General features: G+C 43.3%; 2 protein-coding genes across 5 annotated transcripts; both read right to left on the bottom strand.

The window, feature by feature from the left end:
- Window positions 1-25,492: 25,492 nt before the first annotated feature.
- On the bottom strand, window positions 25,493-104,422 carry LOC121291619 (synaptotagmin-like protein 1). 3 transcript variants are annotated; one of them, XM_041213062.1, is made up of 18 exons: window positions 104,275-104,422; window positions 91,620-92,022; window positions 88,940-89,088; window positions 80,563-80,740; window positions 72,239-72,305; window positions 63,905-63,941; window positions 63,156-63,235; window positions 58,622-58,732; window positions 54,649-54,685; window positions 53,900-53,979; window positions 49,465-49,575; window positions 42,798-42,964; window positions 42,406-42,508; window positions 37,684-37,845; window positions 33,637-33,715; window positions 30,398-30,497; window positions 29,413-29,618; window positions 25,493-27,184 (listed from the first exon to the last, which is right to left on the bottom strand). In XM_041213062.1, exons 2-18 carry the CDS (start codon window positions 91,745-91,747, stop codon window positions 27,045-27,047), a joined length of 1,935 nt encoding a protein of 644 aa, XP_041068996.1. In that variant the 5' UTR covers window positions 91,748-92,022; window positions 104,275-104,422; the 3' UTR covers window positions 25,493-27,044. The 3 variants fall into 3 exon arrangements, with proteins under 3 accessions (XP_041068996.1, XP_041068997.1, XP_041068999.1); XM_041213063.1 differs by having other exon boundaries at window positions 104,257-104,396; XM_041213065.1 differs by lacking the exon at window positions 37,684-37,845.
- LOC121291620 (60S acidic ribosomal protein P1-like) lies at window positions 34,935-35,264 on the bottom strand. 2 transcript variants are annotated; one of them, XM_041213067.1, is made up of 2 exons: window positions 35,194-35,264; window positions 34,935-35,118 (listed from the first exon to the last, which is right to left on the bottom strand). In XM_041213067.1, exons 1-2 carry the CDS (start codon window positions 35,262-35,264, stop codon window positions 34,935-34,937), a joined length of 255 nt encoding a protein of 84 aa, XP_041069001.1. The 2 variants fall into 2 exon arrangements, with proteins under 2 accessions (XP_041069001.1, XP_041069000.1); XM_041213066.1 differs by having other exon boundaries at window positions 34,935-35,264.
- Window positions 104,423-104,685: the final 263 nt, after the last annotated feature.

Below are 104,685 nucleotides of genomic sequence, written 5' to 3'. Positions count from 1 at the left end.
TGCAGTCCTACTCCGGCCCCCTTCCACAACTCTTTCTCCGGTACATCGATGATTACTTCGGTGCCGCTTCATGCTCTCATTGGGACTTGGAAAAATTTATTAATTTTGCTTCCAATCTCCACCCCTCCATCATTTTCACGTGGTCCATCTCTGACACTTCCCTTCCCTTCCTTGACCTCTCTGTCTCAATCTCTGGTGATAGACTGTCCACCAATATCCATTACAAACCCACCGACTCCCACAGCTATCTCGACTACAGCTCCTCACACCCCGCTTCCTGTAAGGACTCCATCCCATTCTCTCAGTTCCTTCGCCTCCATCGCATCTGTTCCGATGATGCTACATTCAAAAACAGTTCCTCTGACATGTCCTCCTTCTTCCTTAACCGAGGTTTTCCACCCACGGTCGTTGACAGGGCCCTCAACAGTGTCCGGCCCATCTCCCGCGCATCCGCCCTCACGCCTTCTCCTCCCTCCCAGAACATGATAGGGTCCCCCTTGTCCTCACTTATCACCCCACCAGCCTCCGCATTCAAAGGATCATCCTCCGCCATTTCCGCCAACTCCAGCATGATGCCACCACCAAACACATCTTCCCTTCACCCCCCCCCCTATCGGCATTCCGTAGGGATCGCTCCCTCCGGGTCACCCTGGTCCACTCCTCCATCACCCCCTACTCCTCAACCCCCTCCTATGGCACCACCCCATGCCCACGCAAAAGATGTAACACCTGCCCCTTCACTTCCTCTCTCCTCACCGTCCAAGGACCCAAACACTCCTTTCAAGTGAAGCAGCATTTCACTTGCATTTCCCCCAACTTAGTCTACTGCATTTGTTGCTCCCAATGTGGTCTCCTCTACATTGGAGAGACCAAACGTAAACTGGGCGACCGCTTTGCAGAACACCTGCGGTCTGTCCTCAAGAATGACCCAAACCTCCCTGTCGCTTGCCATTTTAACACTCCACCCTGCTCTCTTGCCCACATGTCTGTCCTTGGCTTGCTGCATTGTTCCAGTGAAGCCCAACGCAAACTGGAGGAACAACACCTCATCTTCCAACTAGGGACTTTACAGCCTTCCAGACTGAATATTGAATTCAACAACTTTAGGTCGTGAGCTCCCTCCCCCATCCCCACCCCCTTTCTGTTTCCCCCTTCCCTTTTTTTTCCAATAAATTATAAAGATTTTCCTTTTCCCACCTATTTCCATTATATAATTAAAAAAAAACCCCACTAGAGCTATACCTTGAGTGCCCTACCATCCATTCTTAATTAGCACATTCGTTTAGATAATATCACCAACTTTAACACCTATGTGTTCTATTGTACTATTGTCGTTGACATCTTTTGATGATCTGCTTCTATCACTGCTTGTTTGTCCCTACAACCACACCCCCCCCCCCCCCACCTCTCTGTCTCTCTATCTCTCCGGCCCCCACACACACACCTTAAACCAGCTTATATTTCAACTCTTTCTTGGACTCGAACTCAAGTTCTGTCGAAGGGTCATGAGGACTCGAAACGTCAACTCTTTTCTTCTCCGCCGATGCTGCCAGACCCGCTGAGTTTTTCCAGGTAATTCTGTTTTTGTTTTGCAGTACAGATATTGCTGTTTCTTCACTGTTGCTGAGGTAAAATCCTGGAACTCCTTCCCAAATAGCATTGTGGATGCACCTACACCACAGCACAGCAGTTCAAGAAAGCAGCTCACCACCACCTTCTCAAGGGCAATTAGGAATGGGCAATAAATGCTGGCCCAGCCAATGATGCCGACATCCCATGAATGCTTAAAGAAATGGAGTTAGGGTAGATAGAAATAAACTATGACCTCTGGCAGGGAGGAATTTTACATAAAGGGTGGAGTAAATCTGAAACTCTCTTCCCAAAGAGCTGTTGAGGGAAATTGAAAATTTCAAAATTCAGGTTGATAGATTTTTTTGCAGGCAAGGATAATTAAGGGTTACGGAACCAAGATGGGTAGATGGAGTTGAGATGCAAATCATCCATAATCTAATTGAATGGCAAAACTGGCTTGAGGTGGTGAATGGTTTTTTTCCTGTTCTTATGTTCATATGTTTCTGAGATAAATTAGAGGCTAATTATTGTTATTAAGGAATTATTGGATCAAAGAAAGAATCAGAAAGGAAAACCTGCAAAGAGAGAACCAGGAGAATCAAAAGAGTGGGAAATTAGGAAGAGAAAACTTTCCCTCATTACAATCCCCATGTGGGAACCATAAACCAAAATAACCAAATTTACCAATTGAGCCCAAAATGAAAAAAGTACCAACAGTATTCTATTTTTTGTAGCTTTTACTTTAACATGAATCAGAACCAACACAAATATCACATAAATTAACTGGCAAGTGATACTTTGAATAAAAACATAAATTTCACTTTAAATAGTCAATACAACAAAAGTACACAACCACAAGCATTCACATCAATGTGCATTACGTAGCTACATAGTTCCGCAATATGCTGTTCTTTATTTATGCAGGATAAGTCCTATCTGACAACAGTTGTCACCTTAAAGTTTCACAGGTATGATTATCATCAGCAAAGCATACTTCTATGAACACTCTCTCCCTCATGTCATGGCAGTCCTGATGGTGTAGCTTCCCAGAGTTTCTTTTCAACCAACCAACCAATAACACCCCTATTCACAGTTTTGCCACTTTTGGGAAAAGACCCAGCTCTTTAGGTCTCCGGATATTCACATAGATTTGCTAGTTATAGATTTTTTTTGGCAGCTTGCTCATTATCTCCAAGACCTTCTTTATCCTTTCCTGCCAACCAGAAAAACTGACCTCTTCCTGACAGCGATTTGCTTCTATTCCTCATAAGAATTTGGTGTTTTCCTCTTTCCATCTTTGTCTGCTTTTGCTTTATGTGTGCATCTGGGCCTTCACTCTCCAGCTCCTCTGCTTGTTTCTCTCCTTTGTGTCTGGTCACATAACTGCTGTCTTGACTTCCATTCTGTTGATATAGTTTCCAGGTCAAGGGTCACTTTGTCACATGGACCAGCATTTCTATTCACTCCTGCCTCCGACCGGAAAACTGTCAGAGACGGTTGTGCGTGTGTATTCAGCCCGCACTGAAACACATGCGCAACTGATCCTGATGCCTTTCCGGTCAATGGTTATAGCATCAGTGTTATGCAAACCCAGTTCCTGCTCATTTGATAATTAATTGGGCTCTTTATCCAAGAGCCTTTGTGTCAAACCCAGCATTGTGCAATGATTGTTTTATTTCATACTTATAACTTTTTTTTAAAATTCAGAACACTGAACAACTATGGTGAATAAAGGTCCTTATTGCTGGTACAAGAATTATAAAAATAGTTGACAGGGGATTCCCTGAGAGCCCAGCTACCAAACAATACATTCATTTGTAGAAAATAGTGAATGTTAATACATAATGCAAGACGCAGTAAGCCCAAACATTTGTTACTTCTCAAAGCATCATTTTGATAGCATCTGCAAAAAGTCCTATTAAAAAAGTAATATCCTAGTGGATTTCTGATGAGGATTTGAATAATAATGAGTGGCAAAGAACTGAAAATTTTGGGAAACACATCATTTATTTTAATTTACTCCGGAATAACAGGTTTTAGTTTGCATCTCAAAACTTAACTTAGGCTGTTTATTTAGTTGCAAATGATAAAATGAGTTATAAGGCACTAACTGCACTTAAGAGCATCAATCACAAAGTGGGTCTGACACTACTTCTGTGTATGTACAAAAAAGTTATTCCCCTAGTGTTGCATCACCAGTAAACACAGCCTTACACAGTGGGATGCACTAAAGCGTGGACAAATGCTGCATAGGTGCAAGGGGAAAGGTTGCTGTCTAAGACCTTTCAGCCTTAATGCACTGAGGGGCTGGGAATTGTATAGACCCCTTGGGCTGTATGGCTCAGATTGAGTGTATGCAGTGAATACTACATGTATCACAATTGTGTTGAAGGACCTCAGGGAGCAACATGATCCATGTAAATAACTTGAATACCATTGCACTGTCTGTCTGTAAAGACCATGTTGAAATGTCTTTCAAGCTCATTGATTGTATTAAAGCACCTCATGATAAGAACATAAGAAATAGGAACAGGAGTAGGCCATTTGGCCCCTCAAGCCTGCTCTGCCATTCAATAAGACCATGGCTGATCTTCTTATGTATCAATTTCCACATTCCCATCTAATCTCAATAACCTTTGATTCCCTTGCCTAACAAGAATCTATCTACTTCTGCCTTAATAATATTCAATGTGAGTATACTCACTGGGAAATCAAATATTGTTACTGACAATCAAAAATAGGTATATTTACAACCTTTATCCTCCAACAACATCTTGTATTTATACAATACCTTAAAGGTGGTAAAATGTCCCAAGCTCTTTCAGGGAAGCGTTATTGAACAAAATTAGACATCGAGCTACATAATGAGCTATTAGGGTAGATGACTGAAAGCTTGGACAATGAGGTAAGTTTTAAGGATGGTCTTAAAGGAGGGAAGAGTATTAAAGAGGCGCAGAGGTTTATGCAGAGAATTCCAGAATTTGGGGCCTAGTCAGCTGAAGGCACAGCCATAAGGAAGGGGCGATAAAAATTGGGGATGCTCAAGAAGCCACAACTGAAGGAGCCAATCTCAGAAGACAGGGCTGGAGGATATTATAAGGATGGGATGGGGAGGGGGGTGAGGACTTGGGGGGTGGATTTGAAAACAAGGAAGGGAATTTTAAAACTGAACCATTCCTTAACCAGGAACCAAAGTATTTCATCGAACACAGTAATGATGGGTAAATGGGACCTGGTGCGAGTTAAGACTTGGACAGCACTGTTTTGGATGACCAGGTCTGCAAAATTGGGAAACTGGCCAGGATTATGTTGGAATAATCAAGTTAAGATGCAGCAAAGGCTTGGATAATGGATTCAGCAACAGATTAGTAGAGTCAGGGGTGGAGTTGGGCGATGTTATGGAGGTGGAGATAGGCAATCTTGGTGACTGTGCAGATACGTGGTTAAAAAGTCATCTCAAGTTCAAATATGATACTGATGTTGGTTTGGTTTGAGACAGTTTCCATGGAGAGGGATGGGGTTGGTGGTTAGGGAACAGAGCTTGAGACGGGGACTGAAGACAATGGCCAAAAATTAGACTTTAGCATCTAAATAGAACAGATGGTGTTAAACATATGCTTCAGAGAAACATCACTTGGTGCTGAGCCCTTAATCTGCCATTTAACCTTGAGTGTTTTCTGTTCTTAAAGTAACACAACCACAGGCTATATTGCATTTTATTTAAATTGTTAGAATGTGTGCACAGCACACTGCAGCACTGTATGATGGGATGTGGTTTAACACCTACAATTTTCACAGTTTTAGCTAAAGGTTTCAGTCACAACCCCAAACATTGATAAAACACCAAATGCCAGGCATTTCCCTGCAGGAGGCTGGGCAAGTCAGAGAGGGGAAATCGTCACATATTCCCCTGCTTGCCTCATAGTTGCTCATGATATACCAGCTTTGGTGAGAACCTAGAAACAGATCATTGCTCACCCATAGTTTGTCTGTCTACCTCTCTCCTCTTTAAAATCTACCTCATTCACTTGCCCAATATCCCCGTAAGTAGCTCAGTGTCAAATTTTGTTTGATAATCAGTCCTATGAAGCACCTTGGAATGTTTCACTATGTTAAAGGTGCTATATAAATGCAAGTTGTTGTTAAGGATAACAAATTACTTGCAGACACTCACTATTCATGGTTTATATGTGAATAATATATATCATGGGAACAAGGTTTTAAAAGGCAAATACTATACCCTAACAAGGAACCCACATAATTTATCTAGTTAAGGTAACGTTATGGGAAGGATCAGTTAGCTTCCCGTTAATAAAGGAGCTTCCTATCTTTCATTTTCTTCCATGTTGCAGGCTGCAGTGACTAACACCTGAGAACAGTTCCACATGAAACAACAACCCTTTGATACCCCAGCCAAGTGGCCATTCTTCACAAGGGTATATGGGCAACAAATAGATTTGTCAACTGTTACTGGGGGTGACATTACAGCTAAGCCCTCGCTCAGCATAAGCACATGCAAAGACTTTTCAGTGGAGATCACTGAAAAGCCACCAAAAGGGGGATGCCCGTTTGATATTTCCCTTCTGCCTTCAGATGCTGTCACCAGTTGTCCAAGATTAGTTAATTCAATGCAGACCATGGACTGAATCTGGCTTTCGTTAAAATTCTACAAATTCTGCTCAGCAGTCACTCAATTACTAAGGCTACCACTTTAGACAGGCTATCGCATATAATGTAAAGCATATATAGCTTTTGCACAATCCCAATCAGTATAGGCGGTAGGACGATATATTGTAACAAACTCTGTGGGGAAACTGTAAACCAAATTTACTGAATGACCCCCAAATAAAGAAATTATCAACGCGATTTCACTTTTTGTAGCTTTTACTTAAATACAAATCAGAACCAATGTAAATTTCATGTGAATTAACAAGTAAATGATACTTCAAATAAAAAGGTAAATTTCACTTTAAATAGTTGACACAACAAAGACATGTTTTACACAACAACAGGCATTTGAATCACTCCCCGCATCAATGTGACACTACCTAGCTACACAGTTCCACAGTATGCTGTTCTTTATTCATGCAGGGTTGGTTAGGATTCAAATCCAACAGCTTTCACCTTTGAATTTCACAAATATGACTATCATCAGAATGGCACACTTCTACGAACCCTCTCTCCTGCGGGTCATGACAGTCCTGATGGTGTAACTTTCCAGGGATTCTTTTTAACTGACTAACCAATAACACCCTGGTTCATGCTTTGGCCTATGGGAAAACACCCAGCTCTTTAACATCTCAGAGCTATTTACATAGCTTTCCAGATTTTAGATCTTTTTAGCCAGCTCACACAGTACCTTCAACAGCTCATGTCTCCTTTTCTACCAAACAGAGAAACTGACCTCTTCCTGAGTGATTTGCTTCTTCTCCACACAAGAATTCAGTATCCCTCCTTCTGCTTCTTTCCCCTTTCTCTTTGTGTCTACATCTCTGCACTTATCGCTTTCATCTCCCAGAACCTCTGCTTGTACCTCACCTTTTTTCTGTAGCTCTTCTTTATATTTACCAGTCACATGGCTTCTTTCTTAACTTCTGGTACTGCTTCCAGGTCAAATGTTGCCAGGTCACATAGACAAGTATATTTTATTATCTAAGCAAATTATAATTGATCCCTTTACGATTGATGCAAACTCAAAGTCCTTTCTAAACATTCTTAAAAAACAATTACAGATTCCATAGACTTTGAAAAAATAGATTTTCCTTTCTGTACTGCTTCCAAAGTCAAGGCCCATTCTGTCCTTTAACATTTATGGCTCAATCTCAGTCTTTAACATTTAATACAGTGTGCCTTATTTTTTTTAAAATTAGCAATAAGTGTCTCGCAGGCTCTTTATTAAATATATTTTGAAAATCCTTATACATAACATCCACTGCATTTATTTTATCCACACATTCCATTCATTCTTCAAAAGAACTCCATTAAACTTGTCAGACATGTTTTGCCTTTAACAAATCCACATTGGCTATCCTAAATTAAGGTAAGTATTAAATTTATCTAGTAGTATTACAATCTGTATACATATTCATCTCTAAGTACCATGTTTTGCCTTTTTGAACAGAGATTATACTGAATACTCTCCAAAGGGTGTTGGAAAGAATATGACCAGAGCCTCTTTAACTTCCCTGAACATTCTAGGATGCCATTTCCACTCAGTTCCATCTTCTTTCAATACTATTTCCTTATCTATTGTTATTCATCCTGCAGCGCCCCACCTAGTCCTCTAGTACTCTTGCATCCCCATCACCACTCTCTTGTGGTATTAGTATCCTTTCTATTTCTTCCTTCTCAATAAGATTTTTCTCTCTAATTTCTAATTGGCCCTACTCATAAGAGAATAAGAAATAGGAGCAGGAGTGAGCCATTCAGCCCTTCGATCCTGTTCTGCCATTAAATGAGATCATGGCTGATCTTCTACTTCAACATCATCTTCCTGCAGTATCACTGTAACCCTTGATGTTTTTAATATGTAGAAAACTATCAATCTTAGTTTTAAACACACTCAATGACTGAGCCTCCACAGGCGTCTGGGGCAGAGAATTCCAAGGATTCAGCACCTTCTGAGTGAAGAAATTCCTCCTCATCTCAGTCCTAAATGGCCTACCCCCACTTATTCTGAGACTGTGTCCCCCGCCCCCGGGTCTAGAACACCCATCAGGGGAAACCTCCTTCCTGCATCTACCTTGTGGAGCCCTGTAAGAATTTTGCATGTTTGAGTGAGATCACCTCTCATTCTTCTAAACTCCAGAGAATAATCTTCCCTCATAGGATGATCCCTCCATCCCTGAAGCCACAGCCCCAATCTTGCTTTTCCCAGCTCTTAAATTTATTATATTCTACATCCCATCCCTGCTCACATTTGCTAACCTTACCATTCATTTTTTTCTATTCTGCATGTAACCTTACACCCCATATAAATGTTTCATATTTATTGTTACTACTACTATGGCACTATAACAAAAGCAAGAGTATAATGAAAGTAATAAATATAAATTAAAAATTTAACCAGCACTTTTTAAAAATTATCTGTTCATGTGATTTGAATGTTGCTGGCAAGGCGAGCTTTTATTGTCACCCCCTAATTTCCCTTGAGAAGATGATAAATTGCTGCAGCCTATGTGGTGTATCTTCCTTTGTTGCAAGGTAGGACTCCAGCCAATAGAGAGCTTTTCCAATTGATTTGCATTGACTTCAATGTTACTCGGGCTATGATCTACGTGGGAAAACTTGAATCTGATTGCACTTTTACTGATGGCCATTTTGAAATGTTTTGTAATATTCTTTCAGATATTTTATGAATAAAGTATATTTTTCAAAAAAAAGCCTTTCTTATTATCCAAGAAAATTGCAATTAATCCCCTTACAATTGATGCAAATTCTTAAAAGTCCTTTTCAAGCATACTTAAAAACAACTACAGATTCCACAGAAATTTTCAAGAAATTACAAATTTTCCTTACGATATTGCTTCTGGGTCAAAGGTTGCCAAACTCTTCAACGTCGGGTGGAATTTTTGGCTCTGGAGACTATGTGAGGTGGCGGGCAGGAAAGTCAGCGCGGTTTCCTTCAGCTGGCATGGCAGGTTGCCACAACAGATTTTCACCTAATTATGCATGCATGAATGAGCAGCCCGTTGTATCTTGTGGCAGGGCAGGCTGGGATACGTCTGCCAGCCGTTACCTCATCGGGTCATATTTCCGGGTGTCATATTTAAACGGCACCTGCGTATACATTCACTCTCTGCACCCCAGGACTTGTCGTGGAAAGCACCAAAATGGCCCCCAGAAGAGGCAAACCATGTGCACCCAAGTTCAGGGACAAGACACTGGCGGCACCCCTCCAGGCAGTCGAGGTCAGATCCTGTGACGGGATCCAGAGGTCCACAAACTTCCCCACCAAAGCTTGGGAGGAGGTCACCAGGATGGTCAGAAGAGGACCACCATCCAGTGCTGAAAAGGGATGAATGATCTCATCTACTCCGCCAGGGTAAGTCAATCTTTTCTTCACTCTCAACTCACACTCTCAGAAGGCCATGCAGGGTTACAGGCTACAGGGATCTCACACACAGCCAGCACAAGGGACATCATCACTGACTCACACATATATTTTCATCTTCATCTCTGTAAGCCCTTTGGCACCCACCCTGCTCACAGTCTGTCCATCTGTCTTTATGCAGGACAAGACCATCCACAACAACAGGGAGGGATCCCAGACAGGACAGCAGATACTGGAGCTCAGGTCAATCATTCCCTTTGAGCTGGCCGGTGAGGACTGGAACCATCCCTGCACCGAAGGTGAGATCAGCATCTCCCAACAAGCCAGTGAAGCCCCATCCACTAGTCTTTGCCCACCAGCCAAAACCTTGAGTGTAAGTAAAGGAGGAGGCACACTGCCAGCCAGCCTATCAGCCCCAGCCCCCAGACCACCTCGGATGAGGATCCTGAGGACCCACTAGATGTAGAACCGTCACTTTGTTCACCTGCACCCTCCACCAGGGTAGAGACACAAACCTCAGTGTGACCGAGTTTCCGGAGCAGGCTGGGGGGTGGGGTACCATCTGGTGAACACAGCACAGATTCGGGTCCACAGCAGGCAGAGGCAGCGACAGCCAAGGTCACAGGCACTTGGAGGACTGCTGGGGGCCAGGATCCTGCTGAGGCTGAATCTGATAACAAAACCTCTGGAATCAGCCCTCAGAGAGATGTTAGAGCTCCAAGGTCAGGCAAGGGTACAGCAGTCAGGCTTCTCAGCAGATCAGAATGGAGGATATAGGAGTCCGTCCATGCTCTGTAGGATGTCGTGGCACCAGCATGCCAGCGCATCAAGGTCACCATTGGAAGGGTGGCAACCGCCATGGAGACTTTGACCCAGCAGTTTGCACCAGATATGCGCTCAGACCTGCACACCATTGCTATAGCCGAGTTGGATCCCATCAGTGGCTATGTGAGAGGAAGATGGGACACCTCGATCTCCCTCCAGGAGCACCTTCTTCTCAAGGAGTCAGGGAGGGGCCCACAGGCACACATAGTGGGGAGGACCGTTAGCAGGACGCCCTGGGGCGATCCACCGAGATGTTTCCCAGACTGTCCAGTTGATTTCAATCCCCTCTGCCTGTAACCCCAGGAACTCCAGCTGCTCAGTCTGAGGAGGGTGCACCTGACCCACAGCAGGAGATCCAATGTAGGCTGGGGCCCTCCAGGCCTCAGCCCTCCAGAGGTTGAGACAACAGGGCACAGCAGTCAGTTAGGCTGCCTCTACCTCTGCTGTGGATGTCGTGGATGCACCTTGACATGGCGATAAGGTAAGAAAAATTAAGGAATATTAAGGGCACAACAGTGGCACAGGTGTTCACTCACTGTATAGACTTTGCACATCTGTAAAAATATTTTGCTTATCTGCAAGTCTCATCTGGTGAATGGCTCTTCTATCTGATGCAATGCTCTGAGATCATACAAATGTAACAGATGCCCCTCCCCAACTCTTCACTTATCTCCCATCATGTTCCTCAGGTCTATGGTGTTTCACACAATCTCATTAGTGTGTTGCATTTCTGACAACACAACAGCGACATGAGCAAAGCGTGTTGCTCTATCAACATGGTGGTTGGGCAATGCATATCTTAGACTTGCGTCAAAGGATCATATCATGTGGCCTCATGCGTGTAGATTTTGCAGTTTGGTTTATTCTCCTGATGCTGCTGCACTGAAAACTAGTCTATGTGGATCTGATAGGTTTTAATGATGACCCACATTAACTCGGTGCATCTTTCAATTGCCTCTGTGTAATATCTGTCAGACTTGAGTGTAGGTGACATTTCATGTAATAGTTTTGGATCTTAGGCGCTCGTTGTAGCCTGTAGTATGATGTCATGACTGTGCATATAGCTAGACATCAGCCCTGCAGTCATTCCCAATCTCCACCTGCATGATGCAGAGCTATGGACCAAGTGAGCACTTGGTGACTCCTAAAATATTTGATGGGTGGCCACAACTATGAGAGATCGGAGGTGTGCAACTAGACTCCTGATGCCGGACTACTAAATGAGATGATACTGCTTTGGACTTGGAGGTCTGTCTCGGGTTGCTTGACGTAATCTCTGATGTGCAATCAACATGGTTATCTGATAGTGACAGTGCCATCAGGTTTCCTTGTGAAAATCTGAATCTCTGAAACTGCTGGAATGAAAACATGGAGTTCCAATACAACTGATGTGTGCACTTTATTATCAATCAAGTTACTAAGTAATGCCTAAATGCAATGTTAACATTTACTGGTCCACCTCACACCCAGATGCCAAGGCTATGCAATACATGAACTTGGGAAGCTCCAGACAAAGGTTGGGTTATGAGTGCTTGTCAATGATCAGCTGATGTTGCTGCTAAAGCTCTCCCTGTACACATAAAGATGGCCTGACTCGCAGACTCGCATCCATGACTGAGAGTGACAGATCACAGAGTCCTAAAAAACAATCTCATACTGGGGACTCAGTATGAGGATGAGGCCAGAACATTATTCTTGCATGTGGGATGGCATGTGGAGAGATGCCATAGTCCCAATTCACATCAGTCCTCACACGTTCACGCAAGAACCAATGATTGAAGATTGTCCTCCTTGAGGCACCTTGTAATACTCCAGGTATACTGCCATGAGAACACTGAGGTTTGCAGCCTCTGGAAGGCTGCCATAGGCGGTGAAATTTTGGTGCAATGTGTGAAAAGACTGCATCATGTATACTTTCTTCACAGTGCACTTGGTGGAGTTCTTATCCCATAACATGGCCACATGCTTCACAGGCTGCCTAGCATTCCAAGGATGAGGCCATAATCATGCAAGGTTGTGATTACTTATTCCGAGTTTGATGTCCTTCATTGAGATGCTGAGGTAGCTACGAAAGTGTTAATGTTGAGTCTGCATGGAGGGCACAGTGAAAGAGGCTCATATGAGCTAGCTGTCTTCATTGTCCTGGAACCTTGTGGCTATATAGGACACATCTGCTGTGTCTGTCTGTGCTTTGGGGCCTCAATATCCTCAGCTTGATTGAGCTCATGTCAAGAAGATATAATAATGTCTATAATGTTATTGGAAATTATTTTAAACTAGAGTTCTAGTGGTGTCTGTGTCTATATGTGTGTGTATCTTAATTGGATTAAAGCCAACTGGTCTAGAGGCTTTGATGTATAGGAGATAAGTCGGTTTGAAATGTTAATTAAGTAAACATAGGAAAATTACAAGGTGAAGTGTAAAGGGGGCAATTGGCATTTTTAAATAAACCATTCAAAAGAGTGGGTGAAATATTACACCTAGCCAGAAGAAGTCAAATAATGTGTTTACTTTTTCAAAAGCTTACAAATAAAATTGATGTTATGAAAGGGTTTTATTGTTAGAAGAGATAAAATAAAAAAAACCTAGTGATGCAATGAGAATTTGCATTTGAAGAGGAAAAAAGTGTATAAAGGAAGAGAAGGCTGTTGGTATAAGAATAGGGATTCTAAGATCTAAAGTCTCCAGCCCATAAGCCTCAGGCCACTGTCTGCAAGGACCCGAGGCTGAAAGAAACTCATTCTGAATTTGACTGTCCAGACTGTGCTTTGCCTGGGGTCTGTTTAAATCTATGTGCTCTACTGTTGCCTTAATGGAGGTGTAACTGAAAGTCAGATTAATTAGGGGACATTTCAGAAGTTATTTTTGTAGTAATTTGTAGACATGTGTATGTGCTTACAATCTTTTAATTAATAAATGTTTAATTTAGTTTTATAAAAACCTCTTTGAGACTCGCTGGTCTTATTATAACTGAATTCAAAGCCTGCACCCTGAAACTGACAAATTGCAAAAATTGGTAATGGCAGTTGTTCTGAGTTTCTCCCTGGGATTTGAACAACTCAGCATTTACCATCAGCTGTGTCATAACAGTTGGGGGCTCTTTGCAGGGTATATTTGAAGTTACTTGATTTTTTTGGAATTGCTGAGTCTTAAGGTTACGAGTAGAAGAAGCACTTTGAATTCAGGAGGAGGTGTGAGGTATTTTTGAAGTGATGAGACTGCAAAAATGGCTGTATCCATGGCTAAATCTTTTTAGGAAGTAGAATATATAACTCTGATCGGGTTACAGAAAGTATCCAAGAATAAATTAACAGAGTTGGTGGATAAGTTGCAATTGGGGTTACTTGCGGGGGCTAGGAAAGCAGATAGAATTGATGGTTTAGCACAGCATTTAAAGCTGGGAGTGATATCTGACACTAGTGAGTCACTGCTGGAGGTAGTGAGACTTCAGTTAGAAATGAAGGAGCTTGAACTTGAATAAACAAAGGAAATGAAAAAAAAACTTGAACTAGGGGCAGCAGAAAAAGAAAGGGAAAAAGAGGGATTATTTCAAAAAGAAATGGAAATGCGAAACATGATCTCCAGAGGGAAAAGTTAGCAATGGAAGACAGAATTAAGGAGAGAGACAGAGAATATCATCTTAAATGGCTGGAAGTTAAAAAAGGGACCTCAGATTCTGAGGAAAGTTCTGATGATGAAAAAGCCTTTAAACTAAAACCCAGTGGGGAGAGGATTAAATTGTACAAGCTCTTCCAAAGTTTGAGGGAAAAGATGTTGAAGCATTCTTTATTTCATTTGAGATGATATCTAAACAGATGAAATGGTCACAGGAAAATGGGACATTGTTGTTACAATCCAGGTTGGTGGGTAGAGCACATAAGGTATATGCTTCACTATCAGATGAAATGTTGGTGAATTACGATATGGTAATAAAGGCTATTTTGAGTGCATATGAGTTGGTTCCTGAGGCATACAGGCAGAAATTTAGGAATATGAGAAAACAGCCTGGGCAAACTTATACTGAGTTTGAGAGAGTAAAACAAAGTAATTTTGACCGGTGGTCACAGGCATTAAAAATAGAGACAACAAATGCAGCTCTTAGGGAAGTAATTCTTTCGGGAGAATTTAAAGATTCAATTCCTTCAGTAGTGAGAACTCATGTGGAGAAACAGAGGGTTCAAATGGTAAGACAAGCAGCAGAGATAGCTGATGATGATGAGTTAGTTCATAGAGCTAAGCCTTTTATTGTCACCCTTTCAAATCGGAAAAGGATAGAAAGTGGGAAGTCTTTTCTCAGAATAGAAAGGAAGGTGCTGATGGTAGAAGTGACATTTGAAAATTGAGGTGTTTTCATTGTAATAAAGTTGGACCTCTTTGAGACTCAGTGCTTGTAGAGGAGTCTTCAACAGAACTGTTAGAGAGAGAGCATTCTGGATTGTTTCCAGATTGTGTGATAACAAGCTCACAGGCTCATATGTTGAAACAAGAAAAACAGGAAGGACAGGCCATTCAAAGACAGGAAGAAGGTCTTGAAATCCAATTAGCTGGTACTGTGTTTGATAATATTGTTCAGAAAGACACAGCAGAGGAAAAGACAGTAGAGGTGTTTAGCTCAAGGCAGTTAATTGAGTAGCAACAAAAGGATTTGCAATTAAAACAGTTATATCAGACATCTTACTCAGAAACAGGCAAAATGTATCCCAGAATGCTGTTTATTGAAAAAATGGAGGTCGGATCATGTCTCAGCAAATGAAAGCTGGAGGGAGGTACATCAGATTGTTATCCCAGTTGGGTATAGAAATGAGATTCTGAAGATTGCTCATGGAATTCCAATGACAGGACATTTAGGAATTAAGGAAACACAATATTTTTATTGGTTTTGTGTAGGGGTGTAACCAAACTCTGTAGAACATGTCACACATGTCAGGTGATAGTGAAACCACAAGAAGTGATTAAGCCAGCACCTTTAATCCCAGTTCCAGCATTTGAAGAGCCTTTTTACTAAGGCCATGATTGATTGTGTAGGACCCTCCCTAAGCCTAAAAGTGGAAATCAGTATTTACTGACAATAATGGATGTGTCTACCAGATTTCCTAAAGCAGTACATTTGAGAAACATTACAACAAAGAAGATTGTGGAAGAGTTAAATGAAGTTTTTACAAAATATGGTTTACCTAAGGACATATAATCAGATCAATGTTCAAATCTTATCCCACAGCTGTTTAAGGAAGTAATGAACAGTTTGGGGATAAAACAACTTAAGTCAACACCTTATCATCCTGAGTCACAAGGGGCTTTGGAAAGATGGCATCAAACCCTAAAAACTATAATGAGAGCATACTGTCAAGATTATCCACAGGATTGGGATGGAGGAATTCCATGCTTGTTATTTGCTATTAGAGATGCTCCTAATGCATCGACTGGTTTTGGCCCTTTCAAACTAGTCTAAGGAGACCACTGAAATTGATTTATGAGAAATTGCTGGGTCAAAATTCAGAAGCTATGCTCCTGGATTACATATCAAACTTCAGAAAGAAACTAGGCAGAGCATATCAGTTGGCTAGGAACATTTAAAGATATCACAGCAAGTGATGAAAGTGAAAGCAGACAGGAAGTCTACAGCACGGAATTTTATTGCTGGAGAGAAAGTGCTAGTTCTGTTACCGTTACTGGGTGACTCATTAAAGGCAAGGTTTAGTGGGCCTTACAGGATTGAAAAGAAATTTAGTGAAGTAAATCATTTAATAAATACTCCAGATAGAAGAAAGGAGCAGAGTGTGCATCATGTAAATATATTTTAAAAGTACTTTGACAGGGAAGAGAACCAAAAGGAGATGTTAGTGGTAGTAGATAATGAGAAAGAAGTAGAAATGCAGGATTCTGAAATTGATTTTCCTCTAATCAAATTGGATAATGAGGGGTTACTCGAAAATTTAAATGTAATATTGAGTTGCCTTCCAGCCAATTGTCAAAGTGATTTGGAAAAGCTATTGCAGTCACACAAAGATATTTGTGGAAATAAGCTAGGGAGGACAGATTTAGCTATACATGACGTATCTGTAAAAGTTGCATCTTCAGTAAGGCAACATCCTTATAGTTTAAATCTAGCAAAGTTACCACAAGTACAGAAAGAAATTGACTTCATGCTTCAAAAGGATATCATTGAGTCTAGTTGCAGTAACTGGAGTTCACCTATTGTGCTGGTACCAAAACTGAATGGAACACAAAGATTGTGTGTGGTCTATTGAAAGGTGCATGCGGTGACAAAAGTGGATTCCTACCCTATACTGCGGGTTCAAGGAATGTATTGAGAAAGTAGGATAATAAAAATTTATTACAAAGATTGACTTTCTAAAAGGATATTGGCAAGTACCATTATCAGCTTCTGTGAAGCCAAATGGACTGTATCAGTTTAAAGTCATGTCATTTGGTATGAAGAATACACCTGCGACATTTCAAAGACTGACGAACAAAATAATTGCAGATCTAAGCAATTGTGCTGTTTATAATGATGACTTGATAGTTTTCAGTCCCATGTGGGAGGAGCATTTACAACATCTGGAAGAATTATTTACTTGATTCCAGAAAACTAATTTGGTGATGAACTTGGCTAAAAGTGAATTTGCAAAAGCACAAGTTACATATCTAGGCCATACCATTGGACATGGTAAGGTGGCTCCGAGAGATGTAAAAGTCAAGACTATCGTGGATTTCCCAGTGCCTACAACAAAATGAGAAGTTTTGAGATTTTGGGGCATGAGTGGGTTTTATTGGAAATTTGTACCAAATTTTAACAGTGTGGATGCTCCACTGACTGACTGAACTATTAAATAAGAATAAGAAGGTTCAACAGGTGCAGGGGTGTCAGAAGGCATTTGACAGTTTGAAAACTATTAACTACGACACCAGTCTTGGCAGTACCCAATTACGCCAAGCAATTTAAGTTGGCCATAGATGCAAGTCACGTAGGCATTGGAGCCGTACTGATACAAGAGGATGACAATGGAATTGAAAACCAATAGGGTATTTTTCACGGAATCTGAATGCACTACAGAGAAGATATTCAACGATTGAAAAGGAGGCGTTGGGTTTGGTGTTAGCATTGCAGCATTTTGAAATCTATGTGGCAAACAATTCATCACAAACAATTGTTTATACAGACCACGATCCTTTAAAGTTTCTGGACAAATTTTGAGACAGAAGTTCAAGGCGTTTCAGGTGGAGTCTATTACTGTAAACATTTAATCTACAGATTACACATGTTGCTGGTAGAGAAAATCTGTTTCCAGATGCGTTATCAAGAGTTTGAAGCTTAAAGGGAAAATTGGACATTTAAAACCTGGACACTGGACTTGAATGATTTCTGTTGATACCAAGGATTTGTATATATATTGTTGGGCCATAACTTCTGACTAGCATTGGAAAGTACTGGCCTGCAGAAATTAGAAGAAATAAATGCACCACTTACCTGGGCTTGAAAATTGCATTGCCACTTCCATTCGCGGAGCTGCTTGGGGCCTGTATTGAAAGAATGCTCGCAGGCCCCAGCAAAGTGTAGATCCACCGAATTCAAGGAGGCCACGCCCCCTTTCTTAGCAGTTGCTGCCGTAAAGTATGTAAGTTTAAAGGTCCAGGGAAATTGACGGGCCAGTTGGAAGGTAATTGTCTAAGGTGGATAGGGTTTGCAGGTTGGTGTTTGGGGGAGGGGAGGGTTCAGGGGGAATGTGAGGGGTCCAGAGGTCAGTGGGGTCTGGAGGTTGGGGCATGGGGTGGGGGGTGCTCTGGAGGTCGGCGCGGTTAGTGGGGTGTCTGGAGGTGTGGGGATAGTTCGGAGGTCAGGGGGATTGGGAGGGCCGTCTGGAGCTCCAGAGGTCTGGGGGTGTTGGGGGGGTCTGGATGTCGAGGGGCTGGGATAGGTTTGAATTGTTAATTGGGGGGGGTCTGGAGGTCCAAGGGGGTCCTGCGGAGGGGGTGGGGGTTCTGGAGAGGGGGTGATCTAGAATGTGGGGCTGGGGGAGGTCTGGAAGATGGGGGCATCTGGAGAGGGGGGTTCCAGAGGTGGGGGTGGAGGGGTGGGGTGGGGGTGGGGGGTTCGGAGTTGAGGGTTGGGATCCGATGTTGGGGCGGTGAGGTTGGTGTGGGGGTGAGGTGGGGTTGTTGGAGGTTGAGATGGATGGGAGGAGCCCCATGGGGTTGGTATGGGTCTTTAGTTACCCAGAAGTTAGAAGAGGTTTTCATTCTTCTAATGTTTCCTGGATAATTATTGGTATAACCCCTGCGGAACCATCCGAAGGCCATGCAATTTAAAACACATTTTCGAATGGTTCCCAGCACAGTGCAATTGTCCAGAGGAAGTTAGCACTTCTGGGCAATTGCTGTGCAAACACTTACCTGGGAACTTGCCAGAGGGATTTCCTAGCGCATATTAAATCTGACGCTGGGGAGCGCAGATGTTATGGACCATTATGTTAATGCATGCATCTGGTAATGTAATAGACTAAGTATATAGATAAGTGTAGAAGATAGTATAAGATGGGTTAATAAAAATGAAGCCGTCTTTTAGAATTATGACAGTTCATTTATTGTTAAGGAGTGGGATGTCAAGAAGATATAATAATGTCTATAATGTTATTGGAAATTATTTAAAAATAGAGTTCTTGTGGTGCCTGTGACTATGTGTGTGTATGTTTTGTGTGTCTTAATTGGATTAAAGCCAGCTGATCCAGAGGCTTTTATGTATAGAAGTTTGAAATGTTAATTAGGTAAACATAGGGAAGTTACAAGGTTAGGTGCAAAGTGCATTTTTAAATAAACCGTTCAAAAGAATGAGTGAAATATTACACCTAGCCAGAAGAAGCCAAACAACGTGTTTACTTTTTCCAAAGCTTACTAATAAAATTGGTATTATGAAGTTAGAAGAGCCTAGGGCAGCATTTCCCCCCCCATCGGGGGGATTGTGCAGGAGTGGGTGTGGGCGGGCGGGTTCCCGATCGGCGCTACTGATTGAGGGCACACTGCCATTTTATGTGGATGGGCCAATTAAAGCCCGCCAAGCACGACGTCTGCTCGGAAGCGCTGAGTGCTCCCTGTGCGGGTGGGTGGGTGGGGGGTGGTGGTGGGGTAGTTCTCTTAGCTGGGGGAGTGCGCTCTGTCATGCATGCATGCGAAAGAGCACACAGATCTCCCTGCGGCAAAGTGCCACCTCAGGGAGATCAGTTGATGTTATAAAAATTTTTTAAAGAAAACATTTTCCTAACATGTCCCCTCATGTGACACTGCCACATGAACTGGGACATGTCCATTAATTTTATTTACAAATATTCCAAAAATTTTAAATCCCTCATGATCCTCACCCGTCCGTGGATGAGATTTCATACTTTCTTGGAAGGCCACCTGGGTTCTCCATCTGCCTGCCAACCTTAAGATGGGCAGGTCCATTAATCATTTCAATTACATTTTTAATGGCCTTAATAGGCCGTTGACAGGTCAGCTGTACACCTTCCGAACTGAAAACCTAAATGATGCGGGGAGACGTCGGGACACACGCCTGACATCACCCTGCATCATTTTACACATCGGTGAGCGGGCCCTGTCCCTGCTTGCCGACTGGAAAAAGCTGCCCCTAGTGATACAATGAGAATTTCCATTCAAAGAGGAGAATATTCATAAAGGAAGAGAAGGCTGTTGGTAAAAGCAGAGGGATTCTAAGATCTAAAGCCTCCAACCTGTAAGCCTCAAGCCACTGTCTGCAAAGATCCAAAGCTGAAAGAAACTCATTTTGAATTCGACTGTCCAGAGTGTGATTTGTTAGGGGTCTGTTTAAATCTGCTTTTATTTCATTAAATCTATGTATTTTACTGTTGCCTTAATGGAGGTGTAACAGAGTCAGGTTAATTCAGGGATCTCTTAGCGGTTATTATAGTAGTAATTTGTAGACATATGTATGTGCTTACAATCTTTTAATTAATAAGTGTTTAATTTAGTTTCATAAAAACCTTTTGAGACTCGGTGGTCTTATTATAACTGAATTCAAAGCCTGCATCTTGAAATATATAAATTGCAAAAATTGGTGATGACAGTTGTTCCAAGTTTCCCTCTGGGATTTGAACAACTCGGCATTTACCATTGGTTGTGTCCTAATAGCTCATCACTCTTGATGTCCTCCTCATCGAAGGAGATATACAGCTTCTCCGTCTATCTATCTAGCAATCAACCCACTTTGGAGCGCCAGGTCGTTTAGAGCACAAAAACCATGAAACTGCGGGATGCCCTCTGGTGACAGTACCAGAGGCCACCACCTGACTGGTTCAACCATCAGAAATGCATCGTCAGCATACTAATAGTCTGCTCAATCAAGGACCGTGTCACAGAATGAGACACATTGTACCTCTCCTCTGAAGCACTTTGTTGCCACCGAATTTGGGGGCAGCCTTTGTCACCGATAAGCCAACCTTGAATGTGCTGACGGGCCTCGAAGATCTGTGGCACCTGCAAGTGACTCAAGATGTAGAAGCCATGCTAGTTCCCAGGGTATCTTGCACAGACCTCCATAAGCAGCTTTTGGTGGTCACAGATCACTTGCATGTTTTAAGAGTGGAAGCCTTTTCCTTGAAGAATTGTTGTGGCTGCTGCCAAGGTGCTCTTAATGTCACATGTGCCCCATGTGTGCAGTTGATGGCACCCTGCACCTGTGGGAAGCTGGAGATTGCTGGAAATCCCACTACGCTGGCAGCCTGGCTGGTTTCATCCAGAGAGAACTGGACAAAATTGTGTGCCTTACTGAATAGATTGTCGGTGACTTCTCGGATGCATTTATGAGTGTGAGGATTGTGAGAGGTCCCTAGTGAAGGCCTAGAGTGAGCCACTTGCAAAATAGTTGAGTGCGGCAGTCACCTTTAGAGCCACTGGCAATGGATGGCTTCCCAGGCCTTGCGGCATCAGGTCCTGTTGAAGAATGTGGCAGATGTAAGCCACCAAATCCCTTGACAAGTGAAGGCAATGTCTGTCGCTCATCTGCAAGTATGACGGATGTCTTCAGTGCACCCTCAGTCACGTCAAACACCTCTGTTTGAATTGGTCTCTCCACCTCAGCTTCTGGATCTTGATGGGGCCCTGCCAGCCTATGTTCCTCAGGGTGAGCTCTTCCCTTTGCCCTGTCTGATGTTGTTGGGCCCTTCTTCTCCTCAGTTGCATGAAAGCCATGAAAAAGGAAGTGTTGCCTGCTGCCTCCATTGTGCATCTCCTTTTTTTCTGTTGAAAATTGAAGAGAGACATGACTGAACATAACTCTGCAATGATCACTTGCCATCGCCAAGCTAGGAGTCACTGTGAAGCCCTTGGGCTGCCCTCATTCCAAGTATTCCATCCCCAGATCCTCCCTTGCAGCTGTAGCACAGCCTTAAGGATCACTGGTAGCTGACTACCTCCCCCCTCCCTGCTCAATGTACCAGGCATATCAGTGTATTCACAAAGGGAGTTGGATTTGGGTGAGTACAGCCCCAGTCAGGGCACTGTCAGTTTGCCTCCTTTGGAATAGGCTAGAGCCCAACCTTGCACTAAGGTTGTGATCATTGAGGTGTGTTAGGCCTGAACCTCTCAGCCACAATGTGTAGAGATCTTTTGAGCTTTTCGCATATGCACTTTAGCCATTGCCCCTTTACACTTGGATCCTTCTAGCCTTTGCGCATTCCTATGAGAGGGACAAATGGTCATTCAAACCCAAACAACATTTGGCCCCAGCCATAATGGATTCTTTCAACAATGCGCACCATGAGTTAAGGTGCCCAAATCCTTCAATTGGCACTTAAGTCTTCCTAACATGTCTCAGCTGAGTCTTGCTATCCATGCCCTGAAGCGGAAATTATTAGGGTGTCCTTTCAATTGGTCTAAAATGTAGTAGTTGACTCCTCGCACAAGCCCTCAGTCCCCTCCCCAGCAATTCTTTTCTGAGATTATTTTTGAACGGTGCACACCATCGGCTGTCGAAATGGTGCTGCTCTGCTTCTAATATGAGATCAACTTCCAAACCCCCCAACACCCACAGTGATCATCTAAGTCCCCCCTATCATCCTGGAAGAGTATCATGTGCAAGGTTCCCTCCCTCTGATCACTCTCCTGCTTCCCCTTCTAACCCTGGAGCCCATTGTAATTCTTGTAGATATCCCTCTCCTCCCCCCCGAACCGTTTTCTGTAGTGATCCCGATGCCCCATGTCAATCTCAACTCTCCCCATCTTGACACTCTAGTGACCTACCGAGGCCCACCCCAACATGAGACCATTGACAGCCCCCCTCTTAGTTACCTGTTCCCCATTTACAGGCTGCAGATGCTGTCCCTGACTGTGAGTGTGCTATCTGCCACCTAGTATCAAGCCACCAGCCCCAGGACCCAAATGGGTGAGGGACCGACCAAGTCCTGCACGCATGACTGACACAGCATGAACGTGCCCACCCACTCTCTGGACTGGGACCAGGACATGCATGCCAGGCACTGCCCTAGGACTGCCTTTGCTTTCTGGCCGAATACAAGTTGCATACTGCCCCAGGACTGCCTCAAACTTATGCCCCTTCTCCCTTTCACCCCACCCCCAAACGTGTGTCTCTGTCCACCCCTTCCCTTCAGTGCTCCAGATAACCCCACACCCAGTCATGTGTCTCTGTCCACTTCTTCCCTCTTGGGCTCCAAGCAACTGCTCTCTCCCCAACCACAGTCAAACGTGTGCCTTCCAGCCTCTTCCCTTCCCACTGATCTTGCCTGAGCAGCCTTGGCAAGGAGCAACCGTGAGTGCAGGGCAGTGAGAAGTAGGTGATCCTGTGCACAGAAACTTTGAAGTCGTGAGTGAAGTTCAGTTTGCCAGGTGTGTGGCCATTTGATTTGGAGTGGGGCATGATTCTGGTGAGCTGGGTTTTTAATGAGCATTCATGAGATGCAAAGGCATGCAAATCTGGTTCCTGACATGTCCAGGCCAAGCAACCCAACCCGTCATGAAAATCAAGAATGGAAAATTGCAACCTGTTTTTATGCCAGTAGGAAACTGACTTTTTGGCCGCATCCTGAATTTTTGGGTCTCATCTGCATGATGCCCGCTGCTGGCAAGACTGGAAAATCCCGTCCATAAAATAGTCACTAATAAATTTCAACAGGGAATTCAGGAGAAACTTTGTTACCCAAAAAGTGATTAGAATGTGGAATTTGCTACTACATTGTATGAATGAGGTGAATGGCATAGATGCATTTAAGGGGAAGTTAAATAAACAAATGAAGGAGCTAGGAATAGAAATATATGCTACCACTACCTTTGTATTATAGGAAAAGCTTACAATGATATGTCTCATTTGGTCATCCATTCGATGGTCTCCTCAAATGCCGAGTGGAGGAGTGAAGTGCCTCCTGCAACATATCTTAGTTGGTAGGTTAACATGATGTATCCCATGGCCTGGGACACATGGCCCTAATCACACTTTGTGTCGTCCCTCATTTTCCACTTAGGTGGCCACATCCACCCACACCCTGAGCAGATTTGGTTGAGCACTGTCCAGTGTCTTCAGGGAGGTTGAATCCAGATATCTCTACTCCTGGGTCAGTGATGAGGTTTTGGTTCACTATGCTTCAGCTTCCCACGACTCTGTTCATCTGAATGGTGAGTTGACACCAGCTGTATTAGTTGTAGTTTCCCAGAATAGGCTGGGCTATTTTAAGTGCTTCCTTGGTGGGTTTTTGGAATCTTTGCAAAGTTGACAATGCTCATAATGCTCTCACAGAGCATGATGTCATTGTAGAAAATTGCAGCTGTGGGTATATGAGACAGCACAAGGAAAAACTCGGCTGAAGTGGACTTAAGCAACCCTCACGCTGTTGTCATGATGGTGTTTGGCTGCACATCCACAATCTTGGTGTAGCAGCTGCAGGACCATGAAGCAGAGCTGAATTCTGCAGAATACACTATTGCAGTGCAAAGTGTCCGGCTGTGCTCCCTCATGATATTCCCATGGGGTTCCAGACCTTGTTCATCCTAGTTTTTAATTATTGCCAATGTTGATGAGTCGAGGCTGGTAAGTGAAAGTTCTGTACTGGGTAACACCCAGGCATTTGAGAGAGGGTCATGGGTAAGTCACCTTCTGCAGAAGGAAATTAGATTTTTCGTGGTGGCCTTATTGCTCAGAAGCAATGGCAACACAACTGTCTTCTGTGGATTGGGGTGGAGGTCAGGTCTAGGTTGCTTGTGAGTGTTCTCCTCGCTTCCTCTAGCAATATGCTGATAGGCTTGGATGAGCTGGGGTGAGAGGAAGTTTATGTGGAGCATAAACAATGACAGACCTGTTGGACTGAATGGCCTGTGCTCTAAATTCTACATAAATTCCTATGTTCCCATTATAGCAACTGCCTATGTAAACTTGCCACATTGAAACACCTTCTCCTACCAGAGGAAATGCTGCAATGCTCTCTCACCCAATGTCACCTGAGGACTAAACTTGGTCTTGACTCCTTGTCTGCATGGTGACAAGAAACTGAGTAGTAAATAAAACTGTTTGACAGGGATCAGAGACCTGGTTGCACTTGGAGAAGGTGGGTGAGTGATGGGGTTGGATACTTAACCTGGGAAGAGGCGGGAATCTATGAGGAGGAGCATATTAGTTTAATTGAGCATTTCAGTTAATAAATCTTCAGCTCTGATCAGTGAGCAGCAAATTAAATGAAATGTGCATAGAGTTCAGTAGAGGCAAGAATGAATTGTGCAACTCTTAACTGTGGATGGTCGCTATATCTTCACTGATGCATTCTGATAACTGAGAGTAAAGGTGACTAACTGAAGTTTAGGATTGATTGGGATGTTCAGCCAAAAGTCCACAGGATAGATGGACCTAACCAGAAAGATAATGATCAATTCTCAGTTATTAATTTATTTGAAATGGGTTAAAACTGATGAACAGATGAATGTTGCAGAAGGTGATGCAGGATGTACGGGTGAGGAGACATGGTTAGAGAAATAGGAATATAAAGAACAATTTCTTAGAGCATCCACAAATATCTTCAACCTGATCACTAATATTTCATTTTCATTTATTTGTCATTCAAAAATGCTTGTGGAAAATACCAAACCAGAAAGTTAAAGGGGTTAAACTAATACTAAATTATTAATTCCACGGAGATAAATATTACAACATTTAATATGAAGGCAGCGTTATCACAACAGCAAACAGGCTGGGGACAAGTTGGGGAAGTGCGAGGGTGGGGGTCTCCAGATCTCTCTGGGCTCAAAATGGAGTCCCTCTGGGGTCTTCAGGCACCAGGTTGGGAGACAGGTGTTATACTGAGAGCTTGGAGGCTCTGTAACCTTACCAGAGATGTGTCTGAAATGAGATCCACAACATCTTATGAAATCACTAAAAAAGTCACTTGGAGGGGGGTTTGTGGTCATAAAAAATCTACGAAGATCTCAACCAATGACAACAAAATGCAGGAATCTGTTCTGCAGCCACATGACAGGAGGATGTATAATACAACAATAACTTACATTTAGATTTAACCTTTAATGTAGCAAAACATCCCAAGGTGCTTCACAAGAGTGTAAATCAGACATAAATTAATATTGAGCCGAAGGAAGAGATATTAGAATAAAAGCTTGGTCAAAGAGTTGGCTTTTAACTAATGACTTAAAGGAGGAAAGGTGAAGAGGTTTATTGATGGAACTTCAGAGCATAGGGCCTGGACAGCTGAAGACAGGGCTGCCAATGGTGAGGCATGGAAATTCAAGGATGCTGAAATGGGAGAACTGGAGGAACATAGGGAACTTGGAGGGTTGCTGAGCCGGAGAAGGTATCTATTATAAATAAGATGTTAAAAGTGACAGTAACCCAACAGAAGCTTTGATGATACATCTGATCAACGGACATCAATTTTAATGGGATAATTTCCAAGAACTCCTCAGTATCAACCAGCATCACACATCAAGCTTGTTTGAAATTTTGAGCTTCACTATCCTACCTGGACAGGTTTAGGAAACAAAAGAATTTTATAGAATGGCTATAATTTCTATGTTAAAAAGATTATCATTTTTTAAAAATCTTTCAACGTAAGGATCTCTGAATGCAGGACAGGTCACTGCCAATTTACCAATCAAAACTAAAGAAATAATTCCCAGTAAAAGTTTCCTTAGAGAAGTTGAGGATAAGGAGACGGTGAGAAAGAGAACGATTCTGCATGATTGGAAAAGCTTTCATGTAGCAACTGCTGATGGACACATGCCTATTACAGAGCTGATGGAAGCAAGATTGTCAGAGCCTGCATGGTCTTATTCCCTAGCCTAGGCCCTGTCTAATCCAGGCCCTGTCACAGAGACCCTACTAATAGAGAGGTATCAATATGTTACTAGATGGTACAGTCCAAATTGCTACCTTTTCAGCTTAATCCCTGAATCTCATGTGTTTTTTGCTAACCCCAATAGTGCCAAACTGCTAAACTCAAAACTCAATAGTATCCCAGATGAATTTGGTTCCCTATCTTGGGAGCCTGTGACCCACCCAGAATATCCTTGGAGGACAGGCTAGGTCACACAGACTATTGATTATTTTTTGGAGTAGCACTTTGTGCTGTGATTATTCCATAGAATCCATGTCGGGTCTGAGTGGTAATATGGAGTCCATCCACTGCCCAGGTCCCGAAAGCATTCTTTGCCATGCAGAAATCTCTTCCTCATTTGAATCCATCCAGTTGACAGGTTGGCCATAGCTGAGACCTAGAATAGGGGCAAAGATTATATGTGAGCAGTGGGACTCAGCACTTCTCTTCATTAAGATTAACTACATGGAGCAAAACTATTATTAAAAATTACACAAAATCTGGAACTGCTCTCCTCTTATTAGCACCAGATTTACAACAAAAAAAAACTTGCGGTTATAAAACACACAACATAGAAAATGCACAAGTACATTGATATTGTAACTATTTATTTTAGAATTGTGCCAAAACATCTGAAATTTAATGAATGGCTTTGAAATGTACAGTTATTCACCGTATATGTCAGGATCTTTAATGTGCCTCTGAACCCCAAGAGCTGATGGCCAGTTCTGGTGTTAACAGCAGGAATTTTCCTGTGAGGTGCAATTCCCAGGACAGGAAAACCGCTCGCCCAGTCTTACAAGCTCTGACTTCACCATCATGTCTGGATTTAAACCTGCTTAAGTTTTTGGCATTGGAATGGCCTCTGATTGAAATTGCAACCTTTGATGATGATGCTTGGCCCTTTCTGCTGCGGCATTTAAAAAGCCAGGTATCATTATTGCATTGATCAATTTATTATTGTTGAAATGCTGGTGAGATCTATTGTACGGCACATAGCCCTTCCATTCCCGCTTTGCAGCACTGCCATCTCTATAATGGACAAACAGTGGGCTCCAAGCAGAACTGGTCAGCACCAGTGGAAGGAGGTGGTTAAGGAAGTGATTGCGAACATAACCACTCCCTCTTGTCACTCTGCCAGAAAATGGCCTTCAGTCAGACAGAGTGAGAAGAGTTAGTCACATCTACACTGTGTGCTGCTTCACATAGTGCTAAATTGCTTACTATCAAGGACATGAGTTCATGCCACAGAAGCACCTCATGGAATGTAACTGTTTCTTGTATTTCAATGGAATTGAAGTACAGCTCAACACGATCTAAATGAATGGTGGGACAAACTTGAGGGGCTAAATAGTCTCCTCCTATTCTATCTTCCTGTTTCAATCTTCCTATGTACATGTCACCACACCTATTCTGGCTGCATGTTGACACCTGGGACCGGATTTTCAAAATGAAGTCAGGAACCCACACCTGAAAGAATTCCAGATCCTGGCGCTGTGCATGAACTGCATCGTACTTGCTATGCAATTTTTGAATTCAAATACTCTAATTGGGCAAGAGGCAAGCTCAGTGACCAATTAGTGGCATCGAACACTTCCAGGAAGCAAGAGCTCTCTGCCATGTTGGCGGCTGCCACTGCCTTGCTGAAGGGAACAGGTAGCTTCTTAGAGGCCCAGCAGTATCAACAGGGATGGAAGTGGCCATTATAAAGGATTTCCTAAGGGACCTGTGTGGTCAGAAATGCATTTAAAATTTTTATTTTGGCAAGCCAGTCTGGTGCACATTAGTGCCCAGCTGTTGGGTTCATCGTGGGGACATTGAAAAGTTGCTTTTATCTTGTGCAGGACTGAATTTTGATGGCCGAGTAGCATTGGTTCAAGCACAATACCTGTATCTAGCCTGCACTGCCTATTTCCTCTAGTGAAACATCACCTGACTCTAGACTTGGCTATTTTTGGCCGGCCTCTCATCTTCCACTCTTGGTAAAGAAGGGGTAGTCAAAAAGCCAGCTGCCGGGATCCTAAGTTACACCAAGTCTCTTTCATCCATCACCCGAGTTTGCTGGTCTACATTGGTTCCCGATTAATCAATGTTTTTACATCATTCCACAGTCTCTCCCCTCCCTATCTCTATGATGTCCTCCATCCCTTCACAATCCTCTGAGATATCTGCGCTCCTCAAATTCTGACCTCCCAAGCATCCCCATTTTTAATTGTTTTACTGTTGGTGCTTTTAGCTGCCAGGGCCTCTGGAATTCCCTTCCTAAGCCTCTTTCTCTCTTTTAAAAAACTCCTTAAAACCTACCTCTTTGTTGAATCTTTAAGTCATCTGTGGGCTGTTGGGTTACTTACTGCCCTGTTAATTTGACACTACAGCTGCCACCATCTTGGTTGGAATACTTGCCTATTTCAACTATGAGGCCACTCTTAATGTGCAAGTCAGAGTCTTATGATCTATGTGGGCTTCCAACTACAATTTTGAGATACAACTGGACAGAGAGCAATCAACCAACCCTTACACATTTGTAGTTCAGCATCTGAGACAGTGGTCCTTACAGACAGTTCCCAAACACACCAAAGACAGTTTTAACTTTTCTTATGTTGGGCCAAGAGGAATGACTGTTACCTGTTCCAAGACTGAGACGCAATCCTCCCAGGAACTGGTTGGAAAAGGTATCATGATCCCAGACAGTGATCTGGGCGCAGGTCTCACTCATATCGTCTGTCTGAAAGCCATCATATACCATTGTGTGGTTATAGACAGGGTTCAAATCTTTCTTTATCACTCTGGTCTTTTGTCGGCTGGACTTAGTGACATCTGGGAGAATATAACTGACAACAACAATATAATGGTACAGGAGTTAGTCACACAACATCCAAAAAAGGCTATCGGTAGCACTCGCACAGTCATATTGTGTGTTGGCATGCTGCATATTGCATACTGGTCCAGTCACACTGCGTGTTGCCGCACCAGCCCAGTCGTACTGCATATTGGGACACCAGCCCAAAAGCAGTGCTTGTTGGGGCACCGCATGTTGGCATAAAACTGCTTCATACAAGTATCTGTACTTCTGGGACATGCAGCATAATATTTGTCAGGATTCAGAATAAGCCCATGGACATTCTCAAAAGGCCATGGGACAGTCAGGGGAGCTGGAATGTTGGGGGACAGGCTGTCAAAGCTTATCAATTGCTCAGGTCAGGGATCCAGCGGAAAGCATAGCCTGAATCCCTCTGGTGCCCCAGGAATTCAGCCCAGGTGGGAACAGATGCACCAAAAAGCTAATTTCTTTCTTCCATTTTCCCTGCTCCTTTATCAAGACAGTCATCAGTTCCACAATTCCATCATTCCACAATAGCATTACCATCACTGAAACCCCCACTATCAACATCCTTGCGGGGGATTAGCATTGACTAGAAATTGAACTAGATCAGCCATATAAATACTGTGGCTACAACAGCAGGTCAGAGAATTTTGGGAATCTTGAGGCTAGTGTGATGGAATACTCTCCATTTGCCTGGATGGGTGCAGCTCCAACAATACTCAGGAAGTTCAACACTACATCCCATGAAAGAGTAAAATAAACCCATGAAATGAAAGACTGCATTACCATTTGACAAAGGAGTTGATGCCCTTGGATCGAAATGGGATGAGATTCCGTGCTTCCTTCAGCCAGATGTGCAGCTCTGCGGTGGGAGGCAGCCCCTGATCTAAAGCAGGATATTGTAACATCAGGTACAACCTTACCTCAACCCAGACCAGCTCACCCCACCCCACCCCTCCAAATTCTGAGTGACAGTTTCAACCCTTCCTGACCCCACTTCATGCAAGGAATAGTAATACAGCCCAAGGATTACAACAAACAACAACTATTTGCATTTATGTAGTGGCTTTGACATAGTAAAATGTCTCAAGGCACTTTTCAGGAGCATAAATCAAACAACATTTGACACCAAGCCATATAAGGAGATATTAGGACAAAAGGCCAAAATCTTGGCCAATGAAGTAGATTTTTTAAAGGCCTGTCTTAAAGGTGAAGAGGGAAGTAGAGAGGCTTGGGGGGAGAACTCTAGAGCTTAGGACCTTTGTCCCTACTAGCACTGTGGGTGTACCTACACCACATGGACTGCAGCAATTCAAGAAGGCAGCTCACTGCCACCTCCTCAAAGGCAATTAGGGATGGGCAATAAATGCTGGTCTTGTCAGAGATGCCCATATCCTATGAGTAAAAAACCTAGAAGGCAGAAGACATGTCTATTGGCGGGACAAAGGGATGCACAAGAGGCCAGAACTAGAGGAATGCAGAGTTCTCAGAGTACTATAGGGTTGGAGGAGGTCAAATTGATAGTGGTGGGTGAGGCCATGGAGAGATTTGAACATGAGGATAAGGATCTTAAAATCAAAGCATTGCTGGACTGAGAGCCAATGTAAGTCAGAGAATACAGAAGTGGTGGGTGAATGGGACTTAGTGAAAGGAAACTAGCCATGTACATGAAAGAAAAGGGAACAGAAGAATATGCAGAAATGTTGAATTAAGGCAGATGAGAGGAGACGTGTTCTGTACAAACACTAGCACAGATTAGTTGGGCAAATGGCCTATTTCTCTGGTGCATATTCTATGTAATAAAGGTATTAAAGCATATGGGGCAAAGGTGGGGAGAGTGAGTTAGTTCACATGATCTCATTGAATAGTGGAACAGGTTCATGGGGCTAAATCAGCTCCTCCTGTTCCTATGTTTTATGTTCCTATCCTGTGTAACAGGGTATGGTGCAAGTTTGGATACAGGTACCAGAGCTTTGGATTAATTGAAGTTTATGGAGGTTGGAAGATGGGAGGCCAGCCAACAGAGGATTGAAATAGTCGAGTTTGAAGGTAATAAAGGCATGGGTGAGGATTTCAGCAGTCGAGCTGAGGGAGGGATGGAGACGGATGATGTTACAAAGGTGGAAGAAGGCAGTCTTGGTGATGGAGTGGATATGGTGTTGGAAGATCAGCCTAAGTAAACAGAAAAAGCAAGAAGCAGGTCTGAAAAATCTCATATGAACAAGTCACACTATATACAAAAATAGCTCAGGGAGTGTGTCCCATAATGAAGTTTGGTTAATGTATGGAAATAGGAATAAAAGGGTCAAACTGCAAATGGTTAGGATCTGGAATGCACTGCCTGAGAATGTGGTGGAGGGAAATTCAATTGTGGCTTTCAAAAGGAAATTGGATAAGAATCTGAACACAGAAAAATTGGAGGACTACAGGAAAAGGCAGAGGAGTGGGACTAGCTGAATTGTTCTTGCAGAAAGATGACAGGACATGACAGGCCGAATAGCCTCCTTCTGTGCTGTCACCATTCTATGGTTGGCAATTTGTAACTAGTAGTTAGGAGCTACAAAAATCTTGGGCCTCAACTATTTATAGTCTATGGCACCCAGCATGAAGAAGCGGTGAGGTGATGGTGTGGCAGGCGAATCAGAGGCTGTCCGCCAGCGAAACGGCACGCTTCCCAGCAATGTATGATTAATGAGGCGGGATAGGGACGATATGGTGCAAAACGTGCCATTGTGGCCTCTGGCTAAATTGACATTTTTACCAACCGCTACCGCACAGTGCAAATCTGGGATGATTCCAACCATTGCCTAAACAGGAGCCAATGTAGATCAAGGGTGGTGGGTGAAGGGAAGTTGGTGTGAATTAGGACACAGGCAATGTTTGGGTGACCTCCTGTATATGGAGGGTAGAACATGGGAGGCTAGCCAGGAGAGTGTTGGAATAGTCAAGTCTAGAGGTCACAAAGGCATGGATGGGGGGTTTCAGTAGCTGAAGAGCTGAGGCAGGAGCTAACTTAGTTGGTGATGGAGTGAATATATAGTCAGAAGCTCATCTTGGGATTAAATATGACACCAAAGTTGCAAACAGTTTGTTAAGCCTCAGACAGTTGCCAGGGAGAGGGATAGAGTCGGTGTCTTGGGAAAGAAATTTGTGATAGGGGCCAAAGACAATGGCTCTGGTCTTCCCAGCTTTGATATAATCTATTTTGATAGGAAGAATAGAAAAGCAGAATTTTTTATTTTAAAATAGACTGGTTAAAATGTTTGTATGCAAAGGGGTTTTCAGAATCACAGAAAATTAATATGCAGGTACAGCAAGGAATTAGTAAAGCAAATGGTATGTTAGCCATTATTGCAAAGTATAAGAGTAAGCAAGTCTTGTTCCATTTATGCAGAGCTTTGATAGAACAGACCTAGAGAACTGTGTACCTTTTTGGTCTCCTTACCTAAGGATGCAATGCCTCAGAAAGGATGCAATGAAGATTCACTAGGTTAACTCCAGAAATCAGAGGGTTATCCTACAAGGATAGGTTGAGTAGAATGGGCCTATATTCCCTGAAGTTTAGAGGAATGAGAGGTAATCTTACTGAAATGTATAAAATTCTTAGAGGGTTTGACAGCCTCAATGTTGAAAGGCTGTTTCTCCTGACTGGAGAGTCCAGAACTAGGGTGGTGGGAGGGAAGGATTCATAGTTGCAAGATATGAGGGTGGTTATTTAGGACTAAGATGAAGAGTAATTTCTTCACTCAGTAGGTTGCGAATCTCTAGAATTTTCCCAGAGGGTTGTGCATGTTTAGTCATTGCGTACATTCAAGACTGAGACTGATATATTTTTGGATACTGAGGGAATCAGAGACTATGTGGATCCAGGGGTGCAGGGGAAGAGGGGAACTGAGGCAGAAGATCAGCCATGTTTTTACTGAATGGCAGAGAAGGCCCAAGGGGCCCAACGCTCTACTCCTGCTCCTATTTCTTATGTTAAGATTGTAACTGTAAAGCGTTGCTGATGATGTGACTGAACGTACCGTAGGTTCCCGCTGGAATGAATTTCAGTGACAAGGAAAGTTGACCTTTGCTTCGGATCATGTTTGGTGGAGCAGCAATCTGCAAAAGAATAGATTCACATACTTTATTTCCACATCCATTGCTGTTTACACTTCATGTACAGTATGGGAAAAGGCATTGTGGTTCAGCCTCAGACAAACTCTACAATGGCAGATTTCAGCAAGTGTGCTGGTAGGTAGATTTGAATCTTGAGAGAAGGTCAGTGCTGGAGATGGTGATAGGAAGTAGGAACCCAATGGGCTCATTCTGTAGGTTAGTGGCAATGAGTTAAGCCGAGCTGCATTCTGTTTGATTACCTAGCAGGTTATTGTACACTTTCATCCTGCAGAAGAGTAATAGGAAATTTGACAAAGCAAAAATGGATGGATTTCCATCAAAATCTGTGGAAAGGAAAGTTCAGCACAATTCCGACCCATTTACTGAATGTTTTTGTTCATTCGCAGGCTGTTGTCAATAAACAATTTATTTATATGGATCCTGGGGGGAATAGATTGTAAAACCATAGAATGGCATATAGATTCTGACAAAAATCATTGACCTGAAAAGTTAATGGGCCTGATTTAACTTATACAAAACCCAATCACTTACACAAAGTTCAAATTGGGCCTACTTACCTTTGTTTCACTCTCCGCAGATGCTGCCTGACCTGCTGAGCCTTACCAGCAGAAGAAGTAGGATATTTAAATACCAAGGGCTGAATTTTGCCAGCCCGCAGGTGGCTGGAAAAAAGGGCCAATAAATAGTGGGGAGCCATGCCAGAACGGCTTTCCATTGTTGTCCTGCCACAGGGGAAATTTCCCAGCAGAGGGCAGGAGGTTGGCTATGGAGGTGCATCAGCTGAAAGCAGTGTAATTAAGGGCCCGATTGCGGTCCCTTTTACAGGGCTACCAGCAATTTACTGATGGTGGAGTGGCCCCCTGCCATGTCAGGAGGCCAATAGCTTCATGGAGGCGGCCCTTCAGCAGCCCAGGAAGCCATCAGAGCCAGAGGATCCATGGCCCAAAGAGGAGGGCTTGGGCATGAAAGGCAGCTTCTGCGGCCAAAATGATTCCCCCCCAATGGGGCTTCCCCTCTGTCCCGTGGGGCCAACCGCCCTTGGCCATCCCAAGGCTTAATTCTCAAATACCTGTCAGTGGGAGTTTCCATTTTGAGGCATCCCCAGGTTTCTGCACCTGCCAGCCCTCATTGGGTGCAGCAACAGGAGTCCACCCATTGTCTTTATATTTTTTAATTGTAACAATCATGTTGCATGGCACATTTAATCAAAGAGACCAAAGCCCATGTCATCATCAGACTCTTCAGATTTCTCCCGTTTCTTCCCTACCTTTTTCTTTTCAGTGGCAATAGGGGCAGCAGTGGAAACAGCTGCTGCAGCAGCTGGGACACTACCACCAGCATCAACATTGCAGATCAGACTATTGATGTCAATATTAGCCAGTGCCTTGGCAAACAGATTGGGCCAGATAGGCTCAGTAGTTACACTAGCTGTCTTGATCAGGGCATTGAGTTTGTCTTCAGTCACAGTGACCCTGTCATTGTGCAGGATGAGTACGTTGTAGATACAGGCGAGTTCCAAGGTGGAGGCCATGGCACTGCAGTTCTGTGGGTCCTATGGTGCTAGTCATCAGGAGAATCTCAGCCTTAGCTTCAATCAGAAGAACCAAGCACATAATTGAGCAATAATTGAACAGTGGGCCCACAAGTGGCCAATTCAGAGACCTCATGCAGTAAAAATCACTGAGCGCATCTCAAGCCTGATGCCAGCAAATGCGGGTCTAGGGCCTGCTTTTCACTCCAACATCAGGCTCCTGAAGCAAAATTCAGCCTGAAATTCAGAGTCTGAACATGGAGCGATGAGTGGGGTATTTAAGTACTGACAATGTGGATACGGAAAGGAAATGGTGTATTTAAAGAGAGAGAATCGGGAGCAAGGTACTTTGGAAGGGAGAATGAGGAGCAGCAATGTAGGCCAAGCCATAATTTTAAAGGGGTATAGAATAGACAGAACTGAGGGTTTATGTACATAAATCTTTGAAGTGCCAGGACAAATTGGTAAGACAGTTAAAAAAAAAGGACCTTTGACTTATGAACAGAGATAATGAATACAAAATCAAGGAAGTTTATCTAATTTATAAATCATTGGTTAGGTCTTGGTTGGTATATAGTGTCTAATTCTGGGCACCAAACTTTAGAAAGGCATGTCAAGGCCTTGGAGATGGTGCAGAGGAGACTTACTAGGATGGCACTGGGGATGAAGAACTTCAGTTATATGGATAAATGGCATAAGTCCAGATTGTTCTCCTTGTGCAGAGAAGGTTATGGAGAGATTTAATAGAGATGTTCAAAAATATGAGGAATGTTGTTAAATAGGGAGAAATTGTTTCCAGTGGCAGGAGGGTTGGTAACCAGAGGATGCAGAATTAAGGTAATTGGAAAAAGAACCAGAAGAGAGGTGAGGAGAATATTTTTGTGCAGCGAGTTGTTACGATCTTAAATGTACTGTATGAAGGGACAGTGCAAGCAGATTCAATAGCTACTTTCAAAAGTGAATTGGATAAATACTTGAAGTGGAAAAACTTGATGGGCTACTAGGAAAGAGGAGGGGAGGGGGCCTAATTGGACAGCTCTTTCAAAGAGCTGATATGAGCATGATGGGCTGAGTGGCCTCCTTCTGTGCTGTAAGATTCTATGATTGAAATATGAGCCCTGGACTCTGATTGGGTGTGAGGTATATAAATGCCGATACCCCTCCCCTGGAATTTCACTGCATATACCATGTTTACCATGTGATGGATCAGCAGAAAATTTGATGGTGACAAAATGCAGATAGAAAGAAAGACTCAAAGCACTTTAGAGCCAATGAAGTACTTTTGACATCTAGTCACCATTGCAGTGCAGGAAACACAGTAGCCAATTTGCAGACTGCAAGCTCCTACAAACAGCAATGTGATAATGACTGGGTAATTCATTTGTGATGTTGATAGAGGGATAAATATTGGCCAGGACACCAGAGGTAACTATCCCACTCTTCTTCAAATGAGTGACATTCATCTGAGACGGTTCAATGTCTCATCCTCCAACAGATCAACACTCCCTCAGTACTACACTGGAGCACCAAATTCTAGACTGATGCTCAAGTCTTGGAGTAGGACTTGAACCCATAACCTTCTGACTCAGAGGCAGGAGCGCTACCAACTGAACCATGTTCCTATTTACATGAAAAACACAATTCTGATTAGGTCGGAATGGAGTTTAAACTGAAGATGATTCCAACAATGCTTGTGACTGTAAAAAGCAACTTGTTTTTGCAATGTGGATATACATCCTGATTATCTGACCTATTCTCTCAGTGTTATACATGTATTTTTGTGAACTTATAGCAAGAGAGAGACTGAGCAGCATCAAGTACGTTGGAATGGGCTATTATAGCGTCATTGCCTCCCTCACTCCCCATTCCCCACTCTAATCAATGTGGGGTATTTAGACTGAAAGTGCAGGAAATTGGGTGTGAGTGATCATCAAGATTGACCGCTTGGATGGTGAAAGGTTGTGCCATCACCAATCTCAGTTTCAGGAAAATCTGGGCCATTTATATTTAACTGAGCCACAAGCTGTCTTTGTACTACAAACACAACTGGTGAACAGGACAAATCACTAAATGAGCATAAATCAAGTATCATACAATATTTCCATGTTCCCAATTAATTACATCCACTTTATGTGCTTCAAACAATTGGAAAGTTTTCTCTAACATGTGTAATACTCAGATGTCAAGCACATCACCAAGGAATATGAACATTAACTGTTGTACAATGTGCAGGCTCAGCATCAGTCACCATCAGGATACCTCATGACAGCGCACATCCTGCCTGCTCTGTTGGAAGTCACAGCTTTTTTTGCAATGAATAGCTGTTTCTCAGTCCTTAGATTGTAAGTATTACTGTGTACACAGGTAATGGGACAGTATCCTGCAGGTGCATGTGCGCAGGACAGTCACAACATCTTACCCGTGGCTGTAGGATGTAGGATGTAGGTTTGATATTGCTCCAATCCCATGAGGCAAGTGGGATCTCCACCTCTCCCAACAAGAGGTTGCGCCCAAAGTGATCACTGTGCCACACGGAGATGCTTAGAGTCCGACTCTGCAGCTCATCTTTCCCCAGTTTGTACTTTAGTAAAAAAGAGAGTAACTTATAAGTAGAGGGTGAATGAAGACATTGTTCCAATAACAGGCACAGTGTAATGTTTAGCGAACAGGTGCAACATACTTGGAATGGATTGACGAACACCTTAGCCAGAGCTGTGGAGAACTACATGCCTCTGTACATATGGTTACAGGAGTTGTTCCAATAACAGGCACAGTGTAATGGTTAGCGAACAGGTGCAACATACTTGGAATGGATTGACGAACACCTTAGCCAGAGCTGTGGAGAACTACATGCCTCTGTACATATGGTTACAGGAGTTGTTCCAATAACAGGCACAGTGTAATGGTTAGCGAACAGGTGCAACATACTTGGAATGGATTGACGAACACCTTAGCCAGAGCTGTGGAGAACTACATGCCTCTGTACATATGGTTACAGGAGTTGTACTCGTGTCCCTGGATGTAACAGGGGTTGTATTTATGCATTGGTGTCAAGATATATGCAGTTGTATGTGTCAAAGTTTATAAGGTATGTGTATACATGTAATGGTGTGTATGTTCGGGTGTGTGTGTGTCAGGGTAAATATGGCATATGTAGATGTGTGAGTCAATGTATATGTATGCGTGTGTGTGTCAGGGAATATATGTTGTATTAGGGTATAAATGGTATATATATGTGTGGGCAGAATTTTCCCCCGTCAGGGGGGAAGTTCAGGAGTGGGTGCATGGAGGCATGCCTTCGCTCAGTGCCCCCGATTGGGGGCACGCCGCCATTTTACGTGGGCGGGCCAATTAAGGCCCACCCAGCGTGACGTCCACCAGGAAGCGCTATGCGCTCCCTGTGTGGGCGGGGGGGTGGAGGGGGGATTCCCTGAGTTGAGAATGCGCTCTTTCGTGCATGTGCGCAAAAGAGTGAACTCATCTCCCTGAGGCTAAGTGCTGCCTCAGGGAGATTGGCTCCAAATATAAAAATGCTAAAAATAGAAAAATAAAACTTCCCTGACATGTCCCCACTCATGTGACACTAGTCACACAAGTTGGGACATGTCCATCACTTTTAGTTAAACTTTTATTAAATTTTTAAAAACCCTCATGAAACCTCATCCTGCCCATGGATGAGGTTTCATGCTTTCTCTGAAGTCCGCCAGGGCTCCCGGCCTGCCCGCCAACCTTAAGTTGATTCAGCTGAGCCCCCGCCGACCTGAAAATTGAAATGACGCGGGGTGAGGTCAGGAGTTCCACCCGACGTCATCCCGCATCATTTTACGTGATGGCAAGCGGGCCCTGCCCCCCAACCGGGAAATCCTGCCCTGTGTGTGTGTGTGCCTATCTGGTATATATGATATATGTATGCCTGTGTCTCACAATATATGTTGGAATATATATGTCTGTGTCAGCATGTAGATGATGTCAGGATGTCTCAGTGTAAAATGATATAAATGAAGGTATGAGTCAATGTATACATGATATTTATGTCAGGGTGCATCAGTATATATTTGATGTAAATGCTAACAACAACAACCTGCATTTTTACAGTGCCCTTAACATAGAAAAATGACACAGGGCGTTTCACAGGAGAATTATCAAACAGGAGAGAATTGGAATAGTCAAATCTGTAGGTAACAAAGGCAAGGATGTTGGATATTGCTGAAAAGAGAGACATGTTGCCAAAGCTTTTCATCTTGCAATAATTAGTACAAACTCAAGAATACCAAATTTCAAATAATCATGATTTATACTACAGGAGAAAGGGAAATTGGTTGGCAAGTCGACTCTGATTGGCCAAGGGGAAAGCAACGGGGAAAAATAGGCTCCCCATACTTCCGAGTAATTCAAAATAGGTGCAAGGCTTGAATATATTCCTCTTGAATGCAGAGAACGGGTCCCTGCATATGAATGTAAGTCGCTTCCAGCAAACATAAATGAGCCAATTTAAGAGCTCAGCTGATTATCTTAAATTGGTTGTTAGTGTAGCTATTAGTGTACTCAGGATTGCTCAGCTGCCCAATTACGGAATCACATCTATCAGTAGACGTTTTCTTTTGCGTTTTGCAAGAACAGGCTAGTTGAGTACAGTCAGCGCTCTGTCAATTACAAACAGCGAAGGAACATGTTGTTTGATTGGAGCTGCCGGTCATTGAGACATACAGCCTAACTATCTGGCATTGCACTTACACTGAAATTCATACATGCTGTTGCTCAATTGTGTGATAGGCAGAACGTCTTTTTGGACTGACAGCAGCATCCTATTAGTGGAAAATACAACGCGCATCACCACTGCATAGTAGCAGCATGAATGTAGGAAATAGGAGAAGGCCATTTTGCCCCTCAAGCCTGCTCCTCCACTCAACTTGATCATGGCTGATCTTCTACCACAATTTCATTTTCCCGTACCATCTCTATATCTCTTGATATAATATCGAGGAATCTATCAATCTCTGTCTTGAACCTATTCATTGACTGACCCTCCAAAGCCCTCTGGGGTAGAGAATTCCAAAGATTCATCACTCTCTGAATGACAAAGTTCCTCCTCAACTCAGTCCTAAATGGCCTACTCCTTATTCTGAGACAATGTCCCCGGTTCTAGGCCCCCAGCCTGGGCAAACATCCTTCCTGCATCTGTCAGGCCCTGTAAGAATTTTATATGTCATTGACACCCCTTCTCGTTCTTCTAAACTCTAGGGAATACAGGCCCAGTATCCTCAGTCTCTCCTCATAGGACAATCTTGCCATCGCAGGAACTAGTCTGGCAAATATTCATTGCGCTCCCTCCATGGCAAGTACATCCTTCCATAGGTAAGGAGACCAGATGCGGTCTCACAACCGTTCTATACAAATGCATCAAGACATCTTTACTTCTGTATTCAAATCCTCTTGCCACAAAGGCCAACATATCATTTGCCTTCCTAATTGCTTGCTACATCTGCATGTTAGCTTTCAATGACTCATGAACAAGGATACCCAGGTCTCTTTGGACATCAACACTTCCATATCGCTCACCATTTAAGAAATATTCTGTGCTTCTGTTTTTCCTACCAAAGTGGATAACTTCACATTTTTCCACATTATATTCCATCTGCCATGTTTTTGCCCACTCACTTAGCATGTCTAAATCCCTTTGAAGCCTATTTGCATTCTTCTCACAACTCCCACTCCCACCCAGTTTTGTGTCATCAGCAAACTTGGAAATAATACACTTGGTCCCCACATCTAAATCGTTAATATAGATTGTAAATAGCTGGGGCCCAAACACTGATCCTTGCAGTAGTCACAGCCTGCCGACCTGAGAAAGATCTATTTATTCCTACACTATATGAGAGGAGCAAGAGAAAGTTGCGGATCTAAATGACTCAATTATTTTGGGGGGTGGCTGCAGAGGAAGTCGGAAAAGTGGGATCTTATTGAAAGCCTTCTGAAAATCCAAATACACCAGATTCATTAGTTCCCCTTATCTATTCCGTTAGTTACACCCCCAAAAAACTTCAAAAGGTTTGTTAAACATGATTTCCCTTTCATAAATACATGTTGACTCTGACCAATCCTATCATTATTTTCTAAGTGTCCAGTTATACACCTTTCATAATAGATTCTGTTTTCCCTACTACTGATGTCAGACTAACAGGTCTATTGTTCCCCATTTTTTCTCTCCCTCCTTTCTTAAACAGGGGGGTGACATTTGCTACCTTCCAATCTGTAGGAACCATTCCAGAATCTATAGAATTTTGGAAGATGACCACCAATGCATCCACTATCTCGACAGCCGCCTCTTTGGACACTCTGGGATGTAGATCATCAGGTCCAGGGGATTTACCAATTTTTAGTCCCATTAATTTCTCCAGTACTCCTTCTTTACTAATACTAATTTAATTCGGTTCCTCATTTTTGCTAGTCCCTTGGTTCTCTAATTCTTCTGGGGGGTGTTTTGTAACTTCCTCCGTGAAGACAGACACAAAGTACTTGTTTGGTTTCTCTGCCATTTCCTTATGCCCCATAATAAAATCTCCTTTCTCTGGCCGAAATGAGCCCACGTTTGTCTTTCCTAATCTCTTCCTTTTTCAGCTTGCTTCTCTGCAAAGAAAAGGAATATGTTCAAGCCTTGAGCCTTTTTGAATTACCAAGAAACATGGGGAGCCCATAGTTCTCTGTTGCTTTCTTCATGGCAATGCCTCAGCTTATCAGAGTTGACTTGTCACTCAATCAGCACCCTTTTAGTCCTGTGGTATAAACTGTTGTGATCATGTGATCATTTGAAATTTGGTACTATTGTGTTTGTCCTGTTAAGTGCAAGACGAAAAGCTTCTGCAACATGTCTCTCTTTTCAGCAATATTCAAGTTCTGTAATAACAAGGGCAAGGAAAAGGTTTCAGCAGTAGTTGAGTTGAGGCAGGGGTGGAGTCAGGTGATGTTATGGAGGTGGATGTAGGCAGTCTTGGTGATGGAGCAATAAAATGCCAGCTTGCATCAGTATATGTATGATGTATAAACTGGGGGGTGTGTCAGCTATATATAAATGCCAGCTAGGGCATACATGTACGTTTCACTGACAGGTACCTGAAGATAAAGATACAATAACTGATCTTACCTTTAACCATTCATTAAATGTAGGATTCAGGGTTTTCTTCTTCACTGAGGTTTTACGTTTGCTTTGGGATGATTTGTCTGGGAGAAGATAACTCTTCACATAACTGTTAAACGGTAAAGTTAGTAAAATCACTAAGTATCTCATCAGGAAATATTTGAAACAAAATAAAATACCATGCCTGACACTGTTTGACATGCACATTCGGGGACACCAAGACACATGCACACAGCCACAAGGATTCACATAGTAATCTCTGAACCAAATCACAATTCCACCTGTCTGGCCATGTGCTGGTATGGATGCCACCATCTCATCACTAACAGCTGGGCTTCCATTTACCGCAAATCCTTAAATTTGTCAAAACCATATTTCACTAAAGACTTTGTACTTACGGGTCAGAACGATTTTTCTTGACTGCAGCTAGATCATCACATTGCACCACATGAATTTTGAACTCAAGACTGTTTTCATCAAAATGGAGTGAGAAAGTGATACTGCCTCTCACATCGACACATCCAACATCAGCATTGCTGTACAAGCTCATAATACTGCCACTGAGCTACAGGACGAAACACAGAGTATCAGTCAGTGATGCTTCTGTTACATTGCTTGCCCAGGTTCCTGTGTCAGAGAGATAGGTGCAATCTAATGGACCTTATGAGCACCACTGTGTGAATAGAATCATAGAAATCTTACACCAGAGAAGGAGGCAATTTGGCCATCATATTTGTGTTGGCCAATATGGAGCTATCCAACCTAAACAACTTTCTAGCTTTTGGTCCGTAGCCTGGTATACTACGGCACTTCAAGTAAAGGTCATCTTTACTGCAAACCTGGGAGTTACAAGTTTTCTACTGATTTAACATAGTTACTATATCCCACCTCACAGAAGATCAGATTTAGGCACCAGCAAGGTGTAAAACCTGATGTCAAAGATAGAGAGTCAATGTGAAATTGCACTGCACTTCCCCACTCCCCACCCCTACAGTAGGGTGCCACATAGCTTGACAAGGTGATTGTAGTCTAAGTGGCAAACTCCTCCTTATCTGAAGTTCAACATTAAGATTGGCATTAAGTCAGTTGTCTTCTTTGAATCTGAAGGATCTATTAGATGGCATGTTTCATCACAGCAAATTGCATATATACAAGACAGGAGAAAGGACAGCTGCCTAATCAGCTTGGATCAGAAATGGCTTTTGACAGAATATCAGACACATACATGATGGATGTGCTTTCTAAAATGGTGTTTGTGGAGGGAATCTGAAATTGGATCCACCTACTCTACACAAACATCAGTAGTGCGGCTTTAATCAAAGGGTGGAAATTGGAAAGCCTTCCGATCAGGCAAGGCTGTCATCTCTCTTCTGCCTTGTTTGAGTGTTGTACCAATCCTTTACTGAGTTCATCAGGAAGGATGCAGATGTAAAAGGGGCAATGATCCTAGACAGCGGAGGCATTCACTTCAAGGCCTTCTTGTACATGGAAGGCATTACTGTCTTCTGCTTGGATCCACTTTTAGTCCACAGATCAAGCAGCATTTTTGACCAGTCAAACTGTACTGGGGAGCTAGAGTAAATCGCAACAAAAGCAAGACTGCCTTCTTGGGAATTAGGCGTACTGATCCTTTGTCCACTTCACCGTCAGATCAGGTTGCCTGAAGGTGCTGGGAATATGGTTTGGAGGGGCCAGGGCATGCACCAAGAACTATAGCTAAACTCCATCAGAATCTGGGAATGTGGGAGCAATGTTTCCTCTTGATTGTAGGTTAGAACCTGGTCATCGGGTGTGAGATGCTTCAAGTATTGTTGTGCAAGTTGCAATACTGTCTCATGCTTCAGCTGTGTGGTGACAGTTATCTAAGCCTTCTCCTACTTTGTCTGGAGATCGAAAATGGACTTCACCCACAGGGACATAATGTACAAATCTTCAGATAAAGGGGGAAGAAATGTCACCCTCATTCTGATTGCCACCTTTGTGTATGATTGCATTAAGCTGTGCATAGATCCTCAAAATGGAACCTCCAAATGTCACTATAAGCTAAAGTTCTAAGTGTCCTGGGTGTCACAAAGGATGCATCTGCCACGTTGCCAGGGAACGCTCCATTTGGTCATACCATGCCGTACCACCTTTCCCTCTTAGAAAAGCTTGTACAAAAAAGACACCTTTGATCATAAGTCAATCAGGCAGAAGCCTGAGGCCCTTTGGAAAAAGGAGATAATGGATTCTGTCACATGGCTCCCAGAGCAGACTGTCAACACCAGATACAGTTGGAGTGGGGAAGAGACTGTCACGTTTCCTTTTGAAATGTGTATTTGCATAGATGTCTGGAAAGTGCTGCAGTTGTTTTTGTCAAGATTCATCCTGAGTAGCTCCATAACACAGGCCTCTGTGCTTGGTGAACTGCTCCGAGAGATGCACAGCAAGACAAACAAACATCAATCACTGCTGGAAGGCCATTAAATCAGTGAAAGATCTGCCCATGACTTGCTGCTCCCAGAGCAAAGAGCTGTCCATGACCAAGTGTTGCAGTCTGGCACCTTCCAAATTTCAGGACCACATGCTGACAGACATACTGAAGCTTAGTGCAGCCTAAGGTTCAATGGGGAAAGGCTTCAATTTAAGGCCCCCATCATCGTACATGCTTGAAACCAGTGTAAAATTCCTTGGATAAAAGCAAAAAACTGCGGATGCTGGAAATCCAAAACAAAAACAAAAATAAAAATACCTGGAAAAACTTAGCAGGTCTGACAGCAACTGCGGAGAGGAATACTACTCCAGCCCCCTCCCATAACTCTTTCTCCGGTACATCAATAACTGCTTCGGTGCTGCTTCATGCTCTCGTCTGGACCTGGAATAACTTATTAATTTTGCTTCCAATTTCCACCCCTCCATCATTTTCACATGGTGCGTCTCTGACACTTCCCTTCCCTTCCTTGACCTCTCTGTCTCAATTTCTGGTGATAGACTGTCCACAAATATTCATTTCAAGCCTACCGACTCCCACAGCTACCTTGACTACAGCTCCTCACACCCCGCTTCCTGTAAGGACTCCATCCCATTCTCTCAGTTCCTTCGCCTCCATTGCATCTGTTTTGACGATGCCACTTTCAAAAACAGTTCCTCTGACATGTCTTCCTTCTTCCTTAACTGAGGCTTTCCACCCACGGTGGTTGACAGGGCCTTCAACCGTGTCCGGCACATCTCCCACGCATCCGCCCTCAAACCTTCCTCTCCCTCCCAGAATCATGATAGGGTCCCCCTTGTCCTCACTTACCACCCCACCAGCCTCCGCATTCAAAGGATCATCCTCCGCCATTTCCGCCAACTCCAGCATGATGCCACCACCAAACACATCTTCCCTTCACCACCCCCCCCCGGCGGCATTCCGCAGGGATCGTTCCCTCCGGGACACCCTGGTCCACTCCTCCATCACCCCCTACACCTCAACCCCCTCCAACGGCACCTTCCCATGCAACCACTGAAGGTGCAACACCTGCCCCTTTACTTCCCCTCTCCTCACCATCCAAGGGCCCAAACACTCCTTTCAACTGAAGCAGCATTTCACTTGCACTTCCCTCAATTTAGTCTACTGCATTCGCTGCTCCCAATGCGGTTTCTTCTACATTGGAGAGACCAAATGCAAACTAGGTGACCTCTTTGCAGAACACCTTCAGTCTGTCCGCAAGCATGACCCAGACCTCCATGTTGCTTGCCATTTCAACACTCCACCCTGCTCTCATGCCCACATGTCCGTCCTTGGCCTGCTGCAATGTTCCAGTGAAGCTCAACACAAACTGGAGGAACAGCACTTCATCTTCCGATTAGGCACTTTACAGCCTTCCGGACTGAATATGAGTTCAACAACTTTATATCATGAACTTTCTCCTCCATCCCCACCCCCTTTCCAATCCCCTTTTTTTCCAATAATTTATACAGATTTTTCTTTTTCCACCGATTTCCATTATTTTTAAATGTATTTCCATCCATTGTTTTATCTCTACCTTTTAGCCTATTTCGATCCCTTCCCCCCACCCCACCCCCACTAGGGCTATCTGTACCTTGCTCGTCCTGCTTTCTACCCTTAATGTCACCATTAGCACATTTCTTAGCTAATATCATCACTATCAACACCTCTTTGTCCTTTTGTCTATGACATCTTTTGGCAATCTCCACCTATCACTGGCCCTCTATCCAGCTCTACCTGTCCCACACCCCCTTCAACCAGCTTCACCTCTCTTCTATTTTTCCTTAGTTCTGTTGAAGAGTCATACAGACTCGAAACATTTATTGTATTCCTCTCTGCAGATGCTGCCAGACCTGCTGAGTTTTTCCAGGTATTTTTATTTTTGTTTAAGATTCCTCGGGCTGTACGTGTTGGAAAATTTAAATGCAATGTAAATGTAGATGTAGTCTGCGTTGTAAATGGAGTGAGACAGCCCATGCACTGTATTTAAACAAATTGATCTGTATTGCAAGATGTGAACTGCCATATTTGAATTGTACTGTAATGCACCTTTACACATTCTATAAGTAAAATTTACTTTTGGAAAAAAAAAGAGTCAATTTGAAGCAGTTATTTTCACTCATACCTTAGAGTCAGGGGAATGTGAGTTTAAATCCCAGTTCAGGACTTAAACTCATAGTTTGGGGTGAAAGCTGCATTGTCAGAGGTATGAGATGAGCTGTTAGACCAATGCACCACCTATCTGTTCAAGTGAATGTAATTATTCAAAATAAGAACAGTGACTTCTCTAGGTATTCTGAATAACATTCATCCCTCAACAAACACTATCAAAACGGATTATCTGATTATTTATTTAATTTGCTATCCTGCAATCTTATTGTTCAAATTTTGGTTGCCACAAATGTGCACATAACAATAGCAACTAAACTTCAAATGTAATTGGTTGGCTGCTAAGTATTTTGGATGCTCTTGAGGTTGTCAAAACCCCTTTGCAAGTGCAAGTTCTTTCTTCTTTGCCTCAGATCGAGTATTAGAAATATTATTCCAATAATGCTGACAACATTGGTATGAAATGGTAACTAAGGGTGTGGTAAAGTAGTTGATAAAATGTGAATCCCTTACAGATTAGATTTCCAGTTCTATGGCAGCACCAATAGACAGTGTGAGTACTGTCCATTCACACTGCACCTCAAAGAAAGAATCAATATCCAACAAGACAGAGATTGGGGGTTTTACAAAGGCCTGCTTGGCTCACATAGAGTTAGAAAGAGAGGAGTGTCTATGATTAAGATAGGTAAAGGTACCATTTCTGGCAGCACCTGGTTTCATACATAAAATCGTCCCTTCTTGTTCCAAGTTTTCTCATGCTGTCCTTGAGTATATACAGCAGCATGATCCTTGTATTAATGTATTCTGCGCACCAACTGCAACTGTTTGTGAACCTTCGAAAATTAGAGTCGAGAACTGTCAGGATAGTCAGCTTTTCTCTGTTAACAGAAAACAGGATGTGGGCAGAATGACCAGCACAACAAGAGTGACTAGTTGTAGAGCGACCTCCTGACACGTCGCCAATTCTCTGCCCAAATGTTACTTTGTAAGATAAAAGCAAAATACTGCGGATGCTGGAAATCTGAAACAAAAACAAAAATTGCCAGAAAAACTCAGCAGGTCTGACAGCATATGTGGAGAGAAGGATAGAGTTAACATTTCGAGTTCAGATGACTCTTCTTCAGAACTAAAGAGAAGTAGAAATGTGGTGAAATATATACTGTTTAAAGCGGGGGTGGATGAAGCTGGATAGAAGGCCAGTGATAGGTGGAGGCAAAGGAGAGATTGCAAAAGATTTCATAAACAAAAGGTCAAAAGGGTGTTGATGATGGTGACACTGGCTAAAGGAGGCGCTAATGGTGACATTAAGAGTAGAAAGCAGGATGAGCAAGTGACTGATGGTCCTAGTGGGGGTGGGGTGGGGGGAGAGGATGATGTGGGAGAAAAGATTAAAATAGGCTAAAAGGTGGGGCTAAAACAATGAATGGAAATAAATCTTAAAAATAATAATAGAAATAGGTGGGGGAAAAATATATATATATCAAAATTAAAACTAAAAAATAAATATTTGAAAAAAGGGAATCAAAAAGGGGTGAGGATGGAGGACAGAGGTTCATGGTCTGAAGTTGTTGAACTCAATGTTAAGTCCAAAAGGCTGTAAAGTGCCTAATCGGAAGATGAGGTGCTGCTCCTCCAGTTTGCATTGAGCTTCACTGGAACATTGCAGCAGGCCAAGGACAGGCATGTGGGCATGAGAGCAGGGTGGTGTGTGAAATGGCAAACAACAGGAAGGTCTGGGTCATGCTTGTGGACAGATCGAAAGCGGTCTGCAAAGCAGTCACCCAGTCCGCATTTGGTCTCTCCAATGTAGAGGAGACCGTATTGGGAGCAGCAAATGCAGTAGACTAAATTGAGGGAAGTGCAAATGAAGTGCTGCTTTGCTTGAAAGGAGTGTTTGGGTCCTTGGATGGTGAGGAGAGGGGAAGTAAAGGGGCAGGTGTTGCACCTTCTGCGATTGCATGGGTAGATGCTGTGGGAGGGGGTTGAGGTGTAGGGGGTGATGGAGGAGTGGACCAGGGTGTCCTGGAGGGAATGGTCCCTACGGAATGCCACATTTCACCACATTTCTACTTCTCTTTACTTCTGAAGAAGAGTCATCTGGACTCGAAACGTTAACTCTGTCCTTCTCTCCACAGATGCTGTCAGGTCTGCTGAGTTTTTCCAGCAATTTTTGTTTTTGTTACTTTGTGAGGTTGGGAGACACCCTTGCTAAATATTTAACTGCAACAAAACACAGCACTGCCTCACAGAGAAAGGTTCTCATGTAGCAGAAACATCTGCACATTCATTCTTCCAATATCTTTGGTGATTTAGGATGTCCTAAATGTTGCAGCTAAATCAATAGAAAATCCCAGTACAAACAGCAGTCCAGATCTAGTACATCAGTACACACAACAGGGATTGGAACCTGTCACATCCAAGAGGAAGGGGAAACAAACACACATCCCCAGCAGGGGATTCAGAACTCAGCACATTCCAGTACTCACAGCAGCGGATTGGAAACTGGACAGCGAGCTGTTAACATCCACATCTTTTGTTGGCACTCTGCACTCATCGCTGTGCTGGGACCAACTGTCACCATCAATCCCGTCACCACTCTGCAAATGACAAGAAAATAACTTATGAGAACATGAAGTTGATCAGCAACAAATCCAATCTGTACTAACGCCTCGATTCAACAACCTATTACAATCAGAACCAGTCTCCATTATAACAGTGCTGAGCCCCAAACTTGTGGACACTGTGGAGCCCAACCGAACATCACTAGTAACATTGCCACTGGCCACTGTCATTGAATCCTGGTCAACATCACTGGATTATGGATGTGGATTTCCAGCATTACCATACTCTATCCAGGCCCTCCCTCTTCCCCTCTCTTCCCCTAAGTTCCTCATTCCCTCTCTGCCATCCCTACACTCTTTCCTTCCTTCTCTTCCAATCCTCTCTCTCTTCTCCCTCTATTCACTCCTTCTTCCTTTAGCTCTCTTTTTCCCCTTCTTTTTCTTCCTTCCTCTCTCACTACTCTCTAACAACTCTCTAACATTCTCTCTCTCTCACCAACTCTCTCCCTCCCACACTCTCTCCCTCTCCCACCCAACTCTTTCTCTCCCTCCCTCTCCCTCCCCAATACCTCCCTCTCTCTTGCCACCGCCTCTCTCACTTCCCCGAACACATGTTCTCTCACTTCTCTCCCTCCACACTCCCTTGCGCTACCACAGACACACTCTCTTACTACTGCCCCCACACTCTCATGCTTCAGCCCTCACTCTTCCTCTTCCCTTCCCTCATTCTTTCTCCAGCCCTGTGGATCATAAGAACAGCAGTAATCCATTTAGCCCTTCAAGCCTGTTCCATCAATGAGAGCACAACTGTTCTGAATCCATTTAGTTTAGTTAATAGAAAAAAATCAATTTCAGATTTAAATTTTAAAATTGATCTAGCTTTAATTACTGTTTGTGGAAAAGAGTTCCAACTTCCTCCACACTTTATGTGTAGAAATGCTTCCTAATTTCACTCCTGAAAGGTCTGGCTCGATTTTTTTAGTCTATCCTTTAGACTTCCAAGCCAACACAAATTGTTTTCTCTATTTACCCTATCTGTTCCCTTTAATATCTTAAAAACCTTGATCAATCACCCCTTAACCTTTTAAATTCCAGGGATTGTATAATCGCTTCTCATAATTTTACCCATGGAGTTGAAGCATCATTTTGATAAATCTGTGCTGCACTCCATCTAAGGCCAAAGCACATTTCCAAAGGAGTCATGCCCAGAATGGCTCTCAGTACTCCAAGTGTAGTCTGGATGTGGCTTTGTACAGCGCTAGCTTAGCTTCTACCCCCTTGTTTTCTCATCCTATAAATATAAAGATCAACATTGTGTTTGTGATTTTGATTATGTCCTGTAACTGTTCATGACATTTTCATTGTCTGTTTACCTGGACACCTGGACACCACCCCCAGCACCCAACACCACACCGCACCCCCACCACCCCCCCACAACCCCAGCCACCCCCCGCCCCCAACTCTCCCCCACAACACCCCCAACCCCTGGCCTCCCACCCCCCAAGGTTCCTTGAAACTACACTATTTAAAATTTATCATTTAAAAAGTACTCTGCTCTATTCTTTTTTGGTCCAAAGTGGATGACCTTGCGTTTGCTGTCATTGAAACTCTTTTACCACAATTTTGGCAAGCGATCAATAATTTGCCTTCAATTCCACAAGCTACAACTTTAGCTAACAATCTCTAATGAAGGAATTATCAAATGCCTTTCAAAAGTTCATATAAATAACCTGTACAGGCATCCCACTGTCCACTACTTTAGTGACTGCTTCAAATAATTTAATTAAGTTAATCAGTCATGACTTACCATTTACAAATCCATGCTGACTCTGTGATCAGTTGAAAATTTTCAAGGTCACTCTATCCTTACTTATAGAATCAAGTAATTTCCTAACAACACATGAGACTAACTGCACCACAATTCACTCATTTCCCTCCGTTACCTTTTTTAAATAGTGGATAGACATGCATAGTTTTCTAATCTAAAGGAATGGTCCCCATATTGAGATTATAGTTAGGGAATCCGGAATTTTCTCACTTACTTCTTTTAAGACCCTTGGTGAAACCATCTGGTTCTGTGGATTTATCACTCTTTAGTGCCATTATTTTCTTTATTACTGTTATTCGCTTGATCCAATATTATTTTCCTTGGAATGTTTGCAAGCTAACCTATTCTTCTTCTATAATTACTGATGCAAGGCAATTAATCAACAAGTGCACCATATCCTTACTTTGAAGGACAATACCTCCATTATCTGTTTTCAAGGGCTCAACTTTGCTCTTGGCCACTCTCTTTGTCCTAATATAACTTGTTAAAAATTGTTTTAGATATTCCTTGCAAGTTTATTTTTACATTCCCTTTTTATAGCTCTGTTTTGTCACCCTTTGCTGTTCTTTGTACCTTTCCTATTTGCTATGGTTTGTGGTTTTTCTTGCATTTTTTATTTTATCTCATCTCTTATCACTTTACAGTCCAAAGCTGTATATTTTGGCAAGTCAAGTCTTGCCCATCAGTAGTATCAAGTGGTTCTGTGTCACATTAAGATCTTTTCTGAACAGCTCCCATTGATCTTGTTTTTTAACCCATTAATATATTTGCCCAATTTACTGTGGACATTCTCTGTCTCATTGCAGTGAAGCCAGCCTTACCTAAATCTAGAACCTCAATAGCTGTTTCATATCTCTCCTTTTCAAAACCACTTTAAACTCAATCATATTATGATTGCTATCAGACAAATGTTCATGTATCATTAGGATGTTAACTAAATCTGGCTCATCACTAAATCTAATATGGCCTATTGGTTCTAGGGACATAATATTGCAGGAAACTATCCTGAATTCACTCAATAAATTCAATACCTTCCTGACATGTGCTAGCCTGCTTATCCACATAAAAGTTAAAATCCTCCATTAAAACCATTCTGCCTTTGCTACACGCATGTCTATTCACAGTCATTATACATTCTACCACTTCACAGCTGCTACCAGGGGGCCTATGCACAACCTACACTGCAGTCTTAAATCTTTTCTATTTCTTAATTCTATCTATAAAGTCTCAATTGTCTGCTCACCTCTCATCATAACTTCTCTTATCATTGAAATGATTTCATCCTGAATCACTAAGGCTATTGCTCGCACTCTACTACATTCTCTATCTTTCCTGTTGACCTTGTAACCTGGTATATTTAGTTTCCAAACCTGACAATCTTGCAGTGATGGCTCAATAATGTTATACCATCTAACTTTAATTTGTGCCTGTAATTCATTCAATTATCCTTGTACTCTTGTGTGTTTGTATAAAGAATGCCTACTTTATGCTCTAATGTTCTACTCGCACATTTCTTATTCCTCGGTTCTGATGAACAACTTTTAGTTTTCCCTTTACTTGTAGCGCCCAAAGGACAAAAGCAAATCTGGCAGTCGGGAACTTAACATATGAGACTCTTGATTCTGCATAGAAAGAATGCTATCTGATGCCATAATTATTGACTCCCCTGCAACTACCACATTATACTTCCCTTCCTCCCTACTTTGGACAGCCTCCTATTCCAAAGTCCCATGTCAGCATTTCAGCTGTCCTTCCAACAGTCTTTACCTTTATCATTACAAGTAGCAAGTATATTGTGCCTGATGGTTAGGGACAGTTTCTGTGGATCTTCATTCTCAATCTCACTCAGGTTCCCCTTACTCTGTATAGTATCAGTCACGCCAACACTGTTCCAATCCTGTACCTTGCTACAAAGTGTGACCATGGACTGGAGAAACTGTCCAGTTACTTCTTCCCCTCCCTTAAGTGCCAACTCCTACTCCAATTCAATGACCGAGCTGAAGAGATTCAAAATGCAGATATCTACTATAGATGTACTTGCACAGAACAGTCTCACTGTCCATGCACTCCCATGTTTTCGATTCAGACACATAACCTGTTCCGCTGTATTCTGGTTTTCCATCCCACTCTCACCCTCCCATTCTCTCTTTTCCTCCCCACCTTACTCCCTCTCCCTTACTGTGCCTGCTCTCTCGCTCTTCACACCACCCTCACTCCCTGTCACTCCCTCAACCCTCTTGACACTCTCTCCTTGCTCCATCTCCTTCTCCCCACCCTGCACTCTTTCTCTGTCCCTACCCACCCTGCCCCTTACTCGCATCCCCTCTACCCGCCTCTCCCTTCTTGACCTCCTCCTCCATCCCTCCCTCACCCTTCACTCCCTGCCTCACCTCTTCTCTCCCTCTCTTGCTGCGGAAATGCTGTTGCTGAGTTGCTTACTCTTCAACCCAACAAATTCATGCAATGAGTAGATGGTAAATAGTTCTGTTTATATGACATGTGTGCAAGCGTTGCAAGTTTTGTGTTCATTACCTGCACTGTAATAGTAGAGACCGATATGTTGCTCTTCTCAGTCCTCAATGCCTCATCGTCCATAGTACATGGAGCATAAACTACAGATTACAAATCAATCAAAATGATCATAAAGCATAAATCAAACTGATCACACAAAGGATATCAGCCTTTCTATTGTTTTAAGGGCTTGGAGAATCAGGCAAGGGATCAGCTGTGTGTACAAAGACCCTTAGTTTGCCTTCCCTGCACAGGCAAGTTGAACCCTGACTGACACCTGAATCTGTCATCCTGCCAACTGTAGGGATTTGCATTGTGGGTCAGCAGTTGATCAGAGCACAATCATGAAATCAGAGAAAATCTCAATGTTGGCCCTGCATCTGCAGCGCCTCTCACTGCACCACACCTATGGCCTGGAATCTCACCAATACCCTCAACACAAGTTCAGGTACCAACACTTGTGCCCCCCACCCCACCCCACAGCCTAACCCCACCCCCTTCACAGGGCCTGGGACTTCCCCCATTTCCCCAAAGGGCCTGGGGCTCCCCCTTGCACCTGACCACTGGGCTTGGGACTCCCCCTTGCACAGGCTGCTTGTGTGTAGGAAGTAAAGATTAAGAGAAGCAAAAATGTTTAGTTTATCAGAAAAGCAAAACCACACACCAATCTTTCAGTTCCAACCTCAAAACTGACCTTCAACCCTCTACTCACACCCAGAACCCTCACCTCCACCCACAATCCACATCATGATCCCTGCCCCCGACCCTACCTTTTGTTTCAGGGGCCATGTTGTCATTTATCTGAGTCTGAAAGAAAACATCTAAATATTAGACAGGAACACATCAACAGCAACTTTAGTGAACTATAGTTAGAAGTTGCAAAATTAATCTTCCTCCCAGAACTGCATTGCCGTGCAGTTTTTCTTTTGGAGAGACCGAGGGCAGGGGTAAGGAGAGTTTATAAGATGGTAGGCATGGACTTGTATTCAATTATTTTTATTGAGTTTTAAATCAGTTGTAGAAAATGGGGTGCAGTGCAAACAGTATGTTGATTTTTCAGGAGATATTTGAAAAGGTAGCCTCATAAGAGACTCATTACAAAAATTAAAGCACCTGGCACCTGTTCAATTTGTTCCAGTAGATGTAATCTCTCAATTCTGGTACAATCCTTGTAAATATTTTGATGAAATTTCTCCAGTGTTTCTATGTCCATACTATAGTATGGAGGCAGAACTGTGCACAATTCTCCAAATACAGCCTGACCAGGGTCTTATATAAGTTTCAATATAACTTTACCATTTTTAAAATTCTTTACCCCTAGAAATAGATCCCAGTGCTCTGTTTTTTTAAAAATTGCTTTTCTGACCTTCAATGCTGTTTTAATGATTTGTTCATTTATATCCCTGGAACCTTCACTCTTCTGCCCCATTTAATTTTTCATTTTCTATTGTGTTGGTGATGTTTGATTTTCCCACCTAAGTGCATCACTTCACATTTATCTATCTATGTTAAAGTTTATTTAGCACTTAACTGCCATGTCTAGCTGCAAGTTTCTAAAATGTCTTTTTGGATTGTGTTGCATTCTTTCTCAGTATTTGGAATCATTTGCAAATTTTGATATTGAGTTATTTATTACTAAATCCAGGTCATTAATGTAAATTATGAATAGCATTGATTCTTGTGGAAAACAGTTCTCTACCTTCATTCAAATTGAATAACTATCCTTTAAACCTAATATCTGCTTTCTATTTTTTAGCCAATTTGCTATCTAGTTAGCTATTTGTCCCCTAATCCTCTATCGTAAGGATTCGTGCGGTACCTGATTGAATGCCTTTTGAAATTCCAAGCGTATGACATCTATTCTATTACCCTTAATTATTCTTTCCATTACCATTTGCAAGAATTAAATCAGGTTAGTAAAACATGATCCTAACCTGTCAGAATTTTAAAAATTCTGTCCAGAGATACATTGCTATCACTACTTTAAAATATAGATTCCAGTATCTTTTCTATCACTCATGCTATACTAATTGGTCCACAATTTCTAAATTTTGTTCTATTTCACTTATTACTTAAAGGAACAAAATTAGCTATCCACTAGTCCTCTGGCACTACCCTTTCTCCTATGAAACTTATATAACTAGAGCTTCTGCCATCTCCTCCTCTGTTTCCCTGAGTATGTATGGGAGAATACTATCCTTTTTTAGTTTTTTCTCTTTTTCTATTCACTTTTATTTTTAAGTGCATCCTCTATTAAAATGTCTATTTAGTTATCTTCTCCAGTTAGTATTGAGACGTAGTAGTTATTTGATACTTTTACCATCTCTCTGCTGTTACTTGTGAGTTTATCTTGCTCATCCTTTACTGGTTCTGTCCCTACCTCTATTTACATTTTATTATTAAGGTGTCAATGGGACACTTTAATAATCTTTGTATACTCCTCGATAATTTGACTTTGTAATTATTTTTTTCCTTCCTGATGTTTTTTAAAATCTTTCCTGAGTTCTTTGCATTCCATTTAGTCCCCTTCTCCTTTAGTATCTAAGTCTAATGTTATTTTCTCCAGATTCCATTTTTCATCTGGTTCATTATTCACTCATGGTGCCCCATAATTTGATTTTTATGGAATACAATTCCCATTCACAATCTATTAATTCCCCTTTTAAAGATTTCCCACTGTTTTTATGTCTCTTTATTTATCAAGATTTTCTCCCATTTATTTTCTTTAGTCCCGCCCTCATTTCATCAATTTGCTCTTTTCCAATCTATTAACTTAGTCTTTGTCCTACATATATCACTCTCAATTGTAATCTTGCACCTTATTATGCTGTGATTACTACTACTAAGATACTCTTCTACTCTTAGGGGCTGAATTATGCAGGATGCCATGGTCCCCGTGCCCAGGCTTAAAAGTCATGGGGAACCCGCCAAGGGAAGAACGGCTGCTCTGCAGTCACTTAATAGCTTGGAGATGGGACAGGAAGTCCCAATTTAGAGAGCTGTCAGCCAATCACCCCACCCCACCCCACTCCACCCACCACCAGCTCATACACGGAAACCTGCTGGATTAACCGCTTGGCATGGCCCTCATCATGCCAGTGGTTAAATGCCTCTTCCAGCGGGATGAGGCCCTTAAATAGACATTAATTGGTCCATTGGCAGGCAGGCCACCCCTGCCACTGGTATAATCAAGATGGGAGCAGGGGTGGGCAGGTAGGTGGTGTGCAGGCCACTGGCTGCATTAATGTGCCTTCCTGCCTTCAAATCCATTGTAAATCCTTGCTTCTCTTATAAAAGCGAACAACTGCGGATGCTGGAAATCCAAAACAAAAACAAAAATACCTGGAAAAACTCAGCAGGTCTAGCAGCATCTGCAGAGAGGAGCACAGTTAACGTTTCAAGTCCAAATGACCCTTCAACAGAACTAAGTAAAAATAGAAGAGAGGTGAAATATAAACTGGTTTTGGGGGGGGACAGGACAAGTAGAGCTGGATAGAGGGCCAGTGATAGGTGGAGATAACCAAAAGATGTCACAGACAAAAGGACGAAGAGGTGTTGAAGGTGGTGATATTATCTAAGGAATGTGCTAATTAAGGGTAGAAAGCAGGACAAGCAAGGTACAGATAGCCCTCGTGGGGGTGGGGTGAAGGAATCAAAAAAGGCTAAAAGGTAGAGATAAAATAATGGATAGAAATACATTTAAAAATAATGGAAATAGGTGGGAAAAGAAAAATCTATATAAATTATTGGAAAAAAAGGGGGGGGGCGGGGGAAATCGGAAAGGGGGTGGGGATGGAGGAGGGAGCTCATGATCTAAAATTGTTGAACTCAATATTCAGTCCAGAAGGCTGTAAAGTGCCTAGTTGGAAAATGAGGTGCTGTTCCTCCAGTTTGCGTTGAGCTTCACTGGAACAATGCAGCAAGCCAAGGACAGACATGTGGGCATGAGAGCAGGATGGAGTGTTGAAATGGCAGGCAACAGGGAGGTCTGGGTAATGCTAGCAGACAGAAAGAAGGGGTTCTGCAAAGCAGTCACCCAGTCCGCATTTGGTCTCTCCAATGTAGAGGAGACAGCATTGGGAGCAGCGAACGCAGTAGACTAAATTGAGGGAAGTGCAATTGAAGCGCTGCTTCGCTTGAAAGGAGTTTTTGGGTCCTTGGACGGTGAGGAGAGGGGAAGTAAAGGGGCAGGTGTTGCACCTTCTGCGATTGCATGGGTAGATGCTGTGGGAGGGGGTTGAGGTCTAGAGGGTGATGGAGGAGTGGATCAGGGTGTCCTGGAGGGAATAGTCCAGATGGAATGCCACATTTCACCACATTTCTACTTCTCTTTACTTCTGAAGAAGAGTCATCTGGACTCGAAACGTTAACTCTGTCCTTCTCTCCACAGACACTGTCAGGTCTGCTGAGTTTTTCCAGCAATTTTTGTTTTTGTTACTTTGTGAGGTTGGGAGTCACCCATGCTAAATATTTAACTGCAACAAAAAACAGCACTGCCTCACAGAGAAAGGTTCTCATGTAGCAGAAACATCTGCACATTCAATATTCTAATATCTTTGGTGACTTAGGATGTCTTAAATGTTGCAGCTAAATCAATAGGAAATCCCAGTACAAACAGCAGTCCAGATCTAGTACATCCCAGTACACACAACAGGGATTGGAACCTGTCACATCCAAGAGGAAGGGGAAACAAACACACATCCCCAGCAGGGGATTCAGAACTCAGCACATTCCAGTACTCACAGCAGCGGATTGGAAACTGGACAGCGAGCTGTTAACATCCACATCTTTTGTTGGCACTCTGCACTCATCGCTGTGCTGGGACCAACTGTCACCATCAATCCCGTCACTACTCTGCAGGTGATAAGAAAATAACTTATGAGAACACGAAGTTGATCAGCAACAAATCCTATCTCTACCAACGCCTCAGTTCAACAACCTATTACCAGTCTCCATTATAACAGTGCTGAGCCCCAACCTTGTGGGCACTGTGGAGCCCAACCGAACATCACTAGTAACATTGCCACTGGCCACTGTCATTGAATCCTGGTCAACATCACTGGATTATGGATGTGGATTTCCAGCATTACTATACTCTATCCAGGCCCTCCCTCTTCCCCTCTCTTCCCCTAAGTTCCTCATTCCCTTTCTGCCATCCTTACACTCTTTCCTTCCTTCTCTTCCAATCCTCTCTCTCTTCTCCCTCTATTCACTCCTTCTTCCTTTAGCTCTCTTTTTCCCCTTCTTTTTCTTCCTTCCTCTCTCACTACTCTCTAACAATTCAATCTCCACTTCCTTCAATCCCTCTTCCTCCCCCTCCACCAGTTTTTTCCCTCCCCTTCCCCATTCTCTCTCTCTCACTGACTCTCTCCCTCTCTCTCCATCCTCAACTCTCTCTCCCCCACTCTCTCCCTCTCCCACCCAACTCTTTCTCTCCCTCCTTCTCCCTCCCCAATACCTCCCTCTCTCTTGCCACCGCCTCTCTCACTTCCCCGAACACATGTTCTCTCGCTTCTCTCCCTCCACACTCCCTTGCGCTCCACAGACACACTCTCTCACTACTGCCCCCACTCTCTCTTGCTTCAGCCCTCGCTCTTCCTCTTCCCTCCCCTCATTCTTTCTCCAGCCCTGTGGATCATAAGAACAGCAGTAAACCATTTAGCCCTTCAAGCCTGTTCCATCAATGAGAGCACAACTGTTCTGAACCCATTTAGTTTAGTTAATAGAAAAAAATCAATTTCAGATTTAAATTTTAAAATTGATCTAGCTTTAATTACTGTTTGTGGAAAAGAGTTCCAACTTCCTCCACACTTTATGTGTAGAAATGCTTCCTAATTTCACTCCTGAAAGGTCTGGCTCGATTTTTTTTAGTCTATCCTTTAGACTTCCAAGCCAACACAAATTGTTTTGTCTATTTACCCTATCTGTTCCCTTTAATATCTTAAAAACCTTGATCAATCACCCCTTAAACTTCTAATTTCCAGGGATTGCATAATCGCTTCTCATAATTTTACCCATGGAGTTGAAGCATCATTTTGGTGTTGCACTCCATCTAAGGCCAAAGCACATTTCCTAAGGAGTCATGCCCAGAATGGCTCTCAGTACTCCAGGTGTAGTCTGGATGTGGCTTTGTACAGCGCTAGCTTAGCTTCTACCCCCTTGTTTTCTCGTCCTATAAATATAAAGATTAACATTGCGTTTGCGATTTTGATTATGTCCGGTATCTGTTCATGACATTTTCATTGTTTGTTTACCTGGACACCACCCCCACCACCCAACACCCTCCCCCGCCCTTCCCCTGGCCACCCCCCGCTCCCAACTCTCCCCCCACAACCCCCACAACACCCCCAACCACCGGCCTCCCACCCCCCAAGGTTCCTTGAAACTACACTATTTAAATTTATCATTTAAAAAGTACTCTGCTCTATTCTGTTTTGGTCCAAATCGGATGACCTTGCGTTTGCTGTCATTGAAACTCTTCTCCACAATTTTGGCAATCGGTCAATAATTTGCCTTCAATTCCACAAACTACAAATTTAGCTAACAATCTCTAATGAAGGAATTATCAAATGCCTTTCAAAAGTTCATACAAATAACCTATACAGGCATCCCACTGTCCACTACTTTAGTGACTGCTTCAAAAAATTTAATTCAGTCATGACTTACCATTTACAAATCCATGCTGACTCTGTGATCAGTTGAAAATTTTCAAGGTCACTCTATCCTTACTTATAGAATCAAGTAATTTCCTGACAACACATGAGACTAACTGCACCACAATTCACTCATTTCCCTCCATTACCTTTTTTAAATAGTGTATAGACATGCATAGCTTTCTAATCTAAAGGAATGGTCCCCATATTAAGATTATAGTTAGGGAATCCGCAATGTTCTCAACTACTTCTTTTAAGACCCTTGGGTGAAACCATCTGGTTCTGTGGATTTGTCACTCTTTAGTGCCATTATTTTCTTTATTTCTGTTATTCTGCTTAAGTTAATTTTGTTAAATTGTTGATCCAATATTATTTTCCTTGGAATGTTTGCAAGCTAACCTATTCTTCTTCTATAATTACTGATGCAAAGCAATTAATCAACAATTTCCTTATTTTGAATGACACTATCTCCATTATCTGTTTTCAAGGGCTCAACTTTGCTCTTGGCCACTCTCTTTGTCCTAATATAACTTTTTAAAAATTGTTTTAGATATTCCAAGCAAGTTTATTTTTACACTCCCCTTTTATAGCTCTGTTTTGTCGCCCTTTGCTGTTCTTTGTATCTTTCCTATTTGCTATGGTTTGTGGGTTTTTTTTAGCATTTTTTATTTTATCTTATCTCTTATCTCTTTACAGTCCAAAGCTGTATATTTTGGCAAGTCAAGTCTTGCCCATTAGTGGTATCAAGTGGTTCTGTGTCACATTAAGATCTTTTCTGAACAGCTCCCATTGATCTTGTTTTTTAACCCATTAATAGATTTGCCCAATTTACTGTGGACATTCTCTGTCTCATTGCATTGAAGCCAGCCTTACCTAAATCTAGAACCTCAACAGCTGTTACACATCTCTCCTTTTCAAAACCACTTTAAACTCAATCATATTCTGATTGCTATCAGACAAATGTTCATGTATAATTAGGATGTTAACTAAATCTGGCTCATTACTCATCACTAAATCTAATATGGCCTATTGGTTCTAGGACATAATATTGCAGGAAACTATCCTGAACTCACTCAATAAATTCAAAACCTTCCTGACATGTGCTAGCCTGCTTATCCATATAAAAGTTAAAATCCTCCGTTAAAACCATTCTGCCTTTGCTACACGCATGTCTATTCACAGTCATTATACATTTTACCACTTCACAGCTGCTACCAGGACGCCTATGCACAACCTACACTGCAGTCTTAAATCTTTTCTATTTCTTAATTCTATCTATAAAGTCTCCATTGTCTGCTCGCCTCTCTCATCATATCTTCTCTTATCATTGAAATGATTTCATCCTGAATCACTAAGGCTATTTCTCGCACTCTACTACATTCTCTATCTTTCCTGTTGACCTTGTAACCTGGTATATTTAGTTTCCAAACCTGACCATCTTGCAGTGATGGCTCAATAATGTTATACAATCTAACTATAATTTGTGCCTGTAATTCATTCAATTATCCTTGTACTCTTGTGTGTTTGTATAAAGAATGCCTACTTGAACCACAAACTCTAGCTGTCTTAATGCTCTAATGTTCTACTCGCACATTTCTTATTCCTCGCTACTGATGAACAACTTTTAGATTTCCCTTTACTTGTAGTGCCCAAAGGACAAAAGCAAATCTGGCAGTCGGGAACTTAACATATGGGACTCTTGATTCTGCATAGAAAGAATGCTATCTGATGCCATAATTATTGACTCCCCTGCAACTACCACATTATACTTCCCTTCCTCCCTACTTTGGACAGCCTCCTATTCCAAAGTCCCATGTCAACATTTTAGCTGTCCTTCCAACAGTCTTTACCCTTATCATTACAGATAGCAAGTATATTGTGCGTGATGGATAGGGACAGTTTCTGTGGATCTTCATTCTCAATCTCACTCAGGTTCCCCTTACTCTGTATAGTATCAGTCACGCCAACACTGTTCCAATCCTGTACCTTGCTACAAAATGTGACCATGGACTGGAGAAACTGTCCAGTTACTTCTTCCCCTCCCTTAAGTGCCAACTCCTACTCCAATTCAATGACTATGAGCTGAAGAGTTTCAAAACGCAGAAATCTACTGTAGATGTATTTGCACAGAACAGTCTCACTGTCCATGCACTCCCATGTTTTCAATTCAGACACATAACCTGTTTCGCTGTATTCTAGTTTTTCTATCCCACTCTCACCCTCCCATTCTCTCTCTTCCTCCCCACCTTACTCCCTCTCCCTTACTGTGCCTGCTCTCTCGCTCTTCACGCCCCCCTCACTCCCTGTCACTCCCTCAACCCTCTTGACACTCTCTCCTTGCCCCATCTTCCTCTCCCCACCCTGCACTCTTTCTCTGTCCCTACCCACCCTGCTCCTTACTCGCATCCCCTCTCCTGCCTCTCCCTTCTCCCTGCTTGACCTCCTCCTCCATCCCTCCCTCACCCTTCACTCCCTGCCTCACCTCTTCTCTCCCTCTCTTGCTGCGGAAATGCTGTTGCTGAGTTGCTTACTCTTCAACCCAACAAATTCTTGCAATGAGTAGATGGTAAATAGTTCTGTTTATGTGACATGTGTGCAAGCGTTGCAAGTTTTGTATTCATTACCTGCACTGTAATAGTAGAGACTGATATGTTGCTCTCCTCAGTCCTCAATGCCTCATCGTCCATAGTACATGGAGCATAAACTACGGATTACAAATCAATCAAAATGATCATAAAGCATAAATCAAACTGATCACACAAAGGATATCAGCCTTTCTATCGTTTTAAGGGCTTGGAGAATCAGGCAAGGGATCAGCTGTGTGCACAAAGACCCTTAGTTTGCCTGCCCTGCACAGGCAAGTTGAACCCTGACTGACACCTGAATCTGTCATCCTGCCAACTATAGGGATTTGCATTGTGGGTAAGGAGTTGATCAGAGCACAGTCATGAAATCAGAGAAAATCTCAATGTTGGCCCTGCATCTGCAGCACCTCTCACTGCACCACACCCATGGCCTGGAATCCCACCAATACCCTCAACACAAGTTCAGGGACCAATACCTGTGCCCCCCACCCCACCCCACAGCCTAACCCCACCCCTTTCACAGGGCCTGGGACTTCCCCCATTTCCCCAAAGGGCCTAGGGCTCCCCCTTGCACCTGACCACTGGGCTTGGGACTCCCCCTTGCACAGGCTGCTTGTGTGTAGGAAGTAAAGATTAAGAGAAGCAAAAATGTTTACTTTATCAGAAAAGCAAAACCACACACCAACCTTCCAGTTCCAACCTCAAAGCTGACCTTCAACTCTCAACTCCCATCCACAACCCTCACTTCCACCCACAATCCACATCATGATTCCTGCCCCCGACCCTACCTTTTCTTTCAGGCGCCATGTTGTCATCTGTCTGAGTCTGAAAGAAAACATCTAAATATTAGACAGGAACACATCAACAGCTGTGTGAGAGCATCTTTAGTGAACTATAGTTAGAAGTTGTAAAATTATTCTTCCTCCCAGAAATTTATGGCATTGCCGTTCAGTTTTTCTTTTGGAGAGACCGAGGGCAGGGGTGAGGAGAGAGGGAGACACTCAGTTTATAAGACGGTAGGCATGGACTTGTATTCAATTATTTTTATTGAGTTTTAAATCAGTTGTAGAAAATGGGGTGCAGTGCTAACTGTATGTGATTTTTCAGGAGGTATTTGAAAAGGTAGCCTCATAAGAGACTCATTACAAATTTTAAAGCACTTGGCACTCATTCAATCTGTTCTGATAGATGTAATCTCTCAATTCTGGTACAATCCTTGTAAATATTTTGATGAAATTTCTCCAGTGTTTCTATGTCCATACTATAGTATGGAGGCAGAACTGTGCACAATTCTCCAAGTACATCCTGACCAGGGTCTTATATAAGTTTCAACATAACTTTCTCATTTTAAAATTCTTTACCCCTAGAAATAGATCCCAGTGCTCTATTTTTTTTTAAATTGCTTTTCTGACCTTCAATGCTGTTTTAATGATTTGTTCATTTATATCCCTGGAACCTTCACTCGTCTGCCCCATTTAATTTTTCATTTTCTATTGTGTTGGTGATGTTTGATTTTCCCACCTAAGTGCATCACTTCACATTTATCTATCTATGTTAAAGTTTATTTAGCACTTAACTGCCATGTCTAGCTGCAAGTTTCTAAAATGTCTTTTTTGGATTATGTTGCATTCTTTCTCAGTATTTGGAATCATCTGCAAATTTTGATATTGAGTTATTTATTACTAAATCCAGGTCATTAATGTAAATTATGAATAGCATTGATTCTTGTGGAAAACTGTTCTCTACCTTCATTCAAATTGAATAACTATCCTTTAAACCTAATATCTGCTTTCTATTTTTTAGCCAATTTGCTATCCAGTTAGCTATTTGTCCCCTGAATCCTCTATCGTAAGGATTCGTGCGGTACCTGATTGAATGCCTTTTGAAATTCCAAGCATATGACATCTATTCTATTACCCTTAATTATTCTTTCCATTACCATTTGCAAGAATTAAATCAGGTTAGTAAAACATGATCCTAACCTGTCAGAATTTTAAAAATTCTGTCCAGAGATACTTGGCTATCACTACTTTAAAATATAGATTCCAGTATCTTTTCTATCACTCATGCTATACTAATTGGTCCACAATTTCTAAATTTTGTTCTATTTCACTTATTACTTAAAGGAACAAAATTAGCTATCCACTAGTCCTCTGGCACTACCCCTTCTCCTATGAAACTTATATAACTAGAGCTTCTGCCATCTCCTCCTCTGTTTCCCTGAGTATGTATGGGAGAATACTATCCTTTTTTAGTTTTTTCTCTTTTTCTATTCACTTTTATTTTTAAGTGCATCCTCTATTAAAATGTCTAATTAGTTATCTTCTCCAGTTAGTATTGAGACGTAGTAGTTATTTGATACTTTTACCATCTCTCTGCTGTTACTTGTGAGTTTATCTTGCTCATCCTTTACTGGTTCTGTCCCTACCTCTATTTACATTTTATTATTAAGGTGTCAATGGGACACTTTAATAATCTTTATATACTCCTCGATAATTTGATTTTGTAATTATTTTTTCCTTCCTGATGTTTTTTAAAATTCTTCCTGAATTCTTTTCATTCCATTTAGTTCCATTTTTCATCTGGTTCATTATTCACTCATGGTGCCCCATAATTTTAATTTTATGGAATACAATTCCCATTCGCAATCTATTAATTCTCCTTTTAAAGATTTCCCACTGTTTTTATGTCTCTTTATTTATCAAGATTTTCTCCCATTTATTTTCTTTAGTCCCGCCCTCATTTCATCAATTTGCTCTTTTCCAATCTATTAACTTAGTCTTTGTCCTACATATATCACTCTCGATTCTAATCTTGCACCTTATTATGCTGTGATTACTACTACTAAGATACTCTTCTACTCTTAGGGGCTGAATTATGCAGGATGCCATGGTCCCCGTGCCCAGGCTTAAAAGTCATGGGGAACCCGCCAAGGGAAGAACGGCTGCTCTGCAGTCACTTAATAGCTTGGAGATGGGACAGGAAGTCCCAATTTAGAGAGCTGTCAGCCAATCACCCCACCCCACCCCACTCCACCCACCACCAGCTCATGCACGGAAACCTGCTGGATTAACCGCTTGGCATGGCCCTCATCCTGCCAGTGGTTAAATGCCTCTGCCTTAAGGATGCAGTCCTTAAATGGACATTAATTGGTCCATTGGCAGGCAGGCCACCCCTGCCACTGGTATAATCAAGATGGGAGCAGGGGTGGGCAGGTAGGTGGTGTGCAGGCCACTGGCTGCATTTAATGTGCCTTCTTGCTTTCAAATCCGTTGACAGGGGAGCAGTAAATCTCTTATAAAAGCAAAAAACTGCAGATGCTGGAAATCCAAAACAAAAACAAAAATACCTGGAAAAACTCAACAGGTCTGGCAGCATCTGTGGAGAGGAACACAGTTAACGTTTCGAGTCCGAATGACCCTTCAACAGAACTAAGTAAAAATAGGTGAAATATAAGCTGGTTTAAGGGGCAGTGGGAGAAGTAGAGATGGATAGAGGGCCAATGATATGTGGAGATAACCAAAAGATGTCACAGACAAAAGGGCAAAGAGGTGTTGATGGTGGTGATATTATCTAAGGAATGTGCTAATTAAGGGTAGAAAGCAGGACAAGCAAGGTACAGATAGCCCTAGTGGGGGTGGGGTGGGGTGAAGGAATCAAAAACGGCTAAAAGGTAGAGATAAAACAATGGATGGAAATACATTTAAAAATAATGGAAATAGGTGGGAAAAGAAAAATCTATATAAATTATTGGAAAACAAAAGGTGGGGGATCGGAAAGGGGGTGGGGATGGAGGAGAGACTTCATGATCTAAAATTGTTGAACTCAATATTCAGTCCGGAAGGCTGTAAAGTGCCTAGTCGGAAGATGAGGTGCTGTTCCTCCAGTTTGCGTTGAGCTTCACTGGAACAATGCAGCAAGCCAAGGACATACATGTGGGCATGAGAGCAGGGTGGAGTGTTGAAATGCCAAGCGACAGGGAGGTCTGGGTAATGCTTGCGGACAGACCAAAGGTGTTCTGATAGCGGTCACACAGTCTGCGTTTGGTGTCTCCAATGTATAGGAAACCGCATTGGGAGTAACGAATGCAGTAGACTAAACTGAGGGAAGTGCAAGTGAAATGCTGCTTCACTTGAAAGGAGTGTTTGGGCCCTTGGACGGTGAGGAGAGGGGAAGTAAAGGGGCAGGTGTTGCACTTCTGTGGTTGCATGGGTAGATGCTGTGTGAGGGGTTTGAGGTGTACGGGGTGATGGAGGAGTGGACCAGGGTGTCCAGGAAGGAACGATCTCTGCGGAATGCCACCAGTGGGGGTGAAGGGAAGATGTGTTTGGTGGTGGCATCATGCTGGAGTTGGCGGAAATGGCGGAGGATGATCCTTTGAATGTGGAGGCTGGTGGGGTGGTAAGTGAGGACAAGGGGTCCCTATCATGTTTCTGGGAGGGAGAAGATGCGCGGGAGATGGGCCGTACACGGTTGAGGGCCCTGTCAACCACCGTGGGTGGAAAACCGCAGTTAAGGAAGAAGGAAGACATGTCAGAGGAACTGACAGATGCTGCCAGACCTGCTGAGTTTTTCCAGGTATTTTTGTCCTGACTTCTCTTATCTGTTCTGTTGTAGGACTCATTATAAGATTCAGCAGTGATTCTTTTCTTGTTGGACTTCTTAGATACTGAGTAAGAACGAAGTTCTGTGTACATTGCAAAAACTCGATTCCCTTTTCTCCTTTTGCTACTTTTTCCCATCAGTTTATTTGGGAGTAATAGAAATCTCTCATGATTATTGTATGCTACTAGTCACCTTGTAGGTTTGCATGCAAATTTCTCCCTCCAATTCCCTTCCACTAATTGCTGGTCTATCGTATACTCTATATTCAGGTGATGGATCCCATATCTTTTAACTAATTCCATACGGATTCTGTGTCTATCTCAATGTTGGTTACATCCTTTTTCTCTACAGATAACTATTATGTTCATTCACTAGTGCAGCTACTCTGCCTCCCCTTTATCCAAATGTGTTATATCCAGCAATATTTAGTAGCTAATCCTGTTCTCTCGAAAGCCATGTTTCAGTCATCTCGACTATATCTGGATCCTCTTTACAGGTGATTGCCTCCAGTTCATCCATTTTGGTTTGAATACGAGGACATTGCTGCACCAACAGTTTTGTCTGTTCTTATTTATCATTCCTCTCTCTTTTTTGCAGTTATTTTACCTTTTATGCTCTAAGACTTAATTCAATCTCAGCCGTCTGAGTTATCTTTTTTCCTTCCTTTAGTCTCTCTTTTCCTGATTCTTTTATTGTTAAGTTTCTGTCATGTCTTGTAATTCTCTCCCTGCATGTTGTTATTCATTTAAAGTCTTATTTACAGCTCTAGTTATCCCTTCCACGAGTCCTTGCTTCCAGCCTAGTTCAGGTACAGCCCCTCCAAATGGTACAGGTCATTCCTGTCCAAATACTGATGCCAGTATCCCAGGAAATGGAAATCCTCCTTCTCACAGCATTCCTTTAGCCACATGTTGATTTTCCTAATCTGTTTGTCACTATGCCAATTTGCATCTGGTTCGGATACCCATGAGGGTCCAGCACATTAATTCAGTCCCTAACTGCTGAGATTCACTTAGCAGGACTTTTTCCCTAAGACTTCCTATGGGCAGAATCTTCTGTTCGGCGCGCAGGGGCAGGCCCCACAAACCGACGCATTAAATAACGCGCGGTGAGATCGGGCGTGCGTCCCAACATCACCGCACGTCATTCTCATTTTCTGTTTGGCAGGCATGCACCGGAGTCAGCTGTGCACCCGCCAAACTGTCAAAGGCCTGTTAAGGCCCTTAATAAAACAATTAACCCAATTGAGAAAGCTGCCTGTCCAACCTTAAGGTTGGCGGGCAGACGAAGAGCCCAGGCGGCTTTCGCATTTTTCATGAAACCTCATCCACGGGCGGGGTGAGGGTTCATGAAGGTTTTATTAATTAAATAAAAATTTCAATGAAAATTCATAAACATGTCCCAGCTCATGTGACACTGTCATATGAGGAGACATGTGTAAATGATTTTTAACTTGTTTTATTCTGATGTTTCATAGTTGAATATAATCTCCCCGAGGCAGCTCCATGTCTCAGGGAGATTTCTGCGCTCTTTCGCGTGCATGCGCGCAGGCCCCAACTCTCCCTCCTCCCCCATCTGCTCAGGTAGTGCTGAGCACCACCAGGTGCGTGTCACGCTGAGTGGGCCTTAATTGGCCCACCCATGTAAAATGGCAGTACGCAGCACGGGTGGCGATCGGCTCCGCGCCTGTTCCTGACCAGCCTGCCCAATGGGGAGAAAATTCTGCCCTATGTTATTGGTTCCAATGTGGAGCACAAAAACTAGAGATTCCACGTCCCTTCTAGATTCTTTTCCAGGAGTTTCAATATGTCCTTTATCCTTTACTGGTAGGACACCCTCCTATTCCCCAATTATGGAATCCCCTATAACTTCAACCTTTCTACTCTACTCCCTTGGACAGTCTCTTGTTGTATGGTGCCTTGGCTTACATTCTGGCTGTCCTTCACAGTCCCTTCTCCTTATCCTCACAGATAGAGTATTTTGCACCTGTTGGACAGAAGCAGTATCTTCGCTACATTTCCCCCCTCACCCAACTGATTGACAGCCATACTTTCCCCTTTCTGCATTTGTGCTTTCCTCTGGTGTTTGACTACACTGGAGTAACTTCTCTAGTGATTTCTCCTCATCCTCCCTGTCTTATGTGTCAGAGAGTCTTTGGCTCAGACTCCAACTCAATAACCCTAAGATGGAGCATCACAAGGCAGAGACATTTCATGCAGATATGACAGGCCAGGACAGTTTCAATGTCCACAAAATCCCACTAATTCAATCCTGACACATTGCCTGCATGGCCACATTTTTATTAATTAGTTGGTTATCTGTAGTTTATTTTTTGAACTATTGGTCATTTGAGGTCTGGATTTATGAAATAGGTGGATGTTGTATAAATTAGTAATTAGTTACTGTGATTAATTACATAGCTGTTTATCAATTATTATTGTCTTTAAATGCAGCTGGAATGTAATTACTCAGATTGTTTTCCTTGGTTTACATTTACTTGCACTAACCTTACCAAGTTAAGAATAACACGAAACATACAAAGGGATATCTCACAATCACACGCAGCATAGGATAAGCCTGTAGGCCATTCAGCCCTTTGTATCGGTACCAGCTCTCTGCAAGAGCAAGCCAAATAACCCTACTGCCTCCACCCTTTCCATGTAGCCAAGCATTTTTTTCTCTTCAGACGCTTATCCAATTCACTTTTGAAAGCCACAATTGAATCTTCCTCTACCACACTGTCAGGCAGCGCATTCGATATCCTGGCCATTTGCTATGTTGCAAGGTCTTCCTCATGTCACCTTTGATTTTCTTACCAATCAGCTTAAGACAGCGTCCTCTGGTTCCTGATCCTTCCACCAAAGGGAATAGTTTCTCCCTATCAATTCTGTCCAGTCCCCTAATGATTTTGAGCACCTCTATCAAATCTCCTGTCAATCTTCACTTCTCTAAGGAAAATAGCCCCAGCCTCTCCAGTTTATCCTTGTAACTGAATTCTCCCATTTCTGCAACCATTTTCATAAGCCTTCCCTGCATCCACTCTAAACTCTCCACATGCCTCCTAAAATGTGGTGCCCAGAATTGGACATAATACTCCAGCTGAGGCTGAAGCAGTGTTTTATAAAGGTCATGACATCTTCCATCTTTTTGTGCTCACTACCTCTATTTATAAAGCCATATGCCTTTTTTAACCACTTTCTCAACCTGCCCTTACTACCTTCAGTGATCTGTGCACCCATACTCTCAGATCTCTGTGTTCCTGCACCCCTTCAGAACTGTAGCCTTTAGATTATATTGCCTTTTCCTCATTCTTACTACCAAAATATAGCACTTCACACTTCTCTTCATTAAATTTCACCTATCATATGTCCATCCATTCAGCCAGCCCGTTTATGTCCTCTTGAAGTCTATGCTATCCTCCTCACAGTTCATAATACTTCCAAGTTTTGTGTCACCTGCAAATTGTGCTTTGTACACCCAAATCTAGATCATTAATGGATATCAAGAAAAGCAGTGGCCTGGGGTACTCCACCATACACTTTCGTCTAGTCTGAAAAACAACCATTCATCACAACTCTGTTTTCCGTCACTGAGCAAAATTCATATCCATGCTGCTACTGTCCCTTTTTATTCCATGCCTTCAGCTTTGCTGACAAGCCTATTATGTGGCACTTTACCAAAAGTCTTTTGGAAGTTAATATGTGCCACATCAACCGTATTACCTTCACAAACCCTCTCCGTTACCTCATCAAAGAACTCAAGTCAAGTTAGTTAAACATGATTTGCCTTAAACAAATTTTTGCTGGCTTCCCTTAATTAATCCACCCTGTCCAAGTGACTGTTAATTTTGTCCCAAAGTTATTGTGTCTAAAGATTTTCCCACCACTGAGTTATACTGTCTGCACCTACTGGATTTATCTTTACATTCTTTTGAAACAAAGAGGTTAACAATTGCAATTCTCCAGTCTAAAGAGCATTAGGAGATTATGGCCAGTTTCTCCGTAAAAACTCTTAGTTCTTCAGCAACCTTGGATGCATCCCATCTGGTATTGGTGACATATCAGTTCAAAACAGCCAGCTTTTCTAACACGTCTGCTTTATCAGTTGTTGGCCCAGCCAGTGTTGCAACTCCTTCCTCTTTCACTATGACTTTGGCAGCACCTCCTTCTTTCGTACTGCCCAGACCTAAATTCTGCAACCAGCAGAAATAGTTTCTCCCCATCTAACCTGTCAGTTCATTTTAACATCTTAAATCTCCAAACAAATTATCCCTTAATCAAATAAATTCCAGGCAATACAGTCCCACCTTGTGTGATTTCTGCAGAATTAATGAGCTCGTGATGGGGGAGGGGAATCTCTGTCTGTCTCACACAGTCACTGCTAGCCCCAGTTTATTTTACAATGTTAACTCATGGTCATTATCTAATAGCAATATATTCACAAATAAAATAACGCCATGCTGAAACCTTTGACCATTTGGGACACAAAAATATATCTGAAATTGTTATATGACTGACCTCAGTGTTGGCAGGTAAGGTTAAGGTTTCCTCTTTTGAAGTCACATCGACTTCATTGTCAACCAGCCTGCAAAATGTAGACACAAGAACCACTAATGTAGATATTATTTCACCCCAGCATCACCCGCGCACTCACCTTTACCACAGCATCACCCCCACACTCACCGTTACCACAGCAACACCCCCACACTCACCTTTACCCCAGAATCACCTCCAAACTCAACTTCACCCAACATCACCCCCACACTCACCTTTACCCCAGCATCACCCCCACACTCACCTTCACCCCAGCATCACCCTCACACTCACCTTCACCGCAGCATCACCCCGACACTCACCTTTACCCCAGCATCGCCCCGGCACTCACCTTTACCCCAGAATCACCCCCACACACACTTTCACCCAACATCATCCCACACTCACCTTTACCCCAGCATCACCCCCACACTCACCTTCACCCAACATCACCCCACACTCACCTTTACCCCAGCATCACCCCCGCACTCACCTTCACCCCAGCATCACCCCCCACACTCACTTTCACCCCCGCATCATCCCCACACTCACCTTCACCTCAACATCACCCCCACACTCAACTTCACCCCAACATCACCCCCACACTCACCTTCACCCCAATATTACCCCAGCACTCACCTTCACCCCAGCATCAGCCCCCAAACTCACCTTAACTCAAGCATCACCCCCCCCCACACTCACCTTCACCCCAGCATCACCAACCCCACACTCATCTTCACCTCAGCGTCACACCCACACTTACCTTCAGCCCCGCATCACCCCGACACTCACCTTCACCCCAGCATCACCCCCACACTCACCTTCACCCCCGCATCACTCCCCACACTCACCTTCACCCTAGCATCACCCCGACACTCACCTTCACCCCAATTTCACCCACACACTCACGTTCACCCCAATATCACCAACACACTCACCTTCACACCAGCATCACCCCCGCACTCACCTTCACCCCAACATCACCCCCAGACTCACCTTCACCTCAGCATCACGCCCACACTCACCTTCACCTCAGCACCACCCCCACACTCACCGTCACCCCAGGATCACCCCCCACACTCACCTTCACCCCAATAACACCCACGCACTCAGCTTCACCCCAGCATCACCCCCACACTTACCTTCACCCCAGCATCACCCCCACAATCACCTTCACCCAAGCATCACCCCACACTCACCTTCACCCCAACATCACCCCCACACTCACCTTCACCCCAACATCAGCCCCACACTCACCTTCACCCCAGCATCACCCCCCACACTCACCTTCACCCCAAGAACACCCACAAACTCAGCTTCACCCCCACACTCACCTTCACCCCAGCATCACCCCAACACTCACCTACACCCCAGCATCACCCCCACAATCACCTTCATCCCAGCATCACCCCCACAATCACCTTTACCCCAGCATCACCCCACACTCACCTTCACCCCAACATAAGCCCCACACTCACCTTCACCCCAGCATCACCCCCACACTCACCTTCACCCCAATATCACCCTCACACTCACCTTCACCCCAACATCAGCCCCACACTCACCTTCACCCGAGCATCACCCCCAAACTCATTTTCACCCCAATATCACCCCACACTCACCTTCACCCCAGCATCACCCCCACACTCATTTTCACCCCAATATCACCCCATACTCACCTTCACCCCAACATCACCCCCAAACTCACCTTCACCCCAATATCACCAATACACTCACCTTCACACCAGCATCACCCCCGCACTCACCTTCACCCCAACATCATCCCCACACTCACCTTCACCCCAACATCACCCCCACACTCACCTTCACCCCAACATCACCCCCACACTCACCTTCACCTCAGCGTCACGCCCACACTCACCTTCACCTCAGCACCACCCCCACACTCACCTTCACCCCAGCATCACCCCCACACTCACCACCCCAATAACACCCACGCACTCAGCTTCACCCCAACATCACCCCCACACTCACCTTCACCCCAACATCACCCCCACACTCACCTTCACCCCAGCATCACCCCCACACTCACCTTCACCCCAGCATCACCCCCACACTCACCTACACCCCAGCATCATCCCCAAACTCACCTTCACCCCCGTAGCACTCCCCACACACCCCTTCACCCAAATAACACCGACACACTCAACTTCACCCCCGGATCACTCCAGACACTCACCTTCACCGCAGCATCACCCCCACACTCACCTTCACCCCAATATCACCCCCACACTCACTTTCACCCCAGCATCACCCCCACACTCACCTTCACCCCGGCATCACTCCCCACACTTACCTTCACCCTGGCATCACTCCCCACACTCACATTCAGCCCAATATCACGTCCACACTCACCATCACCCCTGCATCACCCCCACACTCACCTACACCCCAGCATCACCCCCACATTCACCCTCACCCAACATCACCCCACACTCACCTTTACCCTAGCATCACCCCCGCACTCACCTTCACCCCAGCATCACCCCCCACACTCACTTTCACCCCCGCATCACCCCCACACTCACCTTCAGCCCAACACCACCCCCACATGCACCTTCACCCCAATTATCACCCCAGCACTCACCTTCACCCCAGCATCAGCCCCCAGACTCACCTTCACCCAAGCATCACCCCCCCAAACTCACCTTCACCCCAGCATCACCCCCCCACACTCACCTTCACCTCAGCATCAGGCCCACACTTACCTTCAGCCCCGCATCACCCCCACACTCACCTTCACCCCAGCATCACCCCCACACTCACCTTCACCCCAACATCACCCCCACACTCACCTTCACCCCAGCATCACCCCCACACTCACCTTCACCCCAGCATCACCCCCACACTCAGCTTCACCCCAGCATCACCCCCACACTCACCTTCACCCCAGCATCACCCCCACACTCACCTACACCACAGCATCACCCCCACACTCACCTTCACCCCAGCATCACCCCCACACTCAGCTTCACCCCAGCATCACCCCCACACTCACCTTCACCCCAGCATCACCCCCACACTCACCTTCACCCCCCGCATCTCTACCCACACTCACCTTCAACCTAGCATCACCCCGACACTCACCTTCACCCCAATTTCACCCACACACTCACGTTCACCCCAATATCACCCACACACTCACCATCACCCCAGCATCACCCCCACATTCACCCTCACCCAACATCACCCCACACTCACCTTTACCCTAGCATCACCCCCGCACTCACCTTCACCCCAGCATCACCCCCCACACTCACTTTCACCCCCGCATCACCCCCCACACTCACCTTCAGCCCAACACCACCCCCACATGCACCTTCACCCCAATTATCACCCCAGCACTCACCTTCACCCCAGCATCAGCCCCCAGACTCACCTTCACCCAAGCATCACCCCCCCAAACTCACCTTCACCCCAGCATCACCCCCCCACACTCACCTTCACCTCAGCATCAGGCCCACACTTACCTTCAGCCCTGCATCACCCCCACACTCACCTTCACCCCAGCATCACCCCCACACTCACCTTCACCCCAACATCACCCCCACACTCACCTTCACCCCAGCATCACCCCCACACTCACCTTCACCCCAACATCACCCCCACACTCACCTTCACCCCAGCATCACCCCCACACTCACCTTCACCCCAGCATCACCCCCACACTCAGCTTCACCCCAGCATCACCCCCACACTCACCTTCACCCCAGCATCACCCCCACACTCACCTACACCACAGCATCACCCCCACACTCACCTTCACCCCAGCATCACCCCCACACTCAGCTTCACCCCAGCATCACCCCCACACTCACCTTCACCCCAGCATCACCCCCACACTCACCTTCACCCCCCGCATCTCTACCCACACTCACCTTCAACCTAGCATCACCCCGACACTCACCTTCACCCCAATTTCACCCACACACTCACGTTCACCCCAATATCACCCACACACTCACCATCACCCCAGCATCGCCCCCGCACTCACCTTCACCCCAATATCACCAACACACTCACCTTCACCCCAGCATCACCCCCGCACTCACCTTCACCCCAACAGCACCCCCACACTCAGCTTCACCCCAACATCACCCCCACACTCACCTTCACCTCAGCACCACCCCCACACACACCTTCACCCCAGCATCACCCCCCACACTCACCTTCACCCCAGCATCACCCCCCACACTCACCTTCCCCCCAATAACACCCACACACTCAGCTTCACCCCAACATCACCCCCACACTCACATTCATCCCAGCATCACCCCCACACTCACCTTCACCCCAGCATCACCCCACACTCACCTTCACCCCAACATCACCCCACACTCACCTTCACCCCAACATCACCCCCACACTCACCTTCACCCCAACATCAGCCCCACACTCACCTTCACCCCAGCATCACTCCCCACACTCACCTTCACCCCAATAACACCCCCACACTCACCTTCACCCCAATAACACCCACACTCACCTTCACCCCAGCATCACCCCACACTCACCTTCACCCCAGCATCATCCTCACACTCACCTTCACCCCAACATCACCCCCACACTCACCTTCACCCCAACATCAGCCCCACACTCACCTTCACCCCAGCATCACCCCCACACTCACCTTCACCCCAGCATCACCCCCACACTCACCTTCACCCCAATATCAGCCCCACACTCACCTTCACCCCAATATCACCTTCACACTCACCTTCACCCCAGCATCACCCCCACACTCATTTTCACCCCAATATCACCCCACACTCACCTTCACCCCAGCATCAGACCCCAAACTCACCTTCACCCCAACATCACCCCCACACTCACCTTCACCCCCGTAGCACTCCCCACACACCGCTTCACCCAAATAACACCGACACACTCACCTTCACCCCCGGATCACTCCCCACACTCACCTTCACCCCAGCATCACCCCCACACTCACCTACACCCCAGCATCACCCCCACATTCACCTTCACCCCAGCATCACCCCCACACTCACCTTCACCCCAGCATCACCCCCACACTCACCTACACCCCAGCATCACCCCCACACTCACCTTCACCCCAATATCACCCCCACACTCACCTTCACCACAGCATCACCCCCACACTCACCTTCACCCCAGCATCACCCCCAAACTCACCTACACCCCAGCATCACCCCCACACTCACCTTCACCACAATATCACCCCCACACTCACCTTCACCACAGCATCACACCCACACTCACCTCCAAACCAGCAACACCTCCACACTCACCTTCACCCCAGCATCACCCCCCACTCACCTTCACCCCAGCATCACCTTCACCCAACATCAACCCGCACTCACCTTCACCCCAGCATCACCCCCCACTCACCTTCACCCCAGCATCACCCCCCACTCACCTTCACCCCAGCATCACCCCCACACTCACCTTCACCCAACATCACCCCACACTCAACTTTACCCCAGCATCAGCCCCACACTCACCTTCACCCCAACATCAGTCACACACTCACCTCACCGCAGCATCACCCCCACACTCACCTTCACCCCAGCATCACCCCCACACTCAGCTTCACCCGAGCATCACCCCCACACTCACCTTCACACCAATATCACCCACACACTCACCTTCACCCCAGCATCACCCCCAACTCACCTTCACCCCAATATCACCCACACAATCACCTTCACCCCAATATCATCCACAAACTCACCTTCACCCCAATATCACCCACACACTCACCTTCACCCCAATATCACCCACACACTCACCTTCACCCCAGCATCACCCCCGCACTCACTTTCACCCCAGCATCTCCCCCACACTCACTTTCACCCAGTATCATCCCCACACTCACCTTCACGCCAATATCACCCCCGCACTCACCTTCACCCCAGCATCACCCCCACACTCACCTTCACCCCGATATCACCCCCACACTCACCTTCACCCCAGCATCACCCCACACTCACCTACACCCCAGCATCACCCCCACACTCACCTACACCCCAGCATCACCCCCACACTCACCTACACCCCAGCATCACCCCCACATTCACCTCCACCCCAGCATCACCCCACACTCACCTACACCCCAGCATCACCCCCACACTCACCTACACCACAGCATCACCCCCACATTCACCTTCACCCCAGCAATACCCCACACTCACCTACACCCCAGCATCACCCCCACACTCACCTTCACCCCAGCATCACCCCCACACTCACCTTCACCCCAGCATCACCCCCACACTCACCTTCACCCCAACATCATCTCCACACTCACCTGGACCCCAACATCAGCCCCACACTCACCTTCACCCCAACATCACCCCGACACTCACCTTTACCGCAATATCACCCCCACACTCACCTTCACCCTGCATCACACCTGCACTCACCTTCACCCCAACATCACCTCCACACTCACCTTTACCGCAATATCACCCCCACACTCACCTTCACCCAGCATCACACCTGCACTCACCTTCACCCCAGCATCACCCCATACTCACCTACACCCCAGCATCACCCCCACACTCACCTACACCACAGCATCACCCCCACATTCACCTTCAACCCGGCATCACCCCCACACTCACCCACACCCCAGCATCACCCCAACACTCACCTACACCCCAGCATCACCCCAACTCTCACCTACACTACAGCATCACCCCCACTCTCACCTACACCCCAGCATCACCCCCACTCTCACCTACACCCCAGCATCACCCCCACACTCACCTTCACCACAGCATCACCCCGACACTCACCTTCACCCCAACATCATCTCCACACTCACCTTCACCCCAACATCATCTCCACACTCACCTTGACCCCAACATCACCCCCACACTCACCTTCACCCAGCATCACCCCCCCCACACTCACCTTCACCCCAGCATCACCCCCGCACTCACCTTTACCCCAACATCACCCCCACACTCACCTTCACCCCAACATCACCCCCACACTCACCTTCACCCCAACATCACTCCTGCACTCACCTTTACCCCAGCATCACCCTCACACTCACCTTCACCCCAATATCACCCCCACACTCACCTTCACCCCAACATCACCCCCACACTCACCTTCATCCCAGCATCACCTCCCCACTCACCTTCACCCCAGCATCACCCCCCCACTCACCTTCACCCCAATATCAGCCCCACACTCACCTTCACCCCAATATTACCCCCACACTCACCTTCACCCCAACATCACCCCCACACTCACCTTCACCCCAACATTGCCCCCACACTCACCTTCACCCCAGCATCACCCCCACACTCACCTTCACCCTAATATCACGCCCACACTCTCCTTCACCCCAGCAACATCCCCGCACGAACTTTCACTCCAGCATCACTCCCACACTCACCTTCACCCCAGCATCACCCCCACACTCACCTTCACCTCAGCATCACCCCCACACTCACCTACACCCCAGCATCACCCCCACAGTCACCTACACCCCAGCATCACCCCCACACTCACCTTCACCCAGCATCAGCCCCACAGTCAACTTCACCCCAATATCAACCCCACACTCACCTTCACCCCAGCATCATCTCCGCACTCACTTTCACCCCAGCATCACCCCCACACTCACTTTCACCCCAGCATCACCCCCACACTCACCTTCACCCCAGCATCAACCCCACACTCTCTTACACCCCAGCATCACCCCCACACTCACCTTCACACCAGCATCACCCTCACACTCACCTTCACCCCATTATCAGATCTGCACTGCGCCTTCTCATCAGCATCACACAGTACGTAAGAAGGCATGTTGGAAACTCATATTTATCCTAAATTCTTATGCATTTCCCAGCTACTAACTGGAATTCCTGCCATCTTTGTTTTTTTTCTGCTTATGTTACTTTTATAATAGATTCCCAGTTTTGTTTAGTATGTGAATTCCCAATGTTTAACATTTTAATTTTTCAGTTTATATATAGTATAAGTTGACAAAGTCACACCCCATCAGGACATCATGTCTGAACAATCAGGATAACTGTAGGAACCTAGGTTTACTGTCCAACGATGTATCTTATTTTTTTTCTTCGATGTCCCTGGCTCAGACTGAGCCATTGCAATTCTGACATTCGACAATAGTCTTTAACAAAATAAAATAAACTGAACTTCAAAATACTTTCATGTCAGAGGGACAAGTTCAGAAGGTTTTCTACTTGATGAGGAAAACAAAGATAAACCAATATTGCTGCACTTGGATACAGGGGTCTAGACACACATATTTTGGACTCTCTCTGTACCTGTTATGAACTTCTGACTCTTCGCAGTCTGCTTCAACCATTCCTGTGTCCCTCTGTTCAGGACTAACTCCATTGGTTATAGCACAGTCCACATTCTCTTGCTGCTCTACCTCTTGATCCCCCTGCTCATTAATAATGATTTTCTTGTCACTAATTGTCACTTTTTTCTGTCTTTCACCTGTAAACAACACAAAAATATTACTTTAACAAACTCAAAATTCAATCCACATGCTGACTCCTTCAGATATGTCGCAATTAACAGCAGCTTTTGAGTTATGGTATAAGGAGCTTTATAGTGAGGTTAGGTTTTGATCAGGTTCCATGAAAGTCACACGTAGCCGTTTTAGTACTTGTGCATGGAAGAATCTAGACAGCAGTCCAAAAAGGTTCATTTCAAACATTTTGTTGCGGGATCTGCCATCAGCTTCGAGTAGAACACATGATGCAAAGCATACACACTGCAGAAACTCAAAACGGTCATCCCTTGCACATTACAAATATCACCCACCTTGTTCTTTTTGTCAAATAACTATGGTCTGCACAAATAATCTCAAACAAGAAACAGTATATTTACACATACATGAAAGGGTGTTTGTTCATCAACAACAATAACTTGCTTTGATATGACATCTTTAATATTGTAAATGTCCCAAGGCAGCGTTATCAAACAAATATTGACACCAAGCCACATAGGGGATGTTAGGTATGGTGACCAAAAGCTTGTTTCAAAGAGTTAAGGTTTTAAAATGCATCTTAAAGGAGGGGAGAGAGGCAGAAAGGCTGAGAGTTTTAGGGAGGAAATTCCAGAGCTTAGGGCCCACGCAGCTGAAGGAATGCTCACAAAAAATGGAGCAATAAAAATCAGGGTTGTGCAAGAGGCCAGAATCACAGCAGCACAGAGACCTCGGAAGGTTGTAGGGCTGGGGGAGTTTACAGAGATAGGGAGAGATGAGCCCATGGAGGAATTTGAAAACAAGGATGAGAAGTTTGAAAGAAAGGTCTTTGCCAGACTGGGAGCCAAGGTACATCAGCAAATAAAAGGATGGTGGGTGAAGGGAATTCAGTGCAAGTTAGGATAAAAGCACCAGAGCTTTTGATGAGCTCAGGTTTGGGGAGGTGGGAGATGGGAAGCCAGCCAGGAAAGCATTGGAATAGTCAAATCTAGAGGTAACAAAAGTATGAATAAGGATTTCAGCAGCAGACAAGCTGAGGCAGTACATAAAAGAATTTATGCACCCCCCCCCCCAAACACAAAAAGTTCTTGAAAGGATGTTTATTTGTCAACAAAAAAAAACTTGAAGCTTTATACCACTTTAACTTGGTAAAATACCTCAAGGCACTTCAAAGAAGAGCTATCAAACAAATAAAAACAGAAAATGCTGGAAATACACAATAGGACAGACAGCTTCTTTGGAGAGAGAAACAGAGTTAATGTTTCAGGTCAATGTTTTATCATCCAAAATTTGACGCTGAGCTACATAAGGAGATATTAAGACTTGTGGTATAAGGGAGGGTCTTAAGGAAGCAAGATAAATGGGGAGGTTTCAGGTAGGAACTTCAGAGCAATTAAATTCAGGGATGTACAAGAAGCCAGAACTGGAGAAGCATAGAGATCTCAGGAGGTTGCAGGGCTGGAGCAGTTTACAAAGTTTGGGAGTATTAATGTCATGAGGGGATTTGAAGACAAAAAAGGGAATTATAAATTTGAGGCATTGCTGAACTTGGGAGATAATGTAGGTTAGCAAACAGAGGGGTGATGGGTTGATGAGGCTAGGTGTGAGTTAGGATATGGACAGAGAAGTTTTGGATAAGTTTATCGAGGGCGAAATATGGGAGGCCTCCCGTGAGAGCATTAGAATAGTCAAGTCTAGACGTAACCAAGGCATAGATGACGGTCCCAGCAACAAATGAGCTGAAGCAGTGCACAGAAAATCAGAACAATACAGCACAGAAGGAGGTCATTCAGTCTATTCTGTCTGTACCGACTCTTTGGTAGAGCTAACCAATTAGTCCCATACCCTTGGTTTTTCCCCATTTCCTCAGATTTTTTTGCACTTCATGTACATTTCCAATTTTCTTTTGAAACTTACTATTGAATCTGCTTTCATCACCATAGAGCCAGAGGGGACAGTTTAAGTGTTTTCGCAAAAAAAGCAAATGCGAGGTGAGAAAAAACTTTTTCACACAGAGAGTAATTAGGGTTTAGAATACACTGCCTGGAAGTGTTGGGGAGGCAGGTTTGATTAAGGCATTCAAGATGGCATTGGACGATTATTTAAATAGAAACAACGTGCAGGGTTATGGGGAAAAAGCAGGAGATTGGCACTAAGTTAAAATGCCCAGAGAGCCGGTGCGGACATGATGGGCCGAATGGCCTCCTTCTGTACCATAACAATTCTGTGATTCTATATTGGGCAGTGCGTTCCATATCACAACACTCTCTGTCTCAACAAAAAGTTTCCCCATGTTGTCTCTGGTTCTTTTGCCAATGATCTTAAATCTATGCCCTCTGTTTACCTAGTCTTATGCCACTGGAAACAGTTTTTCCTTGCTTAGTCTATAAAAACTATTCATGATTTTAAATTTCTCTATCAAATCTATTCTTCATTCTCTTTGATATAAGGAGAGCAGCCCCAGCTTCTCTAGTCTTTCCTTATAACTTACTAGTCTTTCATGCCTGGTAATATCCTGGTAAACCTCCTCTGTGCCCTTTCTAAGGTCTTTACATCTTTCCCAAAGTGTGGTGACCCAGAAATGTCCACAATACTCCAGCTGAGGCCCAATGTGAATTATAAAGTTCTAGCATGAGCTCTTTGCTTTTAAATTCTACTTCTCTAATCGTAAACACAAGTAACCCATATGGTGTTTTAACCAACTTATCAGCTTGGCCTGTCACCTTTAAGGATTTGTATATGTGCCAAGGTCTCTGCTTATCTATACTTTTCAATATGTTGCCATTTACAGTATACCATCTTTCCAAATTGCTTCTCCCAAGGTGTATCACTTCACACTTTTCCACACTGAACTCCACCTTCTGCCTATTTCACCATCTTGTCCATGTCATCCTGAAAGTTATAACCATCCCCATCACAATCTGTTCCTTTGTCAAATTCTGTATCATCTGCAAAGTTTATAATACTACTAAACATACTGGAGTCAAGGTTGTTTATAAAAATTGAAAAGAGTAATGGACCCAAAACTGGCCTTTGTGGAACACCACTGAAAACCACCTCACAACCTGAAGAGCATCCACCCAATACTTGTCACAGAACCAATTTGTATCCATGCCATCACATTCCCCTTAATGGGCTTCGATCTTCTTAATAAGCCTCCTTATGCCCTCTGGAAGTCCACAAACACACCAGCCACAGCACTACCTTAATCTCTGTTACCATATTAAAGAATTCAATCATGATTTGCCTTAAAAAAACTATAACTTCTCTTTCCTCTTTTAGTGTAACCATCACATCATCTGTTTTCTTTGTGAAGACAAAAACAATATATTTATTTAATCTTTTATCCATGTCCTCTGCCTCTACCTTTCCCCTCATTAACCACTTCCATTTTATATATTAATAAAATGTTTTAGTTTTCACTGTAATGTTGCCTCCGAATCATTTCTTGTAACCTCTTTATTAACTTTTCCAGTTCTTTCCTGTACTTGCCATATTCTTCCTGGTCATTAACTGAATCTTGCTCCTGACATTTCTTATAACTTAATCAATTTGGTTCTAGTTCAACAAAGGAAGGGAGCAATGTTGCATCTTGTTCTGGAAAATGAATAGTAGTGCAAGTAAAATGTGTTACAATAGGAGGTCATTCAGCTAACAGTGGCCACAACATAATTTGGTTTTGACTAATTATGGAAGTAAACCAGAAAACATCAAAGGTAAAAATGCTCAGTGATTTAAGAAGGGACCTAACTTAGGTAGATTTGAAAAAGTGATTTCAGAGTAAAGCAATAACAGAGTAATGGAAGGCATTCAGGGAAGAGATAGTACAGGTACAAACTTTGAAGGGAAAAAGCAGAACATCTAAAGCTAATGTGCCTAAAGTGACAAATGTTAAAATAAAACAGGACAAGGAGATCTCTTGCTCAAACCATGTTTCCCAGTATATATTTGGGTAACTAAAGTCTACTTATTACTACTCTTATGTTCTTTAAACAAGGAAATCTGCCAGACTTACTTAGTCTGGCCTATATGTGACTCCAGACCCACAGCAATGTGGTTGCCTCTTAACTGTCCTCTGAAATGGGCTAACAAGCAACTCAATTGTATTCAAGAAGATGGTTCATCAGCACCTTCTAAGGGCAAGTAGGAATGGGTACTAAATGCTGGCGCTGCCAGCAATACCCACAACCCATGAGTGGAAAAAAAAATTGTTAGGCACTGCTGAAATTTGCCAACAAATGTGGTGATCTCTCTCAATCTCAATGTTTAGAGCTCTATAAAAAATAACTCTCAATAATGTAACAGCACCCCCTCTGTATCTTACTTCAAGCCAAAGATTCAGCTTTGGAACCACCTAGCATATCCTTTCTATTTAGAACTGTAACATCATCCTTAATAAATGCAGAAAACTCTCTTCTCTTTCTTTTTCTTCTCTAATACTCATGAATACTTGGTAACCAGGAATGTTAAGAACCCATTCCTGGCCTTGTTTGAGAGTCATGTCTTTGTTAATACAACGACACCATAATCCCATCTGTGGGATTTGTGCCTGTGGTTCACCAACCTCATTAGTTACGCTGTTGACATTAATATTCATGTAATGTAATACTTCCTTCATCAATTTTTTTATTTCCCTCAGTCTTGTCCCTGGAATTTTTAGGATATTTCTAGTTTTACTATTGTTAATATCTCTCTGAACTCTTTTCTGCTCCTTTTTGTTATTTTCTGGTTCCCCTCATCCTATCAAATTAGTTTAAACATTCCTCAGCAGCACTAGTTAATCTCTCAACAAAAAAATTGGCCAGAATTTTATGTCCTACGGGTGGGCACGTGTTCGACCTGAATGGACATGAAATAGGGTGAGATAACACTGGGCAAGCTCCTGACATCATCGCGCATTTGCGCGATATTTCTCTTGGTGGGTATGCACGGCAGTTGGAAGCACGCCTGCCAACAATTAAGTGGGCAATTAAGCCCATTAATGATGCAATTAACAGCAATTTTACATGGCCCGTCTATATTTATGGTTGGTGGATGGGCCATTCTCACAGGTGGCATTCACATTTTTGTTCAAACCTCAATTCAGGGTGGGATGAAACCTCCATGGGGAAATAAAATAAAGAGATATCTGGGGACTGTTTTTATGAGGTATGCTTTCAGGTGCTTTGACTGTGCTGCATGGACATATTTTGCAGCATTTTTGTCATTTTATTTATTCTGTGAAGGTCTGCAGCTCCCTGGGGCAGCTGTCTGCCTTCAGGAAGCTCACTGGAAACGCTCACCCTCTTCCCACCCCCACCCTGGCAGCGCTGAGCATTTCAGCGCACGTTTCATGCTGGTTGGCCGTTAATTGGGGGCCAATCGTGGCCAGAGGCCCACTTCCCGTCCGCTTCTGGGCCCACAGATCGTGCACGCCCGACAAACGAAAACGTCAGGCTGCTACCTCTAGGTCTGTTTAGGTGCAGCCTGTCCATTTTGTAGAGGTGGACCTTCTCCCAGAACTGGTCTAGATGCCCCAAGAATTTGAAATCCTCTCTCCTGCACCACTTCTCCAGCCACATATTTAACGCATCAAAGAATGATTTACCTGTATAATCTTCCTGTTTCTATGCTCACTAGCATATGGCTGAGATTACGATCCTTGATGTCTTTTTAAAATCTTTTTCCTAGCTCTTGAAACTCTGTCAAAGGGACTTCAACACTGTTTTCTACTTGTGTTATAGGTTCTAGCAATTCCCTTTCCCCTTGTAGAATGACCTGTATCTGTTTGGTGATATATTTTACTTTGGCACTAGGGAGGCAATATAGCATCTGGGAATCACATTTGTGGTAACACAAGCTTTCTATGCACTAACTACCAAATCTCCTATATCTATTGTCTTTTTCTCCTGTGTGCAGTCAAATTTCCTAAGGTGCCAGGGGTTTGATTCTTACTGCATTCTCCAGCATTTAAAACATGCAGGCCCTTGTTGCTCCCGAGTTGGGAGAGAATTCCTGGCTCTTTGAATTCATCCTTCAAAATTGGCTATCTGGATGTCAGATTTTCACTCCGGGGGGCGGTCTAAAATAGAAGCCGGGGCAGATGACCCAGGAAGAAGTGAGAAGGCTGCCAGGTGTGGAGGTGGGCTGGGCAGAAGGCCTGTCTTGGGGCACTGGGCACTGTCCTCCAAATAAAAAAAGGATTAAAACGTAAAACATCCCTTCAACCCTCAACCCTTACCCCCACACACTTCCCCTTCCCCACCCATGCCAATCCTTGCCACCTCATGCCTCCCACCCACCCCCCCATGGGCCCTCATACCGCAGCCCCCCCATGCCTCTCTACCCACCCCATGGCCCCTCATACTCCTATTCCACCCTATGCCTCCCTCCCCACCCCCATGGCTCTTTATAGCTCCATGCCAACAAAGAGCCAACTCATACAATGCATGCCCCCACCCACCATCCTTTTCCCTTATCCCTTCTATGCCAACTCATCTAGTATCCAGCATGGGCAAACTTTAGGAGCCATGCGGACGTAAAATAAAGTTATGTGTCATTTGATAATATCACCATTAAAAAAAACACTCCCATTGATAAAAAAATTCAATACATTGGCTGGGATTTTCTGGCCCTGTCGCGGGCAGGACCCGCTGCAGGCGAGGCGGCGCCCCAGCCAGAAGTCCATTGACTTGCGGCAGTACTGGAAGATCCCGACAGCAGGAGGGTGCAGAAAATACCATCCATTGAAATTCCTTCAACTAATCTCTTATGAAAACAAACATTTTTATTCTATAAGCACGTGGAGCTGTCAATTAAAGTGCTCATTTAAAAGGCACCCCACTGTGGTAATATTAGTTTGTAAAATCAGCCATTGAAGCACAAATCCTAAAATGATAACGCTCACTCAGTCTTTTGTCAACAGACATAGTTAAATATCAAGCACTAATGTTTTTTTTTGAACTCCACGCCTTTTTTTAAATTTAAAGAACAACAGAGTTAAATCCTTTCACAGCTTTGACAGTTCCAATGAGTTTTGACAATTATTTGACAGCTTGACAGTTTTTCGACAGTGTTGACAATTCTTTGACAGTGTTGACTGCTTTTTGATAGCTTGACAGTTATTTGACAGCATTGACAGTTCCAATGAGTTTTAACAGTTCTTTGATGGCTTTGACAGTTCTTTGACAATTCTTTGACAGCTCCAATGAGTTTATGCACTTTTTACGCACAATCATACCTACTTTTAACAATCCCAAAGGATAGCTTACCTCTGACAAAGAATGTCTTACCTCTCCCAAAGGTGTCCTGGAGCCATATCCAACAAGGTACCTTACCTCTCCAAAGAAGTACCCTGGCTATCCAAATGCATCCAATAAATCCAGACCAGCTCTTACCTGGTCTAATCTGAGCATGTCAGGTTTCATATTCATGGTCTACCATAATCTCACTTCAGCAGAGGCAGCTGATGATTTAAATGGCCACCTGTCTCCATAAAACATGCATACGCGAACCCAAACTCAACTCCATTCCTGCCCCACAAAAATTGCAAATGCCATGTTTGGGGTCAGAACTTAGGCTTTTCAGCCAATTCAACTAATTTCACCATGACAGACAGCCTCTCTGCTGTGGTAGAAATCTGGGTCACAATGTTTTCCCTGTCTATCCTAAGAGTATGAGCAGAATGTCTTGGTAATTCCATGTAGCAATTAGCGACCTGATGTGTCAAAAGGAATGGGGAAAGGCTCTGCAACTGCAGGAAAATCAAGGATGAATACTGCATGAAGTAATGCAACCATCAAAATGAATCTAAAGGATAGAACCATTGAAGTTTACAGCATAGAAGAAGGCCAGTGTGTCTGAGCTGACACTTTGATGGAACAGCCCAAAAATAATCTTGTTGCCTGTGTTTTCTTTGCATCATTTCTTTCAAATATTTATCCAATTTTTCCCTGAAAGCTGCAATAGTCTCTTCCCTCAGTCACTCCCTGTGACAAAGCATTCCAAGCACTGACTAGCTTCTGCGTAAACCCATTTCTTCTAACCTCTCTCCTCACTCCTATGGGAGTCGAAAGTTACAAAAGTACATAGAGAAATTGAAGATCTTTCAAAATAATCTTCCCTATTTGCCCTGTCAAAATTCTTCATAATTTTAAAATCCTCTAACAGATCACTTAATTTTCTCTGTTCCTGTAGAAACAACCTGTGACAAATTTCAGATTTACCTTTCGTTCTTTTCTTCTTGCGTATAGAAGCACGGACAATGTCTGATCCAAAATTTTTGTCTGTGTGGCGTTTTTCTCGGACTTCCTTGAACCAATCTCCTGTTGCGATTTTTAACTGCTCGGGATCGAGAACCGATTGTTGCAATTTCCTGCAGAAACCGCAAGAGGAGAAACTTAGGGGGCAGTACATGGGGCTGAAGTATCAGTAGGGGCAGAAATGGAATACCAATCCTACCAATAATCTCTCATGAATTAAGACTCACGATCATCACCTTGAAGTTCTAAACAAACTTTAGAATTTGGAGGAATTAAACATTTGGGCTGCGCATTTTATCAATTTATTCTACATGATAAACTACTCCTTTCACTACTGGAATTTTGGACTCCAACCCAAAGCTAACGAAGGTCTCTTTATTAGATTAATTGTTTGCTGCACTTGGGGGGGGGGGGGGGTGATTTGGAATTTCCTCAAAGCTGGAAGTATGGCCGTTACCCCAGTGGCACATAAACAAGTTTTCTGTCACAATCCCATCGAGACAATGATGGTGGTGCTGGAGTAGCTCCTTGGAAATTTCAAGCGTAAGTCTTATGGCACTAAGGGGAAATAACAAGCTTAGTGCATAGAGGCAGGAAGTTACAAAAGAACATAGACAAATTAATGAGTGGGTAAAAATGGGGCAGATGGTGTTCAGTTTTGGGCACCTAATCTCAGGAGGGATGTATTAACCTTGTAAACATAGCGTGTATTCCCCTGAGAACAGAGGATTGAGGAGTGATCCAATAGCTGGGGTTCAAAATGAAAGAAGGATTCAATAGGGTAATATTTTTAGTGGGGGAATCCAGAACAAGGGATTATAATCTTAAAATTAAGCCAGGTCTTTCAGGAATGAAATCAGGATGAAATCAGATAACACTTGGTAATGAGTCACAGGCCATAATGAATCTTTGCCAGTGAGTTACAGAGAACACCTGCCAATGGGTCACAAATCATGAGTGTGTCCTGCTTATCAACTGATCTTGGGTTGTATCTGCAGGAAGTATCTGCACATCTTATTTCACACAAAGGAAATCTGGAACTTTCTCCCTCCAAAGGTTGATAAAGCTGGGGTTCAATTGGAGCTTTTAAAATAGAGATTGATAGTTTTGTTTTTGTTTGGTAAGGGTATTAAGGGATGGTGGTCAAAGGCTAAATTGGACTATGTGTTTTAAGACAGCGTATGAGTTATAAAAAGAATTTTGAATCAGAATCTGATGCCTGTGTATTGAAGACCTTTTGATAAAATGAAAGCAGTAATGGGCCATAGCTACCATCTGATAATGGTTCATGGTTGCTCTTTTGAAATGAGTGATAATTAATACTTGATAATAGGTCAAAGTTATTGTCTGGTAAAGGGTTATGGTTACTACTTTGTAATTCTTTGGCAATAATTACGACTATTTATTGACAATGGTTACTATTTGGTAACTGGTAACATAGTGCTTAGTGATTGGTAATAAAAACAAAAATGCTGGAAATACGCAGCAGCTCAGGCAACATCTGTGGAGAGAAAAACAAGTGTTAACATTTTAGATATTGATAGGTCACAGACCTGAAACGTTAGCGCTGTCTTTCTCTCCACAGATGCTGACTGACCTGCTGAGTTTTTTTCCAGCATTTTCTATTTTTAGTTCAGATTTTCAGCATCTGTTGTACTTTGCTTTTGGTTTAGTAATTTTAGTTAGTTCCCATCTGGTGACTGATTATGGTTAATACTTGTTTAATGGCTCATTTGTTTTGCTTACTAATGGGGCACAGCTAACATTTGGTAATGAGTCACAGGCCATAATGAATCTTTGCCAGTGAGTTACAGAGAACATCTGCCAATGGGTCACAAATCACGAGTGTGTCCTGCTTATCAATTGATCTTGTGTTGTATCTGCAGAAAGTATCTGCATATCTTATTGTTATTGGTTTCTTGAGACATCCAAAGTACTCCAGGAGATATGCTGGGTGTCCTCTCAGAAGTCCCTGTGCAAGGACTGCATGGCAATTGCCCGGGATGTTCAAATTTCCGATGGGCAATTAACCTCAAGTGAAAACCATCCGATATTACGATTTAAATCGGAGACTTTGGTTGGTTCCAACTTTCTTAGCAGAATAGTTACCCAGGAAACATTAGAACAATTAAAACCACTTCTAACTCCTGCGTAACATAATACTGACTCCCCGAACCCCCACTGGACCTCCCACACCCCGACCACACCAACACCCCCCAACTCCCTTGCCTCAGTTGGGAGCTACCCTCTGCCCCACCTCCGTCCCATCCTACTCCCTGCAACCCCCTTACCTTAGTTGGGAGCTACCCCCTCCCTCGATTGCCCTAACCCCTCACCCACTTACCTTCTCAAAGTGGCTGGGACCTTTAAACTTACCTGGTTTACGGCAGCTAGTTACTGTAAAAATGGGGTGTGGTTTCACTTCCCCTTACACTGGTGCACTCAACTGAAGACCTGGGGAATCTGCTGCAGTGCACTTTTTGCCCGAGTCAGAAGGTCAGGCAAGAAATGTGCAGCTCCAAACTAAGATAAGTAAAAATGAGGGGAGTGGCAATCCGACTGTGATTGCCACTCCTCGGAAGTTCTGGCCGTCAGAATTTTGGTGAATAAATTTAGATTCAATGTAAAATTTCCTGCTGCTCACTTGATGCGTTGGTCTTCCAATAAACGGAGCTCCATGTCTCGGTAAAGTACTTGTACAATCACATCCAGTTCCTCATCTGTTAAGAAACTCAAATCAACCAGCTCTTCTACGTTGAAATCTAACTCCATGGCAAGAAATCCAATGCGAGGCAGTTCTTCAAGACAGATCAACTGCAAACTTTAGCTAGACTTTGTGGTGAAGATGCTTTAGTGCCTTGCAAAACAATTTAGCATCTTGCAACCTAGCTAAAATATTTCCAATAAGCTCCACTCCTCACAGGGTTGGCAATGAAGCAACATCCACCCCTAAAGAGCCCAATGTTGTCTATTTCTGAGGAATTGAAGTGCAGAATTCTCCATTGTGTCCCAATTACTTCTTTCTGTGCTGGTCCCAGCAACAGTCACTGCAAAGAAACACAGAAAATTGTGTGATCTTATTCAATTAATAGCTTTATATTCTACCTTGGGATAAAGTAATCGATGTCGCAGCTAACATGACAAGTCAGTTCTGTAACTGAATGTAGGTCTTTCACGATTGAACAATAGTAATCCGCACACCCAACCTCAGTGACACAGTTTATTGGACAATACATACATCCGAAAACTGTCCAGCTTCAGTCCCTTGCTCCATCACTGCAAAACCCCTTGTGCTGCCAATGCCGGGCCCCACGCTGACCAGCATCTCACCATACCTGGCCCTTCTTCCTACCATGGTCTGTCCCTGGGTTTAGTTCTAATTTTAAGGTTATGCCTCCTTGTTCTGGACTCCCCCACCTGTGGAAATAGTTTTTCTCTATCTACCTTATCAAATCCATTAATCATCTTAAAAAAGAAACCTCAATTAGATTATCCTTTAATCTCCTCATTCAAGGAAAGACAAACCAAGTTACTTTATTGTTCCTTATGTTCTTCTTGTGTTTCGCACACAACAGTGATTAGCAACAAAAATTGTTGTAGTCTTGCCAACGATAACAATTTGCATTCATGAAACACCTTTACACTGCAAGGTATTTGGACAAAACTCAAGGATTAGCAAGTGGACTTCCAAGAAGTCCAAAACCATCATGATCACTAGGATTGATAGTTAACTATTATCACAACAGCAACATGAGAAATGATTTCAGCATCATGTTATGACACAGCTGTTGATAAATGCTGAGTTGTTCAATTCCCAAAGGGAAATTTGAAATAACTGCCACAACGTGTTTTGCAGTTTGTATAAATTTTGTGATGCATGCCCTGAATTCAGTAGTAATAAGACCACCAAGTTTAATAGGTTTTACAAAAGTGGATTAACATTTATTAATAGGAGAAATTATTTTCAATATATACATAGATCTACAAATTACTACTATGATAACTTCTAAATTCCCCTAATCAATCTAACTTCCCGTTACCCTTTCATTAAGGCAATAGTAAGATACACAGATTTTAAAAGACCCAGGCAAAGAAACATGATACCCTGAACAAGTCGAATTCAAAGTGATTTCTCGTCACTTCAGTCCGTGGAGACAGCAGCTTGAGGCATAGCTGCTGAAGGCATTTTCACACTGTAAGATCTTAAAAATGTCTTCCCTTACAAACAGTCTTCTCTCCTTTATACACATCTTTCTTTTTGAATGCCAATACCCAATGTTTCACTATGTCTTTGGACTTTATCTCCATGATAATAAAAACCTCTCATAGCACTAAGTTTTACCAGTTATCTTTGGGAAAAATAAACACACTGGGCAGAATATTGCCGTCAGCGCATGGGAGCAAGCCCAACACGCTGACTTGTAAAATGACAAGCGATGACATTGGGCGTGCATCCCGACTTCATCGCGCATCATTTCAATGTTAGTTTCACCGGGTGTATGCCAGAGGCAGCTGTGTGCCCGCCAATCTGTCAAAAGCCTATTAAGGCCATTAAAAAAGTAATTGACGTTGTTAACAGCTTAAGAGCACAAGTGGCCTTCACATTTTTCAGGAAACCTCATCCATGGGTGGGATGAGGTTTCCTGAAGGTTTAATTAAATAAACTTTGCAAAATGCACAAACATGTCCCAGCTCATGTAACACTGTCACATGAGGGGGCTTGTTTAAATAATGCTTTTAGTTTATTTATTGAAAAGTTTCATGGAAAACTTAACCTCCCTGAGGCAGCTCTGTGCCTCCGGGAGATTGCTGCGCTCTTTTGCCCGCATGCATGAAAGACTGCAGGCCCTGACCCTCCCTCCACCCACGCAGATAACGCTGAGTGCTACTGGCCATGCGCGTTACAGTGGGCGGGCCTTAACTGGCCTGCCCATGTAAACTGGTGGCGTGCAGCCGATCATGGGCGGCGATTGGCTCCGTGCCCGTCCTCGCCTGCTCCCGCCCAACATAGGTAAGATTCAGCCCACTGTTTCTAAATTTCACCTGGCTAGGTGACACATTTCACTTCCTCTTTTGAAAACAATCTAGTCTGGTTTATTTAAATATGCAAATGTTCCCCTGACACCTATGTTTCTAAACTTCCCCATGTTTACCTAATTAACATTTCAAACCTAACTTCTCTCCTTACATCAAAGCACCCAGACTAGCTGCCACTAATTCAATTAAGGCTTACACACACACACACACACACACACACAGATACCTATAGACACATAGGCACATCCTACTATCACTATATTTTACAATAAATTCCAATAATATTATGAGAATTATTATATCTCCCTCTCCGTATTAAAAAATGAACCGTCATGATGTAAAAAGATGGCTTCATTCTTATTAACCCATCTTGTACTATCTCCTATACTTATCTATATGCTTACACTATTACATTACTTGATGCATGCATTAACATAACAATATATGTACAATTCCTTCGCATCAACAGAAATCGTTCCAGTTAAGAGTCCAGTTTTCTAAATGCCCAATTTTCCCTTTGAGATTCAAACTCTTGATAAAACATTTGCAATCAGATTTTTCACATCCAGCAACAAGTATAATCTGTAGACTAAATGGTTGCAATAATAAATTCCAGCTAAATAGCCTTGCACTTCTGTCTCGAAATTTGTCCGGAAACTTTTAAGGGTTGTGGTCTGTATAAACGATTGTTTCTGATGAATTGTTTGTGACGTAATTTCAAAATGCTGCATTGCTAACACCAAACCCAAAGTCTCCTTTTTGATTGTTGAATATCTTCTCTGTTCAACTTCTGTGAAAAAGGCCCTGTGAGTTTTTCGATTCCAGTGTCATCTTCCTGTAACAGTACGACCCCAATGCCTATGTCACTTGCGCCAATAGCCTACTTAAATTGCTTGCTGTAATTGGGTACTGTCAAAACTGCTGTCGTAGTTGATACAGTTTTCAAGTTATCAAATGCCTTCTGTCATTCCTGTGTCCATTGAAACTTCTTATTCAATAGTTCAGTCAGTCAGTGGAACATCCACACTGCTAAAATTTGGTACAAATTTCCGATAAAACCCACTCATGCCCAGAAATCTCAAAACTTCTCATTTTGTTGTAGGCATGATAGCCTTGACTTTCACATCTCTTGGAGCCACCTTACCATGTCCAATGGTATGGCTTAGGTACGTAACTTGCGCTTTTACAAATTCACTTTTAGCTAAGTTCATTACCAAATTAGCTTCTTATAATCAAGTAAATAATTCTTCCAGATGTTGTAAAGGCTTCTCCCATGTAGGTCTGAAAACTATCAAGTCGTCAGTATAAACAGCACAATTGCTCAGACCTGCAATTACTTTGTTTGTCAGTCTTTGAAATGTTGCAGGTACATTTTTCATACCAAATGGCATGACGTTAAACTGATATAGTCCATTTGATGTCACAAAGACCAATACCTCCTATGGTCTCTCCGATAACGGTACTTGCCAATATCCTTTTAGCAAGTCAATCATTGTGATAAATTTTGATTATCCCACTTTCTCAATTCAATCTTTCAACCTTGATATAGGATATGATTCTGCTTTTGTCACTGCATTCACCTTTTGATAGTCCACACATAGTCTTTGTCTTCCATCCGGTTTCGGTACCAGTACAATAGGCAAACTCCAGTTTATGCAACTGGACTAAATGATATCCTTTTGAAGCATGAAGTCAATTTCTTTCTGTACTTGTCATAATTTTGCTGGATTTAATCTAATCTACAGACACATCATGTATAGCTAAATCTGTTCTTCCTAACTTATTTCCACAAATAGCTTTGTGTGACTGCAATAGCTTTTCCAAATCACTTTGATACTTGTCTGGAAGGTAACTCAATATTATATTTAAATTTTCAAGCATCCTCTCATTATGCAATTTGACTAGAGGAAAATCAATTTCACAATACTGCATTTCTACTTCTTTCTCATTATCTGCCACCATTAAGACCTCCTTTTGGTCCTCTTCCCTGTCAAAGTACTTTTTAAGCATATTGACATGACACACCCTCTGCTTCTTGCTTCTATCTGCAGTATTTATTAAATAATTTACTTCACTCAGTTTCTTTTCAATCCTGTAAGGCCCACTAAGCCTTGCCTTTAATGAGTCACCCAGTACTGGTAACTGAACTAACACTTTCTCTCCAGCAACAAAATTCTGAGTTGCAGCTTTGCTGTCTGCCTTCACTTTCATCACTTGCTGTGCTATCTTCAAATGTTCCCTAGTCAACTCACATGCTCTGTCTAATCTCTCTCGGAAGTTTGATATGTAATCCAGGAGAGTGGTTGCTGAATTTTGACCCACCTATTTCTCATAAATCAATTTCAGTGGTCCCCTTACCTCATGGCCATAGACTGGTTCAAAAGGGCTAAAACCAGTTGATGCATTAGGATCATCCCTAATAGCAAAAAACAAGCATGGAATTCCTCCATCCCAATTGTGGATAATCTTTACTGTATGCTCTCATCATACCTTTTAGAGACCGATGCCATCTTTTGAAAGCCCCTTGTGACTCAGGATGATAAGCTGTTGACTAAAATAGTTTTATCCCCAAACTGTTCATTACTTCTTTAAACAATTGTTAAATAAAATTTGAACCCTGATCTGATTGTATTTCCTTAGGTAAACGAAATTCTTGTAAAAAAGTTAGTTAACTCTTCCACAATTTTCTTTGTTGTAATGTTTCTCAAAGGTATTGCTTCAGGAAATCTGGTAGACACATACATTATTGTCAGTAAGTACTGATTTCCACTTTTTGTCTTAGGGAGGCGTCCTACACAATCATTCATGACCCTAGCAAAAGGTTCTTCAAAAGCTGGAATTGGAATTAAAGATGCCAGCTTAATCACTGAAATGTGTGACATGTTCTACAGAATTTGACTACATCCCTATGCAATCCAGGACAAAACTATCTTCGTCTGTGTCTTTCTAATTCCTAAATGTCCCCCATTGGAATGTCATGAGCTATCCTCAAAATATCATTTCTATACCCAAATGGGATGACAATCTGATGTACCTCCCTCCAGCTTTCCTTTGCTGAAACATGATAGGGCCTCCATTTTCTCATTAAAATTTTACCCTTAAGGTATAACATTCTGGAAAACATTTTGCCTCTGTTTCTGAGTAAGCAGTTTCATATAAATGTTGTATTTGCAAATTCTTTTTCTGTAACTCCCCTAACCTCCTTGAGTTAAACACTTCAGCTGAATTGTCCTCTAGTCTTTCTTTCTGAATAATGTTATCAAACAGTGTCTGTCAATTGGATTTCAACACCTTCTTCTTGTCTTTGAACCGCCTATCCTGCCTGTTTTTCTTGTTTCAATCTATGAGCCTGTGATCTTGTTATCACACAATCTGGAAACAATCCAGGATGCTCTCTCTGCAACACTTCTGGGTTGAAGGCACTTTTACAGGCTGCTCAACTACCATCAGCATCACCCACATTTGTGATCCAGCTATATTATTACCCAGAATAAATTGAACCCCTTTAATGGAGTCACTTCGTCTGTTTTCCACTTACTCTTTAAATTTATCTTCCACAATAGAATAGGTTTAACATCTTCATGAACCCCACTTATTATCACCTGTTCCTGCAATACTGCCCCTAAACAACAAATATCACTATCCCACAACATTAAGGGTTGGCGAGCCCCTGTGTCTCTTAAAAATTTAACATCTTTACCTACTCCTCCCTGTACGCATGGAAAGACTTTCCCTTCACATACAAAATTTTTAAACATCTCTGCAACCTGCTCCTCAGAATTATCTTGGGTAAATTGTGAATACATTCCCAGTTCTTTACCTATCACTGAATCTTCTTGCTTTGCCTGTGCACAAACCACTAGTTTTTCCTGTGCCTGAACCTCAAAACCCACAGTACTCTTACTTTCAGCCCTTTCTGCACCCCTATACTTCTAACAGCAATTTCCAGCACACTGACTTCATGTGTCCAACTTTATTACAATAAAGCACTTCAAGTTTCAAATGTTACCTCTACCCTCAGCGCCTTCCTTTTTATTCTGAGAAGAAAACCTCCTGTGAATTTCCACCTGCTCCTCTTCCCTGACTTTCCAACTTCCTTTTGCCTTCCCACTTTCTAGCCTTTTCTAATTTAAATGGGTGATGAAAAAAGGTTTAGCTCTATGAGCTAACTCACAATCCTCAGCTATCTCTGCTGCTTCCCTTACAGATTCAACTCTCTGTTCTTCCACGAGTTCTCACTATCAAAGGAATTGAACCTTTGAATCCTTCTAAGAGAATTACTTCTCTAAGAGCTGCATATGTCATCTCTATCTTTAATGCCCGTATCTACCAGTCAAAATTATATTGTTTTACTCTCTCAAAGTCAATATAAGTTCGTCCAGGTTGTTTTCTCATATTCCAAATTTCTGTCTATATGCCCTAGGAACCAACTCATATGCACTCAAAATTGCCTTTTTTACCACATCATAGTTCACTGATACCTCTTCTGACAGTGGTGCATAAACCTCATGTGCTCTACCCACCAACCTGGATTGTAACAACAATGTCCAATTTTCCTGTGTCCATTTAATCCGTTTAGCTATCTTCTCAAATGAAATAAAGAATGCTTCGACGTCTCTTTCCCCAAACTTTGGAAGAGCTGGTACAAATTTAAACATCTCCCTACAGGGTTCTGATCTGGAAATAAGTCCTTCTTCACCTACTAGTGTCTCTTTTTTAACTCCCTGCATTTTAAGCTAGAATTCTCTCTCAATCTCTTTTACTCTTTCCTCCTTTTCTAACTTCACCATTTCTGATTCTCTTTCTTGTTTTCTTTCTCTCTCCTACCCTTCTGCCTGTTCCCTTTGAAATGTTCTTTATTTTTATTTTTCTGCTGCTTCTAGTTCCATTTTTTCATTTGCAACTTAATTTGAGACTTTACAATAAACCACCCCTTGGAGAACTCAGTTTCTCAGGTATTCCTTCCAGTTTCAAATGCCGTGTTATACCTTCAATTATGTCTGATTTCCTCACCCCTGCAGGTAATCCTAAGTGTAACTTATCTGCCAATTCCATTAACTTTGTTTTCTTTACTTTTTGTAGACCAGCCAAAGTTATAACTTCAACTCCCAAACAAGTCTAAGCAACTGCCAAAGCCATACTGCAGTCTTACCACGACAAAAAAACTTCACACTGACTCCTGAATTCAAAATGCTTCTTGTACTCGTAACCTTAAGATTCACCAACTCCAACCCAATCAAGGAATTTCAAATATATTCTGCAAGGAACCCCCAATTTTTGCTATGACACGGCTGATGGTAAATGCTGAGTTGTTCAAATCCCAGAGGGAAACTTGAAATAACTGCCACAACTTTTTCTGCAGTTTGTATAAATTTGCATGCCCTGAATTCAGTCCTAATAAGACCACCAAGTTTTATAGGTCTTACAAAACTAGATGAATATTTATAAGAGAAATTATTTTAAATACATACATAGATCTACAAATTACTACTATAACTTGTAAATTCCCCTAATGAATCTAACTCCCAGTTACACTTTCATTATGACAACAGTAAGACACACAGATTTTAAGACCCAGGCAAAGAATCATGATACCATGAACAATTCGAATTCAAAGTGAGTTATCTTAACTTCAGTCCTTTGAAGACAGCAGCTTGAGGCATAGCTGCTGAAGGCTTTTTCACACTTGTAAGATCTTAAAAATGTCTTCCCTTCCAAACAGTCTTCTCTCCTTTATACATATCTTCCTCTTTGAATGCAAATACCCATTGTTTCACTATGTCTTTGGATTTTATCTCCCTGATAATAAAAACCTCTCATAGCACTAAGTTTTACCAGTAATCTTTGGGAAAAATAAACACACTGTTTCGAAACTGGCTAGGTGATGCATTTCACTTCCTCTTTTGAAATCAATCTAGTCTGGTTTATTTAAAAATGCAAATGTTCCCTTAACACCTGTGTTTATAAACTTCCCCATGTTTATCTAATTAACATTTCAAACCTAACTTCTCTTCTTACATCAAAGCACCCAGACTAGCTGCCTCTAATTCTCTTAAGTCTTACACACACACACAGACACCTATAGGCACAACCCACTATTACTCTATTTTACAATAAATTCCAATCATATAATGAGAATTATTATATCTTTCTGACAATTAAAGGGACACTTCTGTGGTTATTAGGCCTGTAGGGAGCTCAGGGATCAGGAAGCTCTCCTGGATGTTCACTGTATTTCTCAAAGGCTTCACAGAGAGGCTGCTCTCAATGTTGCACCTTTAAAACCAACTGCTACTGGGTATAGTTTGTATATACACAAAATGCACAAACTTTACAACAATAATACAAGTTCAGTGATCACAGGCTGAGAACAGGCACACCTTTCAACGTTGCAGGATGAAGAAGTGGGTGTGTGGTGAGGAAGGGAAGCAGTGGGTGGCCAGAGCAACACAGTCACATGACTGAATAGGGCCATTTTAGGATGATGAAAGCAAAGATTGGCCTTCCAGGCTGAGAAGGAGTTATGGGAGGGGTAGGTTCCAAGCTGGGAGGGCATGACATGTTCAAAGGCCTCAGAGAGAAAAAAGAGACAGTGGATGTCAGTAGTTGGTGACAATGGAGGAGCGAATCTTTTTTGATGAAGGGTTAATGAAAGCCGTTTAGAAGAGAGTGTCTTAGGATTGGGAACCATTGACAATATCAGTTTGCATGAGGACAGGAAAGGGAGCTGGCTAGTCAAGGGAGTTTAAAATAGGAGGGGTGTAACAAGTAAGCAGGCATTAGTGACATGAATGAGATGAGCTTGAAGAGGGCAAGAGGCGGAGATTAGGGCCAAGAGAGAGGAACCAAAGGGAATAGAGGTCACAGCAGAAAAGCAGTTACATTGGCTCAGTTTTGGCTACAGAGAAATTGTAATCTGTTTACACCATGTCTGAGACAAGGTAGAGGAGGCAGGGGAAAGAGGTTTAGGAGAGGGGGGTGGGGAAGACAAGGAGGGTGGGAACAAAGGCACAAGGCGAGGGGTGGGGGACAGAGGCACAAGGTGAGGAGGGGGACACAGGTTCAAGTTAAAGGGGGACACAGGTTCAAGTTGAGGTGGGGGGAGAGAGGCTCATGGCGAAGGGGGAGAGAGGTTCACGGCAAAGGTGGAGAAAGAGAGGTTCAAGGTGTGGGTGAAGAGGTTCAAAGCGAGGGAGGAGAAGGATTCAAGGCAAGGGAAAGGAGGAAGGTTCAAGGCAACAGCGGATAAAGAGGTTCAAAGTGAGGTGGGGGAGAGCAACTCCAGGTGAAGTGGGGGGGAGAATGGTTCAAGGTGAGGGGGGAAGAGAGGCTCAAGTTGAGGCGGGGGAGAGAGGTTAAAGATGAGGGGGAAGAAAGGTTAAAGATGAGGGGGCAAAAGAGCTTTAAGGTGAGTGGGAAGGATGATTTAAGGCAGTGTGGAGAAAGGTTTAAGACAGAGGGAAGGAGGTTTCACATGAGATGGGAGGAAAGGGATTTCAGGTGAGCAGGAAAGAGAATTAAGTAAGGTGAGGGAGAAAAACATTTAACGAGATGGTTTGTTGTAGGAAAAAGGGGCTTAGGGTTGAGACTTCCTTAATAATAGATTCCATCAATTTTTTGACGACTGATATCAGGCTAACTGGCCTGTAGTTCCCTTTTTTCTCTATTCTTGCTTTCTTGAATAGCGGTCTTACACTTGATAACTTTTAATCCGTTGGGACCGTACTAGAATCTAAAATTTTGGAAATTCATAACCAGTGCACCCACCATTTCTGCAGCGATATCTTTTAAAAACCGAGGATGTAGACAATCAGGTCCTGGGTATATGTCAGTTTTAGTCCCTTAAGTTTCTCCAGTACTTTTTCTCTGCTGATATTTATTACCTTAATTTCCTCACTCTTATTAGCCCCTAGGTTATCCTCTATTTCTGATATGTAACTTATGTCTTCTACTGTGAAAACAGACACAAAATATTTGTTCAATATCTCTGCCATTTTCTCATTTCCCATGATAATTTCTCCTGTCTCTGACTCTGAGGGTCCAACATTTACTTCAACTACCCTCCTTTTTATATCGCTCTTACAATCTGTTTTTAAATTTCTGACTAGATTTTTTTCTATTTTTTTTCCTTTCAGCTAACTTTTTGATCGCCCTTTGCTTCAAAAACTTACTCTAATGTTTAGCCAGGAGATGCTAGAGTCATCAACGCTTGTCCCCCACCCCCCGTCACCCACGACCCTATTGACATGCCTCAGCCAGTGGAATACTGTGTCCAATTTTAGGCACCACATTTTGGAAAGGATGAGAAGGCTTTGGAGGAGATGCAGAAAAGATTTGCTGGAGTGCTCCAGGGATGAAGGACTTCAGTTATGTGGATAGATTGGAGAAGCTGGGATTGTTCTCGTTCAAGAAAGAACATTGAGAAGATAATGTTGAGAGAAGATTTGGTAAAGGTGTTCAAAATCATGAAGAATCTAAACAGAGTAGATAGCGAAAAATCGTTCCCTTTGACAGGAGGGTTGTGAACCAGAGGACTCTGATTTGAGGTGACTGGCAAAATGATCAACAGTAACATGAGGATGAACCCTTTTAGGTAGAGTGGTAAGGACGTAAAATGCAATGCCTGAGGCTGTCATGGAAGCAGATACAATTGTGGCATTGATAGGGAATTGAATAAGTTCCTGAAGAAAAAAAAATTGCTGGACCACAGGGAAAGAGCTGGGAAGTGGGATTGGCTGAGTTGCTCATGTGACAGTGTCTGAGTTAGTGGAATTCCAATGGGACCACTAAAGCGGGCAGCGTCAGGGTGCTCGATTGGTGCCTGCAGCTCACAACATTATGATAATGAGATCGTTAGGCCTCTGATGTACCTAATTCCAAACAATAACAAATCTTGCTGTCATTGCTTTTTAACCACAGTTCAATTTCCTTTGAATTATACATTTAAAACAGTCTTTTAGTCAGAATGATAATCAGTTCCACTACAGTACCACCACTTTATGTTTTTGGGGGGGGGGGGGGGGTTATATTAATGTTCAATATAAATTACCATTCTGTTAGCTGAATTTGCATAAACTAAAATGTCCTTCGGTCAATATAGTGAGGCCCAGGTGTTAAAATAGATAACCTTTGTTCCTGTACTCCAGTTTACAGCAATATATCAAACACCATCTTGTGATTCTTCTCCCTTCAGTGAGTTGATGAACATTTACTCTAAGGGACTGCAGGTCAGGTTATAAACCACCAAATGACTTTATTTAACGTTAAATAGGTAAATGAATGGTATTTTAAACAGCAATTATAAACTTTACTTGATATTTTGAGGACTTACTGTCCTCAAAATATCAACATAATGCACCTCTTCTTTGCCAACCCCTACATAGTGAATTTCTCCAGAAAACTCTCATTAGCAATTCATCCCACTCACTAACATATACTTACTGAACCACACTTAGTAACACACTTACTCCTCACAGACGTACACTTGCTAATACAATCTCACAAACTAATGTACATCCACTAACAGACTCCATGACCCCCTACTAACACATTAAAGCACACACATTCAGACTAACACACTCATAAGCATGCACCCACACTAAACATTAACATCTGCCCACTGACACAAATAGGAAGATAAAAGCAAAAACTGCAGATGCTGGAAATCCAAAACAAAAACAGAAACAGAAATACCTGGGAAAACTCAGCAGGTCTGGCAGCATTGGCGGAGGAGGGATCTGTTGAAGGGTCTTGAGGACTCAAAACGTCAACTGTGCTCTCCTCCGCCGATGCTGTCAGACCTGCTGAGTTTTTCAAGGTATTTCTGTTCTTGTTTTGACACAAATAGGAACACACCTTGTATGGCTCGTTTGCATCAACACTCTCTCAGCTAACACATTCATTGTTCCTAACAGATTCTCTGTAACTTTCAAACTCAGACTCACATTCTGTGCTGCTCACAGTTGCACTGTCTAATTTTTGTAACTTAATCCAGCAATAACCTAATTGTGACTAACGTAAAATGCAAGCTATCCCAACTTGGCCTGTTCCTTTGAAGTTTTTCTTTTCCCTCACATGTTTTTACAATTTTTTCAATAGACTATCAAAGTTAATTACCTAATGAGGCCTAATAAACACTTAATCAGTTGAGGGGCAGTTGGGGACCTTCAACCAACTGAAGTGAGGTGTGACCAAAGCTCACTGCAGGATCAGCATTAGGTGATTGTTAAAATAAACATGCTCACCTGAGCAATGACATTTACCTGATCAATTTAGATGAAATGTTCAACTTATGAGAAGAAAGCCCCACGACCAGGGGAGTAGTAAGGCCTCAAAACAAACCAGCAGCTGTGCAATTGTGAAAGAATAGCTTTGAATTTGCATTAGCAAGTCAGATTGTGACACCATAGATAGGAAATCTAACCACAGAGTGTAGAGAGAAAATCAGGACCAGACTTCAATCCGACATGGACTGAGTTTTAAAAACCATTTCAGCCTGTGATGCACAGCCACATATACACAAACTCATACTACTTTACACAATAGAACTTCACACATACACCATTATGTACACTGTAAACTCAGTTGTACTGTACTTTCCATAGGAACATGAGTAGACCATACCGCCCTTTAATAAAAACAAAAAAACTGCGGATGCTGGAAATCCAAAACAA

This window comes from Carcharodon carcharias, chromosome 19, assembly GCF_017639515.1.
Source record: "Carcharodon carcharias isolate sCarCar2 chromosome 19, sCarCar2.pri, whole genome shotgun sequence".
Taxonomy (NCBI): Eukaryota; Metazoa; Chordata; class Chondrichthyes; order Lamniformes; family Lamnidae; genus Carcharodon; species Carcharodon carcharias.
Note: the sequence above shows the minus strand (reverse complement) of the source record. Positions and strands in the feature narration are given on the sequence as shown.

Bases quoted from the DNA above. Each gene is read 5' to 3' on its own strand.
- LOC121291619 (XM_041213062.1), bottom strand. From the start codon at position 91,747: ATGGAGTTAGATTTCAACGTAGAAGAGCTGGTTGATTTGAGTTTCTTA. The intron at 89,089-91,619 runs GTGAGCAGCAGG...CGGTTTCTGCAG, and splicing joins TTGGAAGACCAACGCATCAA to GAAATTGCAACAATCGGTTC. The intron at 42,965-49,464 runs GTGAGTACTGGA...TTCGTCCTGTAG, and splicing joins CCAGTTTCCAATCCGCTGCT to CTCAGTGGCAGTATTATGAG.
- LOC121291620 (XM_041213066.1), bottom strand. From the start codon at position 35,264: ATGGCCTCCACCTTGGAACTCGCCTGTATCTACAACGTACTCATCCTG.